This window comes from Patagioenas fasciata, chromosome 2 (assembly GCF_037038585.1).
Source record: "Patagioenas fasciata isolate bPatFas1 chromosome 2, bPatFas1.hap1, whole genome shotgun sequence".
NCBI classification, from domain to species: domain Eukaryota; kingdom Metazoa; phylum Chordata; class Aves; order Columbiformes; family Columbidae; genus Patagioenas; species Patagioenas fasciata.
The window spans coordinates 159,730,107-159,874,285 of NC_092521.1; the positions used below are offsets into that span (position 1 = coordinate 159,730,107).

Here is a 144,179-nt window from a genome sequence, read left to right on the forward strand (position 1 = left end):
GACAACCCTAAGAAAATTTGTGTGCTTTCAGGGAAATACAAGCTTCAAAAGAAATATTGTTCCATGAGGTGTGGTGCTAAATTGCGGTCGTGGAAACAAGTCTTTAAAATCAGATGAAAGAGACACCTAGAACCATTATTAGTTTCTCATCAGGATCAGGAAGTAGCTGTGAAGTCCAAATTGTTGATCCACTTGGAAAAAGGGCAAGAAAAAAGGCTAATGGGTTAGACTGCCTCTTTCTAAAGGGTTTGGTTGCAAAGCTCAGAGGATTCTCAGCCCAGCAAGTGCGAAGGCAAGTGGTGGGTCAGGACCATGTAGTTTGGGAGGAGATCATATACGAATTTGATTTCATGCTTCAAACATTTTGCAATGTGAGGAGTTTTTTCCTCAACCTTTCATAACTGACGACAGGTGAGAACAAAGTATGAGATGTCTTCAGTCTTTTAAAAATCTCCCCTGTAGTAAACATGCTGGAGGTAGCACAAGGCAGTTACTTTGCTTTAATTGCTTACAAAGAATAATTTTTTATTAAGATTAGGGCATGATGGATGCTGACCATAAAATCTTCTAATTATCCACACAAGTGGAACAACAGTGTGTCCTGGTTTTGTTAAAAACGAGTTTCTCTTTTAGGGAATTTGCCTGTCAGCTAAAGCCTTCTTATTAGCTGCATTTTCCTGAAAGCCGGATACGTGTTTTGGTAGACATAGCAATGGTAGGCAAGGTCAGTGATAAGAATGGACGCACATTTCACGAGAGGGGCAACGAGAAACAGGTGACCAAAAACTGACCGAGTATAACATCCCATTCACATGATATTTCATATAAAAGTGGGAGATCACAAGGATCTCGTCCCTTTTCCTTATGGCCGACATTAGGAGAGGACCTTGCGAATCGTCCCTGTGAACCTGAGCCCTACTGACAGACTGAATCCAGTTCCAGTTGGCTGCAGAGTCCAGTCCAGGACTTCAGGTGCTGGCCCTTCATCTGCTGGAGCAGTTGCCGGGACTTTCAAGATTGGTTTTGTACATTTTGTATTATTTTCTCTATTTTTATTGGTAGCATTAGTAAAACATTTTTAATTTTTCCAACTCTCTTCTCTCTGTCCTTCTTTCCCTCCCGATCGCCTGTCCTGAGTGGGAAGAGGGGAGAGGGAGTGGCTGAAGGGACAGGGAGGTAAGGGGGTGTTAACAATACATCTGCCATGGTTTTATTGTCACCCTGCAACCAAACCTCAACGCAGTGGCAAAAAAACATAATTCTGTATGAAATTACAGAGTTCTTTTTGTATCTCAAGGTCCTGAGAGCAGAGAGAAATAACTGCAGAGTCCAGACTGCTCAGCTTCCCCCCAGGAAGATGTCTCTACATCCCACCTGTGATTCAAGCTCCCCATTGCTCAATGACCACGCACCCCATCACAAGTCATCTTGATGAGGTTGAACCCTGCGCAATTTTTCACGCATGGAGGTGGGTTACACAATAACAGTAATTTTGGGAACACGAGATTAACAGGACAATTCTATAAAAACAAGCACAGTGACGACTTCCCATGTCTTTTGCTCAGCTTCTTGTAGAATTTAACAGAGAAATATAAATTCAAGAGTAGTTTTGAAAACATTTACATTCATGGTCTTGTTTTCCTGGCTTCTGTTTGTGTTCAGGCTAACAAGATCTAATATATAAGTGTCCAGACAAAGTTTCTGCTTCTCCCAGATCACCCAAAGCTTAAAATAGCAGTGCCTGTGATTACTTTGCTTTTAAGAGTAGCACTGTCACAAACAATGTTCAAAACTCCAATCACATGCTGCTAAACCACTTTCTTTCCATCCTTTCATTCAAGCTGCACAGTTCAGGTGCCACAGGACAGGACTGATCAGTTCCCCAGTGATTCATTAAAATTCTTTTGACCCATAGTTCGATTTGATCTGTATATCCAGTCATGCTCATGTCAGTTAAGATTTCTTCAGAATTATTTTTAAACTTCAGAGTTAATTATATTTAGATGTCGCACAATAGTTTGAAAGTCCTTAAGTGAGAACTGCCCATGACAGAACTTTCTGTCCAAATAGAAGCAACTTGCAGTCTCTGTGTAAAAAATAAACACAGATAAACAAGAAGGGAAACTGCAGAAGGTGAAGAGCCAAAACTACCCTCCTCCTCATCAGAGATAATGTCATGGGAGAGATTTTAGAGGCAGGACTTGTAGAGAGAGCTAATATGTTTAATTTCATCTCCCTATAGGACTAATAAAACAGAAAAGCCTTTAGATTCAGAAAACTTTCTTCAAAGGTATTTGCAGAAGTATAAAAACATTCTATGTTTTTATGGCTAACTGCTTGCAGCTAAAGCCTAGAATATGGTGTTAAATAGCATTAAATATGATGTCACTGGCAGAGGATCAACATTCCAATAACAAGCTGATGAAGCCCAGTGGGTCTGTCAAAGCTGGTATCAAAGATCCAGACAGACCTGGGCTGGTCTCCAAGAGCTGAGTCATAAATCAGAATAAATTCTGTTATTGAAGGAATTCAACAACTTTCAGCTCTCGCCTGGGAACACGAGGCAAACGCCTGGTTTCAGCTGTCTAAAAGTCGAGCATCTTGTTTAAACTTCTCCTACTAGGAAGATAGAAAGAGGGAGCACCTCATGGTGTGATTGATTCCCCCCGCTTTGGAGACGTATTTCAGCAAAGACAAACCCACCCTCCGGAGCTCGGTCTCCAGGTCACTCCTCTTTCATGGGAAGTGTCTCCACAGCCACTGCGCAGGTGGCTGAAGTTCGGCGAGATGAATCCAGGCCTGACGGGTAGCGATAACCCGAAGATGGAAATAACATGGCAGCATTCCAGGAAGTATTAGCGATTCACACAGTTCCCAGATTCTTTTTTTTTAATCAGTTTTTATGACTTCTGGAGGTCAATTATGAAAAGCCCATCATGACACAAGAAATGCTTGAAAATGCTGCATTAGAGAGATATTAATATTAGTCCCTTTGATGTGGTAATGGCTGTAGCCTTCCCGGCCTGCTGCTCTGGCTTGCTGCTTAATGCATCCAGTTTTTCTATTTACAGATTCTATTTTTGGTATTAGCAAAGAATATGAGCGTATGTATCAAAGACTGTTCTCACATCATTTAATTATAGTACTACTGGCAAAGTAATTCTGGAAAGTGGCACTTAATTAAATATAGGCATTAACTTTTCGCTGATAGCTTATCAGAAACAATTAGACTTGAAATATGGGCAATACACCTAATGTTTAAAACTTTAAGTAGAAACATTAAAAGCACTAAATAACCCATTTTCATTAGCATTCTCCAGAGTTTTTCTGTCGAGCACAATCTCAGTTTTCATCCGTACAGTGTTTCCAAGGTAATCAAGAGGCTGCAAGTTTGTCCGGACTCCTCTTTATAATGAAAAGCTTGAGCAGTTTTTGGTGGTTTTTTTGTTTGTTTGTTTGTTTGGGTTTTTTTAATAGGTGTTTTTGAGAGTGGATAAAACATTTCAGGGTCACTGGGATTTTTGCCAATTGCTCCTGAAGTATCAGACATATCCTACTGATTATTTGGGGCACGCAGTCAACAAGTTAAGAACTGTCGTGGGCAGTCAGACGATCTCACAGCTTATGGCAAGGGCTTGTTTTTCGCAAGAACAGCTTGATCAGCATTTACATTCACTTGATCCGGAATATTCTTTCTTATCCATATGTCAGTATCAAATATTAGTTAATTCTATGTCATTTTTCATCAATAGCTAATAGATAATTAGACCTAAAATATCTCTGCAGTACTTTGAGCTCTGCTGCTGTTTGCCTGAAAGCGCAGAGGGGATAAACAGTAAGCAGAGCTGTAATGAAAAGAATTATTCTTAATTAAAGATACAAATGCTAGAAGGAACTACTTTCTTCAGAAGGTGTGTTTGACAACACACAGCAAAACTACATAGCAAGTGATGAGAGCTGCTTTTCCTAGATCTAACATTGGGGTAAGCAGAAGTAGCAGGATGAATCTGAAACACCACCATCTGGTGAACGCCTGTTTCCTTCTTCAGCAATCAAGAGCTACACGTAACTGTGAACAGAGAATGAAATAGAAACAATGCAAAATTACTTTTCAGTCAAATGTTGCACAGAATGAACTAACAGCTGCTCTGGGAATGGAGAAAAGATTGATCTTAAATATAGTAGGACGTTTGAGCAAGCTGGTCCTATAAACACATTAACAAACACTGCAAACAGCGTGAATGTTTTCAACAAACCTGCGGACAGGTAAACTCAGTCCCAGACTGGAGAGGAACTGTTCTGGCAGTAAAATGCAGCCATGATTTAACAACCACAAAGGAAGATTTTGTCCCCTGACAGCGTGAAACGGAGCCTGCAGGACACCTGTGCCTGATGCCCCATCCGTGCCAGTCAGAATTCCCACCTTTCTCCCATTTGACTGTCCCATAAGCTTTGCTGGATTGCACTGGGCTACCCAGACGCTGCAGGATACAAACAAATTACAGGAGTTTGTCCAACAAATTGCACCTTTGGAAGAAGTGAATACAGAGGGAGGTGATTTAACATTCAGCATCAGTGCTATGGCTTTTGAGTCAATGCTTCACATCGCATCTATAAAAAGCAGAGAAAATAATTGAGAGCTCAGCTTTCTTTCTGAGTCTCATTTTGTAGTTGATAGCAGATCTGCAATCTGCCCAATTTCCCTCTACTCTGCCCTGGTGAGACCGCATCTGGGATATGGTGTCCAGTTCTGGGCCCCTCAGTTCCAGAAGGACAGGGAACTGCTGGAGAGAGTCCAGCGCAGGGCAACAAAGATGATGAAGGGAGTGGAGCATCGCCCGTGTGAGGAAAGGCTGAGGGAGCTGGGGCTCTGGAGCTTGGAGAAGAGGAGACTGAGGGGTGACCTCATTAATGTTTACAGATATATAAAGGGTGAGTGTCACGAGGATGGAGCCAGGCTCTTCTCGGTGACAACCAATGGTAGGACAAGGGGTAATAGGTACAAACTGGAACACAAGAGGTTCCACTTAAATTTGAGAAGAAACTTCTTCTCAGTAAGGGTAACAGACACTGGCCCAGGCTGCCCAGGGAGGTTGTGGAGTCTCCTTCTCTGCAGACATTCAAACCCGCCTGGACACCTTCCTGTGGAACCTCATCTGGGTGTTCCTGCTCCGGCGGGGGGATTGCACTGGATGAGCTTTCGATGTCCCTTCCAATCCCTCACATTCTGTGATTCTGTGCAAGATCCTTGAAAAGACAAAGCAGCACTGGAAGCTGTAAAAGCAAAGACATAGAATCTTCAATCCAACTTTTACCTGATAGGTGCCATTTATTAACAGTTACATAAAAGCATCTACAGGCATCCAGCAAAGAAGAGAAGTTCTGTAGTACACCCAGTCCCCGGTCACAGAAAATTCCACAAAAGGTATTTTGAAGGTGCCGCTGTGTTCACTGAACAAGCAGGTCAGAGATAAATTAACATTGTCGTCTTCATCTGATAGGAGTCACGAGCAGCATGACAGAACAAGGCAATATCCGAGAGAAAAAAGAACTTAAGTTTGAAGTCTGCAAATCCTTAAGTCAACTTGCTTTGTCAGAATAACTTTAAAATGTACTTGTACCAAATTAAAACTAGACACCTTCCGAAGTGCAAGGCGGTTTTGTGCTGTCTAGATTTTTCTCTGCATACCTGTACATCTTATTTCCCATATTTTCCCTACAAGTCACTGACCCAGAGATGGAGTGAAGCTAAGCCAAGAGCTTCATTTTGAGAAAAGTGCTGTCTCAAGATAGCGAGTAAAACACTGCACTGGTACCAGTGGGAGACCAGTCAGTTGAAAGCAGCTGAGCAGAAAATGTCCTGGGGTTTCTGGAAGGTAGGTTGAAGATGAACACAGAAGGTGTCCCGCAGCAAGGGCCACCAGCAGCACCCTGGGCTGTGTTAGGGAGACCGTCACCGGCAGGTTGAGGGAGGGGATCCTGCTTTGCACAGAGGTGAGGCACATCTAGAGCGCTGGGGCTCTCCAGTACAAGAGAGATGGACACGCTGGTGAGTCCAGCACAGGGTGACAAATATGATGGAGGTTTGTGGAGTCTCATAACCTATCTTGCAGGGTTACGCATTGGTAAAGGTTCAGGCTGTCAAAGACAGATCTGGGTTGTAGTAGCACCCAGATTATCTCCTCGGCTGCTTCACTTCTGAAGTGGGTATATGTACAACACCACATTCAACTCCATAGGACAATGTCTGCAAATAGTAAATAAACAAAAAGCACTCCTAGACTTCAGTAAGAAGGGTAACAAACCAATCCAACACTGGAATTACCAATATATGTACGCTTTGTTAAGCATCTACATATTTGCAAAACTTACTGTGTTAGATCTAACAGTGAATCCTAATCAAATATTAATGGATAAAACCAGTTATGAACTCAACAGTAACAAGAACAATAATGATACAGATAACACTCATGATTGCAATTAAGATGATTGGCAGTGTCACACGGTCAAGCGTCTGTGGCCAGGAGGATGTCACCACGCCAAGGAGATCCTCAGCTAGTTCTGTCCCCAAATTACCTTTTATGGAGTTGTTTTACCTACGTACAATCATTTACAACTGTGATCTGAGAGCAAGAGAGCAAAACTGCACACAGGAGATCAAAACCGCAAACCTTCCATCATACAGACAAAAAACCTGGGTTTCGTTTCTTGGAATTAAGCCCTGTGCAAGGTACAAAAGTGGCAGTGGGGAGGTGCTCGGAATTCAAGGTACAAAAGCAGAGAGGAAGGTACAGAAGGAGGGTCAGTGACCACAGTGGAAGAGACTGAGAGACCTGGGGCTATTCAGCCTGGAGAAGGCAGAGATTCCTCCTGGTAGGTGCCCAGTGTCAGGACAACAGGCAACGGGCACAAACTGGAGCAGAAGAAATTGTGTTTAAGCCTGAGCAAGCAGAGGGTTGGATTCAGTGATCTCCAGCCATTCCTGCTGCCCTCAGCCACTCCGCGTTCTCAGAAATGGATTCAACAGGCGCAACTTCATCGTTGCTTTTTGCCTTGTGTTGTCTACGTGTCAGAAACCGTGAACTTTCCAGACATGTACTGATAACCAGGCAAGACATCTGGTCATTTGTGTTCTATTTGTGCTATAAATTATGAAGTATCCTACAAGAGTTTTCTGTAATTTTCTGTTTACCACATTTTAGTGGTATATAACTGAGGAATATGTGGTGCTATTTGTAAGTATTCCAAAATAAACATGCACAATAGTAACTTCATAAACGCTATATGAAAATCGTAGAAAAGCAAAGGGAAGCAGATAATTGTGATTATCAAATGAGATAAAAATTAAATTACACCTTCAGAAGGGCCCACATCTGTGCTAAAATTTCAGAAGAAGCTGAAATAGATGGTTTTGTACATTTGCTGACAGAGCAGCATTCTTCACTATGAATTACAGCTTCTCATATTTTTATCCAAGGAGGGAGACTTGTTCTTCCCAAAGATTCTGAAGAAGTTTCTCGAAGCACATCAGTCACCTCAGCTACATTGTTTGAAAGACACTGAAAACAAGTTAAACCTTAGAGCTGCAGTTTGACTGACAGCAGGAGCTTCAGAGCTTGAAAACTGAAGTTGCAAATCATGCTGAAGCACAGTAACTTCAAGACCAAAGTCAATATTAGCTTCCCTTTTAGAGGCTATTCAGCACTATCAATCTGTAGCAAGACAATATAAATGTACTGAAAACAATGAAAGAAAAGAGTGTTTCTACAACATTTCAAGAAAACTCAAATTATTTTATTCACAAAAGCAGAAGTCAATAAAAATATAGATATCCTGATCAGTTTTACAGACCACGTTCATTTCTTCTCTTCTTCACTGACAGGTAAAAGCATCATGAAAAAAAATAGTAACAAGCATTTACATCACAAACCATTATTAACACAGACTCAGGTGAGCAAATGTTTTAAAGTTTTGCATATAATCAGAAATACAAAAAAAAAAATCACAGCTCCAACAAAACATTCCAAGAAAAACAGGTCTCTTGCTTTTCCCTTTTTGTTTCTGTGCTGTACTATTTTTCAGTGGTAGAAAGAGCATGTGCTGTCTCACTGGCATTGAACAAAGGTTTTGGTTAAACAAATCTAGCACGAGCTCACTGCACACCCTCAAGTGTTTTCTCTGAATTCCAAACCCCTTTACAGATCAAATCAGGATGTTAGTGCCAGACTACTCAAGTGCAAACCTGTCCACGTTGCTACTAATAGCATCAGGAAACTCTTATTTTTAAATTATGGAACACCCACACAAAAATTACTGAAGATATCCTAGTTGCTAAAATCAAATTTGTGTCAGCCCAGGGTTTACACGTGAAACTGGAGCTAAATTTTTCCTCTTTTGTAGACATGAATTCTCCCTAGAAATCACAAGTGAGTTTTGTGAAATGTATACAAGTCCGGCTTTCAGGACCATGATGGAAGACAACTGAGATTAAGGAACAAGGAACAAATAATTTCTGGTGTTTGGTTGTTTGTTTTCTTTTAAATCCAGCTAGTAGGAATAAACCCACATCGGGAAAAATTCTCATTGGAGAAATGAATTTGTGACCTCTTCCATCATAGCGATAAACCTTGACAAAACTGGTTTTGAAACAGTTTACAAAATTACAAAACAAAAAGCAAACAGAAAATGCTGTTGTTTTTCAGACAGCAAGTATTGAACTAGGAGGACAAAACACTGAAGTACAGAAAGTGACTTTAAGGAAGGGTTGTCTTGCACAGAAAATTCCAGACCCTTAATTATTACTGCCACAGTTCTGATGATCAAAATCTACAATACTATTTCAGGTTACTGGCATGCAAAATGCTTCCTGCCTTGCCTACCTAAATTCTGCGAGTATCACAACTGGGAGAGTTTGCTCTTGTTTTAAAAACCAGAAAAATCCATTTTTGTATATAAACTATTCTTGCTACGTAAGAGCTACAAGAGATCATTTAGACCATGTAGCTCCTCAGGACCTGACTAACTATCCCTAGATTATTTCTCATACCTTTATCTCCCGTTCCTTAAAATATCCAGCAACAGGTCAGAGAAAAGCAGGGACTCGCGCTTCATCCTGACGCCACAAAAGCAGCCGACAGGCAGGACTGACAGCGGTGGGTGACACAGGGACGCCCGACCCTCTTCCGACCGCGCTCTGGACGCTGACGGTGGCACAAGCTGTTGCACCAGAGTGAAATCTGGGCTGCAGTCCCACTGCTGGGTGTCAGAACTTCACACTTCATGTACAGAATATACAAAACGAGACCACCGAGTACTACACACAGAAGAAATGAGAAGTATTTTCAGCCAACTCACAATTCTCTACGGAAGTTTTCTGCCACTGTGCGGTTCTTGCAATTGCACGACTACACCTACGTGTAACTCACCCTGCCCTCCCTGTTGAACCTGCATTCATGGTAATTCGCCGGCTCCTCTTCCAAAAGCACAAAGCGAACATCACCAGTCATGATTTCTTGGCATGACTCCCACATAATCTTCAAAATATGCATATTTAATAGAAAATTTAAATTTACTTTTACAAAATACAGATAACAACACTACCCAATGTAGCAAAATAATGTAATTGAAAAATAACCTCAAAATATTTAAAGCGTTAGGTTCTAAAATAAATAATGCTATCTAAATGATGTGTTCGGGTCTTGCAATTACGAGGAGGCAGTTCCACTATTACTGATCTCTTTCAGCTTCTTTACAAGTTCCACAATTTATATAGAAAAATATACAAGAAAAAGATTTGGGGATAAATAATAGGTTGGGTATGTTAACATTTAACATAAATAAAAAGCCTAAAGCAAAACCAAAAGCAAACCAATCATTTTATTTCTGTACATCGAGACTACAAATAGCATTTTAACTCTTCATTTATTACCCAAATTAAGAAATTATACATTTTTATATGGTTACTAGTAAACATCTTAAAATCACTCCGTTTTCCCACATTTAAAAGGATATTGCTGGTTACTGCTTATTAAATATGAAATCCAACAGTTTCCAGTAACAGCAAAGTATTTTTTTTGCATAAGAGATGAATACAAATTTGATTGTAAATTTTGATGTAAAAGAAAACCTTAAAGTTCAGAGGGATGCACTGATGAATCTTACAGTTTGAACTGTAATTCCTTTTTCAAACCAACGGCAGTTTGCATACGAATACCCAACGATGTGCCTACTAACAGAGGATCAGTTCCTTCCATATGAAAGCAATTTTTCCCCAGATGTCAAATTACATTAAGCAGCATATTCCCACCTACTTTTCTTAGCAGAAATATTGCCAGCAGATGGATATAAAATGCTGTTTAATCACAAAAAAATACTGAATTTGACTAGCGTCTACAGCACAGATATGGTATTTAAGGTGGAAAGAACTGACAGGGAAAAGGAATGTGAACACCACAGGCTTCAAATATAAAAGATAAAGCCTGATAACTTTGGTTCAAATAATTTTAATAGTTGTTACATGTATATTTTTCCAAAGTGATGACTTCTGTATGTACTGTTTATGCAATAGGAATCTGATACATTTAAAAAAAGAAATCTGTACAGGCACAAAAGACAGAAACAGAACAGAGAAAACATGGATAGTCACATCCATTTACGACAGTGTTCAAGTGATGACACAGCCAAAGGTTGAACTTAAAATAACGCGAATCCAATTCCTCCAAGGTACTTCAGAAAACACAAATGGAACATTGTAAATGTTTTATCTCAGTGCCTACCATATTGAGGGAAGGTAGTATAAACCAAGATCCGTTCTGCAACAACTATGGTTTGTAAACAATTCTACAACGTACGTAAAGATGTTACGTTATCGGTAATGAGCATTTTCATCCTCTCAGTTCTGGGATATCTGCAAACATCTGCTTCGCTTCCATCTCAAAGATTAATTACAGGATGTTAGCCCCGTCTCATCCCAATGTGCTGCACGAGACACAACTTTATTGCCAGTTTGTGAACTTATTTATGTTTGCACAGCACAAAGCCAAAGCTTCATCTTTGGTTAATCTCACTGAGATGTCACTGCTCTTTAAATGTGCTCTTTCTTCGCATAAAACACAGAAACAGCCACACTGCACACAGCATTCATCGTTTTGATTCATAAAGCAGTGTCAATGTATCATTAACTAATGAAAACTAAATAAGAAACTGTGTTTAAAAATGGAACCTATTTGAGGACATTTGATAAGACACAAGAGCTGCAGAAATCTAGAGAGAATTCCCTTAAAACTGCTCAGGTACGGGTGCTGCTTATAGAGTAGGCACTGGTTAGTTCGTCTGCAGATCATCCAAACAAGCATCGGTTCTACTCAGCTGAGTTCAAATCCAGCAGCACATTCAATGGCATAAAGAAGTTTGCTTCGCATCAGGTTCTCATCATAAAACTCGGGAAGCTTCAGCAAGTTCATGCAGGTACTGGCAGTAGGTAGCCTGTCTAAATCAGATCCTCCATTGTGAATGCAAAATGCAGGATATAACTCCTGAAAGACACAACAGGAAAACAAAACAAATCAAAAAATACATACCAGCTAAAACACACCCTGTAACAGCTGGCATGGAGTTCTAGGAAATGAACCATCAGATTAAAATCTGAAATGGCATTTATTTGTGCTCCTGGTGGCCCCAAAAGCACTCCCGAATTGCGTATCCCCTCCCTCTACCTCATCCCCACCAAGATCCGTTAATTTGCAAAACACAAAGCCATTCACCTGGTTCTAAGGAAAAAAAATAAGAATTTGTTATTGTTCATACACTCTGTCCTGCAAATTGATGATGCAACAAAACCAGCGAAACACAATATGGAAGAAGTAGCACAGCTGTACGTCATAAATGTTTTGTTTTATTTGGGAGAAACAATTGGGATTCACAACTTGGGCCTCTCCTTGCAAAGGCTCCCCAACACCAGTGGCTGCTGCTGGTTCTGTAGGAACAGGAAAACGCCGCGTTCTTGTCACACTGCGGTTTTCTGACGGTGAAGTACATGCCGAACACAGGGAAGAACAGACCACTAGCAAGAGTGGAGGTAAATGGAAAAGGACACTCTGTTCTGTTCGAATGACACGTGATATTTGTCATTGTATAATGAACCAGTTTCTTCTGAGAATTATGCTTTGTTTTTTCCTTTCAGACAGGGAACATGGTTTCTGTATACACAAAAATCATAACAAAAGCAATGTGCTACAGCAGTCACAACATTCTTGTGTTAGAGTTTAAAGGAGTTTGAAAGTATTCCAATTTGATGCACAAATTCTACATGAGCAGTGATGTTCTGAGGAGAAAGGAGATGAATGAGTGACCAGGTGAAAGAATAAATTTAATACATTTTTACTACTAAGTCAATTCCTTTCTGTGACATTAAAAAAAAAATCAAAATAAACAATGACCAAAATTTACATTTTCAGTGATTTTCTTCTAGAGCTTTAGTTTGTCAGCATATCCCAGATACATAAATTCTTCAAGCTGATGAGTATCAAGCCATCGTTTTCCTTCTACTCACCACAATATACTATGATAGTTTTTTTGTTAGAACAAAGTGTCTGATATAACACTGAAGGCATTTCTTGTCCTAAAGGGATTTCTGTCTAAATTAACCTTTCAGCAAGGCTACAACTTATGAATTTCAAGATGAAGGGTACTAACGACTTCAGTGGATCTGTCCATGTGCAAGATTAAGCCCGATTTAGACTACCATGGTCTAGAACTCTGAAGCAAAAGGTACTTTGTATTCTCCAAATAAAAATCTAACTTTAAATAAAGTAATTACACTTGGTTTTTCTTGACAGCATGATTATAAAGTCACTCAACTGTTATTGGGATGATAGTGATGTGCATAGTGAGTCGGTAATGACATAAACTTGTCAAACCCTGATTATTCTGATGTGATAACTACTGATCTCAGGAACAAACTTCTAGGACATTTTGTATGTAATATTTAATTGTTTTAATAACATCTGTTTTTTTTTCCTTCTGAGAAAGAGTACAGTGAAACATGTATTTATTTGTTAGTTCCAAAGCACTGCTTTTGCTGGCAAGAAAGTATTAATTTTATCAAATGTCTGCCTGAGGTAAAACAGTCCTGATTTTAGAAACTGGAAAAAAAATCCCAGCTCCAAAGGCAAAAGGTCAATGAGATTCTAAGCTAAATTATTGTTCAAATGGAGGCCTTAAAAGTATTTCATGGCTAAAATGCTGCATTTTTAGTGTTCCTTTCAAAATGCTAATTGAATTCCCCCACTTTAGCTTTAAAAATAGAAAAATGAAGTTCTAAATTGAAATGTCATGCCAAGGGCACCATTTGTTGCATAATTAAATACTGTACAGCGGGAAACTGCAATAGTTTGGAAGTGAAAAGTATCATCAATTTATTATGTGACCTGATTGGAACTTAACAATTTTCAACCACGCTTTAATGAGTTTTTTTCTGTCCGTAACAATCACATTTATTAAACTTATTAAACTTTAATTAGCTTTAGCAAATGTTATTCTGAGTCTGAATCTGGCAGTGAGAGTTTAAAATTTTTAAATGATGTAAAGCTAGGCTGGGTTATCTATAAGGAGATGTCTTGACATTCATAGTTTCTCTTAAATTAACACACACTAACTTTAAGAAAAGGTGAAGGTTTCACAACTCAGAGTGAGAACCAGAAATCATTTTCCTCTCAGAAAAATACAGTACATGTATTAAAAATAGGAGCAAATTTTGAAGATAGGTTGTGTTAATGTCTTCCATCAACATAAATATATTCAGACAGTTATTTGTCCGGCCACACTCGGCACTCCTGCAGCTTCACGCTCTTCACCTTCACAGCAGCACCAAGTGTCACAGGCTACCAAGACATCACTGCTGATGGCACTACCAGTTACCTACTGTCTTGTCCAGCAAATGTTTCCCAGCAGAGCCCTGGTTTGTCGGTAAATCCGTGTAACAAGACACAACTGCAAGCACCAGGCAAGTCCCGACCTCCCACCCGCTCCGTGCTGCCCGGCACGGTAGCAGTGACGCCTCTTCACTCTGCTGGCTGTTGCCAAGACTGCTGCGTGGGGCTGAGCTCTCAAGTCCGTTGTACAGTGAATTAATCTTTTCACTTATTGCTGTCATGCTGAAAATTTGATGGCTGTTTTACTTCCGTTTTTTCCTAGCCAAGTACAATAACGGCAGGTTGCGGCCCATCTCCCAAGCACGCACACAAACTTCAGCTTCCCACGTTTGGCTTCTTTCTAATGTGCCACTGTCAGCTTTGATATTTTTAGACTTTTGATTCACTTCCTCCATCTCTTCATGTGTCACACTGGCTACCTCAGAGCTGGGTAACTGCATCTGCAACTCCTCCTCTCCCCTTTTAATTAAAAAGGGTGACAACAAATGGAGACTTCTGTTTATCTTGTTTCCACAAAATTGTTTCCCAGTTCTCCTTTGTTACATGACGGATATGGACTGTTCTATCTTGATCTCATCCCACAGTTTTTCCCACTGTCCTATAAAATCCTGTTCATTGGTTGAATACTGTACAGTAATATTCACACAGACTTGGCGAGTTTAAGAGAAATGCCTGCAGGCTTTCAAATAACCAACCACACAAATCAATCAATTAATACGTCAGATAGGATTCATGTGATTAAACAGCCTTCTCTGTTGTCTCCATATCCAAATCTAGTTACCCCGGACACTCTTGACGGTTAAAGGGGATCTAGTTGGTATGTTTTCTGGCATCTAACACATGATTCGTTTCATCTCAAAGCATACATGTGGAACAGTCAGACATAATTACCGACTGAAAGCGCCAATTCCTCTCCTTGGTGCCTATAAAAGGAGCACAGCTGAGGTATAGATTATAAATCCCGAGGTTGGAGGATACATTGCCCATCCACTCGCTAACAGCTCCACACAGCTCTTGCCACTGGTCCACATACTACTGTATGACAGCCCACATATGCCTTTCTATATTTTAAATCATTCAAGTGTCAGAGGTCTGTGTTTCTATTAATTTTACTAAATAGTACAACAGTAAACATGCTGTTGACCACTGTAATTAAGCTGATGGAGTTAGCTGTGAAGTAATCTTTTATTTATTACAGAAAAACATGGTAGCCCATGGCTTGGACAAGTGCACTCTCTGCTGGGTTAAGAACTGGTTGGAGGGCCAGGCCCAGAGAGTGCTGGTGAATGGGGCTGCATCCAGCTGGCGGTCAGTCACTAGTGGTGTCCCCCAGGAGTCAGTGTTGGGTCCAGTTCTGTTTAACATCTTTATTGATGATTTAGATGAATGGATTGAGACCAGCATCAGCAAATATGCTGATGACACCAAGTTGGGAGGGAGTGTCGACCTGCTGGAAGGCAGGAGGGGTCTGCAGAGGGATCTGGATAGACTGGGAAAACGGGCCAATTCCAATGGGATGAAGTGGAACAAGGCCAAGTGCCGGGTCCTGCACTTGGGCCACAACAACCCCCTGCAGCGCTCCAGGCTGGGCACAGAGTGGCTGGAGAGCAGTCAGGCAGAAGGGGACCTGGGGGGACTAACTGACAGGAAGCTCAACATGAGCCAACAGGGTGCCCAGGTGGCCAAGAAGGCCAATGGGATCCCATCCTGTATCAAAAATAGCATGGTCAGCAGGACAAGGGAAGTGATCCTTCCCCTCTACTCTGCATTGGTGAGGCCACACCTGGAGTATTGTGTTCAGTTCTGGGCCCCTCAGTTCAGGAAAGAGATTGAAGTGCTGGAGCGGGTCCAGAGAAGACCAACAAGACTGGTGAAGGGACTTGAACACAAGACGTATGGGTAGAGGCTGAGGGAGCTGGGCTTGTGTAGTCTGGAGAGGAGGAGGCTTAGAGGTGAGCTCATCACTCTCTAGAACTACCTGAAGGGAAGTTCCAGCCAGGTGGGGATTGGTCTCTTCTCCCAGGCAGTCAGCAATAGGACAAGGGGCCATGGGCTTCAACTCTGCCAGGGGAAATTTAGGCTGAATATTAGAAAGAAATTCCTTATAGAGAGAGTGGTCAGGCACTGGAATGGCTGCCCAGGGAGGTGGTGGACTCACTGTCCCTGGAGGTTTTTAAACTGAGATTGGACATGGCACTTAGTGCCATGATCTAGTAAATGGGCTGAAGTTGCACCAAGGGTTGGACTTGATGATCTCTGAGGTCTTTTCCAACCCAGTCAATTCTGTGATTCTGTGAAATGTTCCCACATGTTAGAGGACATGAAGTCCATGGCCAGTTCTTAGTCAGAAGTTTGCAGCCCAGCTGTAACTCAAGGGTAGAACGTGCCCAGAACATAGTTTCAAAATGTCTTCAACTTGCCTCAGCCTCTCTTTAATTTTTTTTAAGCTCTAGACAAAAGTTTTCTTCATACTTAAGCTTTACTGTAAATAGCCATCTAAAGACAGTAGCAAAATATTTAGATACAAAGGGTAATGGGCTGTGACCCTATAAGCAGATAAGTGGTAATTAGAAAGAAACAAAATATATCTCTCACTTCAGATACTTAAATTAAGAGGTTCAAATTTAATAGCTGCTTTTACATCCTAAATCCTCCTTTGCCTGATTTAAATTATTCTTAACTCAACCTGTTCCTTGAAACTGGTAGCAATACCGCTTCTGTACAATAACATGAAATGTCAGCAAGGATCTGCAATGACAAGGCACTCTAATCAACCTGGTTTTAGGCTTATCAAACTTTGCAGTTAAGTAGAAAACAATAGAGCAACATTTCATTAAATATTTTTAAACTACTCATCATACACGAGTGCAAACATTGAAGCTGCTTCCATAGTCACAGAGGAACATTCTTCTCAAATTATAAATTCCTACAGACAACAGAAGTCTGTACCATAATATGTAGTATTTACAGAAGATGCTTAAATACATATATATATATGTATATATATGAGCCTTGTATACATATATATATGTATACACACATACCTTAAACCCCAGAAGAGGCGGTCGAGAGCAGCTTGTTACAAACTTGAGCAGTTTGCGTTTATCTTCATCAGTGAAGCTTTCTACAACTCTCCAGAATATTTTAATTACAGGATGGTCTGCTGTGTAGCCACCTATAATGAGATTTAAATGATTTATAGGTAGAATAGTTTTACATAAGAAATAAATTCTTCAGAAAAGCAAGCATCTGTCTTGAAAGGCTTAGGGAAAATATGGAAACGAGTAGGCATATACTGCTGACTTTCAGTATCTATTGAGCAATTTGATCACCACATTTTGAGTTTCTCACTTGTTCACCTATGGCTACTATCTCCCTCAGCTTAACTGCAGTTTTCTTCACGGAATCCTATTTGTTTATTTTAAATTAATTTTATTTACTTTAGCATTTACTTAGTAACTTTGGATTGCTGCCTTTTATTCTAAGGCTCTGCAAAATCTGCAAGGATGTTATTTAACGGATCATCTTCCTTTGAGGTAAGCACAGATGTGAACTGATGATATAGTAGCTACTTTTTTATTACATTCACGATAAATGCAGGGAAAAATGAAGTAAGATACCTTGCATTTCTCACAAGACAAAAATATGAGCTCTCTCTTCAGGCTGCCTGATAAATGCTGAGTATTTGAAGGCCGTGGTAGAAACAACCATCCCAAAGTCATTTGCAGACTTTCAGGGCAACCAGACACAACATCAAGTCATATCCATTTAGGAAAAGGAATCAAATGTCCTCAAATACAAGTTTATAGCCAGATAATTCAAGTGTATTAATAAAATCAATTACATACCTATATCTCCCAGCATTTATAAAAATAGGTCATAACTTTACCCAATCTTCTGAAATTCAGGCCTGTCTAGAGAATTTGGCCAAAGTTTACAGGTTTGTTTTTTTTTTAAATCTAGGATAAAAAGCAAGTTTATTTATTCCTGAGTCAGTCATAAAACACTTAGGTAAGTAAAACATACTTACCTGAATAGTTTGTGAAAGATTTGAGGTCATCCAAACTAATAGGAACCTGGGCACCAGAAATGAGAACCTAATAGTGAAGGAAACCAGACAGTCAGAAATTAGCATTTGTTTCTCCATAAAGCCATTCTTTTCCCACAGTTTTAAGCAGAAGTACCTGTATCTCCTGTTGATCAAACATTCGAAGCCATTCAAGATTCACAACATTGGCCAGTCCCTGACGAAAAGCGAGGCAATGCTGTCGGATTTGCTTGTTTAACCTGTAGTCAGCCACCAGATGGATGTAAGCGATTCGGTTCGCACTGGTAACAGGAATGTCTTTTCCACCCGGCTTCAGCTCCACCACCTATAGACACAACAATTTCCGTCACCTTGACTAACTTCAATTCTGTGTGCTGTAACTGTAACATTGAACTGCAAGACGTTCTAGTAAGTGATGTATATATTTGAACTTTGCTAAATACACACAAGGATAAGCACCGTTTAATCATAAGAGCACATTCTATGGCATCCAGTTTTTATATCTAGACCTCCAGCTGCTAATGCAGCTGACCACATGGTCCCATGGTTTATTACCAGAAAGCAGATTTGGCAAAGTCAGAGCTCTTTTATAAGAAAAAAAGAGTGAAATATGATATTTACCACTGCAAGTCAGAAACTGGGGTGAAAAGCTTCCCCTTGGCAAGCTCGCTCCTGCCTTCCCTGCTGCTAATAAGTGCCCTGGAAGAGGAAAGCTGGGCTTGACTGGCTACACTCTTCTCTAACGGGTCAGTGATTGTGAATCCTGCAGGATCACGTTGCAGCCATGTCCACCAAGTCAAAATTAAGATTCTGACACAAGTTTAATGTACAGACTGATAAACATTCTCAATTCATACTGTTGAAAATCCAATTTACACATGTTCAGCACCTTAGACAACAACAAAAAAAAGCCTAAACCTTGTTCTTCTGCCAAGAAGCTTTTGTCCTTCCTTCAAGTACAAACAAGATACTCCAACATGGAAGAATTTTTAATAGGAAAAACAACAACGAAAAAGCCCCACAAAGATATTATAAGTGCATTAAAATATAAAGCAGGATCAACAGTAGTTGTTATTAAAACACTACTGACCTTTACATATTCTACTCTTTACTACAAGATGAGTAGTAGCCAAATCTGAAGGGATTATTAGAGTACTACGAGGATAAAAAATATAATGAAAAGCTGAGATACGGTCACCTTCTGAAGCCTTCAGAAAAAGTTTGTTTTTCTATAATCTGGAGTCAGCAATTTATTTATTTTTTAATAACTGTGCATTTCAGTCTGTTGTAAAAAATCACATCTTTAGAGGACAGAGAATTAAACGCATGAATAACTACTTTTGTAACATGCTACTTCATAATGTGAGCTGTTCCAGTACTAAGCAAAATGCAAAGCATTAAGATTAAAAATTCGCAGTGCTTTTGAGCAGATTTTCACTTGATTCATAGATTTTAAAGGCCAAAAGAGAACATTAAGATCTGTGACTCTGACCTCCCAGAAAACACAGGCCAGAGGATTCTGTCTAGAGATTCCTGTATTTAGCTCAATAAATCCATAGATGAGTTAGAGTGCATTTATTTAAAGAGACAGGCAATCCTGGCGTAAAGACTCAATGTGATGGAGTATTTACCACTTTCCTTGATAAGCCAGGACAACCTGACTTACAATAGGTGTTAAAAGTATGTCTTACTTCCCACTTTAATCCTTCAACTGCAAGGTTCTGGCTTTTGTTATGTCTACAGTAAAACAAAACAAAGCAAAACAAAACAAACAGAACCCATCAATACTCCACCATGTCTGTGAGCAGGTAGTTCTGACTATGTTTAAACCCTGGAGAATTAAGTCAGCTGAATTTCACACTCTCCCAAGGGGCTTTCTCTGGGGTACAGCCCTGGGAGACTGGCCAGTCGAGGGGGTACAGACCAGTACCTGGTACCACTCGCTGGCCCAGAGATGAGGATATTTTTACTGATAAAGTCCACAAGGAGTGTTACTCAGAGCATGGGCCGTGTTCCACACCACGGTGGAAACATCTGCTGAGAAGGAGCCCCTGCACTGCTCAGCTTTCTCCTCTGCTACCCCAGGCAACAACGCGGTCCAGAAATGTTTCATCCTGCTATAGTAGCTTTGTTGTTGTCACTGGAAAGTTAGTCAATAACTGGATTTATCTAATGATTAGAAACATTTCCACTTCAATAGTTCAAGTTCATTCATACCCATTGTTCTCATTTCAATATTGTCCTAGAGCTTAACCAGCTCTTTCCTTCCTCCTCACTTACATCCCTGATGTATTACTTATGGGCAGCAACTACATTAATCTTCCCAGTGCCTTTTTCAATGAACTAAGTAAGTCAAGCTCTTTTAATCTCCTCTTATAAAATACCCTTTTACAAGGCCTAACAAGATTGGAAAGTTTTCTCTTACTTACTATTTAATTTCTTGTCCTCCTTAGCTACAGAATCAGTGCTATCAGTGGTATTCCAGATGAAGAGATCATTGTTGAGACCTCCACACTAATACCTGGCTATCTGCCCACTTACCCATCTCTATCTGTTTTTCAGAACTGCATTATTACCTGTTCTTCTGCCACTACTTCACCAAATACAACTGAAGTATGGCTGACACTGAATTTGGCCGTATTAAAGCGTATTTGTATCTCCTAGCTCACCTTCACCTTAAGAATACAGACACAAACACAAAAATAGTTATTATTCCATCTGTGTACAATATTTTCTGTGAGGTCAGTATTTACAAAAAAAGCTTGAACTGAATTCCTTTTAAAATAGCAAAAGGGAATCAATGGCAGGGTGTTTTATTATGGAAAACTGTTGCATTTTAAGATTCATTCCAGCAACAGGTGAAGTAAAATGTCTTCCCTGCAGGTCAGCAAATTGAGATCAGGACACAGATTAATTTATGCTCATGTTTGCATTATAACAGTATTATGTCCACAGTGCTCTAAGGATGTCAGGAGAGCTGTATTTATTGTATAATAAAAGTTATTCTCTGTCTCTATAATGTTGTTCTGGCGAATCAGAGATAAAAAAAGAAGTGGTGTACTCTGACAGCTATTTTTAGAAAAATAAGAAAAAGAAATCTAAATCCTATTTTTCATTTTATTTTTATATTTGCAAGTAGCAAACCTTGGTTTCCGTCCCAGCAACACTTGTGCCGCTCCCCTTCCCCCTTGCAACCCCGCGCTGCCACAGGTGAAACTACAGCAGGTCACCCCATTTCCTGGGGATTCCCACTCATCTAACGCTCCATTCTCAGAGTTTGTCAATGTGAGGTTAATTCTGCCATCATTTTGTCAAAGTATCATCACAATCTGAAACAAAAGGGCTAATGTAGCAGGAAGAATGTATATAAAATAGAAAAGAGAAAATAGTAACACTTATTAGCAGTAAGACTAGAGTAAATGCCAATGCAGTCCACTTTTTATTCATTCAGTGTTTTCATGGCATTTTAAAGAAACTGTGATAGTGCTCCCACTTAATTCTGAATGTCAGGAATCGTTGTTGAAGTGTTCCTTTTCAAAAATGGCACAATACCATTTATTACATCTTCAAAGATTCATCGGCTTGCATGTTTACTTTTATCCATCCAATTTTCGCCACTAGATGGTGCAAGACAACAACACAGGTTACACGGGATGGGTGAGAACAGACAACTACCACCCGTAATGTGCAGACTTGTGTCATCATCTTATTTTCTAGCTTGCTGATCTAAAAAAAATCATTTTAACTTGGTTCGTTATCAAAATCACATATTTTAAAAGCAATCAAATCATACGTATTTAAATATACTTATTTAGCTAAGTATTAAGATCATTCAGACCGTACCACGGACTACTGAATTTGATTCAATATTCACAAATATGTCTTCAAAATGAAGGGCAAATATGAAAATGAGCTAGAAAAGTTCCATATTTGTAAAAATCTGCTAGAAAATGTGCTTTTTACTATTTACTTCTGTCCACAGCACTACTGCATCGGGCCTCTGACTGAAGGTCAGATACACTCAGAACTACAGTTGCATACACTGAGGGTTTTCTTGGCTATAAATTCAACTACATGTTTCTGCAGGAACATACTAAAAAATGTGATTGATTTACATTTATATTCTTATTTAAGAAAACCACCACAGTTTGTAAAAAAGAAAAAGTAAATGTCTTTTAGGTACAGTCGCAGATCAAGTGAATAGTTCAGACTACCATTTGGAATGTTTATGTCTACCATTATGAACGTTATCATAATAAAGAAATACACACACACAAAAAAAATCAGGAAAACAGTGAATAGCATTTGGCAAGCAGAATTCAGGAGGGTTATCTTCTGGCTTACTGATGACAATAATCTGTCACACAAAGTCAATTTGTCATGTGATTAGAGGCAGAAACCGGCAAGTAGCTGTTGGCAGACAATGGTAGTGGCTGCTCACTCAGGTCTGGCTGTGACTACCGCTTCCCAAGCCAGTGGAGAAAAAGGGAATATTTAGAGGGTAAAGTGGGAAAAAAATTAGGAGAGAATAAGGGACTTCTCATCTAGAACTCTTGTTTTGTGTACAAAACCAAGACATGTATCTTCAGTGCAGTTCCAAAAAGAACTCTAACAGGTAATCAAGAACTCTTACAAACTTGTTTTTAGGACAGCTGAAAATATTTTATCTTTTCTCTCAGACTCTAATCACCTTTGTTCACATCACCCCTGAAGATTTTCCCAATTCTGAAAACAGCTCAATAAAGGTTTTCTTTCTTTCCCTGCCATCTGCCTTCCAGATGTTCAGGCCAGAGTTCCAGGTAGGGGATTGCATTTGAATGCCTAAGAAAGCGTTTGCCATAAGTGTTATAAATCTGCCTGAGACGAATCAACCTCAACATACGTATTCTACTTCTGAAAAACCTCCCAAAACACTCATCTGATCCCCAGTATCCTAGAAAAGAAGTTGCCGAGACAGAAAGTTTGAGAATGATTTTTTAAGGCTTCAAAATTTTCTCTCAGGGAAATTTAAAGGCAAAGAACTTTACTTTAGTGAGCCAATATATGTTCAGTAACAGCAAAGGCATTCACATCTGTCTAAAAAGCCAAGGGAAGTGTCATGACACCAAGTTCTATACAATATGGATTCCACAGAAACTGCTGCCATATACGTTATGGTGCTTTTCTGTGGATCTGTGTTTCTTCTGATCATATTCAACTGTTCGGATCCACGTAACCGCAAGAATCAATATCTGAGAAGACTCGCTGGCGTACAGAATCAAACATTTTGGAAGGAAGACAAATAGATTTGGAATCTTCCTTCCTCTCCTCCCTTGGGCTGTCAGAAAACTTGTCTTCCTCATTGCAGGGGAGATGGGGGTCTGAGAAGAGGTGGTATTTTCTTGAATGTGTTAACCTTACACTTACTATAAGCATTTCACAACCATTTTATCACCATCTAATCTACAAGATAAAAGAAAACTAAAATCAATACGCACGGCTACTTGAAGGCACCTGGAACTATAGGCTGACATTCTTTTGAGATTTTTTTTTTTTACTGGCTACCATTTTATGCAGCAGATCCAACAGTTGAAATCTAGGTTGGTACCACTGCATTAGATAGTTCTTTATCAAAAGCTAAAGCTATTTGGGGCTGGAAGATAAGGTTGATGGCATAGCTCCCCTAATTAGCAGGTCTAATGTGCAAATTATTAAGTACCTTTTTCAACTTCTGGTGAATGCACTTTGACAATAGTTTAATGGGATCTAAAAGCACATTACAGGATTGAAATCAATATGCTGATAATAGAATTTCTACCTTCTACTACTGACAGAGGCAATAGAGCCCCTTTTGAATGTGTCTTTCATTGCAGATAATGCTTTTGTGCCACAATTGCTGGATGGACACTGTCACCAGGATAGCTATTTACAATGATAGATTTATGACGCATTTATTGGCCACTAATTTATTAGACACTAAAGTGGTTGTTTAGCTGAAAACTGGAGGTAATGTACATTCCAGATAAAGAGTGCAAATTAAGCTCTTTTCCCAAAGTGAATTAGCCTTACCTTGACACAATTAATTAGTATGCAATGGTTACGCGAGTCACATACCAGACAAAATGTATTTATCCATATAAGGTTTATTAAGGTAATGAAATGAAGTATAAAAAGTAACTTGTTGCATTAAAACCCAGACGACAGCAACAGAACCTATTATTAATAGTTCTGTTGAACCACACTAACATGCAGCCTCATTAAAAGATGGTTAATATTTCACAGCTACAGTGTTCTCTCTCCAAGTATAAACATAGCGATACAGCATCAGAATATTTAATTCAACTTACATTTCCTTTCATTACTCAGAAACTCAGTATTATATTTAATCTTCTTTTAAAGTTATGCTGAACAATTAAAAGTCAAGAGTGTTGATCACACCAGCCACAGCCCAGAGGATTTTAATGAACAAATCAGGCTTCTTGCAAAAATGCACTTTTTACAAGTTTATGTTGCAGTAGGTAGGGTTGGCGATATCTCTACCTTGGATCTCCTCTTATGTTTTTTCTGAGCTATTTCTCTTTTCTATGTCTTTCTACTTTATTGTTGAGGTAGGTTCTAACTTGTGTGGCTAATTTTTGAGGATGTACAGAGTAGACATATAAAGTATGAAAACAAAAACCCCTCAACAAAATATTAGTTACTTCTCATTTTTAATTAGAGACTAAACTGGATTTGTATTCACTGCGGATTCTACAGAAACCCATTCAGTATCAGTCACAGCACACGCTACAACAGAGCAGGCGCCCCACTGTACAGTGCTGTACAATAGAGCGGGTGCCCTAAGAATGTGTTTTCTGATACCCCTGTACCACATGCCTTTAGTTCAAATTTTGGAGTGTGTTTTTAAAGAGCGCAGGTCTGAAGTTTTCATATAAGGAGTGTAATCCAGGGGAAAAAATTATGTATGGTGTATGTTTAATATGAAACATTACTTCTAGCAGGTAATCGTTGACTCTCCCCTTCAGTATTACTCAAGAACTCCAAATCTGAGGATACAACTTTAAAATTATTATGCGATCCAGGTTTTAGGATCTTCCAAAATCACAGAATCACAGAATGTCAGGGATTGGAAGGGACCTCAAAAGCTCATCCAGTCCAATCCCCCCGCCGGAGCAGGAACACCCAGCTGAGGTTCCACAGGAAGGTGCCCAGGGGGGTTTGAATGTCTACAGAGAAGGAGACTCCACAACCTCCCTGGGCAGCCTGGGCCAGGCTCTGGCACCCTCACTGCGAAGAAGCTTCTTCTCAAATTTAAGTGGAACCTCTTGTGTTCCAGTTTGAACCCATTGCCCCTTGTCCTATCATTGGTTGTCACTGAGAAGAGCCTGGCTCCATCCTCATGACACTCACCCTTTATATATTTGTAAACATTCATAAGGTCACCCCTCAGTCTCCTCTTCTCCAAGCTAAAGATGACAGGAAATTGATGACAGAAGAGTAAAAATAAAGTCTGAGCCCGATGCTGTTAAAGCAGAAATCTCCCGCATCAACCTTGCTATGATTCCAGCAGCAGCAGAGAACTCCAGCTTACAATTTCCAGAAGTAGCTGCTGCATCACAGCTTTGCTGCTGCTGCGGTGAGATGCGCTGGGCCCAGGTTCCCCGACCAACAGGCAAACCCAGGAGAATTGCTCACCCCTGGCCAGAGTCTCTGCATCTTCCACAAGAAACAAGGCTGAATTTGGATGCTGCTGTATGTCACTATATGGTCAGGTCTACTTTTTTGATCCAATTATTAAATACCATCATCAAGTGTAAGTAGGCCATAAGTAGTACACAATTTTAAGTCCTCAAAACCAAAAGCAGCAGCACGAGAGGAAACTTTAACTAAGGAGGTTCATTAACTTTTCAAGCTCTAGTGACACCGCTTTTCTATTATGAGCATAAGTGAACTTTAGAACTCACAACAAAGCAAATAAAAGCCATAATCAAATTATACAGTACAGTCGCATTTAAAAACTCATACTTTACGACCTAATTAACTGGCCCTATCTAACTGCTTCTTAGAAGCACTGAACACCCATTTCTCTCCTCTGACTCACCTGGTGTCTCAGCCTCTTAAAAAAAAAAAAAAGAGGAAAAAAATAAAATGGGATTAAAAAAAAATTAAGGTCTAATTTCAGGCCCTCTACTTTGAAAAGTACAGCTAAGGGAGACAACACTTATCTCACAATGAAGCAATAGTGATATTGCTTAAAACCATACTGTTTTCTAACTTTGATTCCAAAACCAGGCAGTACTCTATAGTTTACATATCATCCTTCATAATTATTTGAGGTTGTAATCAAAGAAGCAACATAAAATATTTTGTTCAAGAAATTATCGCAGCCAACAGAATGTTTCATGAATCACTGTTAGGAAATGATCACTAGAGTTTCCTACCTATAAGAGCTGACATCTAAATCAGCATCAAAAGTTTGTTGGGGTTGTTTTTAAGCACAAGACTAGTTATTGTCTGCTCCAAATACTGAGTCCAAATCCTGATGATGCTTCACAACACACGGCATTTGTACAAGTTATTCCTTACAATTTTCAAATTAAAAAAATAATTAGTGGGTGTAGTAATGATTCATCAGTCATTAAAAGGAGAAGAAAAAAAACTAACTAAAGCCATCCTTACCTGTGCTTCCCCAAGGTCATTATTTACCACCGTGAAGTTTAAGCCAAGTTCTTCTACATCTCCTTCATAGCTCTTGAGAAAAAGTAAATTTTTGTACATTTCGGGATCTAATGAAGCTAAATGATGGATGTCAACATCAGCACTTGTCCCCAGTAATTTGGAGAGGAAAAAACTAGCAAATGGCAGCTCCACCAGCATATTTTCATAAAGAGCCTGAAAAACAAAATCATTAAAAGCACATTAGCTTGTCTTGTTCTACATCCAGGAATTCTGAAAGCTATTGTGTGTTTCTCAATTTTTTTGGTAATTCCTTCTTAATTTGGTGCCTAAACAGGATCTTCTGGCATGGCAAGAGCCCAGACATTGCATGAATGTAAAAATATTCAACAGAAGTTTGAAATTTGAATATCCTTGTGAAATCCCAAGCTCCAAAATCTTACAAATTAATTATGTTGCAATTTAAAAGGTAAAGTCATTTGCTTATCCGTCATTAACCTTCTTGTTAATGAGATTAGAGCACACAGGAGGTGTATTGATTGCACAGGTGGGCAAGAAAAGCCAAGTTTGCTAAAGAACAATGCAACTGCATCAAGAATGGCTTCCAAAAAAATGAGCATCTGTACCTCCAGTAGCATCATCACAAACAATATTTTTCCATTTATGTCAATTGCTTGACGTAAAATAGTCTGCCCTTTAAAAATAACTATGTAAGACTAGCACATTTCAAACTAATCCAAATAAACTACTTCTCTTGCATGTCATAGAGACTCATTGCTGCATATTTTTGGTGAATTCTACTGCTTGATAGCATCAAACCATCCTAATTTTCAGGCTGGGAGTTTATCAGTTATGCCTGTATCATATGGCCAATCCTTCCTATGCCTGATACACTTCTCAAAAGATTACTGAACTGAAAATGAGCTTGACCTGAATAAGCAGCACTCATGAAAAGTAGATTTTTACTGTAAACTGAGAGTTTATTTGAAAATTTTTCAAAACGCACAAAACGCCAGCAATACCCCTTTTAGTTGATCTACTGTGTGAGCATATGGCAATGGAACACAACTTTGCATATTTTCCATACAACAAGTAACAGCTTCTTGTTCATGGGAAGAAAAAAAGTACTTCTGGTAGCTCTGAAAAGCAGCAGAGATGGAAACTCCAGAGCTAGAAAGAAAAAGCATGACAACGTTTAGGGAAAGCGCACATGAATAAAGGAAAAATAGAAGATGATTGCCTTTAAAAAGCCATTTCCAAAGCATGCTGCCTGTGCAGAGCCTCTCTCATCATCTGGTTTGTTTGCCACATCAGCACCTCAAACAATGAGAACCAAATCTTTACAGTGTCATTAATATCACTGCCAGGCTGATCAGAAAAAGCATCATCACCGTTACACCATTGTTTGCTCCCTTTTACTCTCCAAGAGCCGTGGTTTGGTGTTACTTAATTCCTCCATAATCTGCTGCAAACTTAGAAAAGGAAGCACAACGAGCGAAAGAGGAAAAAGGAATAAATGAAGCTGTAATCACTCAATGATATTCCAACAAAGGCGTGAAGAAAAACATACACAATTCCTTCAACTTTTGAAAGAACAATTCTATGAGGTGAGTTAGACCTTGCAGAAAGAAGCGAGAATAACGAGTTCAAAGCCAAAGGGTGCATTATATTTAGAGCTATATGATTTATTCAAGGTGTAGAAGTCGAAATCCTCATTTGTATAGTTGACTTTAAAAGCAAACTAGAGGGATAAATCATTAATTTGCAATGTATAAGGTCAGTGTTTGCTGTTCCTGCATTAGTAACAATAAAGCCATTGTAATTCCTTAAATATATCAAAGCTACCCGAATTTAAAATGGAATTCCATCTATGACTCATAAAATGTAAATGCAGAGCTGTAATTTTTTACACAAGGCAGGTTTAAGCCTTTAGAGCATTTAATATACAAGGACTAATAAATGATAGCACTAAAAACTATGATCACATCAGCTAAATGGATTATAAATTAAATTTCCATAATGTATGCAACTGAAATACAAATGTAGACATAAATCAAGGTATTTTCTAAACACAGGTTAATTACACAAATTCAAAACCTGTCTATTTTTTATGCAAAATAATCCACTTAGCATTTTTCAAACTGGTCTTAAGTCTTAGCCACTTGCAACACTTGATCCTAGAAGCCTATCAATAATTCCTTGTCAGGCAAAAACAGCAATAGGTATATTGAAGAAACCTGTACGTTATTTTTCAAGTGTCTGTCTTTTATGAGTGTTTATTGCTAGAAATTGTGCCAAAATGATTTGAAATAAAAAGGATTAATTATAGTAGAAGCTTTTTAATATAAGTGAGTGCAGCTGCAATGCAATTAATGCAAATTGTGACGCTATCAGGAAAATAAATGTGAACAACATCACTGGCTATTTCTGTTTGCTGCCAAATAACTTCAGTAATTTACTACATTAAGAATCAATAAAAAAATAATGCATTTCAAATGCATCACTATTAATCTTCAGGTAGTTCCAAAGCGAACATTTATAACTTCATCTAAAAACTATATAAAGCATTTTTAAAGAAACTAAATCGTGCAACTTGAGAATAACTTTAATTATTCCTTCTATTAGCTAAGTGATTGCAATGTTAAAAACAAAGTATTTTTTGGAAAGAAGACAAAGAGTAGTGTTTTAATTAGTTTGAAAGTCAAGCTGTCCTAATAAAGTTTAATAAAAAATGCACTAATATTCTGGTAAATCATTATAAACTTTTTGTTTCAGAGATAAATTACACCATTCCAGCTTCAGCATTGTGCAGAGATGCTGCAAAATGCTGCGTATATTGAATATGATTACATAAACTGAAACTTTAACTTTCAGTTTCAATGTAACCTCCCTGTTTCTCAGTCAGCAGAAACTGATCAAACCACCACCAAAGATGTGATTCCACCCATTCCCGACAGAGCGACTAATTAAGTTGGCTTGTCGATCCAACTGGGTTTGTTTGAGAGTAATTATATAGTAGAGGTTCCATGAGCCTTACAACACGCTGAATAAGGTTCAAATTTTGCAGATTGCGTTGTGCTTTGTTTGGGGTGTTGGGTTTTGGATTTGGGGGGTGCACAACCTTAGAGTTGGCCGTTGCCCATCAAAGTCCACCCTGATGAGTATGTTTCTTCCTGCAGCTCATCTAATGGCCAAAAGGGGAGATTAACTCCATCTCTTTTTTCCTTAGTGAATTGTCTTGGGGAGCTGTAAGTTACCTGATCTGAAGCTTAGTTTTCTGCCCATTTTGCTCCCTGAACTGGCCTTCTGCAACATCAACACGAAGGAGGCAGGAGCCCAGCATCAGTGACAGGCATGGGACTGGTGAACCACCTCTTACCAAGGTAACCAGCTGTCAGATTCACCAGCTGCAGTATGAAGCTGCCCTGTTACAAGGCACTTATATATGTACTTAAATACACTCTACGGTCATGACCTCTCCACAGAAGGAGTCCTCGTTTTCCCTCCAGCAGCCAATGAGCAACAATGCTGCCAGAAGAAACCAGCTTGCTCCTGGAGGTGACTTCTTCAGTTTGACTGTACGTCAGAAGTTCCTGTTCATACTCTGCTTCAAGAGATTGAAGCCAGCAAGTTTAACCAATATATATTTTAAAACTAAGTCTCTTCTCAGACTTCAAGTACTCTCACCCTTCGGCAAGTTTCTTTTAACTCTCATGGTTGTTACCTATGAGATCGATACCATTCTACAATGAATTCTGAGAGTACACATTCCCAACTTTCCTATCAAACGAGCCCCTTACTCGACTTCATTATCTCTATGCTACAGTCCCATAAACTGCAACTGACTTATATAAAACAATAAAAAGAATCCAGATCAGAAGTCAAGAAAGGAGCAATTGCTGGTCAAATATAACATCAGGGGCGACCACATTAATGTTTATAAATATATAAAGGGTGAGTGTCACGAGGATGGAGCCAGGCTCTTCTCCATGACAACCAATGATAAGACAAGGGGCAATGGGTACAAACTGGAACATAGGAGGTTCCATTTAAATTTGAAAAGAAACTTCTTCACGTTGAGGGTAACAGAGCCTGGACCAGGCTGCCCAGGGAGGTTGTGGAGTTTCCTTCTCTGCAGACATTCAAACCCACCTGGACACCTTCCTGTGGAACCTCATCTGGGTGTTCCTGCTCCGGCGAGAGGATTGGACTGGATGAGCTTGTGAGGTCCCTTCCAATCCCTGACATTCTGTGATTCTGTGGTTAGACTTGTGGTTTCTAACATTTGGGGTGGAGGGAGAAAAAACCAAACACCTTAACAGAGTCTATACACCTCTACCTCCTCAAAAGGCTGGGAGTGTTGGAATTTCACTCTCAGTAAAAGGGTAGTTTGCAGATGCAAGCTTGGGGCAAGAGGTAAGTCCAGCCTAAGCAGAGACAGGGCTGTCCACACCAAAGACAACCACACTGGCGCTGCAACACTCAGAGGGTGATGCATTCCCAGCAGCTAAAAGGTTACATCTGCTGAAAGGGCCAACCTGGATTTCCCAGCGCTATTTCAAACTCACATAGGTGAGGGATGCTCTTTAGGTAAGGTTAGGGCATCTCTAGATAACCATTGAAATTTTAAAAAGCTTCTGAAACAACTAAACACAACAAAAAGCAAACAAACAAATCAGTTTTTCAGTAATAAATTATTTTGGCTAGCCTTCACCCAGTGTTTTCCCAATTATCTGAAGATGCCTTGGTGGCTTTTTTTTCCCCTCCCAAAAAAGGTTAAAAGAAGTTATTTTTCTGGTTAGAAGGCCAAGAGCAGTTATTTCACTATGGAAGAAGCAGGATTCAGTACACAGAACTTGATACACCTCCCCCTCTGTGTGTGAATGCTGCAGAACACACCAGAATGTTAAAAACAAGCAAAATAGCAGAAAGCCTACTGTGCTTAGTAGGTTTTGAGTTCACACACGAAGCACACAGTCCAAAGTCTATTGTTTCTCTTCTAAATAATATTAGCCAGTTGTGATTGCAGTCTAGTTCAATTATAATTGATTGCAACACGGACAAGCCAGCAAAGCCTTTACTCAGTTCAGTGACACCGGTCACAGCTCGGTCATCTAAAGTGAAAATTATTATGTTCAGATACTTCTATAAATACTGAATGCATTCATTAAACACCTGTGATGTGGGGAAACACGGAATGGTTCTTTAAGGCAACTGACTTTCAGAATATAGTGGTTTCAATATATTCAATATATTACAGAAGGAAGATCACAGCTGGAAGGACAGCTGTATATAGTGCCCAGTAATAAAGCAAGAAAAACTACAAAGGATTTTTTCTTCTTGTTTTCAACATAATGAGAATAATATCTGACTGGGACTACACACAGTAACTGTCCCTGGAAGTATTTAAAAGGCATATAGATGAGGTTCTTAGGGACACGGTTTAGTGCCAGAGTTGGGTTATGGTTGGACTCAATGATCCTGAGGGCCTCTTCCAACCAAAATGATTCTCTGATTCTGTTCTATGATTCTATCACAATATTGTTGAAGTACTACATGGTCACACAACTTATTGCTCAGGTATGACCCCAAGGTTTAGTAAACAGCTCTTCAGAAATAAAAGACTTTGCCCCATGTTTTAAAACTGGACAAAATTTAAACAAAGTCATTTCAGACAAACTAGCTATTTATAGCAGAGGTTACATGAGCATTACAACATGCTGAATAAGGTTCAAATTGTGTGAGCAAATTCACAGATAAACCAGCTAAACCTCCCTGACTGTGAGGCAGCTTTAGCGCCTTTACTCGCACTTTCAGATCCACAATTAATTCCCCCATTTATTATTTCAACTAAAATCTTTTTTAAGAAAAATAGTGAATCAGTCATTGCTCCTACTTTCCATTAATGGTTTACAACACAGAACTGTATTTTAAAACCTAAACAATGCCAAAGTCATAGCCCAGAAAAACACACAGCTTAGGGGCTGAGGCACTAAATGACTGGGCTTAAATTCCGTTATTTCCCTAATCAGCCCCCAAGACCATAACCCTTTCTCTTTCAGTCATTTTAAACAATTACTATTAAATAATACTTAGCACTTACAGAGTGCAATAGATCTTCAAAGCTGTACAGAACCATCAATAAAAATGATAGAAAAATAGCAAAACCATTAGAACTTCCTTCTACCTTATTATTTATATCCTAGAAATATCTCATCGCACTCACAAAGCCTTTGGGGCCAGAAAAGCCTTTTCTACCCTAATGAAAAAGATAAAACTAAACATATAAGTTACACTAAAATGAACTCATATTTTTGAAGCGTTTTCAAAGTCAGTATTTAGTAATTTTAAGATCAAATAATTACTTACAGATATACTAATAATGTGCTTTAAAGTGAGAAAAAAAGTTATATTGTTTCTAACATCAATATGACAAAATAAAACTAATTCTCTCAGGTGCGTGTCACAATGCGCTACGTCTGCTACCTGGGAGCTTTAAGCCACTGGTTTGCAGTTCTCTGAGCTCTACGGTAGCAGAGGCCTCTAGATGCATTTGTAGCATGGTAATAATGGAAAATCTGGTGCACTATCTTCCCTGTATGACTGCAAAAATTCACTTTTTGTTCAAATACTGGATGCCTTTTCTGTCTTTTAAAAAAGTAGGAGTCCAAATTTCCACAGCTCGATGCCTGTAATTAGGCTTCTGAGAGAGAGCTTTATTAACAACCCTTGCGGCTCTACCAGTATCCTCAGAATCTTCTTAGGGGGTTTTATTTTCAGAAAATATAAAGCCTTTTGTAAATTGGTTTTACCTCCCACTTGCTGCGAATTTGAAGGTCAGTAAGTACAAGTTCACAGCCGTTTCAGAGACTTGGGGTAGTAAGACTCAGATGCGAAGGGTCTGCAAAATGTCAAATGTGCTGCAGTGTCAATACTTGATCGCAGACACAAAACAAACTCATGAACACATTACCATAAAAATGTAGGCCTCCACTTCTAAAGGTTCCATTGATGAATATCAAGTATAACGACCTTGAGTTCATATTTCATTCATTTTTGTTCTAAGAATTTAGGGCATATTTAATTTTATTACAAGAACTTTTGTTACAAAACAGAGTGTTTCAGAAATGCTGGTACTTGCAGAAAACCATTATTTCATCAGCTTGATACACTGTCAGTTTTCATAGGAACAGTTATCTCTGTAACTTATGCCATGTATATAATATAAATTGCTACCCATGTCATTTAGAGGATTTTGATGGGAGAAGGAAGTACTAAATGTCACCCAGTGCAACCCGTGGATGCACTTGATAACTGACAGTTATCATTCACCACTGAAGTTCTAGTAAAAGCTTAACAGATTTTTCTTGTCTCAAATTTAAACATAATTTAGTAAGAACTGAAGATAAAAGGAAGACATTTCCTCCTTATTTAAGTTCTAATCTTCTGAAAAACTGAAACATTTACTACTAAATAACTAATCTCTGGATATGCTTCTAAGATAAATCTGTATCTTAATAGCAGTGAAACTAGTCATTTCTGAAGACAGCTCAAATGGAATAAAGAATTTCAGTAAATATTCCAAACCTAATTGATTGAAATGGACGTAGGTGTTCCCAACTGTGAAAAAAGATCAGGATACCATTACCACATGCTCTAACTGTTTATTTATTCCCTGTCTAGGAACCTGATTTAGAGGCAATAAAATGCAATCAGTACACAAACCAGAAGTAGGAATCATCTGCTAATGGAACTTTTAATTGAGGAGTGACCACTGACATGAGGTAATTCTTTCCATGCAGAACTCCTTGCAGGGACCTCTATGCACTTTATCACAGTAAACAATCACTAACATATGCATTAAAGAAAATTTAAATACATTATGACTCAATAAATATCACAATCCATCAATACACACTTTTCTTTCTTAAAGATTTAGAGTTAAAATAGCACATTTCAGTAGTCTTTTAGTGCTAGACATATATTTACAAGGTTAGTACTAACGTAGCTATTTGTAATCAAAAGATAATTGGTTATGTTAAATGAACCAGTACACAAAGGAATTGTCAAGTTAAATAACCGTGTCAGAAAATAGATTCAGATTCGTTTACATCTACATTCATAAATCATGAAATAACTTCCATAAGGTATCAATTTCCCTCTCTTATGATTGTGTTTCTGCACTGTAAATGTATAAGTAAAAGCACATGCCACTTTACAAAGTAAATTCCTGTTTTGATTCCACTTCAGGTGATTCAGGATTTTCTGAGACAAATGATGGGCTAACTTGCTTTTAAACAAAATGCTGAGTTTACAAAATCACATGCAGGGTAACTGAAATTAATAAAACAAAATGTTTAGACAAATTACCTCCACTTTCTATCAGTATTACTAATTCCATACCTACCTTTCTAGGTAGTAGCAGTATCAATTGTGGCTTCAGCACAAATCAATTAAGAGTGTACTGATTTAAGCCAAGCCAAAGTGGATCTTAATTAAATGGACAATAAGCAAATAGAAAGGGTCACCTAGCATTCAGAAGAAGGAAAAAAATACCACCACCCTTCAACATTCAGAGAAACAGAGAAAGAGCAACAGCGCAATGCTTGACACACCATCCCATCAAACATGAAACCTGGTACACGAAACCCAGTTGTTCTCATTGTGGAGTTTTCTTGCCTTTGTTTTCTCTCTAAAAGCTTTTGGTGCACAAAGGGCACACAAATATGTTACTAGAAACATCTGCCTGAAGGTTTTAACTCTGTATGTTCAGCTTATTAATGACTGAAGAGTTCAGGATCTGATACAGATCCTGCCATGGAAAGATTCCCACTGACTCCATCCACTTCAGACAAGGCCCCAGAATGATCAAGAATTTAGTTTTCCTGCAATATGGATACTGTGGACTTACAATTGTACCTTCCAATCGGGAATAATATCTCACACAACACATGATCTGTCACAGCTCTATTCAAAGTTACAAAGAGTAACCACAAAGCACATTCTCTAAGATACAGAAAATAATCTAATCAATAATTAGTAATTAATAATGGTCACACATTCATTACTAGGGTAATAAAATTTGTATTTGATCTACTATTACCCCTCTAATGTTTAATTTAAGCAAAAGACATATTTTATAACTTTTTCAATTATATATATTTAGCAACATTCAGATATGCACGCAGAACAGCTCGTTATCTCTTAAATCACTGTAGTAACCTACAAAATGTCATATGAAAATAAACAACTTAAACCTCCACCAATATAATATCCACCAAGCCATGCAAATTACTATATAACATTACATATTAATGATCAAAGTCTAAACATAGATTGTCTCATCTATCCATCATCAAAATTCTGCTAAAATTTAAAAGTTTTGCTCATTCCTTGCTGCTTCGTCTATCAGTGGTGTTTATGTGGATCCACAAAGGAAGGACTCAGTTCCAAACAACAACTCAAAACATCACACTTTATGCTGCCCTCCAAACCATTTAAGAAGTTACAGCTTGGCAAAATCTAAATCTTTTCAGAAAAATCCAGTGTCTTCCATGGACTGCAGATTCTATTGCTTAGAAAAAGAGACTTTATACTGTTTCTCAAAGATAGTGCGTATGCTCTCAACAACATGAAAATGTGTCTCACTAGTGCTGTTCAATATGCTGGAATAAGAAAATAAATGGAAATTGTAGAGTTCAGTATAACCAAAGATGCTGAGTGTATTAGACAAAAATCTCTACTGTCAGAAAGAGTCACTGTTAGAGGTACAAAGACAACCACTGCAAAACATAATATATGCAAGAACTAGCAAGTTTATGTCAAAAAGGAAGAAGAGGAAATAATAAAAATTATCATTCTAATTTTTCTATAGACTTCCTGCCATATCCTTAAGCTAATGCTGATACTTCATGTAGTTTAAGGAAATTATCATAAGAATTAGCCACCTGATGTCAAATCATTCCAAATGCAAAGAACGTCCTTTTACACATCATCTGTCACATTAACATCATTAAAAAACACAAGCTGGAAATGGGAAAGATAATACAGTACACAAGACTGAGTTCAGGTGTGAATAAGGTGAAGTTTAGTTTTTAATTCCGTATCTGTCACTGTTCCACTGACCCCTATTTCTATTGAAACAGTTAACCAGGGTTTCTCTCTTCCCAGGTTTGCAGCAGACCATTCAAGCACAAAGAAAATCCTCATTTAAGATTCTCAGGTGTCACTTCCAAACTCCCCTCTCTGGCTATGTTGCTTGAAGTTTTGGCAGCCTGTCAAAGTAGCAACTTCTGTGTTCTCCTGAGCCAAATCCACTACATTGCCCTAAGATATAGCTGAAAAGTCTGCAGATGGAAAGATTTTTAACTCTGTCAGAACTAATATTGCTTCTTCTAAGGAAGTTGAACCAAATTGGGTGCCTCCCTACAGCCCAATCCTACCGTGAGAGCAAAAGGATTACAGAATCACAGGCTGGTTGGGGTTGGAAGGGACCTCTGGAGATCATCCAGTTCAACCCACCTGCTAAAGCAGGTTCACCAGAGCAGATCACACAGGAAGGTGTCCAGGTGCGTTTGAATGTCTCCAGAGAAGGAGACTCCACAGCCTCTCTGGGCAGCCTGTTCCAGGCTCTGGCACCTCCAAGAAGTTTCTCCTCATATTCAGATGGAACCTCCTGTGCTTCAGTCTGTGCCCATTGCCCATCAGATTACAATGTCCCATCCACACTTTTGGGACACCACATAGGACAAGACAACTTTCCAGAGAGGACAACAAAGAGAATCTGGGGCTAGAACACCTCTGTCTGAACATCCCCCCAGCCCAGGACACCCTCAGCTCTCAAGCACAGCCTGGGACTCACTAAGTCACCACTGAGCCTCCACTGGGGCGACTGCAAGGTTGGAGTTCCAAATCCCCAGTGGTGGGAGACGGCTGCCCAAGGTGGGACACTGAGCCGGGCTTTCACTTTTAAGACAAAGGAAAAGGCTTAAAAGGCAACAATATTAAAACAATATTTACATTACAGAATGAAGTCACTGGAAGCTGAGAAATGCAAACTCTGGAAGTGTTTGAGTAGCTGTTGTTTAAGCAAACTACTGTCTGCCTTTTTTTTTTTTTTAAGAATTATTTCTGAAAACATATGCAATTACATGATCACATGGTATTCTTTGTACAGGACCTTTTGCTCAGTGATCAGTAAAAGGTGCATAGACAGTGATGCAGTTTGTATAGTATATAGAGTTCAATTTCTTCACCAACTACAAAAATACACCCCAAATAGCCAATAATTTATCTAAGCTTAAAGTAATTTAAATTTGTAGACACATCATTTTTAAAGATAAATTTTAAATTTTCAGGTTTTTCTACTTCTGAACTAACAATTAACACAGAAGATATCAAGCTGTTAGAAACTTCCTGATGAGAAGAAAAACTGAATTAGATATAAATCTGTGGTACTGAAAAGTTAAATACATTTGGGTATTAGTATGAAATGGTTACCAAGAGACAGAGAATTTCTATAAATTATTATATTTTAATGTATTTGTTTTCTGATAACACTGAAACAACTTACGTGAGAGATTTTGGTGGCGGTGATCTTTACATACTGGTTTCCACAAATAAGAAATTGCTGTGGATGCCTGATTGCTTCCTTTGCATTCTATCTATTCTGTTTACAAAGGGGCTTTTAATAATCCACTATTGCTCTCAAATAACCTTGTGCAAAGCATCAAATGGACACATTTTTGAAAACAGGTGAGTGAGTATTCAGTAACTTAAGTGAGACCACAACACTGGCAGGTTTTGAATAGCACGGTCGTGCCTTATCTTTCTGTTTAATTCATCAAGTCTCTCAATACAGTACTAAAAAGGTGTCTGTGCACCTGGGTAGGGGTAATTATTAAGTAACACTGTCAGTTCTTACCTTATGTAAACATACTGCAAATACAAAAACAATTTATGCTTTCAAAACGTTAAATAATAGAACCTTTGATTTCAAAAAGTCCAAACCAACACTATACTTGTAGCACTCTATGGGAGATAAAACACACTTTGCAACTTCTGTCTTTATGCTAATATTTGAAAACCAATTACATAAGTCAGTGTGTTGTTTTGACAGAGGAAATTAAAGATTCAATATTGCAATCTTTGTTTGAAACAAATGTTTCAAACTTCCCCTCAATGAATGAGCCCTGCCCCATTCCTAGATAAACATGAAACATTTTTAGAGTGAAGTAACTTCCTCACGATACCACAACAGAATTTGCTCCCCTACTCCAAAAATCAACAGGGGCAGAAAGAAAACGAAGCCTTGGATACGTAACACAGGTCATAGTCACAAACCATTGTATTAGTACTGAACTGAACCCATCTCCCATTAAGAACAGGAACATCCTCCCAAGATTCTTTTGTTTAAATGGTTGATTTTAAATTTTCATTATTTAACAAGTTTTGACATTGCAACAGCTATGATGCATTAGCGGAGAATTTGCTTAAGAAGTGGCAGTTTAAATCAGCTGATTGGCAGCTCTACAGAACCGCACTCTGTTTCAACAACTCAGCTTTGCCAACATTTGTTTATAATCTAAACTTTGTTTCACAATTATAAGCTTTACAGCAATCATTTCAAGAGCTTAGAAGGAAACAGCCTCAGTACAAAACATGACCATTAAAAAAATGAATTTAATGAATGTTTTTAATGGTTTCTCTCTTTTTTTCCTCCTCATCATTTTTCATCTAGCTCAACAGGTGTGTGTTGGTCTTTAAATGTTCACAACACCAAAATACCAAGCACTAAAGCTCAAGAAAGATACAAAATGTATGAAAAAACAAGCAGAATAAATTAAAGTTAATTTGCATCTGTCTCATAAGTATGGTAAATGCTCATGGGAAATGTTAAATGCTAGCAAGAATTGTACCTCATGCGATTAGAAACTGTTTGTTTCTGAAAACATTAATTCCATTCATTCCCAACGGTGAAAATGTAACTGCACTCAAATTCCAGAGTAGTTCTATTGGCTGCAATCACCGGAACCTCGAGGGAGATGATAAACACAGAAGCAGACATGCACACACTGCTCATTTGGCGGTCAGGGTATCTCAAATTCTCTGTATTTCTTAAGTACATAACTTATTGAAATGAACCAGAAATTAAGGTGATCTGTGGAAAAAATGCTCAGATTGAACATCTGAATGTTATTTTTCCTCGACTCTAGAAAATATTTTTTCTCATCTACCCTTATCTAAAAAGAAAAACAAACAAACCCTACTGAATAATTCCAGTACTGGTACAGCTTTATATCACACAACACTGGTTTTACCTTTCCAAGCATTCTTCCAAGAAAGTAGTAATGTCGGGCATAAGAGTCTCCAACGAGCATCTGTGCAGCAGGGTTGGGGTAAAGAAGTCCCTCATTGGTGGTCTTAAAAAATCCCTGGTTAGGGTTAAATCCTGATTTAAGCAGTTCATTCAGAAATTCTCTGAAAATTCCACCACCATCAATACCAGCTTCATCAAGACCGTGTGCATTAAGTAAGTGAACACGAATGCGCTTTTTTAGGTCAGGTTCTGCAGAGAAAGGAGAGAAACAAATTCAAATACAACTGTCTGCTTGAATTTTGTTTGGATAAAACCACATGTAACTACACATCTAGATGTATCCACACTAATTTTATATTTTAAAAAAATGAACTAGTTAAATAGTACTGTAGCAAAAAATTCTATTACAGGCTTGAATTTGGGGATATTTAGTACATGAAACTCACTCTGTACAAAGGGTCTTGCCTTCCCTACACTAGTAGGGGAAGAAAAATACCCTACCAAATATTTTAAGAGGCCTAAGAATAATTTGAAAATTCTATTTATGTAAGACATTGTGAATACAACGTTCAGCTTCCTGCTGTCTGAAGGAACCATCAATAAGCACTGCACTCACTTTGAGGGGTGATTGTTAAGCTACACCATTACCTAATATTCTTTGAAATGGAACTTAATATTGACTCATTGCTATGTCACGTTATTCCAGAGAGCAAGGTGTGATAAAGACGGACACGTTCTGCAGCGTGTTCTGTGTGTTTCATAGAAGGCTGCTACTTGAGAAAGCAAGCAGTCGTTAGCCCTTGAGCCATGTCCACGTAAGAGAGAAGGAATTCCTTTTTATTCTAGTTACTGAAGATCTAACCAAATACACAGCTTTTATTTGAACCCTTGCATTGACTACACTTGCATCCTAGCAAAGCAACCAGTAATAATAACAATAAAACCTTCTACTGCTCCTCTGCACACAGACTATGGATGGGCAGCTGATGTTCAGGAACAAATGTGCAGCAACTTGTAGCAACAGAATTTCTCCTGAACCACCGAGTGTTGCACTTGCACTCTCCCATTTGCAAACGCCTCTACATCTACTGGTAACTTGCCAGTCTCTTCACAAGTTTCACACTTAGATTTTTTAAAAAATTATCCACTAGTTCTTCATTTGTCTGAAATGCTCTCCTGCATAAGAATTCTGCTGGCTGGAAATACAGGATGGCCATTTTTAGCCCCAGGCACTGCAACAGGTCCACTATCTCATCACCACTCGAAACAAGAGAACACGTGTGCACCAGCAGGTAGGAGTCTCAAGCACACAGGGGTGCTTTGCCTGGAGACTCCTGAGACATTGAGCATTAATGTTAAAGCTTTTATATATGGAAAATGTTGGTTTAGTGCTTTTTGGAGCCTTACAAAGAAAATCAGTTATTTGTCTCTTCCTCTGTGCATTGAAAACCAGTTTTATAGCAAGCAGGGGAAAATGGTCCTAAAACAAAGTCACATGTCAAAACAGGTGATCAGGTAGAAGTGGACTCGAAATCAGTGCAACCTCTGAAAAACAGTTCCATTTTATGACTCATACGTCCAGAATGTAACTAAATTGTTACTGGAATCTACTAGAGGCTATTACGGAATGTGCTGAAAACTTCAGCTACAGGGAAGGAAAAAATTAGGAGAAGTTTGCACATTTTAAAGCATACGACAACCAAATAATAATTTAAACCCACAAGAACCAATCCAGTACATTTCTGCTGTTCCAAGGCTGTTTTCTTAGTGATCTCGGGTAATGCACTATGGAAACATCAACTCTGAACAGCTTTCTTGTCAGGGTCAGTGGACAAACTGGATGCCTCTTCCAAATGAACGTTCTTTGCCCTCTCCTGACCAATTCTAGGACCTCACCTGTCATCTGTTCAATCTCCCAGGCTGATTTTAATCAATTCAGTCTGTAATCTTGAAATTGTCTCTCATGATTTTCAGGAATACAACGTCTCAGAATACTGGCATTTTTAAAAAGGTCCAGCCTTCTAAATTAGTCTTCATTGATGCTCAATAACAGTAGTGCTGCAGTGGTACAGTCCCAGATGGCACAGTACTAGATGGCACTGTATGTGTGCGTGTGTGTATGTGCGTATATACATGGTGCATCATACACACATGCAGAAAAAGAGACTTTCTGCCTTCAATGGCCAACTAGCACTGTGGCTTCTCTGTACTTCTAAATGAGACGTAAATCTTCACCAAGAGATCACTCTACTTCCAATCACAGATACATTTTGTAGTGATATAAAAGCTCTTTTTACTGAACAGAAAGCTTGACAGAATCATAGAACAGTTCAACTTGGAAGAGATCTCATATGGTTCAAAAATCCCACACTGGAAAGTGAGGTCAATTTCCAAGTTAGATCAGGATGCTCAGTGCCTCCATCCTTTTAAGTTCTCCAATGATGGACATTTCACCACCTCTCTGGACAGTGCATTTCAGTGCTTAGTAAGTGAAATGCTTTATAAATACATATATATATATATATATACACACATATATAAAAATTTCCAGTCACCACTGCATCTTATCAAACTGGCTTCTGTAGCCCCCCAGTCACAGCAATAACAATTTCCCTTCAGCCTTTTCTGTTTAGCCTGAGCAAACCCAGTTCTCTCAGCTTCTTCTCACATGCCACATGTTTCAGTTCCCTGTATTGCCTGTTCTTTATGTTCATGTCTTCTTTTGTACTGTGATGTCCAAAGCTGGGCACTGTTCACCAGTGCTGAAACTGTGAGCTATGTTCTTGCTAAGAGAGCTCAGCATGCAGCGAGCTTTCATCTCATCAACGGGAACTCTTTATTTGTTGTATTTGTTGTCCATGAAGAACCCTGTGGTCCTTTACTGAAAACGTCTTTCCAGCTGGTCAGTGCTCAGTCTGTGCTGCTACAGGGAGTTATTACACCCCAGGTACAAAATGTTGCTTTAGTCTTGCCTAAACTCCATGAAGCTCTTATAAACTCTTTTCTTCAGTCTGTCAGGGGTTGCCTGAGTGACCATCTGACCTTCCAGTGTATTAGTTATTCCACTCAATTTCATATTGCCCATAACCTCGCTAAAGGTGGAATACATCCCAGTACCCCGGCGGTCAGACTGCAGGTTAAGTTTAGGAAATACACATTGTAAAACTGCTTTTGTAGTTTAATAAAACTAAGTAGAAATACAGTCTTCACAGTAAAAGTGTTTCTCTTTTCAAGCTATCTTCGTATTAAACAAATAGGTTGATTTTCCTGTTACTCAACGTTGCATTATTCAAAAGCTCAGACTGCAGTTTCTGAACTGTATTCTCATACATTGAGGAGGGGAGCAAGAACCACAACAGACTCAACTTTTTCTGTTTTCCAATTCTATTTCATCTTTCTCTTTTTAAGAAGCTAGTAAATGACTCATACTAAACTTAGTACAATGAAGCTATTCACAACTATAAAAGAGCCCAAACAGCCAATCGCACATAGAATTTTCAGATGATCATACAGCAACATCTCCTGATTGGTCTTCAGAACTTCCCCAAAACAGGAGGATTTAATTTGTACTTAATTTAAAATATATTAAAAAAAAAAAAAAAAAAAGATAAATTGATCTAAATGTATCTCTTTCAGGTAGTTACAGTTTCAAACACAAGTACTGAAATGCAAAATCCTATTTATAAATGGAATAGTATCTTCTACTAAAGAAAATTAAGAAAAGGCACAATCTCCAGGAATTTTATAGAAACCAATAATACCAACACCTCTTCTTCCTCTTCTCTAAACTGGGCAGTTCTCCAGGAGGAAACCTACGTGGCACAGCAGGTGAGATTCAGATGGCAAACCTCAAGTATTTGGCAAATAATCTTTTTATATGCAAAAATACCACATAACTATTAAGACTTTATTTTGGCAGGCTTTAGCTACATTGGAATTTTGGCTTCTAGAGAAACTGCTCTCACAGAAATTCACACTACAGTATAACTTAAACCTATGTGGTACAATATATACTAGTACATAGTGTCACTACAAAGCACACTACCATTACCCTTGTCAGCCACACTGTACCTAGCAAATCCTAAACAGTCCAGATATTTTTGTTGACATGGATTACCCAAGCAGACAGTATATAATGAACTACACAAATAAATACACGAAGTACAGTTATTTGGACAAGTAAATGGGAAGAAAAGGTCCCTAAAAGTAGTTTTGAACTAAGGAAGGTGTGTTAAAGAGAATGAGACTGCAACAATCAGAAAGAATGTGATTAGATGAGATTACTTTATGTAAAAAGAGGAAATTTAACTTCCTAAGGACTTTCACCCCTAAAAGCTGATACACATCAAACATGCTACTCAAGTAAGCAAATACGTAACTACATGGTAAGAATGGTTAAATGTTCTAAACAAGCTGATGATAACGTAATTGTAAACCTACCATTTTCAGGAGAAAGTTTATCATAAGCGTCTTCATAAATATAATTTCTTCTGATAGTGACATTAATGCCATCCAAAAATGGCCCTTCTCCTTGAACTTCTTGTTTATCAGCATAGATCAGCCTTTGAAAAATCTGTAAAAATGAGTGAAAAGAGAAACCATGTCACTGTGCAGATATAAATATTCAACAAGAGGTAGTTATTCACTACTATTACTATCCTTTGAGGTGCTTCTGGGCACTCACTTTCAAGTGATTTGTCTTGTCCCTCACTGAGCTGCAGAAACTTAATACAGAGCCACATCCTAGGGGAGGGATAGAGGGGACAGACATGGAACTACAAGAGTTCAGTCTACAGTTTCATCCTTCTCTCCAAGGTCTCATCCAATTGTTATGATAACAGTTTTTGTGACAAAACCAAATAAGGTTTTACAAATTCCAGAAACTTAAAATATGTGAAGCTTAACACAGCTTCAAGAAGTCCAAAGGTTGTAGACAGTGACCATATCATGACACAGAGATCCCTACTTGAAGTCACTCCCGTTTTCCTCTAATTCCAGTGCAACATTGCTATACTGTATTATGATGTTTTGTTGGAACAACTGTTTCATAGAAGCCTGGAAAAAACACCCCTATTCTACCAAAGCTGACACTGTCTTTGACAAATACTGATTTACTTTCCCTATGGAACTATTCTTCAGTCCCTCGTTGGTGTCTTGCAACTTCATGTTTTCATGATATTTAAGAGAGTAGTTTTTAAGTAATTGATATTTCTGACAACAGACGCCGTTCAGAAAAAAATATGGGTAACAGAATAACAGCTTTTAAAAAAACACATATATATGATGCAAACAGAAATAGGTAACAGAACTGACAATTATGTATTTAAAAATCTAGAAAACATTCAGAAGCAAATCAACTAGTACAAGACTCTTGCATGTTTTAAACTACATACTCTATTCAAGTTCAACTACTCAGCTATGAATGCAGAAACTTAATCTCTATGCGGTATTTTCCCCAAATGGACACTTATCATCTCATTTGGAGTAAATCCACCCACTGCACAAAAGCCTCCAGTCTTAACCTTGCAATCTGTTAATTACATACAGAACCAGCCGGTGCTCTGCTCACCACAAGAGGGTGCAACCATGTAGACCAACCATTGAATCAGGACTGCAGTTTATTTTTAACATGCAACTGCTTTCATGTATCTTGGAATATATGTTTTTAATGCCGTTATTACAAAAGATACTATAACTAGTAAAAAAAAGAGAAAAGTAATTAACTTCAAATGTTCATTGACACACACGTACTGAAGAAAAACACTCTGACCTGTCATATGCTTCTGCAGGGAAACAATCCAGTTTCTGTATTAGCTAAGTGATCTTTTTATACTTATTGAAAACAAAAAGCTAAAAAAGCAATTGTATATGAAATTAGAAATTAGGTACCTTTACTCTTTCTTCAAAAGGAACTACAAAAGGTAGCTCTGTCAGAATTGCAAGTTGTCGTTCTTCAGACACAGAAAGAGGTGCTGGTTCCAAACCCACTTAAAATAGAAATAATAATTTTAAAGATCTGGAAATAATATTTTTAACAGTTTATTTTGTATCTAGTGACTCAATTTACTTCGTATAAAAACACATACATTAAAATAGTTTATTTACCAAACAGTCACACTAAGCCTTATGTTTATTTAAACAGCTTCTGCACACAAACTTAAATATAAGTAGTAAAAACACATTGAAAACAAAATGTGTATAAAAGTACTCCCCCTTTTTCTTTTTAGAAGAAAAAAGTTATTTTCTTGTTTTTGACATTTTAATTTTCCAATTAAGAAAAAATACATGGTAGAAGACAAGAAGTTTTCAGTAGTTAGAATTTTCATTGCAGGAATACACAATATTCTCCTCCCAATGTTCAAAATAAAGCTATTGAGCTTTCAACTACAACATCTAACTAAGAATTAAACCAAATCTAATGAAACCAAGAGAAAGATAACATTTATTTCAATGGGTTTTCTCTCCCAACAGTGAGGTCACAGTGATCACATTAAATCTTACTCATTCCTGAAACAGTGAAAAGAACATCAAGAAACTGTATATTGTGCTCAATAAAAAGAAAAACAAAATAGAAAAGGATTCAAGCACCCACAGCAGAGAAACTCAATTGCATGAGGTTCCCAAGCTTTCGTTCAGCTCCTTTGAACCCTCCTATACCCACAGAGGATGTTCTTAGGAAAAAACTACTTTGGGTGATGCACAAGTGGACATGACAATCCTGCTCTAACTCCACAGGAAGAAACTCAGTTTCTGAGCATATATCTGACTGTAAATTAATTAATGGCAGCCAAAAAAAAAAAAAAAGGTATTGCTCACTGACTATAGGTACTGTGGTTTAAGGTCAACCTATCTTCAGTCTGCAGAGGAAACAAACCCCACAACTCCTTAGCTGTTTCATTTTCATGTTTAATAACCACCTTCTCAAAAAGAGAGTCCAGAGTCTAGACTATTTATAGACCATTTTACAAAACGGAACTAAACACTGCACGTTGCTACCCAGTCTGGAATTGTATGATGACAACTTCAAGCTTTTCCTCTGGCTCCTACCTGTGGTGATGAGCATTTTGCTGCCCTTCTGCAACCAGACATCAATTTATTTCCCACACATGCACTCCTCAAAGCACTTTAAGTCCAGATATTTTAAGCACCAATTTGACATGACTGACCCAAAACATCACTCTACTTGATGTGAATAAATCTGGGGCAGGTTTCAACATTGCAAGCTTTTGGAATTTCTGATAAATTGTTTATCTGTTTATCTGTGATTACCCTTTCTTTACTTAGTAAACATTTTTAATTAAAGTCAATGTATGCAGCCTATTAAGCTAAGGGTTAAAAGCACTTTAAATAAAAAGTGCGTGTACAGCAAAGGTAAACTACTACAGAACTTCAACAGTTCAATTATTCCAGTCAATTAGTCAATTTTATCTGCATTTCTCCATCATGGCTTCTTTCTTTAAAGAGAAATATGGGATGGAGTCATCAATATAGAGGGCATTTAGAACTCACAAGCCTGCCATTTAAGTAAATGAAAAAGCACAAATAAACATGACCATATGTGATTCAGCAGTACTTTCATGCTAATTGGCTTTAACCCATATGGAGTCAAGAGGGATTAAACAAGTCATGTGCAGGTTGTTACCTGCTTGTTTTCACACATTCATGTTGACTGCACTTTTTTTAGCCTGATTTCATGGGAAAATGAGGTTTACACAACACACTGTGACATCTTTCCTCCCCGTCTTGCCTCCAACACACTTATTGAGCTAACCAGATGAATTTTAGCTTTGACAGAGAATAGGTGATTCAAAAAATATGAAGTTTTGCTAAAGTTTTCAACTGGATAGAGAAATTCCTTTAGTGATTAGATTAAAGAACAAGGACAGCCCAGTTATCTGCTCTGTTCACCAGCCAGCAAAATGAGGGCATGGAACTGCTCCACACCAGCCACAGTGTGGCTCCTTATCCACCAACTGCCAAGAGCAAGGTAAGTAATGAAACTGAGGAACTGGTGCTATTATAGGAAGACAAGGGAGAGAGCTCAAGATACGGTATGTACGGGGGAAAGGAGACCAGCAGACTAGTAGCATGGGGGAGAATCTGGAATTAATAAATGTGGCACAGGTCTCATGGTGGATAACATGGAGAGGATAGCTGTCAAGAACCATGTAGGGCAATGGAAATAAATGGGGATATTTATTTATACTCCTAAATACAGGAGTAGTTACATTTATACAGCCCTAAAATTACATTGGGCCCTTTGAAAGCAACCAGGAGGCTGATGTGGCTTCCTGGTGAAAATTAGCTTGACATGCCTGGTCCAGATATTTTTGAGTAATTCAAGGGGTTAAATTTCTGCCTTATCTAATGAAAGACAATATTTATAAACAGTATTTAATATTTATCATGGTCCCTAAAGCTTATTTGTTACAGTTTAATATATAATTAAGAAGTTTCTTCATGGCATACAATAAAAGCAAACCCCCAATGCTTTATATCTTCCACAACTTCATTAATTTTGTATCTTATGCAACTGCCTTTTATACATATTAATACGTGTATTTTTAACACATAGCATTTGTCCACCTCATTATTTCCCCTCATCAATGCCAGCAGAAGCTTGAAATACGTGAAATAGTCTGAAGACATACACACACATGTATAAAAATATATATTTTTTAAAACATGTGAAACAAAACTACAAAATATTGACATGATTTCAGTTATCATTAAGAGTTTTATACAAAATACTCCACCAAGCTCTATGAAAGGTAGATTTTCTTTGTATCAGGCCAACTGCTCTTTTGACTTAATAAATAAAAAATTGCATAGACATTATCTTACCATCCAAAGTAGACTGCAATGGTCCTATTCTTCCCATCCTCCTGACTCTCCAGACGTGTCTAGCGGATGGCACATACAGCTGTGTAACCTAATAAATTAACAGTATTTTACAGTTAAATATTATCTAATTACATACTACAATTTACTATTAGATAGCAAATACATAAAACTGTCATATCCAAGAGTGCATCTGAATGCCTAAGTATCTTCATTTCTAATCCCTCCTTATACTCGTGCTTTAAAGCTGAGCTGCAAAATTAATAACACTATAATATAAAGTCCATGTATCACTTAAAAATACCATGCTATGTTACATTAAATTCTGGTATTTAAGACGTCAGAGAAGCTAAGTTTGAATTTTGAGATGTCAAATAAATTCTCTTGACTTTGTATTCCGAATCAGGTTAGCATCACAGTTTAAGACTTCTACTTTCTCTAAGGTGTGTAGGTACTATTTCCTAAGAACTATAAAGAACTGTCACTCAGAAATGGAAACCTTGGACACAAGGCAAGCAACTGTGGAATCATCAACAATAAACAGAAGACTTCTTTGTTAACTATTCCATGCAAAACTTCCCACTGTTAAGACATCTAATAGTACAAGGTAACCTGAGGTGTAACGAGCTGCTTCTGATCCAAGTTTCCAATGATTCAAAGAATGTACTTGCACATCCATATTAGTGTTTTCTTTTGCATGTACCTACACACTTTTGAAGCTCAAACAATGTCATTTTTGAAATGCTTTTAGGGAAAAAGTAATTTCTAGGTGAGGTAAGAACAGAAAACACTCTGGAATTGTCTGTTATTTTGGAAGAGAATGTTGAGGGTTTTTTCCTCACTATCAAGCAATTCTTTTATTTAGCATTTTTATTATAAGAAGCACTTAAAATAACTAGAAAATAAAATGCAACAACATGCTCCAAGATATTCAGGTCTCGGCTGTAAATGCAGATGACTTACACTGTCACACTGTAGAGTGGGTTCTACTTTATGGAGTGGAAATGGGATTTAGCATAAAAGTTTCTTAAGAGATGCAAGACTTTCACATTAGAGAAAAGTAGCATTTCTCCAGGTTTTAAACCACACTAAATCTGTGCAACATCAACATCGATTCTGTCAGGAATCAAACATTCCGCCACTGAAATTTTGGCACCTGTAAGGCTATGTGGAAAAAGGATATTATTCTTACCTTATCTGCTTTAATGTTTTCTTGTTCAGAGAGCCAGTGATTTGGTGGGCAGAAATTTCTCCTTGTATCTCTAGATTTCAACATTTTCACTAAGTTTGTGATGACCTGGGTGTTAGAAACATATACAGTCAATCTACATTTAGCACTGTGAATGAAACTGTATAATTCAGAAGCAAAAACTTAAGAAAATCTTTCAGTAACGTATGAAGTTGTAACTTATTTTTAACTAAGAAAAACTTGCTCTTATACTTAAACACCTTAAAATGTAAGTGTGGCTTACCTGTAAGTCCTGATAAAATGGCTTATTATCCAAAGCTTAAGAACTAGGTCTACCTAGGACTAGGTAATCCTAGAACCCTGCACACCTAAAAAGTTGCATGCCAGTCCAGGGAAGCTTAAACAAGTCATTACTGGCATTAAATTACTTATTTAAAGACTGCTAACAGCTAACCAGGTTTGCTAATATAGGTTTTCATAAATTAAACATGTGTATAGATCTATGCTTCAGAAGAGAGCGCTATACTCTTTGCCACCTCTCATTCCAAACCTGAGATTCTGAATAATTCGGTTGATTTGTATGTTTTCTTTGTCTACAAAAAGGAAGATTCTTCAATTTCTACGCATCATTTTTCAAGGAAAATGCTCCACAGAAGAATGGAACTTTAGCGTGCCATCTCAAGACAAAGGTTCCTGTATCACTCCACACTAGGCAAATCTGAGGGATCAACTAATTAACAGTGGGTATTTCTGCCTATAGTCAATAAATGTAACTAACTAGCCAGCACAAGCTCATGTGATGTGCTTCATAATGGCCAAACTGTACAAAAGCCAACATCGACTTCAGAAAGTAAAGCAGGAGAGGGCAGAAGCATTAAATTTGCACCAAAACAACAGTGAAAGTTATATCTCTAAAGTACTACTACTTGTTTCTGCAGTAATAAACTAAAGCATTTCCAAATAAAGATGCCTCAGAGAAATCATAAGTATCTGCTGATGATATCACCTGACCAAATACGGAGGTGATTATCAATGTGAAAAAATCAATGCTGGTATTTTTACAGGTAAAGATCTACATCTGAAAAGATGCTACAGGCTCCTTTTCTTGTTAATGAGTATCTTGTTAACATTCTCAGAGCTGGCAAGTGATAAAAAAATACCTTCTCATCAAGAAGTAGCTACCGATTTATGAAATTAACTCTACCCCCAAAGTTCTTGTCTCTGTTAAAGCAGATCCAGTGTAATTCGCTCAGTTGTTGATACTGTTCAGTAAACCCTGTTAAAGGATCCGACATAGATGATTCAGAAAGTAAAATCACTCCTGAGAAGGGCCCAGCCCAAACACCCCGAAAGCTGATTACAAGATAATCGTGGTAAGAAGCACAAAAAGCCCCGATGGTCCTAAAAATATATCTGCGGAGTGGTGGGTTGTAATTCTCATTTAATCACAGAATGTCAGGGATTGGAAGGGACCTCGAAAGATCATCCAGTCCAATCCCCCTGCCGGAGCAGGAACACCCAGATGAGGTTACACAGGAAGGTGTCCAGGCGGGTTTGAACGCCTCCAGAGAAGGAGACTCCACAACATCCCTGGGCAGCCTGATCTAGTGTCTGTTACCCTTACTGAGAAGAAGTTTCTTCTCAAATTTAAGTGGAACCTCTTGTGTTCCAGTTTGAACCCAATGCCCCTTGTCCTATCATTGGTTGTCACCGAGAAGAGCCTGGCTCCATCCTCATGACACTCCCCCTTTATATATTTTTAAACATTAATATGCACATGCATACTGTATTATCTTAACGTTCTTTACAAACCAAAACATGTCAGGTAAAAGCCCTTTAGCGTCTTAAGTTACTAAGCTTTTTCCTAACAGAAGGTAAAAGCATTCACTCGAAATCCACCTAGTAACAGTGGTTTAACAAACTTTTGCTCATCAACTGAACCATAGCGGGTGATGATGCGTATGCCTGTACTTCACCCAACAACAAGCACATTAGCTTAAACCACTATGTTTAATTCACTTTTATTTACAAGGAATTCAAATGATGAAAGGTAATTCTGTCACTATTAGAAACACACAGTCAGAAAATGAGAAAACTCTATAGATAACTAGTTTACGCATGTCTTTATAACAAAATTGGGAGGCTAAGAAAACTGGCTATCATGGTCACTAGGGTGTCTTTGTAATTTTAATATTTTTCTTGGCAGTTTCTTCCAATTCAGACAACAAAAGAAGAAAAAGTAGAGATATTAAGCTAACAGCTAGTCCATCTCAGCACTGTTGTCATACTTGGTTGTATGCCTTCTCTCCAAAGCAGAACCAACTTAGTCCAACACTACATAAAACATAATTAAGTGGAATCAATAGAATATTAAATTACTAACCTAAAAGACATTATCATTGCTACAATGAACAGCCATCTGTTTTTCAACTTAGAACCACGGCACTTGAAAAATGAATAGGAAAAAACCATACACAAAGCTTTTCTGAAGTAATCTTGCTAAGAGACAGTCTTAATGGGCAGGTGTCAAGAGTAACAAAGAGTTTAATGGGCCTTCTAAAGGATTCTGTGTCTAGATACTACACAAAAGACCTTTTAAGATCCAGTTTGTAAAGTAACGTCTTGAATAAAGACAGAACAAAGAGGAATGCTATTAAGGGAACTGTCTGATTACGCAGGAATTTTCATCACCTTGCCCCTATAAAATTCAGTGAAGGTTACATGAGTCACTGAAGCTCTGTGGTCCCATTACCACTATACTTAACGAAAAAAAAAGTCCAAAAAAATTATCCAAATGAAGAGCACGCTAATAAAATATTTTACAAGTAGTTAAAGAATCCTTAAAGGAAGGTACCTTATAGGGTACTGAGAATACCAGCAATCTAAACTCAGGACTCCTCTGTGAATTTTTTTATAAGTATATATTTCATTCAAAGGAAAGATCCACTTCAACAAATAATATTAAAATGGAGATTTCTTTCCAACAAAGCGCCAAATGCAAGTAAAATCCAAAGCCAAAATTCAGCAAAATTAGCAACTTCATTTCACAGGATTAACTCAAGATAATGAAATAATTATTTTATTTGACAAAACACATTTTCATGCACTCATAATTTAAGTCCTCCTTTGGAATCTGTAACCATTGACTATTCAATACTATGCCACGCCAAAACAGGGGGATTCTGCTGAGTAAAGATATTTTCATGTGTATATCTTCCATTACAAAGATCTCTATTCTGCTAGCAAATAAGCGCATCACTTTCAGCAGTCTCACTGTTTTCAGATTCACCATTACCTTGCAGAAGTCTGTATTTGCGTGCATATATATGCGGGAATATATTTCATTAGACACCAATGCCACAAAAAATATGCAAAAGAAGTGCCAGAAGTTAAAAGAAAAAATTAAAAAAAAAAACGTAAATTAAAAGCATAGATGATAGGGAAGGAATGTGTCTTTTTCTCTGCATACAGCTTATAAAAGCTTTTGGAAAGATAAACAGCTCATGCATTTGACTTGAACCACCTTAAATTTATGATGAATTACTTTAGCTTTGTTTTAATGACTTGGAGGAAGATATTGCTGCCTGCTCACTGCTCACTATTTTGAAGCTGCCCTCAGGAAAGACTCAGTGCTGCATACAGAAGTCTTGATAAGAATTTTGCTTGTGATTAATTTCTATCTGTAGCAATATGATCCCGAAGGAGTAAACAGCAGCTTTATTCTTAGCTACTCTTTTTGGTAGAAGCAGAGTCTTTGAGATCCCCTCGAGATTTCCATTTGTAATTCAGCTCTTTGGAAGACAACTTTGGCTCCTGAAAACACTGAGAGTACAAAGGGAGACAGGGTAACTTGGGATTTTACAACTTTCTGAATGACAGCAAAATGTGATCAAATTCACCTGAAACATAAAGCACTTCTGAAAACATAGATTAAATATTATAAACTAAAGGGAATAAATAGAAAATGGCATGATAGAAACCGCATACATATAAAATATCCCTAGACATATTGGGGTTTTCACTTGTGACCTTTAAATCCAAAGTTTATTTGGCAATTTAAAGACAAGTAATTAAATTAAATTGTGCAAACATATATTAGATCAATCCGTGCAAATTACAAATTCAGTGCTGCATTAGGACTGTATTCAATGCAATCAAAACATTATCAGTTACTCTCAGTGCTATTACTGCTTATGCTCATAAGTGAAATGTGTTGTAAAATCAGGCAGAATAGGCTGGATAGAGGCTATCTTAGACTTGTAGAATGAATAAGCATTCCTTAATTAGCCCATCAGGTTAAGTGCAAGCCTTAATGGGCCTTTCCTAAAGTCTAGCATGACATCTTTCTCCAAACATGGCCAAGAAGAAAGTTCCATTAGCAATATTAATACAAGCTTAGTTGATCATTTTCATTCAATTAACTTCTTTCAATTAAATAGATAGCTTGACAAAAGCAGTGATAAAAGACCTGAAGGGACAGCTGATGACTCGAACTGAACATTAGTGTGCGAGAGGTCGCCAGTATTAAACAGACTGTAAATCTAGCATTCAATTTGGAAAATGCATTTCTTCTGCTCCCACTTCTTTAATGAGCAATTTTAGCTGACTAGATGTGTTTGCTGCAGAATTTTCATGACAAGTCAAGCACTCCTTTTTTTCGGCAACAGTTCTATTAGGTTTTTCCTGCCAACATTTTCAGCTTCTCTTAACTCATGTCTTACGTAGGATGCCATGGATAAAACTAGCAGAAATACATCGGTAGATATCCAGAAAGAACAGACATTTGTTAGCCAGATTCACCATCCCATTACTATTGCAGAAACCCAAAACAAGCAGTACCAACAAAAACAGTGCATCCTGGTATCAGTTTAGTGAAGCCCCTAATGCAGAAGTACTTGAGTAATCCTATGATTCAGTTAGAATTTCACACCTACATAAAGTTGTAACGGTCTGTTTAAGTACCTTGCTGGATGGGAGTCCAAGTTAAAAACCTATATGCTATACAGTAACTTTTTTATAAGCAGGATAAGCTGGAAAATTAATTAAGCTGGGATATGTGAGTCGCCAAAAGAAAATTTTAATAAATTGCTACTGTTCTCAGAATTTAATTACCCAAAGCTTAACATATATGCCAAAAAGTAACCTTCCAAAATCCATATTCCTTGTAACTGTTAAAAGCAGAATTAGAAGGGAAAAAAATAGCTGATCTCATATCTTCAGCAAAAGCCTGAATATTTAAGTATGTTCTGAAATTTGACACAATTTACCTTGAATAACTGAATCCACCTTTTTTGTTCTGTCTGTATACATTGCTGCATTTCCATATTTTTTGTTACTCCAACACTTCTAAATGCTGCAATATATTCTTCGCGAACCTCTGGTTTTGTTTCTGGATACGCCAGCTTTATGATTCCTAAACATGCATCCCGAAGGCAGCGTGATAATATTACAAGCTCTTCTAGTGTAAAAGGCATCATTGATGATTGTCTTTGACCTACAACTACAGAAAACACATGTTTTGGTTTCTTTAAATGACTTTTTCTTTATCATTTTGTTATTAGAAAAAAACTCTTATTTCATTGCAACTTTAATATTCACACACAAAATCTAAAGGTAGAGAAAAGAAACATCACCCAAAAAGAGAATGGCTAAACATTTATAAAGGCAATCAGGGCTTGTAACTGTTTGCAGTTACCGTGATTTTAATGACAATGTTCTCTTACTCTCTTTTATAAGTGATTCCTGCTATATTCAATTTTTACATTAGGCTACAGATTCAGTCCAGAACTTCACTTGCTTCACTAACTCATTAAAAATTAGCATGATTAAGAACTTCCACATCAGACCCTGTAAAGCTAGGGTCCCCAAGGTGCAATCCATCTCTTTTTTTTCTCCTTTTTCTAAATGCAATAACCACAAAAAGAGCCCGCTGACAGCTGAGTGCTCAAGGGACTATCAGCAGGTCAGCCCAGAAGAGCCTTCCCCACAGATGTCAGCAACCATTGCCTAGGGAACATTTTGCAAAACGCTGCTATTCCGTATGCTTGAAACTCACCTTCTATTGGATCACCAAAGAATTCATTATCATGAATAGAAATAAGTGAATGACTAAACAAAGAACTAAAAAGGTAGAAGAGAGGGATAATTCGACTGGAGTCTTCTAAAGACATCGGAGAGCCTCTTGAAATCACTTGAAGGAGTGGCACCATAGACCTTAAAATATAAAATCCAAAATTCATGACATGGTTAATTAATTAAACACTCTGAAAACAGTATTAGCTTCAGCATTCTCGTAAAAATATTTAGTAGCAGTTCCTACAGCAAAATAAGGAGGGCACTCTCAGTTAAATAACTAGTGTTTCCCATACTTGTAACATAAGGTTAGTTTTTCTAAGTTCTTGTCACAGTAGTATCTCAGTGTCTTGATGATTTCTATAAACATTGGCATTAACTATTACAGACTGCAGATACTTTCTGCTTTAGAACAGAGACACAAAACAAAGAGGGTAACTAATCCGCATGTCAGCACAGAACAGATCTGTAGGTCCAACTCCTCCATTCCTGGGAAGATGCTTCTGCCACCATCGAGTCCTGGATTAGTCAAAATTTAAGAGATAAATGCCACATACTTGAGATGGAATACTTGGAGCTTTAGTGTTTGTTACATTAATACTACTAAACACTCCAAAAACTACAAAACATCCACCTTATTTTAAATAAAGATTTAATTTATTTACCTGTAATTATTGGAACTGTCCAATTCCCAAGACTTTGCTCAGTTTTATGATATCCTAGGAGCTAAGTAACTGTTACAGTTTTGCTTTCAGTCATCTTCCACGAGCACTGTCACACCACCAATTGTCTCATTCTCTTTTCAGTAGATATGCTCTATTTTAACAAAGACTTCATTTCAGAAATGCTGTAATACATACCCTGTAATCATTCGTGTAGTCATTGAAGATATCAAATACCAAAGATGTCTCAGGAATCTCGCATTAAAGGCTAAACTATAAAGAAGCCTGCAAGAAGAAGTTCAAATAAATCGTGTCTTCCAAAATACTGTATTCACAAAACACAATGCTTCTATAAGAACTTTTGTGTTACGCATTTCTCAAACATTAACAATTCAAATTTTTTTTTTCAGGTTCTTATTCTAATAAAATCTAGTGAAAAACAAGATATAAATCCTTTTACCTAAAATACACAGTTTTCATTAACTCAGCAACAAAACACACTACATAGACACAAGTTTCCCATATTCCACAAAATTAAACACACATTAAATAAAAATAACATATGCTCTAAGTTCTTTATCTGGGATTTTTAAAAATTCGAATAAAGAAAACCATCTCAAGTAGTTAATAGGTCTCTTCTATTAAGTGACCTGTTCACTTTTGTGAAAAGCAGATTAAAACACCTTAAAGTCAATTTATTCTGGAAGCAACTATTGATTTAAAATTATGTAGTAATTTTATGGGTCTATTTCTGCATGGCAGAATTAAACAGAACAACATCAACGGAACAATGTCTGTCAGAACAGACACCCATACACATACACTAATCCATCTGTAGACAGAAAATGGTTTATACACCTGTAAAAAGAAATGTGTATCTTCACAAGTCAGTTACATACAGGACCGTAATTATGGTGTGATGAACTTTTCACAGAAATGAGAAACAAAAAGCTTCCTGGAATTAAAAGGTCTCCCCCAGCCTATTTTTTAGCACTGCAGGAAGCAACATAGGTAACAAACATAATTTGAAACAATTTCTGTCTTCTAGCAAATCAAATAGGATTTGACCTGACTAAACTGCCATTTTTTTGATACTGAAGGACTATATTCAGTGACTTATTCTAAATGCTACTTTCCTAGGTATCCTAATTACTATTAGAATATATAAGGTAAAACAGATACTCAAGTCCACATCCCCTCTCAAAGGTCAATAGCCTCATAATATCAAAATTCCCTGTGACCACGCATACAAGAGGCTGGAAGCTGGGAAACAGGAGCAGGGAGGGTAGACCAGAAGTACTGCTACCTGAAAAAACACTATTTATTCCAGATCACAGGGATAAGTTAAAATTCACCACAAGCAAACCTACACACTCACTCACAAACAAACGCTGCCCAGTGCCATGTGCCTCTGGGTGCTCCTGTTCCCAACTCAGGCTCTGGGGTCACCGTGCCCACCAAGCCTGTCGCACCATCCAGGAACCGCGTGAGGACAACGGAGCATTAGGAAGGGCCCAACTCTTCATTGAACAGAAAGGATCGAGTTTCACACGTATGGGGAGTTTTGGAAATAGAATGAGGGATGCAGAAGCGAAAAATGAAATACAGGCAACCTCTGGTTTGTGGTGCATCTTTGTTGAAATATCACCCCTCTTCTTTCAAAAACTTTCAATTTTAAATACATAGATTGTACCTTTAAAAAGAGTTGGGAGCTTTACATATTCCAGAGAAGTTGGATGTTGCTGATCATTACAAAGTTTGAGTCAAATCTGAGGTAAATGCAGCTAATGCTGGTTTAAAACATATTACATTGTAAAATTAAGTTCTACTTTAAATATGTGGAAATTTTGAAAAAAACCACTGAGTTTGATACATGGGAATTTTATTTCCTTCTAAAGTCACATTATTTTGACATTTTGTGAAAATTATGTCTTATCGTGTAAGGAAGGGCTTATTGTATCTAGCTAAGTTAACATAAGGATTTGTATTTGAATGTTTAGATATCTGAATGATAGCTCAGATATCTTGGTTTCTGAAATGAGAAATTTCCTCATTGACCTTCAGTTTTCAGTCTCATATTTGAAATGAAAAGTAATTTGGCACAGTGCCCTTAGGTCTCATAGGGCTTCCAAGTCAAAACTTGTTAATTTTACAATCATCCCTGGAAATTATCTAATAGTTTTAGCAGAAATGAACAAACATTATGGACACTGAACCTATCATAGCGTAATTCATTTTTTCATTCTAGTAATATTCAGCAATAATGAAGGGGAAAAGAGGACAAACTTTAAGAGCTTATAATAATAACCTTTGTCTAAGTTTTAGCCATTTTTATTCCATATCCGCGATTCAGACAGTCAATTGTAGCAACTGCTATATTTCATAGCCCGATTCCAGAAATGCTGAATGTATTCAACTTTCACATTGCCCTTCCCTGAAAATCTGGTTAAATACAAAAACGCAAATTTGGTAGAAGATGTTACCACGCAACCTATTTTATCAATATGAAATACCTATGAAATATGAAGCAGATTAACTCATCAACTCTAAAGTTTCCACACTGTTACCAGAAAATAAACACCCAACTGCAAACTAAACACAGAAGGGTGAATTAGGCCTTGCGTTACAAAAATGTTACATCACTAGATTCACCTGGAATATAATCCATTGCAAAAGGAATCACAGCAGAAACAACCTACTACCTTCCCACTGCAAGTATAGAAATTGTCTTTCAAACTAGAAGGTAACAATTGTAACAGAAAAACCCTACAATGGGATGGTGTTGGAAAGTCACAGCTCTGCAAAAGTTCAAGAAATTGGCTGTACTAAAAAGCTTAAAAATGTTCAGTTTCACACTGAAAAAATAAAACGCCAAACCTAAAAAACCCCTAAAAGGTAAAAAATTATAACTTTGAGAATCAAAATAGGTCAAAATCTGCTTCATTTGGCCTTTTTCTTTGGCAGAGAAAACACGCACATCTGCTAAAAACCAGCATTTCCAGATAGAACTACATTAAAATGACACAGCTCAAGATAATGATTCCTGATAAACTGCAGAACATTTCAGGGATACCTTATATCCCCTGAAGACAAAGCATTATCAGTCCACAAAGTTCAGTGATCAGTTAATGTAAAGCCTGAGTGTCCACACAAGTCTTGATCACTTTTTCCTTTAAAGAAAAAAAGAAAGAAATCGCCACATACAAACACTAGAAATCAAAAATATCATCTATTATTTCTCTTCATGTAGATTTTTATAAACTAACGCAGGGGGTTAATTTTCAGTATTTGTACTATTCTAGAAACAAAGTAGCTAAATTTTATACCTGAGTTTTTACCCTTCCTGTCTGGTGGTTCTGCGTATTCTTGACAATCTCACTGCATTCCGCCAACTACTTAATTATGAGATCATTACACATGGTTTTATATAATGGATTCATTAATAGATTTCCTGTAAAGTTCAGTATTCAGATTTAACACTGTAGTTTGAAAGAAGAACCACTTGTCAACTACCAGAAAGGACAAGCTCCTTTCAAGCGGAAAAATGCACATTGTATCAAGCACAGGCTACGACAGAGTTAAATCCATTCCAGTGATTTGCTAAGTATCTATTTTAATCATACCAAATTAAATTATCTGCTCCCAAAAGTAAGTACATAACGATCATTTATTTAGAACCCTGTTTCTCTCCCTAGGTATCTAATTGTCCACAAAGGCCACATGATTTATGTGTACTTGCCAGAATGGTATTTTGGGCACCTCTGGTTTAAAAAAAAGCGTCAAATTCCTCCTGCGCAATGGGACAGATTAAATGACCCATTAAGCTTAATTTAGCTGAGGCACCACTACAAGTTAATTAGTTAAAGGCAAGATTTTCAGTCTAGGTCATAAATCGGGCCCAGTTTCCCACTGAGACCATTTAAGTTAATGAAGAGAATACACTAGAATGAGAGGAGCTCATACAGTCTGTGAAAGGTCACGGCTGACGGGGCAGCGGATTTTGACACTCGAGAACTGCAAGGTGGCACAGGTACGAGCCAACACGCAAAGCCATCCTTAAATGAACTATACCGCTCTTTCGGCTGCTTTATTCTTCTGCTTCTATTTGTATTGGACCAAGAATGCAAAGCTTAAAAAAAAAAATCATATACAATTTTTCTAGTCTTAAAAAGAGAGCAGTGTAAGAACATTCCCTAAAGTACTACTAAAGTAGCCTCACGTAAAGCCTAAGTCTCTTCAGCACGCGTCTGATGACAGGCTGCTCATATTACACCAGAATGTCAGTTTTCCAAACCATCTTCAGCCACAGGTTAAGATTAGCAATATTATGTTAATTAAATAGCAGCAATGTACAATCACTATGAAACTGCTGAAACAAGATTAGCAATCACACCAGGGCACTGATCACTGGAACAACAGTGACTGAAGTAAGCATGGTTTCCACCACCATTTAATATTAAGTCGTAATGATGACCTGAAGTTATTGGTGCTAAATTACACCCCAAAATATTTTGCAGAAAAAGAATTTACTAGTTACTTAAAGCATAGTTTTGATGCACAAAAGTCTTGCAAGTCTCTTTATAAGGATAACTACACTCCAAGATCCATGTTTTCTCTCTTTTTCTTTTTAATATCTGTATTCAATAATGTCTATCAGCTTTACATTGAAAATACGTAAACCCTGCCCCTCTGAAAACGGTTACAATCCCCAGTAACTTCATTCCAATCAGGATTTTATTCTATACCTCTCATCTGGCTCACTAAACACCAGCTACAACTAGATTTTTCCAGTCTTGTGGCCTGTAACTGGGCTTGATGGTGTCTTTCCAGAACTCATTCTGAACTTAACAAAATTCCTAATGACCACCTCAAAGCAATGTGCTTTTCCAGGGATCCACCTTTGGATCCCACCACTCTCTGCAGATAACCAGAAAGCAACTTGAGAGGCTTGTTCCTTCTGCTCGACACTGCACCTGCCTTTTGGGTGCCTCATTCTGTCCTCTCTTGTCTTTGTTGCAAAACCAAACAAGCTGCTGAGCTAATGCAACAACATGAACCATCCAGAATGATTATCAGTCAAATCAAAGATGTACTGAGAAGCCAGAAGAAGAAAAAGCCTTCAGCTTTAATGGAGTGACAGAAGTCTATACTACGAGTTTCTTCTCTTTTTTCAAGAAGGAAAAAAAGCCTTAGAAACATTAAAACAATACACAGATATTTCTTGCTTCCTCCCTTCCAAAGCCAGTGTTAACTTCGGCCTAATTTTCTTTACAGTTATTGAAAAGTTATTCTCAGTTTTTAATCACTCTATTTAGCAGGCCATTTTGCAGATTTGCAGCCTTTATGGTTTTAATTATCACTACTTTCTATTACATTTTTAAATGCAGCTAAATAAGAATAGTCTTTGTAACAAGCTTTTCTGTCTTTTAAACCATTTGACTCACAATGGTTCCAAACACAAAACGAGCATTTTTGAGCTCTTAGAATATATTAAAAATAATTTTCAATAAAGTATTTCTAACTATTTCTGCTTGGTTTAATTAAATAGATACACTTTAAATACTAAGACATTTAAAAGTTAGTTTCAAACAAGTGAAGCATATTTCAAAAGACTATTGTTAAATTTGACAAAATCATTTGGGCAATAAAAAGATCATCAGGAAATTTTTTTTTAAAAGTGGAAATTAATGACAAAAGATCTTTTATCTTTAGATGCTGCACAATGTTTCCTACCATTAAAACATACAAATGTCCCTTGAAAAACACTCAAAATTAACGTTTAGAATAGCTACTTGGTAACTTGGGCCAGGTCTAAAATGCACCAAGAACACAACCAAAGATCGACACCTCCTGACATGACAATGGCTGGCAAACCTAACACCATTACCTTGGAAGTCTGAACTAATAACTAAAAGTCAACTTTAATTTACTAAATACCTGTAAGAATTAACTTCATTTTGACCATGAAAGTAATTCCAATCGTATTACTGACACAAATCTTAGTATCTCTACTAGTTATTTCTAAAATTGGTATATTCGACTATTTTGGAGCTATCCAAAAGTTACAATTTGTAAGATGCTTTCTGTTACAAGATGTTGAGTAGAGCTTTCATAACTCCTGAATTTATGCAATATGTAACTGGTTTGTTAATCACCAATAACTGTAAAGACCCAATAGGGCTCCTCAGAGGAAACAGATGCCATATTCACACAATTAAAGTTCTGTGTGACTTCTTTATTCATTAAACACCCTTTTCCACACCGTTCACCAGCAAACCTCAAGTGATGCAGTGATGCATTTAAACTCAGTAATTACTATCCAAGGCAATGTACTACTCACAACAATAAAGTGGGCCTACTAATTCAACTGCTGCTATGATCTTCAGCTCTCACATCCTGCTCTAATGCAATTAGTCTACAAAGAACTAATTACCCTAATCGAGCAATCACAGTTTCACTGACATCTTACTTCCTCTAGCAGCTATAAACACCACTGGGCTAAGATAGCACCTAATTAGTTTTCTGTATCACTGTTTACAATGCAGTTTGAATTGATTACGTTTACAACATTCCCTAAATACTTACTTTACTACAGCAACTACATACTTACTCTAAGCTACTTGCACCAGAACAGTGTGAATACTTATGGGTTTTAGCTTGTTAATAAAAAGGTCAAAAATCTTCTTCCATTGTTACTGACATTTGTGGTTTGAAGTCTTCGTAAAAGAATGCTGTGTAAATGAACACGTCTTTTATCTTGATCTCAGGTGCCAAAATGCTTCCCAAATAACAACAACGATTTTCAATAGCTGGGAATTGTTTTAATTTGTAGCAAGAGAGATTTTGGGCATATATTGAAGGGGGTAGAGAACAAGTTAGTTTCAGTGAGCAGCTACCTAGAGAGACTGTGGAATCCATATCACTGGAAGTCTTAAAAATAAGCTAGACAAGCTTCTGCTAGAAGGACAATACTCCCTCTGACCAAGGGGACAGATAACCTCCTTTCAAGAATCTTTACAATCCCTATTTGTGTGATTTTCTGATCACAAACACTACCTGCTCCAGAGTCCGCAATGTGGTGTAGAATACTAACTTCTTTGCAACTTGCTAAACAAACCAAGAGCTTACACTTTTTGGATTTAGTGATTTCTCCACAGAGAACACAATGAACAAGAACAAAAATAACTAACAGAAAGAATGTACTCTTTGGTTTGTCTGGAATTATTATTTACATTCTGAAATTCTTATTTATTTCAGCTGTTCATAAAAGAAAAAACATTAAAAAACCCTGCAGGGTATTTAAAACAAGTCTATCTAATAGAACCAAGTTTAGATGTTGTACAGTTCAACGTCACATTTATTTATACTTGCCTGACTTTTGGCACCATCATTCGGTGTTGTACCATTAGCGTGTGGCAGATGGATGCCATCAGGGTAAAGACCTCTTCACTAGCTGAATCTCTCCAAACCATATTCAGTAGGGTGTTTGTCTGCTGCTTTGTATCCAATTTCTTTAGACATTCCTCAGTTATATACTGAACTGATATTCTCCCATCACCCTACAAACATAAAGAAAAATTTGCATTGTCTTTTTAATGACCAAATACCCTTTTTTAAAAAAAAATAACACTTCAGAGTTTTACTAGAACATAGTTCTATTGTACAATAATTAAAACGCAAGCACATATCCCAGTAGCTCTCTTGAAAGTATCAGACCCAAGAACCAGCTTAAATCCCTAGGTTGGGGATTTAAATGTTGGGTTGTGGTATCAATCTTTTCCCTTAGGCCAGTGGGAAAGACTCCCTTTAATGTGAGCACATTCTCCAACACTTGGATACAATGCGGTAAAATCATTTACTAGCATGATGTGAACAGTCATGTTTTCCCCACTGACACCAGTCAGCATTGAACATGAGATCCAGAAATGGATGACTACTGTAAGTTATTTTATAAACAATATTTTCACATTCATAATCCATGGCTTAACAAACCACAAAAAACTTGAAGGTGGCTACTATACATCTGGGTAGTACCAGCAATGTAGGAAGAGGAATTCTTTCTCCTGGCATAGAACTGAGCGGAGGTCAACCTTTTCATTATTTCCTCTGGCTCACTGAAGGATACAAGTTATCCAACTCTGAATTTTTAACGAAGAGGCATTTTCTCCATCCACCTCCTCCCCCCCGCTTTTTTATTTTTATAAGACAGGCATGAATGAAAATATGGAAGACATAAAAAGCTCACAGGAGAAACACACAAAAACCATATAGCAATAAATACTGTGTATTAAAGCCTCCTCACAGGGGTTTTTCTCTAATTTACAAATTACTATAAGTTACCCATGAACAGAAATGTATGCTTTGTTTTTAACTAATCACCTCTTAAATATTACCAATATCCTTAAGCCGCAAGTAGAACCTGGCAATATTTACATCACATACATTGCACGCATGTCTGGTCAATTAAGTATTTTATTCACACTATCTTGGTAAAGATTTTGGGGTAACAGTAACACATCTACAAATGCACAAGTAAAATGGTGCACGTATTCCACAGCAGTACGGCTCCCTGTAAGAGGTTCCTCTCAATACTGAGGTCTTAAAAATGCTGCACCTTTCAGAAATGTACATCACCTTACACGAAATGTAAGCAGGCATTATAGAAGAGTATCCCTTAGAAGAGCTTATATGCCTTTCCTTTCAGAACTTAAGCAAGAGAATGCCAGGAAGCCTCAGAAATCCAGAATTCCCAGCTCAGTGTGAAGAAGCAAAATAATCTATGAGACTTTCTTTTTTTTTAAAAAAAAAAAAATGAACTCTAAATATGTTGAAATTTCACAGAATCCACAGGGAAAGACTGCACAAGTCCTTTGAATTGTGGTGTCCTTTGATAGATTATATAAAGGCCAGTAATAAACTTCTGAATTTACAGCTCTCCAACTTTGGTCGTTCAAAGCCTTGATCTGAGGATTAGGAAGTTAAAGTTGGCACAGGTTCATTTTACTGGTGGAAGTTAAAACCGCAGTGAAAACTTCTATTTATAATGCAGCCCCTATACTTCATTACGGAAAGCAGATGTTCCTCCTTTGAGGGCTTTGAAGATACTGGATATATTTAAATACCGAGCTAATTCTACAGGGTAAAGACTTTAAATATTTCCATGACCAAAAAAACCAAAAACCACTGTGCTGAAGATCAGATTGGCATGTCTCATGGCATCTGAGAGTAACAGACTCTCTGTAAAATATATATTTAGAGAAGTTCAATTTTTTTGTTAAATAAAAGTTCGTTCTTTCAGCAGACACACTACCTATATTTTAAGATTTCTTATTATAGTAAGGGGTTTGGTTTTAACACAAGTAACCAGTTCCATTTGCTTTCAGTGAGCAGCCATCTATTTTTGAGTAGTAAACACGCTCCTTTCCACAGGAAGCTAGAAAAACACTGGACTTAGAGCGGTCACGGTTTTTCCTATATTTGCTGCTGCTGTAACACAAATTCAAAGTAATTCTGTACTGCTTACTGGTGTAGTTGTCATTTTACTGATCTCCTCATCCTCGTCTTCAGAATCACTGTTTGCATCTTGACAGTCTGTACCAGCAGCAGATACAGGCAGCTGAGAGAGAAAAGTCTGGAGTACCCTCAAATACACAAGCAGTCCTTCCTCTGAAAGGGACCCTATAGCATATACATTGAAATAAAAGATCATTAGTCAGATCACACTTTACCATAAAACATATTTTACCAGAAATACCTGACCAAAACACATTATGCCAAATCTTCCCAAATGAAGCATATTTCTCACTGAAAAGGGTAAGAATAGCTAATGAAACAGATGTCTCCAATACTTTTATTCACAAACTGTCCTTGTTGTTTGGCAATGAACTGTACTGTGGAATTATACAACATATTAACTCAAACATGAAAAGATGAATCAGCCACCCAGCTTTCTCACCCAAGTATGTTTCTCCAACTGTTAACACAAAGTAGAAAAGCCATGGGGCTCGATCACTTTTTCTTGAACATCCACTTTCTGCTAATAATAGTGCATTCAGAAAGAGTTCATAAGGGAAAACGGTCTGCACATCAGCAAGCGCCGGAATGATGAAATGGAATATCTGATCTGTAAAAGGTGCTGCCAGAAACTCCTCTGTGAAGGCTGCAAAAATCCGCTGCCTGAAATGAAAAACAATTGTCTTTATAGAAGATATAAGCAAAATTTCCTACAGTTACATCCATGAAATAACAGATCAATTTGCAAGTTTGAACATGTCCACCAAGAAGACTGTACGGATGCACTCCATTAATCCTGTCCTAACAAACCAAATTTCTCAGATTTCTCAAAAATGAAGTTCTTATACCACATCCTTTTGCTGATGATCTTACATGTAACTTTATCCTTTAAAATTTTCATGACCTCACAGAAAAATATTCTGAAGTTAAATTCGTAAGTTAGAATCTTGAAATAAGTTTTTAAAAGCACAACTAGTCTTTTTCCCCCCTAAATACTACTTTACCACAATCATAAATGATACAGTTTCATTTTTGCCCTTTCTACACATCTAATTCTTTCTTCTTATAAGCTTAGTTATTTCTCCTGTTAAACCTCAGCTCCTCTGCCACAAAGTTCTTAACTCTAAAATTATTTTCACCTGCCCTCACTGCATCTCTGGTTTCATCCAAGTTTTTCCATACCTATGTTCCCTCTTATTGTGATGCCTGCTATTCTCTGTGCTGTTTACTGTGGTCTTCAGTATTTTATTGCCTTTTTCTTAAACACACCTGAAACTACATTGTTTCATTGATGTACAGCATTACCAAAAAAAAACCATTACTACTACAAATAAACTGCACTTGAAGAATAGTGAGACACTCAACAACAACAAACTACACACCTCTGACAATAACAAATGAATATACAAATATCAAACATAACGTTTATTTACCTTGCACCTTCTGGACAGGAGCTATATGTAAAGTGCAATGGCTTCAGAACATTCTCCAGAAGTATTTTTGCAATAGGGACTCGAGAAACATCAGAATACTCAATACTCGAGGGAAGCTTATTGTTAATTAACAAATAAAGCGACTTGTAGTAGCCTGCAAATAAGAAACATCACTTTTTAAATACAGCATTATTCTTCTTTTCCTCATAAAACTTGTTCACTTAAAGCTTTTTTCAAATTAAAAATGTTACAATTCACCGTATGAAGCTTTACTTAGGATGACATTTTACAATAGTCCCAGTCTCATTCACATAACTAACATGATATACCAGCAACCTCTTGGAAACATCACTTTATAAAATCACAGATAGATAATTACATTCAGAGTCAGTCTGATTTTCGAAGACCAACCACTCCTGCTGATGAACTGAATAATTTGATTTTTTGGAAACAATCGCCTATGAAAAAGATACTCTTCTCTCCTCTGAGTGACTCTAATTGTGCTTTTGACAGTCGTCCTTTTAACCTCAATGATGAATTTTTCCCACCTACTCCAAAACATGACTGCATCATATAAGGAAGAGTCCCACTGGCAGAATGTTTCCATTCTATAAACACCTTGCCGTAACAGCCTGAACACTACAACTACTGTTTCCAAAACAGGGATCTCTCAGAGACCAATAAAAAGCATTACCACCCAAGCCATAAAGACGTGTGGAGGGCAACAGATTTTTTGTCTCACTAAAGTACAAACGGAATCATGATTTCATTCTTCTTAAACCAACTTCCTCTTGCTCAATGAATACCTACATTTAAGACACAAGTTCCCCTACTACAGGAACCACTGTAAATGTGTCGTACCACTGAGAGGTCCAGTCTAAGACCCTTTGCCGGAGGCTACGTAACTCAACATACAATGCAACAAGTAGAAGCCACCACAGAGTAATAACTGAGCAATGCTGACAAGATGGACATGGAAACAAATTACATACAAAAACATACATTAATAACAGCTGATTACAGTATTTATAACTTAACCATGTATTAAAGTATTTTGGAAGATACACTTGTTACATAGTAAGCAATGAGACAAAAACCAAATACTTCTGTATGTTTAGTTCTGCCTGGCAAGTAAAATAAATGTGCTACAATAACAGGGTTGTTGTTTTTTTTCCCCACGCAGTGACTTGAACATGTAGCAGCTGAAAATAAATCCTTAGTAACAGGATAAGATAACCTAGTCCACTGAACGTACATTAGAACTTAGAAACACAGAATTATTCCAACAATTAACTAACAAACTTGAAGGTTCTCTTCTTACATTTTATTCCCATGAAACCAGATCAGAGATATTTATTTCATAATGTTTTTGTCTTTTCTTCCCATAAGTCTTGCAAAACCAAGCTATGGTATCAGAAGACCAAATTAATTTTTTCACACATTCCCAGAGTAATAAAGTTTATTTGCGACAAAACATAATTTTGGTGATAACTACGCAATTCATTAACTTTCAGTATGTTTGCACAGGTGTAACTGATTGCAGTTTAGCAAACAGTTTTGCTGATGATGGTACAAGGGAAATAAAAGCTAGGTCACCATCTCTTTGCTAAGGTGTCTCTAGTGTTCGCGGGATGAAAAGGTAATGTCAATTTACGATAATAATGGCTGTCAGCAGTTACAGCGAACAGTACTGCAAAACAAAGCCCAACTTTTACACAACTAAAAATCCGACTTGGCATCTTGAGTGTGTGTGTGTAAACAGCTACTGAAATAAACCTTCTCTCCAAATTTGTGGTGAAAATCTGGATAAGTAACTTGGTAGAATATTCAATTTGTAAACAGAATTTCCAAAGAAATCAAATAGCCTCAAGCAGTGATCTCATTACAAGCAAAATAACCACCTAATGTACAAATTAGTGTACGCAGCACCTAATTTATCATGTCAGTGGTAAAGACAAAACATGATTAAACAACATGGTTTCAGCTATTATACATTCTGTTTAACGTTTAAGTATTTCCCAGAACTCCTAGTTCCTAGCTACTCACCTTTTTGAACCATGTAGTGCAAAATTTGTTCAATTAATGATGTCACATAGCTGACATCTTGTAAAACAGGCAAATATATATTCTCAGATGAAAATACCTCAAGCATTCTCATAGGAAGTGCAACATTCAGACTGTCATCATTGCAATTTTGCAATAGCCTGTAAATGAAACGAAATCAAAATTATTTAACAAGATATTTCTTTTACTTCACCACAGCCACATGCACACTGATTTAAAAATAAAACTACAAAAAACCTTTTCCCATTCATCTTAAAATAACTTATTTATAATTGGTTTCAAGTGTTTCCAGTCGTTTAGCTACATCTCTTTGTTGGCACCTTTATAATAAGAATTCTTGATTTTAGGATGTCTATGAATATGGCACTTGCTCTTTAAGTCCTACTAAATTCTTGCGTTCAACAAATTGACAGTTTGGAGATCTATTGCATGAACTGGAAGAGATTAAAAAAGGAATACTACATGTTTTTCCAACATCTATTACTGCCCATATTAAAAATGAAGTATTGAATGCCCCAGAGCAATACTGCCTGGGAAAAAATGCTGGGGAGCATCATATGTGTAACCAAAACAGTATGTCCTTGATTACTGACTGAAATATCAAAGCACAAACATCCCCATCCTTTTAGCAATTTGCTTGTGAAACAACCATCAGTAATCACAGAAATGGTGAAGATTAAGAGACTGTTTAGAATTAAAAGGGTTTGTTAGTATGCAATGTATATAAGCATAGTTGCCCTAACATTGTGTTCTCTTTCCCAGCCATTCAGAAAGACGAGATCTATCAGCAGAAATTATTTTGACACCATATCTAAGACATTTCACTAAACAGAAAAAAGATACTCAAGACCTTTTTTGCCAACGTAGCTGGAACCAAACTACCATGTTTTGCTATGATTTTACACAGTCACCTGTTTTTCCATAGCATCAAAAGTTATAGCTTTTCATTAATCTGAACTCATCTCAGGGAAACACTTTCAGCTCCCACTGCTTGCTTTCTGGGCTTTTGCAGAAAATTAAAGCAGCTCAGACAGCAAATATAGACACCCATCATCATGCTGGCTTCTCCCTATACGCACAGGCACGGACAGCTCTTCCACTCCTGTTTTCCCACATCGCCCCACCAGGAAGGGAGAGTGGGAATACGAGCAGAGCTACATTTACAAAACCACAATTTCAACTGGAGTGAAAGTGTACAATTCAATTCGGTGACACCACAGCTGTGTTTCACTGGATGTGGACTTCGAAGCCCACCACCCAGGTCTTTTTTAGTATCTGGTGTCATTGTTTGTTATACACACAGTACACATAATTATAAGAACACAAGGTTCAGTGCCTTGAATGAAACAATTTTCTAAAAAAGCCTCAATATTAAAAGAGAAAAGTATTTTAAAGCTCTGGAGAGTACAAATAGTTCTTCTTATTGATAAGAGCAAATATAGTGCTTTCTAAAAGTAGGCTTTAGCTGCCAGCTATTCAAGTTGCCTTGTTAGATTTACCTTCCTGTGATCCTCCCAGAATCCTCCCACTACAAGTAACAAATGTCCTGCGGATCTAGTATCGTAACATGCTTTAAATTCAAAACAAAGTGTGCGGAAAGGCATCTTAAACATCTGTCTTAAAACAAAATGTAGCCAAAGCATATCCTTAGCCTAACTGAGACAATACTATCTAATCACTATCAGTTCCAAAAAAAAAATGGTTTCCACAAATATCATTAATGATATCGCTACATGCACACAGTTAAGAACATACTCAAGTTTATCACTAGGCAGGGCATTCCTTAAGCATGTGCTGAACTTGAAAGTCAATTCCATTGTTCTCACATAGGAACAAGTAACCCATACCTCAGCCTACAGATATATTTACCAAAAACATTCCTAATTTACACTTAATATTTCACCTGCTGCAACAAAAAGAAACAAAAAAGGGCCCAACATAATTTCTGAATGCTTTTTAGACAGTAGCATATAGAAAAAAGAATTTACCTGCAACACAGCCCCAACAGTCTTTTTATTTGGAATAAGCAAGTAAGTCTGTCTGGACCATCCAATTGCTTAACAAACTGAGAACTCTGTTTAATTAAATTCTGACACATCCATACCTGGGAAAACATATGCACAAGTTTGCTGTTTATAACAAGTCAAAATACTTAATGCAACACGGACAGTAATACTTCAATCCTGGTTTGGATACCTTTGGAGAACTTAGAAAACACTAACTAGGACAATCATATTGTTACCCAACATAAACTACACAACTGCTAGTATTTAGCTTTAAAAGTTAAGAATGAATTACACTTACAAATAACTTTACTCTTTTAACAAATTTATCTATTATTTTTTTGTTTTTAAATAGCCACAATTCTTTAACATCCATTATTAATACCTGCTATGAATCATACTTACTCATACATTTGGGAAGGTTGAAGTGACTTTGCAATTGATATGCCAGTATTATTGATCAGTGGGAAAAACAAAAACAACACACACAACAAACTAAACACCCTAGGAATGACCAGAAGGCTAAATGGAAAATAGTTTAAAAAAAAAAATTCTAATCAAGTATATTTTAAAAATGAAATTACTGTGAATAATACACAGAGGATTTTTCAAGGCTTCATTTCACAGATTTTGTGTGTGCACGCACATACAAAATCTAATTTTGTTATTCTGTCTGAACAAAAAAAAAAAATGTGAGTGCAGGCCAGCAAAAGTCAGAATTCTTAAACGAATTTACTGAACTGGTCAAAGACTTTTTTTTCATCTCTTTAAAATATTTTAAGTGAAAGAATACTGCAAAAGCACTTTAATATAAAGGGTGAGTGTCAGGAGGATGGAGCCAGGCTCTTCTCAGTGACAACCAATGGTAGGACAAGGGGCAATGGATACAAACAGGAACACAGGAGGTTCCACTTAAATATGAGAAGAAACTTCTTCTCAGTGAGGGTGCCAGAGCCTGGCCCAGGCTGCCCAGGGAGGTTGTGGAGTCTCCTTCTCTGCAGACATTCAAACCAGCCTGGACACCTTCCTGTGGAACCTCAGCTGGGTGTTCCTGCTCCGGTGGGGGGATTGGACTGGATGATCTTTCGAGGTCCCTTCCAATCCCTGACATTCTGTGATGAAATAAAAGTACTATGGATCAAAGTACGTAACAGTACTCACCAAACGCTTAGAATCCTCACTCTGTCTATAGAAAAAGAGCAACTGACGAACTAGAAGAGTCAAATTAGCTCCATTAGCGGTGGAAAAGCTTCCTCCAGATTGGGCCAAATTAGCACAGCGATCAAATTCACTTCTTTGGATAGAGTACTTAAAAATACAACATGCATCAATATATCAGTAACAATTATGATTTAAAATAGAAACACAAACTTTTAAAAACCTCATTTCAGTTTCCCATCCAAACTGGCAGCAAAGTAGTGGATACAACACATATTTGTTTAAAACATACATACAGTACCACAGTTAGGGCTATAACTGCTTTCTGTGATTCATAAAGTACACACTGCAACAAAGGTGTTGCTTTTCAAGTAAAAAATACCACATCAAACATTTACAACCAGTTTATGCAATAAATATTACTGAATTTAAACAGATACAACTCTCAGAATGATCTAGCTAACAATAGGCTTGAAACAACACCTTTTGACTCAAACTACCACCTTAGTCATATTGGGAAAAAAAAGCCAATAACACTCCACTGCTGTGTAAAGCTGTTAATGCCCAACTGTTCTCATATGCTTAGTCAGCTCAGAAAAACATTGTGTAATCCCACTCAAATACACTGTCACACACACACTTTGCAGAATAAGCATCCGTCTACTAAAACAGAGGTTCGAATGCAAATGTCAAGATGGAAAAAGAACTTGCACTTTGTGGGCACACACAGTACTCAAAAAGCTGAGGATTTTTCAATGGAATTACTACCAGAAAGTCTCATGTTCAAAAAAACCTGTTTTACATCTTTCTAAACACATAAATAAGTACCTACTTGATGCTTTCTGTCTCTGTACCCTCTGACAAAAGACTGGATTATTATTGCATTTTTCAGCCTCCGCCTTTCTTCCTGTAAAAAACACAAATAAGAAAATAAAAATCAGTATTGTGGAAGTGACTCTAATTTCTGTATTCAGAAGGATTTTTAATGCAAATTAAGCACTAATTATCAGTAAAATAAAATGTTTGAAGGTTTGCATCCAATATAAATAAATCAAGAAGAAAGCTTTTTTTATAAGTGTGAATTTACTATTAAGATATTGTAAAAAAAAATTAATACTCAGTAACGACGTAAGATTACAGAAATCAAAATAAACACATTTGTATTTTATATAAGAAAGTCTTAACACTAAAATGTTGAAGAAATCTTTAAATTCAAGGATACCATATCTCTTTCTACATCGATTTAAAAGAAGCACTTATTTGTTTCCATTCAAATAATATATTAGTATCATGAGGCTGGTGCAGTATAATATGGAGGGGGAAAAAAACCACACCCCAAAAAAGGCAGTTATTTGGAGACAATACTGCTGTCAAAATGAAAATGAGGTTTAATGCTTTAAGCCCAGGGGCATAATATGGAAATTAATAAAAATTCTTGCTCTCTCCTTCAAACCAAAGTGAGTCATTTTATGGTCTTCCTCAGTAGCTAGAAAGAGTGGTTAAAATCATCCATTTAAAATGGCTCAATTTCTGAGGAAGTAAAAGCCAGCATGCTCCAGGTCCTATTGAGAGAGAACTCAGTGAGTCCCCTGACAACACCCCCAGCACATCCCATTGCAATGAACATCTAAGGGAAGTGGCTAATGTAATTAGCTTTCTGATAATGTCTGTCTAGTTTCTTAGGGGATGAAAGAAGGAAGTAAATGAAATAGTTGCTCATGAACCTAGAGCTACAAAGTGGTGTTTGAGGAAGGGAAAGTCGGAAGACTGCTTTGAGAAGAGAAATTTTAACCTCATCCATTGTTGAACTATAATGATGCCATAATTCTGAGAGTCACCAAGTAAAACAAAACACCAAAGTGTTCTTAAAAATTTCATTAAAATACATTTGGGAAAGTTCATATAAACTTTTAACTTGCAAAAAATTGATTTCTAATTTGTTGTGCCAAAATGACACATCCAACTTAGGAATTTAACCTCAACTTACCAGAGAAATTTGCTATTCAAGGCCTATTTTATTGTTCCTGGAAACCCCAGTTCCTAAAGCCATTTCTCAGAATAGGCATATACTTGAAAGACACTGATTACCTCTAGAGCGTGAACTAAAATCAAAATTTTGATAGGCCAAAGGGTATTTTTCTCTCCATAGTATCTAACAGTAAAAGTGCAAAGTATGCAGACAAGCAGGATTTTCAATTACAGGGAGGCAATGTCTCTTCATAATCATAATGTAATGCTCAACTAAAGAGTAGATAAGTTCTCCTTTTCTCCAGATACAGGTTTTATCCTAGAATACATAACTGTCAATTAGTGACCTGTAATTGCAAAGGTTTTAAGTCTGAGGTCACTGCTTTCCTCCAGGCATTTTTTTAAAAGCCATAACTGATTTTATTCTCAGAGGAGTCGTTCATTTTGCAAGAATCTGATACATGCCACAGAAAATCGCTGTGTCTATGTGTGGATGTATGTATACAGATATGCAAATTTCTGACTGCATCAGCTTTGCAGCAGACAGAACTAAGCAACTGAATGGGTTATTTCAATATATGGCAAAAAGTTCACGAAGCACAAAAAAAGTATTTTTGCATATGTTGATAAAGACTCACTGATCATAAACTTTATTCATAACATAGTATTTTGAACTAACTGGGGAAATCCTAGGAACTTCATACCTAAACTTGGTCCATAATTATACAACCAGGTTGGGAAATATAAAAATATTAACTGTCCTCAGAAAGAGAGGAGCCACCACAGAACCTGTATTTAATCAAGAAACGGTCACACATCTTGAAGGGGCAAACATCTTTGTTGTCTTGATTAGCATGCAAACTACTTAGTTACACTTTTAAAATAGTTTTCCAAACAAAATTGTTTCTACTCGTATCAGAGGGGGAAAAAAAGACAAAATTAATACACTCACTCTAGTCCCATATGACCAAATTTTGTTTTGATATTGCCACATACATTAATGTTTTAAAACTGCTATTTTTGCTTTCAATGCCTATTCCTCCTTTGCACTATTCCAGCCTGAATTATCTATGGCAATAAGCTTCAATGTTAAAGGTGTCCTAAAGCCTCACATATAAGCCTCACAACTGCTTCTCACTGCTCCTCAATTATCAGGTGATTCCAAAGCCCTTCAGGATGCATTCAAGTATCACTGTTTTGGTTCTACCTCCACAGAACCGGAGAAACGAATTGCGTAAGGTCATCCAAGAAATCATAGCAGAACCAGAAGCACAAGACAGTTCGCAAAGATAAACCCATAGCAACAGTTGAGGGATAAGGCAAAAAACGCATTTTACTATCTAAATAACTGTCTTTTCTCAACCAAGACTAGATCAAATGAGCACCAAAATAAAAGGAAAAATTCCTTTTGCATGCTTAAGTACCTTCTTTGGAGGTTAAAATCACTTCCAGGAAGCACCTTAAAAGTAGTGAAACAGCTTGTCAATTCTAGTATAGTGGAAGACTATGTAGGACTTGAGAACTGAAACAAAACATTCCTGAACTAAGGACAAACAACTGCAGCAGAATAAAGTACTCCGGACTGTAAATGTTACTACATCAAAGAAAAATCCAGTGTGTATGCAAATGCTTACAGTCTACTTTACCTCTCGTTTTCTCCTTTCTTCCTGAGTACGATGCAGGAGAGAAGCCTTTTCTTCCTATAAAGCACAAATAAAGATATGATTGCATTTTCATTCAAACACATGATCCAAATGTCTTCATGATATTTTATCTAGCTTCACTTTGAGCATTGTTCATAATATGTAACATGTAAAATACTGGAGAAAAGTGTTAATCATCTTCTGCTCTTACAAATTACATGTAAGGCAGCCCTCTCAAAAGCAAAGTGATGGAAGCTATGTCAAAAGAAAAGTGACAGGCAAACAGCAGCAAACTGTACCGATATCTGTCTAGATTTGTGTTCTCAACACCCCAATAATCCAGGCAAACATCATCCATTTACAAATGGGGGAGCTGAAACACTAAATAAAGTCCCAATCCCACCAGGTAGTATCAAATGTTTATCGAGTGTTTTTCTTGCTCAGAGCATATGTAAGTCACCGGCCCAGGTGCGTACAGCAAGTTACGGCACGTCTAAAGTACTCACATACTCCTCCAAAGCCCCAGGCTTTTGTCTAGCTTGCAAGAAAGCATTCAGCTCTTATATTTACTTATCCTTTCCCTCAAAACTTGTCCGGAAAAGATGTCAAAACAGACTTATACAACGTAAATGGTAGGAATTTTTTCTTTTAAAATTTTGAACTCTTCACCCAAATTAAGGCCACAAACTGAAACTTTCAGGAGAGTGATCTCTCCAACAGAGAAAAAGTAAAGAATACTAAAATATTCATGAGGCCTCTAAAGAACAATACCATTATAACAGAAAGCCTGTGCATTAGCTTTTACACCAGTGCACATAGATTACAAAATATAAACAAAGCTTTATTTGGAAGAATGTCTTACTGGGTGGTTCTGTGTCATTTCCAAGGAAATATACAAAATAATTAATTTTTGATGCAGAGTATTCAGCTCCCCCTGTAGACAACAAGAGTTGAAAATACCCTAACACTTTCCCAAATCCAGTCTAAAACAGACAAAAGCTTTAAGGAAACTCTCTTTTTGCTTCTACTACACATAGAACTACTTCATTTTTTCTCCCTATGCCCTTATTAGTTTAGAGAAAGTTAAGAAATACAACACACTCAAGCTGAAAATGCATTATATCTGAATATATAAGAATAAATCTGAAGTTGGTAAACAAAAGTTCATAAAATATTTAACCACATCTAAAACTACGGTGCTGCAACATTTTCCATGTCTATAGGCAGATACAAAAACTGAGGGCAAAACTCTTGTGCATTTCTTTTTGGTAACACAGAGGAAGCAAGGTCACAATTCTTCCAGTTTCCTACAGATAGAAAATACTTCCAATGCAGACCACCAAGGGAGAATGAAAAAAAAAAAACACACAGATGCAAAAAAAGGAATTTAAAATTGGGTTTGTATTTCAAATCAGCTACTGGAACAAGCATAAAGAAAAAGAATCCCACAGAAGGTTAACCATCTTTTCCTCTAAACCATCTTTTCCTTGACCTCTAAAGACAGTATTTATGGCCAAAGACACCACTAACTATAGCTATTTCCTCTAAAGATGGGGTTTTTTCCATGTGTTAAACATCGCATAAACAAATCATAAAAAAATTCATACATAAGCAATAGGAAAGGCTCCAGATCAGCTTGGTAACACAAAGCAAAAGATTCTGACCTCATGCACACAAAAGACAAAATAATGTACTAAATTAAGAAATAGTCAGCAGATGGCTTAAAGTTTCAGGACTTTTTTTTAACAGATTGCTTCTTTTTCAACAGCTGATACCTAATGCATTAAATAAATTAGTAAAAGGTTCCTATTTAGAAGTGATGAGAGCGACCTCTCTTCAATACGCTTGGAGAGACACATTCTGCAAGCAGCACCATGTAAAGACCATTTCCGCTTAGAAGCAATGTGGCTGAATTTGTCCTTAAACTTCAGAGCAGATGGAAAGAAAAGGCAAAAGAACATACAGAAAAGAGTGAACAAACTGTTACATGTGAGTGGAGAAGGGAATGGCACAAAAGACAAAGAAACCACCACTAAACTAAAAAGAAACCGCAAATGCAAGGGAGTAATAGATAAAGGAAAATAAGTAGCCAGAGGGGTCATCAGAAACAAATAACTTTAAGTATTCGGAAAGGGGATAAAATATAAGGGGGCAGCGTATCCTCACTTCTTGTATCACCAGCTTTGCATCAACCAGGTATCTTTGAAGCAAGCACTTATTAAACCAACCCACTTTAAAAAAAAATCACAAAACTTTAAGTGTTTAGTCAATGTCACATACTTGCTCTGAGTATTTGTAAAGAAAACCACCAACTTGTTAAAGTATAAATTATATTCAGGTAAGTACATTCTACCTTCAAAAAATGATTAGGGGTCAAATAATACTCTTGTTCACAAGACACATATACATCAGAAATATAAAAGAATGGAATCATACCTTTGCCTAATATTTTTAAATTAAATGCAAGAAAAATGTATCCCCTTCAGAGCTATTCAACGCAACTGGAATACACTGTCTCTTCAGAAATTAAAAAGCAACAGCAAATATACAACAGAAAATAAAGCTGCTGTGCGAAAGAGATGGAAAAAAAAAATACACTTGGAAATAATGTTATTTCCTTATAAAGAGCATTCTAACAAAATTATTTCTTAAAGACAACTAACTGCACAGTCACCTCTGAAATCCTCCCTGCCTTGCCTCTTAATAAATAGCACAGTGATAAAGAACTAAACTCAGTAGCTGTTGCTGTGAATGACAGCAGCGTTGCAAGTGATGCACAGTTGACAGCTCCCATGTATACAGTCACGCGACTGCTGACAGCAACCGCTGCTGCTCCCTCTCTTCCTGCCCACCTACAGCCGGAGCTCCTCACAACACGAGATCCTCTGACAGTAATGTCCACGGATCACACCTAGCTCAGTCCTATTCCCCATCTTCCTTGCCTCACTTCTGTGACAGTAATGCTGTCTTTTTATTTCATCTGCCAGACAGACACCAGGTATCAAGTCTACCTATCAAGGTAGGCAGTCAAGATATTTCAAGGGGAATGAAGTATCATCATCTTGATTCCTTCAACCCTAACTCAAAAGGAGCAAGAAGCTTTTTACTGAATCAAATTCCTGACACCTTCTGTGATGCAGTCTTCTTTCTTCAGGAGCTTGACCTCCAAATTGCAGAACAGGGAACACGCTATGCATTTCATGCAACATTTAGCAGTCTTCTGTCTGCTCCTTCCTCCAACAGAAGATATTGGTAAAGACAACCAACCTCATGCTCTAGCATGCAAGCTGCAGGATCACGAGAAGCCAAATTTGAGAAGTTTTCTTCATCAAATATGTGCAGCACGACACAAAGATACAAGAAAGCAAAGAAAGTACGTGACAGTAAAACACAACGTGACATTATGGATGATGACTCAAGGAGTAAGACAGAAAGGAGAAAAGTGAAAACATGAAGCAGACGGAGGACAGTATACAGAAAGCAAAGCTTGTGACTACCATCAAAGAAATGTTAATATTTGAAATGTTAATTTATATATCAGGATAAAATTACTATGTACTCTATTACTCATCACAGCAAAGTTCAAGGTCACATCACTGGTGTAACAGACCAGCTGATGAGAACAGCCACATCTGACAGTGTAACAGTGTCAATGTCAATACTTCAAAAACTCCAGTTAACTAACATAACGGAAAAAAAAAGGAGTTAAAACTGCTGCTTTCTTGTCATCATTTTGCTGAAACACACTGTTGTGCTGAAAAAGTATGTTTACACAACTCCTAGCCTTTACATATCCTAGAAAAAGACTGAATAACATAAACAAATATATGAATTATGATTGGTTTTGTCTTGTATTTTGATACCTTGCATTGAGAGTATTAATAAACTTTCAGCCCTCTCGACTCAAAATTTGGTTTCAGAAAAAAAGTGTATACATAATTCATTTGTTTCAAATACTCCTACTATTTGTCGACTCTTAAAAATCTGAAATTAAACACTCCCGGACAGTCACGTTAATCAAGCCATCAAGTAAATTTAAAACCTAAATATGCTATATGTAAAGGTGAAACTGAGTAATTATTTTCAGGTACTGTCTAAACAGTAAGCACACTTTTTAAAAAAATAACAAAAATGATGCAAATATTTATATATTATTAATAAATGTTTGAGATTTATTTGTAAACCACAGGGGTTTATTTTCTTTCTTTACTTGAGAATGCTACTACATTTAACATTACAATAGATCATGTAAAATATAAGGCATGGAGAAACAAATAAGCATTTGATCTTTTATCTTTTGAGGACAATTATAAAATCTTTTATGGTTTTCATCTACAAAACCCAGGAACTTGCATCTTTTTTCTTTCCCTAAAATGAGGAACCTGACTTTTCAGCTGAATTTAGTTTGAACCACATAAACATCACTAACAACTCCCAAAGCAAATGAAGTGACCTAAGCAGTTTATAGCATAAAATTCCTTTGAACACAAGTATTAAATAAGTCCAAGAAATAAAAGGAAGATTTTGTAGCATCTATTTGTTGAGAACAAATGTGGACAATGAGAGAGGTCCCTCCCCAGAGTGGTTCTCAACAATGTTTCTAGCTCCCAACATTACTTTAGACAAAATAAACTCCACTTCGATTACCTTTTACAGTTAGTGACTCTTCACATCTCTGATTATTTACATCATGATTAAGTTTATGTGTAGAGAAAACCACCTTCCAGAAGAAGGTATTTTAAAGTACTTAAAATATGTGCAGGAAGAGGCATTTGGCCAGGGAAAGCCTGGCCTCACTAACATCAATGTCACAGTGCTTGCTAAAAAATATCATTTTAGCTCTGACTTTGCTGTAGGATGCAGTGAGTATCTGGAACTACTTCAAAGAGTATTTCAAGACTTAGGCTTTGACATTTCAACGTTCTGGACAAAACACAGTTCTGACTCAGAATGAGGTATGTACTTGCATAAGAATCTACCCCATGTACATTATGGGACAAAGGTCTTATAGAGCAAAGCAGTGCAATTCTTTACCACATTCAAAAATAAGTTGTAAATTTGTAACCGTAATCTAGAAATCCCATACTCTAAATCCCTAGCATAATTTATTTTCTATTGTGACCAGGGGTAGGTTCAAAGAGGATAACAGTAATTCTCCCTTCCAGAAACTAACAACTTTCCTCAATCAGTAAGAGAGAAACAAAGCTATTTTCTACATCTGCCCCATCGTTGCTAAATCCTACAGAAACCTATCACCATAAACAATCCCAGCTGTGCAGATCCCTCCATGCACTGGCAATCTTAAAGCCTACAGTTTTTAAATAATTGATTTTTATTCCATGAGAAGTTACTTCATGTGCAGAATACAAACAGCAAACAAGGTGCTTTTGGAGTTCGACCTCTGCACTTCAGCTGAGAGCAGGGGGAAAAATATACAGGAATCTAATGCTTAGTGTTGTGCTATCAATTAAAAATTATTAGTAACTACTAAAAAAACACCCCACACTTTGTAAATTGAAGGTTTTTGATTATTAAAACTGTCCACATCAAAATAAAGAGACTTTTAAAAATACAGATGGAGTCATCACTATTTGTTCATTAGTAATTTTCCACGTCTTCCACAAAAGCAAAACCAAAAAGAAACTCAGTGAAGTTGGTTCTACTTTCACAAGTGCTAACTCATCCGTATTACAAATTCCTGAAAAGGAAGATTTTTTTAAAACCATCTCATACTGTATTATCATTTTTAAATACACTATTTTAAACAGTCTCGCGATTTATAAAAGTATGTTTTAGGTATCTCAAGTGATACTGTAAATTTAACTAAATAATATTCTTTAAACCATCTTTCCTGTTAAAAGCTTACAATATGTTATTAATACATTTCATTACCTAAATGAATAATGTGGATCTACAGAGCCCCTTGCACATTTCAGCAAAGGCATGGGAATCCCCCTGCATGGATGTACTAAAGGACTGGTACTTCATAATTTTCTTAACGCTGATAAAATTAGTAAAGGAACACTAGGCCTGACTGTACCAAATCAAGGCGACGTGGTTAAACAGATTCTGCACTATACCAGCTGCCACCAAAAGGCATGGTGACACTCCACCTTGAAGAAATATGTTCGCTATATTGGACACAAAGGATGGGGTGGGAACCACCTGGGGGGCAGGACCATCTGTTTCAGTGCACTGCACTGTTAGGGTGGGTTCGTTCCATTTGAACTGCACCTCAGACCAACTCCGCAGATGCATGTCTTTTTTCCTACCTGACATGCCACAGAAATTCTGCAGCCACAGCTTTTTAGGTAACAATTACTGCCCTGTACAAAAAGTCCATCAGTAATTCAAGACATTCCCATATTGAACTCAAATAACAGTATTTGTTTTGGAGGTTATTCTACATCAGAAGTAAAAAAACATTTAACAGTTACAATTAAAACTAAATCTGAAAATACCTTTTGAAGAGCCTCATATAGCAGGGAATTATGTTTTAAAGGCAAAAATAAACAAGCCCAAAAATTAAAAAAAAAAAAAAAATTAACTTCTCACATAGTAAATAAAACACAGTATCTATACTCTCAAACATATGTACAATTAATGCAAATAGTCCAAATGAATCAGCAGATTTTTGAAAGCAGATGTAAAGGGAAAAGTCCAAACATTGACAGTACCACCTGTCTTTTTTACATTTATGTACAATGCAATATTAAAATGTTACAATAATATTCTGAAAGGATCAGTCACAGGGATAGTCATTTCGGGAACATCAATTTTGCAACCCAGGATTTTAACAAAAATAAGTGACACTTAAAAACTACTTATTTGGCAAAAAGTTTGGCTGAAGTCCCTCTCTACAGCATCTCAATTCAGACCATCATAACACACACAAATGCAAGATGCAAACACTGTAACATCAAACCTGAAGCACTCTGCTTTTATAATTCAAAAATGCTATAAAAGTTAGTAGCGAGAAAGCACAATGGATTCAGTACCTTTCTGACTGTCATAATGCCACAAGCCCCCAGCTATATTTCTCATTGTGCCTACATCAGCAAGACCACTCGTGAGGCCTAACAAGACATTAGGGATGTACACAGCAATGTCAGACAGGGTATCAACACATGACCAACACAGTTACCATTTGCAGCTGCAGTTATATTAGTAAAACAACTTTTTAAATAGTCAGGTTTGCTGACAGTTCATTTTGGTGTAGTTTTATCCATGCCAGGAAGACCCTGATAGTATCTTCAGCACTATCTCCTCAAACTGGAGTCTCTGCTTTCATACTGGGAGGGTTTTGCTAATGTACTTATACTACATTACATGCAACAACATTTAGGAAACTTCCACAAATTGGACAGAGAGCTATTCTTAGCATTAAGCAGCCTGCATACAGATACTACCAGTATTTCTGAGTTGTACTTTATTCCACAACAGGAATCCCAGTAGGCAGTACTGAGAATCCAGCCAACAGAGCATGGCAGAGGTGCAGGGTTGGAACTATACACTGTATCTTTCTAAAACTATACATATTTGGGAGTGGAAGGGGATTTGTCAAAGGAGATTTTTTTTCCATGTGCACAAAAAGGTGAAAGGAAACATTTTACAATTCAGCCTTCTTTAAAACTGAAGCCAATAGGCATGAGAAACGTGATCACGAGGAGACTGTGACGTGAGATAACGAGAAGCACGTGGAACTCATGTAAACACTTCCCACGTCAATCTCTGCTGTAGTATGTTTACACAAAAGTTCAGGTAAACTGCATTTTAAAAGTAATTCTTAGTACTGTTTACATGTATTCTTTCATTAGTCCTGTACATAGCCTCTGAAAATCAGCAGCTAGTTCAAGGCAATTCTCCAATGTCCATATAATCACAATGTTCAAAGCTGCCACTAACTGATTTACAATGATGCAGCACAAGCACTTCAGTGCACCAATGTACAATCATGAAATCTGTGGACCAGTCAGTATCAATCTGATCACGAAATACAATCTTTGTGTTGACCAAGAACAGGCTAGGCATCAATTTCACTTTCCACTTCCTTTACTTTTGAATATTGCTCTTGGAAATTTATACCTGTATAACATCAAATTTGTCCGTATACTCAGACAGAATTCTGCTACATTTTCACACATAAATCAGTAAATGTAAAAAGAGATATTACGACAGTTGTTTACTTCTGTAGAAGGAAACATGCTCTGCAAGTAATGACATTAGGAAGTCAGTGCCAAAAGTTGCCAAGCACCTGAAGTACCCTAAAGCTTAGGGCTAGGGCATATTCTGTCAATTCCTACTTCAGCTGGGGAATATTTGTTGTATTTTTGACTCCTGTAATGCCCTTGTATGTAGTCTACTGAACAGAAAGATCTTAAGATAAAGAAAATATGATTCAAATTAAAATCTACACAATTTAAATGCAGCTGTTACATAGCCTCTTCAGTAAATTATGTAAAGGAATACGCCAAAATGCAGACTTCACTGTGATTTTAATACCACATAGCATAGTATTGTAGCTCAGTTTCCTCACCATACTGCCAAGTCTTAAAAGTTTCAGAGAACCAAAGTTGCTTACAGTGCACTATAACAAAATCCAAGACTTATTTTTGCCCCCATTAAGATTCAAAAATACTGATGGAAACATTCAACAGCTTCCCACACAATCATGTCCAGTGATAACATGAGACAGCAGTACTTTAGCAGTGAATTAAAGTGACCCTTACAAATTAGGTCACTTGTAAAAACACTTTGTCCTTTCTCTTACTCTTCGGTAGTTCCATGCCCTTCAGTGCTTGACTAAACATTTGACTACCCTGCCCAATGAGCAAGGTCTAAATAAACCACTTCACTTCCTTTCCATCAATAAACACAAGTAGATCCAATAGTATGGCAGAGCAGACGATTAACCACTGCTCACCCCGCACACGACAAATTGACTGAACGTCAACTTGACGGAGAAAAGCTAAACCTGTGACCCGGCAACCCTCACTCACGTGGAGGAAGAAGCCTCCCCCAACGATTTGCATTAATCCGGCTGTGTAAGGTTGTTCCCCACGCCCCCCCCTCTCTCCGGCTTCCCCTGCGGAGGGACCCGACCAGAAGTGTCCGAGCCCTTCGCTCCTTCACCCCGGGAGCCCCAGAGACGAGCGGCCCGGGAGGTGCCGCCCTTCGGGGGGGCTGGGGAGACATTTCCTCGCTTCCCACAATTCTTACTACACAACAAGCCTGAGAGGGTGTGTGTGGCCTGATTAAAAAAAAAAAAAAAAAAAAAAAAAGCAACACAACACAGAGCCAGGGAGATCAGAGATAAACACCTCATCAGGAGGGGAGGGGTTTTCCCCCCTCTATTAAGCCTTAGTCATAGCTGCTCCCATTTCTGAAGGCCCAACGGTAAAAATAACGATAATATGATCAGACAAGGCAGGCGGGGGGCGAAGGAAACCGACACAGACACAAACGCGCAGACGGACAAGGGCCGTTTCTTACCTTCCTACTCGCTCCTCCGAGAGACACCTTGGGCCTTGTTTTGAAATCCCCTTCAAAGCTAAACATGTTTACAGCTTTATCCCATCTAGAGCGGGGTCCGGCCCCCCTCGCTCACCCCGCCGAGGGGGCGCCGGCCGGCAGCGGCGAGCGGGGAAGCCGCTGCCGGCCCCGCGGACGTACGAGCCCCCCCGGGCTGCCACCCCTCAGCCCGCCCGCCGCCGGCGAGCCCCGCGTCGCCCCCGCGGGGCTGCTCGCCGCCCGGCTGCCTCCCCCGCCCCGCGGCCCTCGCTTCCCCCGGTCGCCCCCTTTCTGACCGGCGGCGACAGCTGAGTGTAGTGGGAGGGAAGAGGAGGAGGGAGGGAGCGGAGGAGGGGGGCTGGCGGGGCTGCTTCACTTGCACTGGGGGAGCAGCCGGCTGTGCAGAGAAGATGGCCGCCGCCCGCAGCCTCCCCGGCGCGCTCCCGACGGGCGCGCGCCGCCCGCAGCCGCCGGGGCCGCGCCTCCCGCGCGCGCGCCGCCCCTCGGTGCTGACGAGAGCGCGCATCGCGGCCGCCGCAGCGCACGAACCCCGGGTCCGGCCGCCTCTCCCGGTCGCAGCTGCCTCGGCGCCTTCCCCGCGGCCGTCCAGCCCCGCCGAGCCCTCACCCCGGCCCGGGCCTGCCTCTGTGCTTCCCGGGCCTAACCACGGGGTGGTCTCTCCGCCCGTTGGAGCCGAGTGTCTCACAGCCCTGCACGGTGTCCGGCTTGTCCAATCTGCAGTTGTTTCAAACAAAATTTCGTTCCTGTTTTAAATATGAGTTTCGCGCGGGTGTACACAGAATCGCAGAATGTTAGGGATTCGAAGGGACTCCGAAAGCTCATCCAGTCCAATCCCCCCGCCGGAGCAGGCACACCCAGATGAGGTTACACAGGAAGGTGTTCAGGCGGGTTTGAATGTCTGCAGAGAAGGAGACTCCACAACCCCCCTGGGCAGCCTGGGCCAGGCTCTGGCACCCTCACTAAGAAGTTTCTTCTCATGTTTAAGTGGAACCTCCTGTGTTCCAATTTGTGTCCATTGCCCCTTGTCCTACCATTGGTTGTCACTGAGAAGAGCCTGGCTCCATCCTTGTGACACTCACCCTTTATATATTTGTAAACATTAATGAGGTCACCCCTTAGTCTCCTGAGGCTAAAGAGCCCCAGCTCCCTCAGCCTTTCCTCACACAGGAGATGCTCCACTCCCTTCATCATCTTTGTTGCCCTGTGCTGGACTCTCTCCAGCAGTTCCCTGTCCTTTTGGAACTGAGGGGCCCAGAACTGGATACAATATTCCAGATGTGGTCTCACCAGGGCAGAGTAGAAGGGGAGGAGAACCTCTCTCAACCTGCTAACCACATCCCTCCATTTGAAGCGTAGATGAGGGTTCCTCTTGGCCTCAGCACCGGGCTGCCTTCCTCAGCATGGGATGCAGCAACATGCATATTATATATATGTACATATAATTTGGCCCTTTTGTAGGACAAGCATATGCCAGACATCACCCCATTGCAAAGACTCCCTGACCAGTCTGGAGACCAGCCACCAAACACCCAAGTGAAGGCCCTTGAGCTGACGCATGTGAAAATCCACTTGAGAAGGTTCCTGGTGCGAGTCAGGTCTGCATGGGATCAGCACCTTGATGAAGAATGGAAAGAGAAAAGGGCTGTAAAACAAAAGCAACTGACCTGAATGGTGAAACTATACCTGAGGCTCATTTATTTTCTATTTCTTGCCCTGTTCTCTATTTTTTAGTGCTGTGGCTGTATCCTTCCAGATACAGAGGTGATGTGGACAACAGCAATAACAAAAAGCAGTTACTCAGTCTGCAGCTACAAGGTGATAAATAAATATACTTGGCCAAATCCAGCTTTCGTTTCCTTCAGTGCGAATTTGATTGAGCCCTAACTCGTGAATTCCCACGTCGGCGTATCAGAACAAACAAATGGAGGTGATCCGTGTCAGGAGACAATGCATGCACTCCGCAGCTGTTCATACCGAGACCACAAAGCCATTTAATTACCACCAAGCTGACTGACAAATGAAGTATTTGTTGAGATTTCTTTGGACTTAGATGATCTAGAAGAGCCTAAATTTTAAAATTTCAGACTTTTCATAAGGGAACAAGTGCTTGGCAAGAATGAATGTTAGCCCCGCATTTCCTGAGATAACATAGTTTCAGTATGAGCAAGCCTGGCTTCCTTTAAGTACTGTTTATGAGTGGAGTTGAGGTTTAGGGCATTGTGAAATACCATGTCAAATGTTCGTTCATAGTTTCAACATGGTGCATTGCTGATGTAATATCACAATGCTCTATGTGGGAGTGGTAGCAAGTTGTTGGGTTTTTTTTCAAGCGTGTCAGCATTCTTTTCAAGTGGAGTTAAGCCTTGGTAAACTTCGTAAGTCTTATACAGAAAAGAACTAGGCTAGATGTCCCTTGCAGTTAATTCATTGATTTTCATTGGCACCAAAGCAACCTGTTAGATCATGAGTTAGTGCTGTATTTTTATCAGTAGTAAAGCCAATTTGGGGATTCAATCCCTCATCATGTAAGACGCCAAAGAAACATGAAACTGCAGATAACAGAGTTTCTATGAAGTAGGTTTTGAACCAATACATGTTTAACAGGTTCCAGCTTCAATGTCAGGACACAAGACCCTCTACTGACCCTGCCTGTTACCTTCTGAAGAAGTATTTGGTAAATGACATGAGCTTAACTGATGAACGCTTGTCTGAGAAGTCTTAGTGATTTGCATGTGCCCCTAGAGGCCACTCTAGGTGTAATTTTACTAGATGAAAACTTATATGACAGGATAAACCAAGTCCTTGTATCTTGGAGACAGGGAATTTGTGGAAGCATAGAAGAAACTGTAAATGTGTTTTATTTTTATATTTATTTTTTTAGGACAAAATATACATTTCTGCCACAGTGGAGGAAATATACAAAAGCCAAAAGTCTCAGTGTCACTTATTTAAAATTCAGAGCAGGGGCTGGTTTAATATTCTCACAGAGAGCAGCAAGAGCAGAGCTGCTCCATGAAGGAAGATGAGTGAGCATTGAGCTTGACCCCAGCACAGGCCATGGCCTCCCCACTCAGGATGTAATCCCACAGGATTCAAAGACGGTGGGTGGGCAGAGCCCAGCAATGGTCACAGGGTCCACTGACAGCCCACGCGGTGTGAGGGTCCAGCCATGAGCAGCAGACAGTGCTATGACATCAGTTCAAGGTCCATCCAGCAGTCAGGGCTGCAGACAGGTTTGTGTGCCTAGATGATGGATGGCAGTAGGGTGAGTGACAGCGGTCCCGGCTGAAGCTGTTCAGGGCAATTAAGCCCTGTCAGTGCGTTCAGAGCCCTGACAAACACATACTCAAAGATCTAGGAATATTGCTCTTGCATGTGTGCTGTGTTAGCACCTAACTGGCCCACCTGCTGCAGTGAGGTTACAATAGCTCCATCCGCAGTTTCCCATCTTTCTCATTTCCTTATTGCACATTCCGTGAGACTTTTTGCTTTCTCCTAATCAAGGTTCTCTGCCTTTTGATTGTTCCTTTTCCCCTCTGCAGGCATAGGTACATGTTGCTTCTAGATACAGCTGGACTGCAGAAGTCCAATTGTTCATCAGACTGTAGTCTGTTAAAAAGACATCATTACTCAACATTTTTTTCACTTCCCACAGTCAGTATTAATATTTTCTTCTTTTTATTTGAAATCAGGTATGTAGGCCATTTTACCTGTATGTGTGAGAATCACCAATGACAAGTATTCCATTTCCAAGAAAATTAATTTCTTTTTACTTTCAGGTGTATTTGTTGTTGTTGTTAATAAACAAAGAAAGAAGACTGTGAATATAGAATCATAGAATCATTTCAGCTGGAAGAGACCCTCAGGATCATCAAGTCCAACCATAACGTAACTCTAGCACTAAACCGTGTCCCTAAGAAATTAATGACATATGAAAGTCCTGGGGAATTAAAAACAAAGAACCCCAGAAATACAGGTGTAGGTCTGACCTCTAGTCCATCCCTGTGCTCTAAAAATCTATATGTCCATGAAAATTGTCTCTAAATACATATGTCTCTAAGTATATGTTGCTCTTAAGCAACTTTCACACATCAGTACTGAGTACAGTTTTGGCAAACCACTGCAAACCGGGAAGTTCAACAATGTGCATAGCTGCTCACAACAGAAAGTTGTAGATTTTCTCCTAGCATTCAATTTATATTTCCATCCTTCTGCTGTGCCAACAAATTCTGAATCATAACAGATATGTATAGTGACCAAGTCTCAACATGTTTTACATTTCCTTCGAGATGTCCTGTAGGTTTGATGGTCTATATTGCTTTTTGTCTGCAAGTGTGGGGCAAAGAGGGAAACATCAGAGGAGATTCTGCCCGAGCAGAAGATTATGTTCTGGGATTGGTGTGGAGTGGGGTAAGTTTTCAGAGGCTGTGCAGATACCACCTTGTAAATGCATGCCATTGAAATAAAAGAACATCACAAGTGAGTGAGTCACATTTGTTGAAAATATGGGCAAAGTGTGATTCAATCCACATTAGAGAGGAACTTATCTATACACTCTTTCCTGGGCCTGCCTCTTGGTACTGAAGGACGGGAAAAATTTCGTGGTTCATATCTGAGAATTGTAAGATGATGCTCCCTGGTTTTCTTTTTCCTTTTCCACTGTGAGTGACTTGGAGCAAAGCTGTCTTCTAAATGTAGCTTCCTGACACCTTGATACTGGGCAGAAGAAAAGCAGGAATAAAGATTTTTTTGGGGAGTAATAATGAAATAATTCCTTCCCAACAGATCTTGACTTCATGTTGTGCTGGCTGCTAAAGACAGCAGTACTGTGCTGAATTATGAGCTTTCAAAATTATTGAACTACTCGTACCTTATTGTAAGGAGACTAAGACACTCTGCCTCTGTCAAAGGCTGATTGTATAGTCTGCATAACCACTCTACATATCGAAAGAATCGACGGCATTTAAAAATAAAATAAATACTATATACACTGTTTTTACACATTGAGTGAGCACTGTTTTACACCTACAATCTTTTTTATTGTCAAACTAATCCCCAAACAATTTAACATCTGATGCATTGTCCTTTTGGCCCAGTTCTGGGAGTATATTCCATTTTTAGACAGGGTAAGCAATCAAGAGTATATTTGGCAGTTGCTCAGTGCTGTAGGGTATGATGGCCAAATCGTCACCATCTTACCATTACTTTCCATTCCCTGTGCAATTATAATAAAGTGTCCTAAACTTTTATGCTGACTTGCTGAACTCAGATGAAAATCTAAGATGCACCAACAGTGTCTCATTATGTGCTACATTACTTCCCAAGATGCGGAAACATTTTTTTACAAGAGTGCAGAGTAAATGAACAGCAAATAAGTTAGAAATTCTCTAATTTACAGGAGGTGAGGCCTGAGATTAGTCCAAATGCTGTGATAGGCCAATATCCGATTTTTAGTAATGCTTTAGCAAGGTTTGCTACCATATGGACTTATGGTGGGAGGTAATTTATTTTTAAAAATTTATTTACTCTGGGTAAAACATTGAAAATTAAATCTATTCTATCAGAGAAGATACTGGCAAGACTGTAATGTAGAAGCACTTCACTTAAGCACTTCCTTTAGTTAAATCTGAGTGCCAAAAGACACTGCCAAGGAATGAAGACATTTTATTTAAAATTACACTGGCAAGAGACCATCAAATTATCCTTAACATTTTCATTAAATTGAGATACAGATATAGTTACGGTAGTAAATCTTTTCAATACAAGGAGTTTATTCCCGAGCCAAGGCCAGATTCAGCAGTAATTGTAGGAACTATTAAGACCTAAAGCCTCATCTACAATACCAAAACAACTGTTCAGGGCTTTAGCCCAGTTTTGAAAAATGGATGGGATCCATCCTGTGCTACACAGCTAATCAGATCAGCGAACTATAGTGAAGCAATGGGATTCCCTTCTGGGGTGATCATTCCACATTTTGTTGGTTTGATTTGATGAGATATTGGGGGTTTCGATTAGAAAACTGGATATCTATAAGTTGTCTGCAGTCAATGCTCTCAAGCCCGTAAAATAGGCAAACAAGTGCTATATTTCTTAATATTGACACCTTATTCCTCTATAGAAACATTGAGCTGAAGAGAGTAAAGAACCCTATATCCATAGTTCCTAAGATGAAAAAGTTATTGCCCTATGGTCTCAGCTCCATTGTAAGATCTTCACGGCAAAATTTTCTCCCAGAGGTTCCTACATTTCATTCACCACTTCTAATTGAACAAGATCATTTATTTTAGGCATTCAGTCTTCTGAGGAGTGTGGGAGTAAAGGCTTATTATAGTTCTATAGCTATAATTGAGAGACAACATCATGTTACTTGGCAAGTGTTAGTTAACCATAAATCCTAGCTTGTTTTCTGGGGTTAAACATTATAAACATACGTGATTCCAACAGTAGTGCTGCAAAGATGTTCAGCTAAGTAATAGAGATTAGGATGCTCTTTTTCTGCCTAAAGGCTTAAGTATCAATTTATTTTCATAGGAATGAAGTGTTCAGGATCCTTAGATGTCTTTGAAAGCCCAATTGCAAAGAATAATTGCCCTCAAGTGAGCACAAATACAACTTCGTCTTCAACTTTGTTATCTTTGGCTCACCTTTGATATACCTGGAATCTTTCCCTATGTATAAGCATTAGAAAAATTGCCATTCCAAGCAAATTCAAACATGCTGGTTTTATGCTGACAGAAACATATGTGCTATGGGCCAGTACACATCTAGCTGTTGTTAAAACGTGTTTCACTTCATTGCGTATTTAAATTGGTTGGAGTATTTTCACATTCCCTTGGTGCCCATGTAAACAAGAGCCTTATCGAAGTCAAATCTTTCATGTGATTTGAGGAAAACCAGACAAAATTAGTTCTTTGGTTTAGGTGACCTGAACTTTCTTGTGATCCAGAAAACCATACTCACACTTATGTGTATGTATAGATATATGGATACATGGAAGTGTTTTCTTGCAGAAGTTCTTAGAAGAATTTTAAAAGGTCCTTCACAACAAATTACTCATGATTAAAAAGGTTAAAGGTCTGGAATGTCTGAAGAAGATCCCTGTACATCCCAACCTGTGTTCATTAAGTATGAACACTCAGATGGGTTGTTTGGTGTACAGGGCTTTGGCTTTTGCAACAGTGAAAAATATTAATGAAAACACAAGCCAATGTCATGCCCACTCAGAAGACAAGTTTTCACAAAACAGCTCTTAAGAGACAGAAGTGACCTTCAAATTTTACTGGAAATAGTGGAAATTAAAGACAGCCGATAAGCTCATTTTGTGAAGACTCATCTAAAAATTAAGGAACATGAATTATAATATTGTGGAACATAAATAAGAGAAAGCAAGGGGAAAAAAAAAAAAAAAAAGGAAAAACCAATTCAGATAACCAAGAGGAAACAATAGTATTCTGATATCTTAAATTATTCTGAAAGAATTACTGCAGCTACACCCTGGAATCCTGGTTCTGACTTCACTCTGTGCATCATTCAAGTTACTCAGATTAATTTACTGCATAGGTTTATTAGCTTAGTCCCAAATGAACTGTATATGTTCTTCTATAAACTGAGATTTTGCACAGCTCAGACCCATTAATTGAGCTTTGCAGTTGATAAAATTCAGTGTGATTACTCAGAATTCAGTAGGGGTGAGGACAGTTTATATTACTTTATAATAAAGTTGCTGAATTTTACTCCTACCTACTCTTACATTTCTTTATGAGTGATATCAATGTAATCTGATTTAGGCTGTCTAAATATTAGGCATCTAGTCTAACCTCTTCATCTAGATGTCGCACCATAGAAAGACACTTCTCTTCTAAACTCCTCTCTTACGATGGGTTCAGCTCACTGGATGTGTTTATTGACTGAAAATCCCTGGTGAGATTAGGCACTTGCCATGTGCATGGCTGAAGTTAGCTCGGGTGAGTTCACCCTCCATGTGACTGGAGACAAGCCACACAATGAAGAAATTAATCCTTCATCCATAAAGAAGGAGCAATGATGCTTAGACACTTGTAAACAGACTTTAAGACCTAAACGACAAATGAGGAATTAAGTTGTTCAGGATTATTATCAGTGTCACAGAAGGATGTTGAGGGAAGTGCCGGAGACAGTTGAATAATTCTTATTTTACTTTGGTACTGATTTTAAAGGCTTAAGTTAACATTTACTGTGGGAAAAAAAATACATTTGTCTTTTGATCTCTGACAGTAAATCTGGATTTTCAAAGGACCTTTGGGAAGAGATGAAGATGCCCCAGACAGGATTCAGGAGATGTAGTTTGAATGCTCAGCATTTCCACTAACTTTTTGTGTGGTCATGATCACATAAGCTAGCTGGAAAGCATCTTTGCAGAGAAGTACCTGGGGTGCTCCTGGGCAAGAAGTTGGCATGAGTCAGCGGTATCAAAGAAAGCCAACCGTGTAGCAGACTATTTTAACTAGATATAGCCAGCAGGTTGATGGAAGTGACTCTTGCCTTTGTTTGGCACATACAAGACTGCATCTGGAGAGCTACATGCAATTTTGGGATCCTCAGGGCAAGAAAGACACTGAAATACTGGAGCAAATCCATCAGAGGACCAACAAGATGATGAGGGGCTGGACTGTATGATATAAAGAAAGGCTGAAAGAGTTAGGTTTGTTCAGCCTTGAGACAAGAAGGTGAAGGCAAGACCTTACTGCAGTTTATAACTATCTAATGGGAGAGCATATAAAAGGTGGAACCCGACTCCTCTTAAGGCAATGCACACAAGTTGCAACCAAGAGGCCATGGACACAAGTTTCAAAGAAGGAAATTAGGGTATTTTGAACTAGATATAAGAAATAAAATTTTCTTGGTAGAGGTAGTCAACCACAGGAACAGGAGCCAGATGATACAGCCTGTGAAACCTCCATCCTTGGGGATATTCAAACCTGCACTGCACAGGGTGCTGAGCAATCTGTTGCCCTGCTTTGCACAGAGATCATGGACAAAGTCCACAGATGCCTTCCAACCTCAACTGTTCTCTGATTCTGTGATTCAATTCACCTAGCTAATAGCTATGGAACGGCCGTTTACATCTGGGCCGGTTGCTCTGGGTTCACTTTGACATCAGTGCTGTGACTCATCCAACATTGACTTTGAGACACCAGCCCATGCTCACTGTTGTTGCTCAGTTGCAGAGATAGGGGGGAGTCACAAACTCTTGTCATATCAGTTCCACACTCTTTACCTCTCTTTCACATTTGTAAAGCAGAGATATTCCTACCTCAGTATTTTTTTTGAGGAACACATTTGTTAATATATGAGTCTCACTCAGAGACTGTGACGTTGGCTGCTATGTATGGAAAGGGAAAAAAGAAATGAAGTCTTCCAGATGATGATAGCGCTGTAGCTCCCTCCTCTCCTAAGCAATGCCATAAATAATTTTTAAAAAGCCTTTTATCTTCAAATGTATTTCAGAGCCACTTCGGAGTGAGAAGAGCTTCTTAACATATGAACTTTCAGCTGGCTTGGTTGAAGAAAATATGGAGCTTTCCTTTAAACAGTTAGAGCCCATTTTACTAATCAATTTTTGTCAAGCGCCTAGAAACATTTTTCATTATCAGATTCCAAATTGTCTTGAACAGTATGAACTAATGACCTTTTATCAGTCCAGTTTGGGGCACTCTGATACATTCCTGATCAAATTAAATAAATCACAAACCTTCATTAACAAAGACTGGCATGACTGCAAAAGCAATGAATTAGTTTGTACGCTGAGAGATCACAAACGTACAGTAGTTACAATTAATGGATTTAATTTTAAATGCTAGGACTCCCACATGAAAGTGCCTGAGAAGTCCATCCTGGCATTCTTATTACTCTTTAATTATAATTGATGTACCTGGGAAAGATGTCAGCAGTGAACATTTTAATACAGGTGCAAGTCTCCCTTAAGAGCTCACAGTCCTTTCTTGAAACAGTCAATGATACGCAACAAGGTTTTGATGACATCCAAATTTATTAGGGTTATTAAAAGTCATTAATTATTTGGCACTGTAGAGATGTAATCTGGTACTATTTTTTAATAGACAGCCTTATATATTTAAATTTGAGAACTGAGGTTTATTTTTAGCTTAAAACACTTCTGTCCCTCTTGGCCCTCTCCTACCATCCCTGTTTCTTGCAGATTTCTCTCTTTTTTCCCCTTCTTAGGCTGTGCTTTTATCTTCCAAGCAGATATTTCCACTATTTCCCATGCTTTTTTCCAAACTCAAGAGAGTTCTTCACTGCTCCACTATCACTGTTCTTGTGTGAGGCTGCTCCCAGGAGGTTCAACCAGCAATGAACAGTTAGTCAAGCCTAAAAGATAAAGTCACCTAACATCAGCAGAAGACAAATTCATCTTCTGTAAAATTACATAAAGTTCACTGGCATCGTTCGAGGTGTCAAGCTTGATCTGAATGTAAGTGGCCTGATAATTTAGTATTTTCCAAGAGTAGTCCTCTGTTCTGCTTCGTCTGTGTTCAGTTTTGGGCCACTCACAACAGGAAAGACCTTGAGGTACTGGAGAGAGTTCAGAGAAGGGAATAGAGCTGGTGAGGGGTCTGGAGCACAAGTGTGACGGGAGTGACTGAGACACCTGGGGCTGTTCTGCCTGGAGAACAGGAGCTGAGGGGAGACCTTATTGCTCTCTACAAACTACCTGAAAGGAGGCTGTAGCATGGAGGGTGTTGGTCTCTTCTCCCAAGTAGCAAGTGATAGGACAAGATGAAACAGACTCAAGTTGTTCCAGAGAAGGTTCAGATTGGATATTGGGAAAAATTTCTTCATGGAAAGGGCTGTCAGGCATTGGAACAGGCTGCCCAGGGAAGTGTTTGGATCACCATCCCTGGAGGTGTTTAAAAGACATGTAGATGAAATTCTTAGGGACATAGTTTAGTGCTATATTTAGGTTATGGTTGGACTCAATGATCCTGAGGGTCTCTTCCAACCAAAATTATTCCACGATCCCACACGCAGCCCAGCAAGCAGGGTTGGCACCAGGCACAGATAAAGTCACCAGGTGGCTGGTGCAGCTGCCCTGCCCTCCCTGAGTGTTTGCTTTGGCCATCTGGAGAACAAGACCAGCTGCTCCTGCCTCTGCAGGAGGATACAGGGCATATAAAGTGTCAGCAACAAGGGAGGAGGTGGAAAGTCCCAGAAACAGACAGTGTTGTCCCAACCCATTTGTATTCTGAGTAGCAGTGACAAGGTCAGCTTGGTGGGATCTGCATCTCACTCTCCCTCCCAGCCTGGTCCTTTCTTGGAGCTGTCTGGACCACACTCCCAGCCCTTCATCCCGAGGGCACTCCTGCCCAATTCATCAGATGTCCCTGGGCGACACTCTGCCCTCTTCCCGCAGGACGAGTTTAAAAGAAATATTTGTTCTCCAGCTGACTCTCATAATAACAGCACAAACCTTATGATAACTTGTCCTTCTCTTATTGCCTCAATTTCTGGAGTTATTAGACTACAGGAAAATTCCAGCAGTCAGTTAAAAAGGAAAATTAATTTTCTAGTTATAGAAATTGGAAATTGCAAGTAGGTGAGTCCTGAAGGCTCATAAAAAACAAAAGGCAATTAAAATAAAATCCCATATGGATTTCATCATTGATGTTACAAAAGCTTTGTCTTTGCCTTTAATGCATTCAGAATTTTATTGATTCCTTTAAAAAATGTATTTTTTTAAGGATGTAGCATGATTATTGGGGTCTGATGCATCATTTTGTAATATTTAGGGTTGGCATAAAATATTCTATGGAACTCTGCAACACAGGTATGGGCATTTGCTAAATTTTGTGTATTATGCATCAAACCTATAATTTAAAAATTTCGTTATGTGAATCGAGTACTGGAAATAAGAGCTAAACTTTGTTTTGTATTAATGATATACTAACTTGCATCAGTTCCATTTTCTATTCTTTCCAATTAGTCCTTACAGCAATTGAAGTCAGTAACAGTGATTGGTGGTGGAAAATCAAAACAAAATACTTTTAACTGAGAAATAGAAACTTGCCTACATGTTTGCTTGCTTTGCACTATCTGGTAGCCTAGTCTTAAGCAAATAAATATTTTGGCCAGATAAGAACACTGGTTTGGTGTCTTGTGGAATACAGGACATGGAATTTGAACCATTTGAACCATCCGTACACTTTGGATGTAGGTCTTGAAAAAGCATCCTGCATCATGCACTCTGATCCCCTGCTACCACAGGCTCCATACCTGTAATCCTTTGCACACACATGTGGAGCTCCAGCCTAGGAACATTTTGGCTGTTTGAAGTAGAAACTGATGTGTTTCCCCTTCAGGAATTTGGCCAATCCCTGTTTGAGTCCATTTACCTTTGTGGCCTCTGTAACATCCTCCAACAGCAGAATCCTGTTGCTGCATGCCTCTAAGGGCTCTGTGGATGAAAAAGTAATTCCTTCTGTTTAAACATGACTGTTTATTGGTTGTACCTCAGTGTTTATGTCTGTCCTGTTTTCCTGACTAATTCTATTAGAAGCTGTTGCAGAATCTGGCTAACATGGATCCTAAAACTCTTCTAATTTGCAGTCCAACTCTGTTTGTGGCCAGTTTTTATCCATTCGTTCTTGCATCATTGGCCTCTGGTCTTATCTCAGTGAGTGCTGATAGATAAAATCTTCTTTCTGCCCTGTCGAGTTTTGCCAGACTAAGCAAGCCTTGCTCTGCTGAGTTAGGCAAGGTTGCCAGAAACAGACTGAGCTGATCTATCAGCCTCTCGCTGTTGAAAGCCATGATGTCTGATATTCTTCTCCTCCTCCTCTGCTCTCTCCTGGCCATGCTTATGTCGCCTGTGCAAGTGGTTCTGACTGCTGTCTGACCTTTCAATTCAGATGATTAGACCAGCAGAGAAATAACTCTTCAAGTTCTCTGCTGAGCTTTTGGGCAGTATCAGTTCAGTGGATGGTCAGCCAAAGCTGGGCTGGCTCAGGCCACCTCCAGGAACCACGACAGCTGTGTCTTCTTGTAAGATCAGGTTCCCGCTTCCTTCATTATCCTGGTAGCCCTTCTTCACACTGTTGGTCAACATAGCAAACCAGAGTCAGGTACTGTGTTGCAGAGCAGGTCTCCCCTGCCATACTGAAACAATTTTTTCACTCTTTGAAGTACTTGTGTAAATGCATTTCCATTTACTTTTCTCATCTCTGCACAATGCTGTTGTCTCCTAAGAGTCCTGGTATTCAATGGTTGTCCTGGTTTTGTTAAAAACCAAGTTTCTCTTTTAGTGAATTTTTGCCTGTCAGCTAAAGCCTTCATATTAGCTGCATTTTCCTGGAGAACCCAACACATGTTTCGGTAAACCTAGCAATGGAATGCAAACTTATTGATAAGCACGGATGGACATCTCGCGAGAGGGGCAACGAGAAACTGATGATCGAGAGACTGACCAACGGTGTATAACATTCCATTCACATGAATACTTCATATAAAAGTGGGAGATCACGAGGATCTCGGCCCTTTTTCCCTTTTTTCCTCATGGCTGACATTAGGAGAGAACCTTGCTGGTCGTCCCTGCGAACTGAGGCCCAGTGAGAGACTGAATCCAGCTCCGGTTGGCTACAGAGTCTAATCCAGGACTTTGGGTGCTGGCTCTGCAGTTGCTGAGACTTTCAAGATTGGTTTTGTATATTTTGTATTATTTTCTCTATTCTTATTAGTAGCATTAGTAAAACATCTTTAACTTTTCCAACTCTCTTCTCTCTGTCCTTCTTTCCCTCCCGATCGCCTGTCCTGAGTGGGAAGGGGGGAGAGGGAGGGGCAAAAGGGGGAAGTGGGGGGGAGAGGAGGTTAACAATACATCTGCCAGGGTTTGATTGTCACCCCGCAATCCTAACCCTCGACAATGGTACATCCTGATCTTCCTTTTCCTCAGACATTTTTGGTTTATAAGTTCAATTCAAGGCAGAAGTTCCTCTGATGGTTCCCCTAAGGCAGGACACTTTTGAACGACGAAATTTGGTCTCAGTTTTGGATTCCAGTACTTTCGGTTATTCAGTACTTTCCGATGAACATTTGGCTTCACTTCAGTTTTGACAGTGCCTCTCAGCTTTTTACTGTTGGCAAATTCCTTATGTGTGTGTGTCACAGTCACCAATAGGAATATTGTACAAGACAAGCCCGAGGTTGGACAGTCACTAGTGAACATCTCTGATGACCCTTCAGCTTACACAATTTCTGCTTGACCGATGTTGGTCTTCACTAAACTGGGATTACAGCCATTGTAAGGTAAATGTAATGTTGCAAAGCAGCCAGATTATGCCAGACAACTTGCTATTGATTTTTCCCTCACCATCCAAAGTGCTGTAAAGCCTAAACAAAAGGAAAAATAAAAACCATAAAAGAGTAAAAGATACACAGGTTAAATAAAATCAATTACTGTAGTTCTCTTGTTATTTTCATTTGTTCATATGCAGCTTTTTTCAATAGATTTTTTTTCTAGTGTAGCCTATCTTTGGAAAGCTTCCTGGAATTAGTATGTTTTAAAGTTAAGTGGATACAAGGTAATGAATTTGTTTCAGAAGACTGACTCATGCATCTGATCTTCTTTTTGCTTACAACTGGTGTTAATAACTCTCAGGTGACTATGCTAAAGGGAACCTAATGGTTATATATTTTGCAGCTGACTAAATCTCCTGCCTCCACTTTAATTATTTTTAAATTACAACAATGTGGCATCTTTAACATGGTTGGGAGTCACCAGGTTGGGTACCACATATAATCTTCAGGTATTTATTTACCTGACTATAGAGATAGAATGACAAGATCCTGAATATTCTCTGGTTGTTAGTTGTAATGAAGTTATATTTAGAAACTGTCATGATAAAGTTCAATCTTTATTCCTGACTCTGGACCACACTGACATATTTCCTAGTTAAATCTCCTGTCCCAAAGACCTACACAAGCAAGCAAACCACCCTGTGATGCAAAACAATACACGGCCTGTGAAATGTATTTGTTGGCCTCATATTGTCCACTATCAAGTTCACGAGACTGAAAAGGGAACCAAATTTTACAGATATGTTTAACTTTTGAACTCAAGTAAAACTGTTTACTTAGTTTCGGATTGTTGCTGCCAGAATGACAGTTTTGCAGAGCAGTCTCACGCTGTACTTAATATGTTAACAATATGTCACTGCTGATCATTAATTTACTAAATAAAGCATCTCTGGTAACAGTTTCCCAAGACATGACATCTTTTCTAGATTGTGTTTTTGTTCAAAGAACGTTAACCTCAAGAAGTCCAATAACAAGGCCTGATGGAAAGTAACATTTTCCACAGCATAACCCTGGCATCTAGGAAAAAAATATAGCTGAGTGAATCCAGAGAAAGTATAATTATATTCAAAGAGCAGTTATTGCTGTACTTGCATTAACCTTGGAAGTCTCATGCCTAAAATGTCTATATAATGTATTTAACCTTGCATTTGATAATGAAATACGATGAGCAGATCACTGTAGCAATGTGTGGAAGATGATCAGGAAGCGCTCACCAACCAGCACTGCGAGAGCACGTGTGATCAGGTGCTGAAATACGAAAACAAGAAAGATGGCTGTAAAAACATACAATGCGACAGACAAGGGAAAACAAAGCAAGGGAGAGAAATGTCAAGAATTCAGGTTATTTCAATCATGGTAGATCATCAAGAGCAGAGGTGTCAAACCCATTTTCACCCGGGGTCACATCAGCCTCGTGGATGCCTTCAAAGGACAGAATATGATCGCAGGACTGTGTGAATGTAGGAGTAGTTACATTTGTTACATTTATTCAGTCCTAAAATCACATTTGGCACTTTGAAGGCAGCCACAAGGCTGCTGTGGCCCCCAGTGAAAATGAGTTAGACACCCCTGATCTAGAGACTTCCCAAAATCAGTTACATTGTTTTTGAAAAACCAGTAAAAAGTAGCCGTTACTTTTGAGAGTTTGGGTCTAATAGACATTAAATTGATGGAAGGATGAAAGTATTTATTACCCTGAAGAGATGAGGCAACAATGTATCGGTTGCCCAAGATCAGGTAAGAAAGCACTAGCAGACATCAGCAGAATTCGGTGTGGGTCTCTTGTCCTCTTTCCTGTACACGGGCTGGGCTGCAAAGGTTTACTTAAGCAAGGAAGTTTAACCTGTGAAGCTGAAAATGCTATCAGTAGTTTTACACTGAGGTTATCTATTGTACACGTTCAAACATGCCAAAGTTATTGAATCCCACATTGATCCTGTATGTCAACATTTTCCTTTTTTTTGTTAATCCACGTTCCTTCAAAAACTCTCGCATTATTAGTTTTCAGGCAACCAAGTGACAAATACTTTTGGAACTAAAAGAAAATAGACAGATGGCTGGTATTTACAACAAAGTTAGCTCATCTCATCGTTGAAATGTAGTTTCTAGTTATAGTCCAGTCCACACACAGAAGCTTTTAACGTGATTGAGTTAATGCCTTGAACTCTATTTGATTCGGCCATCAGCGGTGGAGATGCTGAAGTATCCTGATCCATGCTCAGTACTTACTCAGCCATTCAGTAGTGTGAACCCAGACCAGCTCTTTCCACCCAGGGACTTCTCACAATTACTCTGTGAGCCCCAAAAGAAACGGTTTTGAATGTTCACTGGGAATGAAGTTGCTGAGCAGGTCGGTTGTTACCAGTACCATGAATTACAAAACTTGGCTTTGCCAGGCAAATTAATGCAGAATCATACGGGTGCAAATTGAAAGTTAATTTGCAGTGTAATTCAATTTGAGTGAAGCTAGCTCAGAAAAAGAAACCTAAGGGAAAATAAATTGTCTTACCTCTGTAGCGATAACACTACTAAGGCTCAAATAATTCATAACAATTATGGACATTGATCCCTCCTAGTAAAAGACCATAGTTGGCAAAGGATGCGGTTTTCTGTTATCCAAAAAACTAAAATGTTTGTGCTTATATATTTGAGCATTAAAACTGCATGAGGTCATGTTAGCTGTGTAGGGGACTACAGTGGATCCATGGATTCCCTGACGGAGGGCATGGGAACAGAAATTAGCCATGAAAATGTTGGGGCCTACCCATGAGAAAGATGGGAGTAACAGAGTATCTGGAGATGTTAAGGATGTACTCATGAGAGAGAAGGGAGTAAAAGAGTAACATTGATGATAGCAAAAATAGCCAATGAGATGTTGCTGCTGTAACTTGTAACCGAATAGTGAAGAGATACATGAATTGGTAAAACTGTATAAAAATGCCCTTGTGGCAATAAATGGCATCTACTACTTCCATCCTGGAAGAACTTGGTCTGTGTCATTTGTCTGTCTCAACTGCAGCAAGCTATACAACTTTTGCATCATTACTTTACAGTTGGTAACCATCTTGCACAGAAAAAAAAACCACCAAGACTTGTCATGTTAATTTAGAGCATTTAATTTCTATGACAAGATGACAGATACAGTTTTGGAGGCACCATTTAATATGAAACCACCAAAATGTTTCTCCATCGAAGGTTTCATGTGGTCACGCACTTAAAGCAGGAATTTAGATATTTTTGTACTACAAAAAGCTGTAGTTGCCTACAGTACATTTTCTGAAAATTTACAAATGCATTTGTTGAACAGCTTAGGCAATATAAGAAAATCAACGTAATTCTTTGGAGGATTTAATTGGTTTTTTTACTTTTCAGTAGTAGTAACATGAGGTTTTGGTCCTGTTTACCCTGTACTGATGTGAAGTCTGACTACTAGTCTGTAGCAAAACAATGACAGAAGGTACATTCCAGTTGTATGGATCTGCTGATGTAGCATCTCTTATTCCTTGGATTTACTGTTCTTTTTTCTTTTAAATTATGTTCATGGCAATAGCCGTGTACTATTTTTAAATTTTGGCAGTTTAAAAATCTGATCAATTTGGGGAAAGATTGAAAGCTGGTTCAGTAATATATTTTTGTGCCTTGCTTCTGCAATTTGCAGATCATCATGAGAGTGTTGTCTCTTAATATTCTTCTGATTATTATTTTGGAAGAAATATTGTCTAATGTAACGAATGGATCCAATCACAAATGGACTTTGGACAACTAATGGATTCATGGATTTGATGACAAATACTTAAATGCAGCCCAGCACTTAGAGTTGCACAGACATTTGCATTTAAAATAGGAATTAGATTATTTTCTAATATATGAATAATAAGATGTCCCTGTCCCAAACTCTTACTCATAAGAAACCCATCCCATTAGCTGAAAATGTTAGATAAAACCATTACATTATGTTCTAACCATTTTTAAAACAGTTCCTTTGGAAAATTTTATTGGCAAACAAAATTCTTCTTTGGATCTGTCTCACAATAGAGTTTCTGAAGTCTGTAGGTTGAAAAATGACCCATTTGTAGATTATTCTAAAATCTAGGACATGGCTATTTTAAGGTTTACTAATGTGTAAATGTTGGCTTTAATAGAGTCACCACAGTTTTACATTCCAGATCTTGCCATATAACACTCTTCCCAAAATGTTTATGTTGTAAAATACTTTCCAAATTAGTTTGTCATAAAGTTTTTTCTCATGGTAAACGTTGCTTCATACAATTGATTTTGTATTAATTACTTCTGATGAAGAATAAGCTATGCACTGTATTTCTCCCAGACAAGTCACACAGAGAACAGCAGAGGTAAGATATTTTATCTGACAAGTAACTTCAGCTTTGCCTGTTGAGTGATTCAGCATTTCACTGAGTTATGAACTCATCTCCTGCAGGGTGAGAACCTCTCGGTTGAAGCCCCTCGCTAAGGCCCCATCACCACAGTCTGAGCCCCAAACTTGTCCTTTTTCTGTCTCCCCGCCGTTCTCCCGGCTCCCAGAGCAAGCAACTCTGCAGGACTCCCAGTTTTCACAGCTCTAGAGAAAAGCGTGAGATGCACACCAACCAAAGCTGTTCATAAGCTAGCAATCAGAAGCATTCAACTATTTATGGATTTTGTTGTCATTTTTAAGCCAGGCATGGTCTTCCAAGAGATCACAGAGTCACAGAATGGTTGAGGTTGGAAGGGACCTCTGGAGATCATCTAGTCCAAGCCACCTGCCTAGGTAGGTTCACCTAGAGTAGATCAACCCAGTTCGATGTCTTCCTCCATTCCTGTGGGGGAGGGATTCTCCCAGAGTGATTCGACCCCATCCTTACGGCTTCAATGCACCAACCTGACAGCAGCTCCGAGGTCATGGTGAAAACGTTCAGCCAAGGATCTGAAGCCCAGAGCACCAGGAGAAATGGATCTGCCCCCATGTAACTAAAACCAAGGAAATCCACTGGCAATCTCACACCTTCCCATGAAAGATCATTTACTCCTCGGTACTGTGAGGCTGGTGCCAAAAGTTCACCCAGTCACACAGCAGCTTCTTCCAGTTAAGCCATTTCAGAACTATATGATCTACAACTATTGTGCAAATCATTCCGTGGATGCAAGCATTACAGTAACGTGTATTGCCATGCACACATAGACAGGAAAAGAGGAAACTGGATGAAACAGCCTGAATATCAGTCAGGAATTATCCCTTTACAGGACAAAGATGACCTGAACATTTTTCTTTTAAACCAGGCTTCTATCCTTTTTTACTTCTTCATGGCATTCATAGGAGGCCTAAAATCTGTTCACAGAATCACGGAATGGTTGGGGTTGGAAGGCACCTCTGGAGATCATCCAGTCCAACCCACCTGCTGAAGCAGGTTCACCAGAGCAGATCACGCAGGGCTGTGTCCAGGCGGGTTTGAATGTCTCTAGAGAAGGGGACTCCACAGCCTCTCTGGGCAGCCTGGTCCAGTGCATTTATACAGTTTGGGCTTCACAATACATTTTTTTTAAGTACACTTTGATTTATTATTTTAGACTCCTTCAGCCAGCTCCTGGCTGGACCAGAAATCCATCGCGCCTTGCATCTGGTTAGTCAGGATATCACAAGAGACTGACAGGTGTGGAGATGATCAGTCAGGTGGCTTCCACAGGACTCCTGGGTGGTTTTGGTTTTAACGGTTGTTTCATTTCAGTTGTTGACATTTGGGATATAAGACATCAGCTCTGTCGTTTGGAGACAGAATACTCCTACCCTCATGCCCACAGCCAGAGAAATCACAACTTGCACCTTCCAAGCTACCCAGCCCCACCTAGGAAAACCAGAAACTACAAAGATGCAAAATCTCTGCCAATTTTAAATCAATAATGAAGTAAAAGAAACCTTTTATTTAAGAAATAAGACAAACTCTTCAGGTGCTCTTTATAAAGGCCTACAGTGAAAGACACAGCCTGTTCTTAAGAGACATTTCCATGTTGCTTTTAAAGACAGAGTAACTGGGTGTTCTGAAAGCAAAGAAAACTCTAAAGAAATTTTAGAGTTCAATTTAACAAGCAAATCAATTATGATTAATACTCCATACTTTCATATTCTCTAATCCTCGTAGAGGAAACTTCAAATGACACAATTGTCTGATGAAAAATGGCCATCAGCTGGAGTTTCCTCCTCCTTACTACAAGATTTTACATGGAGAAGATTAAATTGGCTGGCTTCACAGCCCTGTTTCCTCTTAAGCTCATTGCTCCATTCACTTGGTCACTGCCCACCATTTGCGGACATTATAGGTAGGAAATTCTCTGCAAAAGCAAACAACAATGACGTGAGAAATCTCACAAAAGCCCTTCCTAAAAAAAAAATAAATAAATAAAAATTAAAATAATTTTTAAAACCCAGTATGATGCCAATATTCATCCATAACCCTCTGCTACCCTAGTACTGACCCACAGGAGTAAATTTCTGCTGCACCGATGCAATACTCACACCCACAATATGTAACCATGAAGCAGTAAAATGTTGGGTTTTTCACAGCATGGGGAGGCGTTCTGTCCTTCTAGCCCCTCAGAAGTCCATGAGATGAGAAATCCTGTGTCCTTCAAGGAAGACGTCTGTCCCTGTCACTGATACTCTCACTCTGTGAGGTGACAACACATATTTTAAAATACATGCATAATCTGCAGCCACAGGACTTTGCCCTGTATTTACTGAGAGAAACCTGTACTAAGAGCTGCGGCCTTGCACTCCTTATTTCCTTCTGCCTTGCCAGTCCCTCTCTCCAAAACCCCACAGAATTCCACTGCTCCCAGTGTTATCCTTGGGATCATGGGAAGATGCAGGGAAGCAAAAGAAATGGTGTTGCTTATGGTGGTTTGCAATCCTTCTGATGCGTCTCTATATGCTTTGGAACCTTTAACCAATTTTGTGTTAAAACACAGGTTTTCAGCTTTGCAGGCTATTAATTTAAGGCAATCCAGCCACTTACAATGTAATTCTGTCAAATGCAATAATGCCGAATAAAATTTAAATCATGGTTACAGCATCATGGTGGTCTGGATTTATTTTTTTCTCAGTTTCTTTCAGATCACATCTGGTACAGTTTCAGCATTTTTCATCTGCAAGCTACATGTGGAATGAGAACGATAATAAAGCTGCAGCTACAGAATTTGGGTTGATAATGAATAAACCAGAACAGAATCCAAGGATCTGGGATGGAAAGCATTGTGACTTTCTTAGCTGAGTTTTTATACTGACTTAGTTCCCAAAAGTTTAGAAGTTGGCCCCCAGCATAATCCAGCAGGATTTGGGTCTTTTATTATTTTTACTTCTTTTTTTTAGGCTTTACAACATGAAGCTGCCACTCAAGTTTCTCAGCAGTTTTGGATAACTCACACAGGAAGAGTGAGTTGTATTTTGTCTGCCAGAAAACATCCCCAATTCCCCTGACTTCAAAGAAGGCAAAGCTGGATCCTGATGGTCTGCTCTGCTTCTCCATTAGAAAATTTTATTTTTCATGAGGTTAAAGTACAACTTCACAAATCTTGTTTGTACATAATTATAGTACAATAAGGTTGGGTTCTCCAGCGAGGCTGAGCTGTGTCCAGCCCTGAGAAGACATGAGGACAAAGGAAACCTGGACATGGTCGTCCTAATCCTGGGACAACTAGGCTGTTCTTCATTAATCCCTGCTGCCCGTGGCCCCCAGGATTTATGGCTTACCATAATGGTGGGATTTTGGCTATATCCCTTTTCCTAGGAATGCATACAGGTGTCAGAGTAAAGCTGACTTCCAAGGTCTTTGTAATGTTGAGTTGCAAGAAAATAATTACAGAAAGTATAAAATAAAATTGTATGTGTCCCCTCCTTACAATGCTCATTTGCTTTGATGTCTGAGGAAAACTTGTCAGTAGTTCCGATACTCCGGAACTGGTGTCTACTGTGGTGTTCCATCATTTTTTATGTTTTCCTATGTATCCTTATTCTTCCTCATCTCTCAGGCTTAGAACTGCTTTGTCTTGGGTTTGTATAACATGGAGCACATTGGGACTCAACACAGACAACAGATAGCATTGCAACAATGATTGAATTAGAGGTCAGTGTCCAGTACTGCCAAGGAAAAACATCAGGTTTTCCCATTCAAGGCATTCCAGAGAGAAAGCAAAAGCAAGATCTCTTTCCTTTCTTGGCAATGAGTCACTGGTGTGGCTATCAATTAGGCATTTTAGGAGCAACAAAGATTATGATATGAATGCAGTTTAATCAGTCATTTTACAGCAGCAACAGTGGCAATTAGAACTGTTATAGCACTTTTAGGTCAAGATTAAAAATGGTATAATTTATTGCTGCTGATTTAGAGATTAACATTGTGCCAATTAATCAATTACTTGGTATAAAGAATTGACAATTCAATGACATTCTTCTTCCAGGCTGGCAAACTACTATTTAATAGTTGAGGATTTAAAAATAGGTATATATGGAGCCAGAACAACAGCTATTTCAGAAGAAAGGCAGCTGGGAAAGTATAGGCAAAATAAAGATAACATTGAGAGCCTTGGCAGTTTCCATCAACCTCTGTAGCCACAGGGTTACTTCAGAATGAAAAATCAGATGCAGCATTCGATTTTTGTGCAATACGTTAAAATGCTCTGAAGCAAGCGTCCTGGGCTGCGGTGCACAGGCAGCCTAAGAATCGCCTCCTCTCAGACCTAGTTCCGCTGCTGCATTTCTTAATGACTTGTCTGAAGGCATTTGGGGAAAGTGGAATGAATGAATAACATAACAGGCAATTCCCCTTTAGCTTTCTCATTGGGCTTGACCATACCTACATTTCTTGTCACAGCATAATCCAAACTGCATGTTAAATTGAGGCTCTAAAAATAGCTATTACCACCTGATGACCTTTTTGATGCCAGAAGTCAAAATCACCTAGAAAGCTATTTCTGATTTGGGCAAAAGCAGAGTCAAGCTTTGAATGGTGCTTCCAGACTAGTGTTTGTGCTGGTGCTAGAGGAATTATCACTGAAGGAGTTACATGTCCACGGAATTTGTGTACAAGCAGAATCTGTCCTGAACTTCCAGTGTGATTCCCACCTAGCCCAGGAGTGATAGAGGTTATTGTTTCCAAGGTGGTGAGAAGTCATGGTGCTGTGGGCTGATGGACTCACACTGGTTTCTCTACTCAGAAGATGCTGTCTCAGTAGATAAATCATCTAGATCAAAACGATGTGGCTACTATGTCTACATACTCCTGTGCTACTCAACCAGAAGCGTATACACCAGTGTCCGTCCATATGGTATATTTGCATCTGTGCATGTTTGCAGGAAGGAGAAAGAAAAAGAAGAAAGTAAAAGATCCAAAGTCAATCCAATATGAGTATTTGTGCAGAGAGAAAAAATGTATAAATGCAACATACTGGGTTTTTTTGTTCTTTACATGAAATCCACCAGTAGAAAATGGAAGAGCAAACGAGGACTTTTGCATTTAAATAACTTGTTAGTGTCTGGAAACCAGAACAGTCACAGAACAGCAATAAAGAAGCTCTTCAAAAGTTGCTGGAGGATGTCCATAAAGAGGATATAATGAAAAGGACTGTCCAAATGTGCAAGGATAATATAGTTAATGTATTACTTCTTTTATTATTTTATCATCTTTCATTAATTGCTGGCATCTTTCCTGCAGGAGCTGGTTCCATGAAAAGGGCTTTTAGTCAAATGTCCTAAATGAAACGACCACTTAGAACCCAAGAACAAGGTTGAAAGAAGGTTGACCTGACTTCTCTAAATCTCACTGGAAGGGTGAGGGCAAAATACCACATTGGTTTCATTTTGTGGCATCCCAATGTCAGGATTGAACCAGACTCCCCAGAACAATGTCCTCGGGAGTACAGCTCCATCTGTATTCTGGACTAAAGACCAGGCCTGAGAGCATTGAAAGGTATTTCTGTCCACCTCGTTGGCTGTCAGTTCACCTGGGCTTGGATTGTAACCATCTTTACTGAATTCAGAAATAATCAAGCCTGGGACATCCACTGGCCATGTAGGCTGGAATATTCTTTACTCCTCTCAGAAAAAAGCCAGCCTAATACTCAAGCACTGAGCAAACTTGGACTCTCCTCTCCAGGGAGTCCTGGGCTTGATTTTGAACAAAGAAGAATGAGGCTTGTCCAGTGCGAATATATCCCCTTGGTATTGAATATTGAGGGTCAAACAGTTTTTCCAGAGACCCTGTGAGCACTTTACCAGGACAGGAAAAGCAGCACAGAGGCAATGTCCTTGCGTACAGACAGCTGTAACAACAGGTCAGTGGATCTCTAGGGGAAACAACGGCAGCAGGGGCTGGCACCCACAATAGGGTATGTTCATCAAGGTCACTCTTCTACACCTCCCACTCTCTCTCCTAAGCCTGCAGAAGTCTACTGTGTAGGAATGGCCATAATGAGCATGGGGCCTGGCTGCAGGGAGTAAGCGAGAGGGCCAGGTAACATTTGGAAAGGCTTATTTCAGTTCTGTGCCATGAAGTTCCCATGTATGGCACTTTGGAAATGGAGTCCAAGGAAGGGGACATACTGCCTGCTCTGAGCTTTAGGACAAGTCCAATGAAGAAACATTCCTTCTCCTTCTCAGTGGGCTTTAGGACAAGTCCTTCATGCAGGAGAGCTTGGACAAGTTCTCTTCAGAAGCAACAGTGATCACAATTACACCCCATCCTACTTGACAATATCCCTGGCTCTTCTCCTGTAACTTTTAGGATCCACAAATACACTCCCAAGTCCAACGGTTGCCTCCATCTCCCTTACTAGAGAAAGGTAATGAACTCAACTGCATCAGGGATATGGAAGTCACCAATCACATGCAGATGTCACCACTTTTGACTGACAGATTTTTATTAAAACTCAATGAGAGTCAGATATGATGTTTCCCAGCACTCAACACAGGTACTTCCTTCATCACAACGTATCGTTTTAATGTTCCCATTGCAACCATTTGCCATTCTTCTGTAGTGGAGACTTGCACTTGTTCCATTTCCAGCTCCCAAACATTCAGCTCACATTAAAAATATAAAAAAGCAAGGATATTCTGAAATTTATGGAGAAAATGTCTAGAGAGAAACCCATTCGCTGATACTGGAGTAGACACCACAGAGACAACTCAGCAAATCAGAAGCAGCCAGAAACTAAAGCAGATTTTCTTTGTCAGAACAGATTTTACAAAAATCCTGTGCTTTTGACCTTTAGATCGTAACAACTGATTTCAGTGAAATTGCTCCCAGGTTGCTTGACAATAGTTGGGAGGAGAATGAATCCATGTGTCTTCACCTTATATTAATTTCTAGCACTCTAAGTAAACCTAAAGGGCTGCTTCACTCCACGCAGTGTGTGCAGAACAAAAGAACAACCCCTGCTTCTTGCTCGGGGTGTGTTGCTGCTTTCACTTAATAACTCTGATTAAGCTATACCTAGTTAACTGGATTCAACTATAACTAGTTAAACTGATGTAACATACAAGGTAAACATACAACAGTCTTGATTATATTGGTTAGGACTGCACCAGTTTGTAACCTTCTGGTTTGAGTCTGTTTGCATCTCACTGTGCTTGCTGAGAGTTTGGTGTCAGGATGCACCAGAACTGAGCAGAAACTTTTCAACAAAATCTTTTCCGTTTAATAAAACATTTGGCAGAAACATGTTGGCTTAGAAAAAAATGTTTCTTCACTCCTAGCTGGAATTTCTGCTCTCTCTGGCGTGTGCCACATGGTGATCTTCCTGTCGTTTGATTGGCGGGGTGAAAACCTGAAGCATGAGAAATGTGGTGATTCACAGTAAAAGCCATTCTTGGTAAAGAAAATGAGGTTTCCCAGTGGCAAAGATTGACCATCATGCGGTGACTCAGAACAAGAATGGAAAATACACTTGCTCCACAGACACAAACCATACACTGTCCTGGTCCTGAAGAGCAAATTAGAAGAGATAAGGACACACCTAAGTCAAACAGTTTCTGGAAATCTGCGTGGTGGTTCCCATAGATTGGTGTGTCCAAGCAGCTTCAGGGCTTCTCTGATGTATTTTATCTTTGCTTTTTAACTGGGGACAGTTGAGAAAGAAGTCTCTATTTCACATAAGACTCAGAAGTCTGAGTGAGCTCCTGTGAGATGACCTGTACAGACCCAAAGACCAGGCATATCTGCATCATCCTTTGAAGACCACTCAAAGGCAACCATCCTGGCCACGTTCTCTTGATATAAAGATAAGATCTTCAAACACTGGATGCATTGGGACTTACTGGGAGCATGAGGAATCCTTCATATCCAAAACTTGATCATTTAGCATCTCACAACAGGAGCTCTCAACCATGTCCAGGTAAGTTGTCTACAGGCATCTTGCAGGCAAGCGGTCTGTGTGGGAGCCACATGGGTGGAAGATGCAAAGAAAGACAGAGTGGGAGATTCTGACTGAATGTGCAAGCCACGGTGTGCTGGTTTAATCCATCTATGAGATGAAAACTCACCCTAAACCCCTAAATAGTTAGTCTGCGGACAAATCAACAACATGGATTTCAATCAGGTGATTGCTAGAGCTGACACAGGGCAGGAACTCCTAGATAAGGATGAGGATGAGAGTGCCCTTCAGCAGCAGCATAACCTAATATTGCCTGAAGACCACCAAAAAATGACAACTTCTTTTCACTGAGCAGATTCAAAGTGGATTTGTAACTGTGGTTCCATTATGGCCAGGCATAAGGTTAAGAGGCTCTGATCTGGGCCTGGGACAGGATTGATCAAACCTAAGCTATCCCTGGATGCTGTTTCTACCCTTGACCATTACTCAGACTTCCATAGCATTGGGTTAACCTATATCCATGCTCCAAAACTAATTTCCATTGAGAACACCAGCAGATTTTTGTTTGTTTGCGCACCATTTGATAGTTGGGGGGAGAGGTGGGATGAGTTAGTGAGACGGCTAAGGAAAATTCTTTATTTGGGAAATATTTTCTAAACATGTAAAGAATAAAAATCATCCTCCTACTAATAATGAAATAAATAAGTAAATAAATAAGTAAATATGTATATATATTTTGTTGTTGTTGTTCTTGTTGTTGTTGAGGTCATTGATCAAGAGAGATGGACTCTGGTTCCCCTTCTACAGCAGCAGCTTCCACTGTTAATCAGACTGAACTGCAGCTTTTCCAATTCACCCTTGGTAAGTAGAGCTGTGCAAACATCCTTCTCCAGGGATTTGATTTCAAAGCTCTTGCAAATTTTTCTTTCATGCACACTTTCAGTCATTGCCAACTATTTCCTTCTTCTTTCAGCCCGTACTATTTGAAGGTCTGGTGGGCAGACAGTCACCAGCTTGATCCCTGAGGACCCAAAGTTCAGTGATCCACCTTCTGCCACAGCTTCTCCTCATCAGGAGAGGCTCCTTTTCACTGCAACTCATTGCTGACTGTGTTGCTTTCTTTCTCAAGAGTTTAATGGTTGTAGGGTTTGATGATTTTTTTGCCCTGCTTGCCAAAACCCAAAACATTTAAATGCTTGCCTTACCTCTCACAGTGGAAAGAACCTAGCATGCTAAAACATGGGTTTGAGAGCTCAAAACCCAGGCAAAAGGAGATTGCCAATGCTTTAAAGTCATTCATTTACAAAACAGAGTGGAAAGCAATTTTGTCGTGATCTATATTCTATTCTCCATCTAATGATTCATAAGCCAGGAGGACAGAAGAGACTTTTTCTCTCTCTTGGATTGATCAGAATAACTCACAATGCTTTTATAAATTGATTATATTACACAGCTGTTTTTCAGCAGTTCAACCTAGAATTGCTGTCAGATCTTAGAAAATAGAGTTGTCAGAGACCTTGAGAAGCCCTTGTTCCAGCTCCAGAGTGCGATCTAATATATCTACGTAATCTCTGATTGATATCTCACTAGCCTAATCTACTAAAAGTTATTTTATTGCATTAGACTTCAAACCCCTCCTGCTTCTGTATGCCCTGTTTCCCCCAAAATAAGACCTATCCCTGCAGCATGATTTTTCAGGATGCTCAAAATATAAGCTCTACTCCAAAAATAAGCCCTAGTTACAGTTCATTTAAAACGTCAATTTAAATAGTGTCCAGGCAGCTATACATGTAAAAAAGTAAGCAACTTTTGGAGCAAAAATTGTATAAGAAAGGTCCTGTCTTATTCTGGGGGAAACAGGGTGTATCCCCTCGTGCTTTACAGGCTGCTCATGCAGGAGAACTGACATCCCCGATATAAACAAATCCATGATCAAATTTTTATTCCGTCCTCTACCTTCTTAAATTCCAATTTTACTGCACATCTGGAGTAGAAGGTTTATTCTTAAGACTTTGCTTTCATTTATTGAAAATGAAATATCCAGAAATGTGTATATTTGATGCTACATGTTCACCTTATGCTTCTGTTTCGCTGCTGGAAGGTTCTGAAAGTATAAAGACTAGAGCTACTCTTAAACTTTGTTAACCTTTTTTCTTTTTTTTTTTATCAGAACAGATTGTTTTGCAGAACCTGAAAATCTGCACAAGCAACAGATTAAGAAGGCTTTCAACTATGTGATTTCTGAACTCCTGGGTAAGCCTCCAGGTCACTGCAAAACTGCAGATGGAGACTGGGGCTCGCTTTGCTCGTGTTCTGAATGCCTGCGAGCAGATCCACTTCCTAGGGGCCAGCTACAAAAGCTCTGAACTATGTGTGTAAGAAAAGGACTGGTCTGAGCAATTCCTACTTTCATTGACCTCTATTTTCTTATGGGTGGAATAGAAAGAGATAACATACCAGAGACTGGCGATGCATTGAGCAGAAGGGCTGTCAGCCCCAGCTGAGTGAGGAAATTTGTTCAGAGTGAACAATGTAGCCCTAGAAAGTGAGCCCAAAAGCACCTGTTTACAGAATCACAGAATGTTAGGGATTGAAAGGGACCTCAAAAGCTCATCCAGTACAGTCCCCCCACCGAAGCAGGAACACCCAGATGAGGTTACACAGGAAGGTGTCCAGATGGGTTTGAATGTCTGCAGAGGAGACTCCACAACCCCCCTGGGCAGCCTGGGCCAGGCTCTGGCACCCTCACTGAGAAGTTTCTTCTCATATTTAAATGGAACCTCCTGTGTTCCAGTTCGTACCCATTGCTCCTTGTCCTATCATTGGTTGTCACCGAGAAGAGCCTGGCTCCATCCTCATTTACAAACGAGGTGGCATTTCTATAGGTGTGGGACAGGTGATCTATAACATCTACTAACACCTCCCTTAAATAAAACTTCATCAGAAGTTTAGGTGGCCACTCTTTTGTTCTGCTCCTTGTTCAAGGTTTCAAAGTCCTGTGTTTAGGTAAATAGATTGATTTCATTCTAGTGGTGAATGGCAGCAAAGATGAAAATCTCAGCGGTGCCACTAAGTGAAACTGTCCTGCTCTAGCAAAGTTGGTCCCTTCAGTGACCCCATCTGTCACTACAGAGGTGGTTGCTGACAACATGATGGGGAATTTTGCAGTAGGGTGCTCTTGAGCCTTATCCACCTGCACAAGAGAGAATTTGCTCAAGAGTAGACTTGGTTGGCAAGCCCAGAATACCTCCAGATAATCACTAGCATCTATTTGTGTATGAAATTGTCATTGCAATACAGCCAGCACTTCTGATAAAGGTTAATTACTTAGATAAATTGAAAAATCTATGTTCATTTACAAATGGACGTAAAATGAAGTCTCAATTATTATAATTTATTTACACTGTCAACTTAGATGAAAGTATATTCAAAAATATTGCTGAAAGTTGGGGCCTTGGGTCCTGATTCTTCTAAGCCTTGACAGCACTAGTGGTTCTTACGCTCTGAGTGGCAGCAGTTGAGTCAAGTGGGTAAAGAGAGAACAAGGCTTTTGTCCTGCAGAGAAATAAAATTCAGCTTATTTAAGAATAAAGTGCTTAAGAATTCCTTCCTTGCCCAAAAGTCATGCATATTTTATTTGGATAGTCTAGAGCATTTTTGTGCTACAGTAAATTCATAGCAAATACAAATAGACATTTCCATATATTTATTACTCCAGAGAGACTCGTAGATGGATTTCACCTCACTTACCATACCACAAACAAATTATGTTGAAATCCTTCCAAGATCTGAAATGATATGTTTATAAATTCTCCTTATTGAACTCTTGGCCTCAAGTAACTTTATTATAATAAAACATTTAGGTGCTTATTTTATTTGTTTATTTTTGAAATGCATTCTGTTTACTGTGAGAGAAGTGGCAGACGTTTGAAATTTCACATCCATCAGCTGAATTTTGTGCTGCAAAACAATCATAAAGCATAAATGCACCAAATAATAAAATAACACCCCAGCGTATCAGATATGTAATTAATTCCTGCATGTGCTGTTGTTTTCATTATGCTGATTTACAGCCACTTTAATGTACACAGTCTTCTTAAACAACTTAGTGTTGATTGTTCTGGAATGAAACTGTGGCTCCAGATCACATATTGGCTCTTTGCCGTGTTTTAGGAAAGTTGCCTAAATCCCTCTGAGGGCAAACACTCTTGGATTAAAGAGTTTAGATTATTCAAAATATGAATGATGCTCTAGCCACTAAAACCAACTGCTCAAATGTAGTGGGAGCAAAATCAACACCCCTGGATCTGTAGACAAGCAAGTGGTGAGGGACTACGATGTCCGTAGGCATATTGGTATCTTGCAAATCACAAATCAGCCTTGAAATCTTAAGAATTCTGGGTGTGCTCAAGGTGACTTTGCTTGAGGATTTGCCTTTAATGACATGATACCATTCTAGAAATACTGTGTGCTGTTTGTATTCACATACAAAAGCCTGGCAGACTCCTTTTGACAGTGGCACTCTGGTTGGTATGTGCAGGCAGAAAAGGATGATGTAGCACGAAAGCCTTGCAACAGGAGGACAGAGCTTTCCAACAAGGTTAGGGTTTCAACCCATGCACCAGATCTCCAGAGGCCAGAGGAAGGAGACCCTCTTTGGAACAAAGCCAGAATCAGTGTACCTGCTCTGCTTCCAGGAGATATTTGTGTCCCTTGAATAGCAGGGGAAAAAAAGGCAAATTCATATGTCCCAGAGAGAAGTCAATGTCACTAGAAACACCTGAGTCCTGTTAAAGAAAAGTGTTACCCCAAACTTTCACTTTCTGTTCACCGCCAGAGATTTATCCCAAGCATGGGGTTTAATATTGGTTTTCCAGAGTTTCCAGTTCACCACATCACAACGCTCTGTGACACTGATACATCCCCAGCATCACTGCTGGGGATGGAGTGTGCACAGCCCTGGCTTCACCCGCAGACCTGCTGCTGCTCAGCACCTAGGGGTGGCAGGAGAAAGACCAGTTCTTGAGTTATACGGATCCTTCTTAAATTGTTGTTCGGGGATTCCATGATTCCTCACCCTGATCAGCACAAGGCTAAGCCAGTAACTATTTGTTGTAACTGTGATTAAAGCAAATTTGCTGGTTTAGTGTCGAGGCCTGGGAAGCCAGGTATGAAACATAACAAGAAAACATCCCACAAAAGCTTGTGAACCTCAGAATGGCCACAGACCATGCCAAGAAGGAGCTTTGCCCTTTCCCCCCAAGCATCTCCCTGTGTCACTGCCACAGGGTCACATTCATTGCATTCCTCTCCGTCTTCCCCCGTTTCATCTGAGTAGCAGTCACTGATGTGTTGTGCAAAACAGGGCGACAAAATCTCTCAGATTCATTCCCAAATCTGCCTTTCCCTGCTCAACACCCTCTGCTCCTCTTTACCGCCCAGTGCTCAGCATCCTCGCAGGAGCAACCTCTGAAGCCACAAAGCAATAAATACCTGCAGTGACTATTAAAGCAAGTGCTGCGCTGGAGTTTGCTGCCAGAAATTTGGCTGGAATTACTACAACTATTATCTCATTTAATCTTATCTCTTTTACAGGGTCTGTTACCAGCTTCCCAGTGAGCTGTAGGCATTGTAATAACATCAATTAAGTGTCCATTAGTATTGCAGATATCACTTTTCATGCATTATGGAGATACGGATGTATAAAATGTCAATATTTTTTTTCCCTGCATTATGTTAATCATGCTGTAAGTTGCCACACTAACAGTCGTCATGGAGGCTGTGATATTTATGCTGATTCAACATTTACAAGCCGCCAGCCTGCCTGGGCGCTGCGCTCCACACAAACACATGTGAAAGGCTAATGGGCTGAACTGAAAAATGTGTCTGACTTAAGTAATTTTATAAACACTTTAAACACATTAGGACACTTACACTGCTCTGCAGACGCAAGGCTTGGTCCTATTCACCGTCAAACTGGTGGCAAAATTCCCACCGACTTCCCTGAGATTGCAGCTCACTGCGCCTTAACTAAATGAGTGCACAATAAATGTGCAATAAAGGTAGAAAATGCAGAACCATTTCCCACCCACAGCAGAGAGCTCCCTGAGTACAAGATACACAGGCTATGTACTGGAAGCCAGGACTATGCCCAGGCTGGGTTGAGAGCCTGCGATGTTTAGGAGGTTTTTGCCAGAACAGCAGCTTTTGAAGCAGGATTTGTTCCTCCCTTCTTCTCAGGGTAGGTGCCGTGGTACCTGTGCCATGTGTGAGCTGCCTCATAGATACTTAAAGTTATATGAGGTGGGTCCTGCTGTCCAGTTACATATATTGTGATGCCCTTTGAGGCTTAAGTCTGGAGTAAATGGACATCTGACAGTGCAGCTCAGCTGGGCTGTGTGTGCAGGGTTGGATGGACAGGTGGATCAGGGCCCAGGTAAGAACATTTCATGAACTTCAGACTGCAAGGATGTAAGGGGGTGGGACTTATCAACTCAGACCCCTTAAATGTATGTCATCTTCTTAAAGAAGGGGTTAATTAAAAAAGGTATTGAGTGACTTCGCCATCAGCTTTTCTTTCCCATCAGCATCATCTTGCCAGCTCCCGCCTCAGTTCTCCAACAACCCTCCCCTTCTGCTCCGTGTCCACATACAGCCCCAGTGCATCACTCTCCTCATTCTTCACCACTCACTGTTGTCTATGGAAAATGCAGCAAAGCAGAGGTGGCTGCCCTCATGCTGACCATGTTGTCCTTTTTTCTCTCCATCTGCTGCTGTGTCCCCTTTGCAGACACCTGCTGTTCCCCATCTGCAGCAGCTTTCTGGGCCAGGAGAGGTTGTGCAGGTGTGTGTTTGCTCAGCACCAAACCCTGCAGGACTTTCTCCACCACCATGGGAGCTGCCAGACCCGATGAAGTGCAGCAACAGAGAAACCGGTTGGTTTCTTTTAATGAGAGAGTAATTTCTGTTGACATTGGTTGGTCTAAATGTCAGTATCACAGTATCATCCTCATTTTGTAGCACTTATTTCACGTAACCCTGACATGATAACAATGTCCACTTAATCTTGCATGGAAATTTCCTTTCAGTGTCCATTGGTCTCCACTGATTTATGCGGATGCTGCTTTCTTGTGTCACTGTGAACTGCTCTCCATAGATTTTCTGTGTCATTGATTTGCCATCATCTCCACAGTCTAATACAATTTTCCTCCACTTGCATTTGATATTCTCATGTTGACACCAAAGACCCACATCACTAATATTGTATTAACATCATTCTGACATGGGAACAAATCCTCACACTAATAACATTTACTGAAGATAACTCACTATAATGTAGTTACCAGTAATTTGCTTCCAGAGGATTCACTCTTTGGACCTGACATCCAGACATCCTCTCCAGAGCATTTCTGTTGATCATACCCTGCAATGTGATGTTCTGTCTAATTGAGTAACAGTAACTGCAATACTGTTAATTTGATAGATTAGATCTTCGAAGACCTTTACCAGCAAATATATTATTCTCACAACCTGGGCAAGAAATAAACTTCCCATTCCATATAAGAACAAACTGGAGAGTTGGGGTTTTTTTAACAGATTTGCTGTATGAAAAACCATTAGACAATCTTTGGAGTAAGCAATAGCCCAAGGGCTATGTCAGTTATGTGGGGGACCCACAGTCCATCCGCTCCTCTACCTGACCCAGACAGGCTCCAGATGGCTGCCCTGACCTGTTGGCCATTCCCTGTTCAAGGATCTCATTCTTTGTTACAGACAGAAATTCTGGCTCAGACCCTAGCAATCTCTCTCAACAAAATTTAATCAGTACTGATATGTTCCCATGAAAAGTTTCAGTTTCAATAAATCAGCGTTTTCCAAGAAAAAAACATCTGGTTGGAAAACTCCCAGCCCACTCACATCTCTGCTATCAGCTACAGAAAGTCAATATTATTCTCCATCATCAGGACTGCCTCTACGCTCCAATTTTTTAAGAAAAAGAAGCTGAGGTCCCAATAAAGGATATGATCTTTTTCAAAAGTGCCCGAATGATCGAAGACCCCGGCAATTTCATAGGACGCCTGTTCCAAAGTCACTCATGAGCTTTTGAAAATCTCACCCCAAATCTATCATTTTGATGTCTGTTTGGTTTTCAAAGTCTGGGATTAAAAAACACAGCAAAAGCTGAACAGAAGCTTATTCAAGACCACACTGCAAGATCATACTGTGATGAGAAGAGAAAGTTTTGAACACTTTTCCAACCGAGGTGTGGGTAGGGCAGTAAATCCAGGCTCTCTGCGAGCCATGCTGGTAGAGGCAGCTCTTTTTTCCCCTTAACAAACACGTGTCAGCTGGCTACAGTTTCACTCATTTACCAAAATAATCTGAACCACCCAAAGCCACATCAGGGTCCTTGCCAAAAAGAGATGTCGGGGCTGTGACCCACAGGTGGATTTAAACAAACTTCATTGAGAAGGTTCCTCCAAGCTCAGGTAGCAATGAGGAATGAAACCATTCCTCTGCATATTTTCCATTAGCAGAAGACCCAAAGTAGGCCAATACTAAATTCCAGTAGCAAACCTGATGTACTCGTAGCCAACTGAGACATTTTGGGGAAAATAAAAGGATTTCCTGAGTTGCCTACACCCCCCTGTTCTACTTGCTGAACCAGCCTATTCAGCAGAGAGCTTTAGGAAAGCTCAGTATTAAATTGTCATTTTGTCAATAAAATGTCATTTCATCAATAGTACGTCCAGGTGGCCGAATGTTTCTGCGTAATTAATTCAACTGATGCATTAAGGAATGTTATACACAACATTAATCAAAAAGTACTGTCAATATAAGGACCATATATAAATCCAGATAAGAAAACTACAAACCTGTTTGAAAGCCAAGCTCTTTTTTTCCAAGATGATCCTTCAACCTAGGGAGTTGTGTATTCTGCTATCAAAAACGCAATTAAGAAAATAGCATTATGGTTTATGGAAATATATTATTTGATTCCCTAAACCATTTCCAGGGCTTTACTGGGACCTGAACTTGAATTGTGCCATTTGATACACAGGGATCACTGAGGTCGGAACCTTAAAGGAAGCAGGATTTATTGGCCTTGGGAAATTCTACAATTCTGATGGTTGGGTTTGTTCTGAATAAAAATAAATAGCAAAATGTTGCAAAACTTTCTGAGAAACTATGGTTTTGAAAATATGCTGTCAAGTCAAGTAAAAGCATTTCCTTGCAGGTTGGTTTCAAATGCATTGCCATTTAAAATTTTTATAAAGTCAATTCTGCCATCAAAATGAGAGTATTGAATCCCAGGACTGTCAGAAATTCCTCTCTGAGCAATTGCGGAGCGCGGCACAGCCGGCCGTGCAGGGTGTTGAGCACCGCTGACCTCTCTGTCTCACACCCACGACCTCTTTGCGTGTCTCCCTCCAGACGCTGCCTCTCACCTCCCCGCTACCCCTCCCCATCCCCACGTCGCAGACCCGGACCCCTCATCCCTCCTCATCCTCCCCATCCCTCCTCACCTCCCACCATCCTCTCTCTCCTCCCAGCTTAGCATCTCTGGCTCTGGGGTCCCCCCACTTCCCTCCATCACGTCCAGCTCTTAATTTCCCTGCAAACCCTGGTTGCAGGTGTGGTACTCAGGATGCTCGGTGAGCATCACTCACCCGACTCTGTGCTGCCATCGGCTTTTTCTCGACCTGCTTCCCTCACTGCGGTTGGGTCTGACACCGCTTCTCCGGGAGCAGCTGCTGCAGCCCATGGGAGGCAGAAATAGCAACAACAGGGAGAGAAATGCTGCTCGGATCCTGACCAGGGTTAATTCCGGAGCAAAGGCAGATCCTGGGAAATGCAGCCCAAGAGGCTGCGTAGCTCACGGAGGAGCCGCTTTCGAAAGTTTTACGATTTGGCCAAAGGCTGGGTTGGTGGGATCGATGACAGGAGGTGTGCCCTGTGCCAGGGGGACCTGATCCGCACCAGCTGCGGCCGTAAATCACGGCTCAATGGGTGTGCAAACACCCGCGCTGGGAAGACTCTAAGCCAGGCGAAACAATGACATTATTTCTTAACCTCAATCTTGCAAATGGCTGGGCCATTTTCACTGATTTAAAGAAAAAATCAGGCAGATATTTTAGCCGAGAAATTTCAGCCCACATTGATGAAATTTGGTGAAAGTAGAAGCAAGTGAAAACAGGTCTTAGAAAGGGTATTTTAGACATATTTATTTTCAGATAAAATCAGCAGCTCCGCCAGGAGTAGCAATAATTCAGGCAGGGTGAATACGGTATCGCTCTCACTCCTTAGAGAGATACCATAGCACAAGGCTCAAGGGAACAACGCAGCAGCATCTACAGGAACTGTGTTGAATTTTATATTGACGATATATCTGAATATTTTCAAGCATTTTATTTGCATGAATCATTCTACCGCATAAATATCTCCACTGTAATTAGTGGAGCTGCATGACCGAAGCAAATTAGTTCTGCTCTTAAAATTAAGCATTTTATTCTGAAGTTAATAATATGAACTTAAAATTATTTCCTAGCCTTCTATAAACAAGATCACGATGTAGAAATTTTAATCAGAGGTGTTATTCATTCCATTACCTTCTTGTAATTATTTCCTATCCTTAACATGGGAAAATTGATGCTACAAAGTGTTATCTGTCCCCAGAAAATTATAGGTACCACAACAAGTTGCCACATTCTGCACAAATAAGCCAGTTAAGCAAATAAACCACTTAGATTTATCGATTTTATTTGTGTTTGATATTTTCAGTGTGTCTGCATTTTAAATGTATTTTAATGTAAAGGTTAATGGAGTTTTAATAAAGGGCAGATGGCTACTCTAATTGCAGAACACCCGGCATACTCTTTTAAAAACCTCTTTAGCTGGCTAGACATATATTAATAATTCTGAACGCCATTAGAAAAAGCAGAGGTTTGAATCAAGTGATTCTTCAGAGTTAAATTTATTATTAAACCAAAACTGCAATCATTGCATACATTTTGCAAAGAAAAATTGTATTATCAATATATTTCCCATCAAGTGATCCTGTGAACCCTTTATTATCTATTATCTATAGCTAAATTATATATCTAAAGCACCAAATGCTGAGCTTCCTGTTATATATTGGGTTTTTATCCATATGTCAGCTTTCAGCCTCTTTTTTTTTTAATTCTCTAAACATTGCGCTAGTCACAGTCTCCTCCTCGCTTCACTAATTTGATCTTTTTTTGCAAGAGCGTGGTTCCTGGGTCATATAACATTATGCATGCACGTCGCAATCTCTGGTATGTGTCTTTAAAAAAGAAGGAAAAAAGGAAATAAAAAGCATGAGCTATTTTGTACCAGGCCCTGTGCCAAGCAGAGCCTCCTGCCTCCAGAAAATACAGTGCAAGCGAATGGTATCTATGAATATCTTCAGAGCAGCCAGTTCACTGGGAGTGGAAGGTGGCCAAATGCTCTGTGGGAATGAAGAAGCCACAGGTACAAATCCTGGGGGGTTTATCACCAAAATAATTTGATTCTTTGAGTCAGGCGCTTCAAAGACCCAATTAAATCCTCAGGAGTTTTGTTGTGAATCTGAAGTCACAGCAGAATAACCATGTCACACTTGAAATAATTTAAACCGGAGAGCAATTTTCTGCTTTGGAAATAATTTCTCTAACCTCTTCCTGCCCCCACTGCAGACCCCTCTGCACAAGCCCGTGTACACCATAACCATCATCATCACCCTCTGAAATTAGCAGTTACATTAACAAGGTTTTGAAATATTGGCTGGAATGTGGTTTGGGGCTCTACAATGGAAGAGAAGTAAGTTTTATATCATTTTATGAATGGACATTAATCAATGCTAAATCACAATGAGAGTCTTATGGAATCACATATTACAATCTCCTAAATCGCAGGAGGAACTTGCCGTGATTAATGTTCCTACAACGACATTCGATACAATTAATAGTGGGAGCGGTTCACATTTAGATTTTACCACATTAGGTGTTTTTTCTGAGCTCACCATGGGTGGGAGAGACCTTTGGAGCTCAGGCCAGGAAACAATAGTAGTTGTCACATTATTAATCTGCCCTTATGATTCATCTTTTATCCTTCCTGACATTTATGTTGTTCCTCTGACATGCACATTGGAGGCCCAAACAGTCCCAGAGCTGAACCATATGAAGGTGAAGAGAATCTTCACAGTCTCCTGGAGAGATCCATCCACATGGATCTATTATTTCTCCAGATAATTCCCCTAAAATCGATTGCAAGAAGCTTTGCCTGGTTGGAGAATGGGTCCCATGGAGGCAGGGCTGGAGACTGAGGCTGGCACCACCTGAATCTTGAAAGTTAAAGGCACATGAAGTGAATTTGGGACAGCAAAGAGCAACTCCATCTGCTACAGGAGTGACTGTGTGCCCAGCTTATCTCTGTCCAAGCCCACAACTATCAGGGTGGGGTTTAGCATCACCCCAGATGTGAGTGGGAGGCAACTCTTCGGTCCTAGGTGTTTAAGCACAAGTCAGTGAAGGGCCAGCCAGAGAGCCCATCGGGATGAAGGATGTCCCAGGTACCTGTGGACAGACACAGTATCTGAGGTACGCAGCTCCAGCAGTGGCCCCCAAGCCACTGGAGGGTAGGGTGGGGCAGGCTGAACCAGAGAGGTCGCACCAGCTGAGGGATAAAGAACCAGGAGATGTGAGGTGTTTGTGTTCATGCACATCAAAGGGATCTCCAAAGGGAAAGGGGAGCAGGGAGTAGAGCATGTCACCCACACCCCCACACTGTCACAGCCCAGCCGTGCTTGTCTGTCCCCCTCGGTGCTTCTGTCATCCTCTCATTGGAGACAGCCTGCTCCTGGGTGGCTGCTCCCTCAGCCTTGTGCATGTTCAGGTGTTCTCCCATGGGCTTTGTGCGTCTCCCCGACCCCCGCCTCCCCGCTTCACAGCATGGCGACAGAGCCAGCCCAGCTCACAGAGAAGGGGAACTGCATGGAGTCTGTGCCTGCTCTGGGAGAGGGGGCAAAATTATCCTGGAGAGGAGTTAAGGGAGGTGCCCACCCTCTTTTAGGGCAGCTCTTGGGAGTCTTTCCCACAGGGGAGGGAGGACTAGGGAAGGTAAAAGAGCACCAGGCCACCCCATCTGCTCCTGATATAGGAGGGACACGCATGTCCCCCTCCAACCTTCAAATCCCTGGAACAGTGCTCATGGCGGGGCCGGGAGGGAGCTGGTTATTTAATACCCCGTTATATGTGTTTAATATATATTTCACACCCCGTTATTCCTCTCTAGTCCCCAGCACAGGCTCCTGCCCAGGACAGACAGCGGAAGGGGGTCCATGCGCCACCCCTCGCCGCTTCACCTGCGATGCCGCCCGCCTGTCGCGCCTGCACTGGGGGTGCTGCGGGAGGGAGATTTGCGGGGGAAGCCCCAAAGGCGTTTCGCAGCCCCCGAGCACCCCGGGGCTATGCTGGGGAAACAATAAAAAAGAACTAACAAAACAAATAATAATTTTAAAAAATAACCCCCCCAAATCACTCAGCTTTTCCCTCAGCCGCACGTTTTGTCCTTAACCGTCCGTTTTTTCTCAGTGCCAGTGGGAGAAGCGGCGCAACCGATTTTCAGAAATCTGCGCTGCGCGCAACCACCTCCGCCGTGTTTCCGCGGGGCGCGGAAGGGCAGCGGCGCGGCCGGTCCCAAGCGCGTAAAATACCCGCGGTGTTTCCAAATGATGCATTTAGCCAGATGTTTAAGACGTATGAGAGAAGAGTAGTTAAAACCCGCATTATATAGTTCTGCCTAGTCTAAAATTGCACGCGCTGACCCATATATTTTAAACTGTAAACGGACTCCAGTCATTTAAAATATTGTAACGTCGATAGGACTAATTAATTGGAAATAAGAAACGAAAGAATACAATTAAACGAGGAGAGAATCATTTTCTAATTTAATAGCGGGACATTTATAAAGATCACAAGCTAAAAGGCATCGAATGATCTTATCGATGGAGTGTTAAATCAGCGCAGTGGGGGGCAAGGGGGGGCAACCTTCTTCTCCTCCTCCTCCTCCTCCTGCTGATCGCCATTTCCCCCTCGGCCCCGCGGAGACCCGCGCTCCGGCCCGCGGAAGATCCGCGCAGGGCAGCGCTGGGAGCGGAGCGGCAATTCCCCGTCTGCGTGGTGCCCTCAAATATTGTGATCTTTTATTAGCCCCCATTTCCTAACAATAATTTATTGCGATAAAACAGACACCCGAGGTCCTCTTAAATTGTCTTTTCATAATGAATAAATTTAAACTGGCTAATTAATATATAAACTAACCCAATTTGTCAGGTTGATTTGTATTTTAGTTAATTGTGAAAGTAATTACCACATGGGCAAATTAACAGCTTTCTGGAAATGACCAAGGCAGGGTTTTTATTTCCTTCCTGGGTGAAGAAAATTCATTTTTCCCAGCTCTTGATGTGATGAATAAAAGTCATAAATCTGGGTGATTGGTGCAGGCAGAGTCTAAATGGCTTCATATTTCATTTTAGGTTTAATAGAAATATTCATGCTCTGTTTTAATGAAATTAAATTGAAGGGGGGTGGACTGAGAGGCTGTCGGTCGGGACTTAAAGGGGCAGCGCACATTTGGTGGGTTTTGTTGTTTTCTTGTGGATGAGCAAAAACTGTCAAGCTTTTGATATTGCAGACAAAGCGCGCCAGACGCCGCGATCGCAGCAGTTGTAGAAATAAATTTAGGGTTTTTACTTGACATCATCTGGAAAGCAAGTCCAACGAGAGCCAGGTAAAACTTTAGGGGCGGGGGGAAGTATCCCGTCCTCCTAATGCAGGGACAGCTTTTTCCCCTATTGCGGGACTTTGGGACGAATAAAAGTTCTTGGCGGTCCATTTGCAGACTGTCCCTTTTCTCCAGGGCTGACATCTCGGAGGGTATCAAAGCCCTTTTCCTGACAGAGGACGTGTAGAGGCTGTCGCACCCAGCAAGGACAAGGTGCTGGTGAGGACCTATCCGCCTTTGTGAGCTGTCCAGGGCCCTCCCGGGATTCCTTTCCCTGGCGAAAGGAAAAAGTTTGACACCGCATAAGCACTTTCCAAGTCCCTGAGGCTGGTGATGCCAGCCCGAGTACCCGCAGGGACTCGTTTTCCCCCAGAGGACAGACAAACCCCCTATGTCGGGGACCAACCCGGCTCGGGACCCGCCTGCAGCCGGAGCCGCTCCGTAATGGATCTGATCTGTGACTTGTTGATTTCCCCTGAGCAAATAAGGCTTTGATGCAGTCCCGGCGAGAGTGGTTAGCTGATGAATTGACAAAAACTAATCAGCTTTATTGGGAAACAGGTTAAGGGCAGCAGAGTGTCAATAATTCTCCGCCTGACCCCCTCATCCATTAAGAGAGGCAGGCTGATTAGACCGAGAAGACCCTGTGCTTTTTGCACTGAAATTGCTTTCATAAACTCACCATTATTAGCAGTCAATGCAAGCGGCTAATTTAGAGGAGACATCCCGAGGATGTCACATTTATCAGGGAGGTTTATGTATCATTATCTCATTTACAGAATGTCGCAGTGTAATATGTGTTTTTGGCAATAACGCTGGCCCCGCGCCTGAGGTTTGTAACGGCTTTGGAGAGACCGGCCGGCGTGGAGAGACCGGGCTGGAGGGGTTTAATTCAGAGGCCTGAGACACCCCCTCCCTCATCGCGGGGCTCCGGGCGCTCCACCTCTCCCACCGGGCAGCCCGCGACGTGGGGCGGCCCAGGGTTTACCCCACGGCCCCACGCAGCCCCTGCATGCACCACCCCCGTTTTTCAAAAGGCGAGATAGGCATCTGTTTGCCCATGGCCGGGGGAACGAGGGCTTTGCTGAAAGGGGACCACCCGGAGGTGTCGGGGGAGCGCGCTCCTTGCGCTATCTCCGCCGAGATAACCGCGCATTGTTGGCTCCCGGGCAATATACTGGATCAACACAGGTGCGGGAGCCTTGGGGAGTTCAGCCGGCCCGGATGCCCTGCGGCATCTGGGGCGGGGTAAACACATGAACCGGAGTGAGGGGAGGAAATAAACAAAAATTTAAAAAACTAAATCAGAACCAAACCACAATTAAAACAATAAAAGGAAAGGGGAAAAGAAAAAGAAAAGGGTATAAAAGAAAAAAATTGCCCTCGATTAAAAAAATATATCTGAAAATCGAAATTCTTGTCTTGGTACTACGTATTCCTCACCGGGAGGAAGGGCAGTCAGGGGAGCGATCGGGAGGGTAGAGGCGAGCGGCCCCGCTGGGGGCTGGCTCACTGCTCAGCTCAAACTTGCGGGTCGCGAGGGAGGCTTCTCCACACGTCCATCAGCCAAACGATGCCCGCGTGTGACACCGGACCGGGAGGTGCGGGGTGCCCGGACATGGCGACCCGCCTGAGCCCTCACGGGGATGCGGTGATGGCCGGGGCGGGACGATGCGGCGCCGACCCTCGACCCCCAACCAGGCGGCCGGATCTTCCGCCCCAGCACAGCCTGGAAAAACGTCCACGGCACCGGACACCCTCGCCCGCCGGCCGCTGCGAGCCGCGCATCCCTCCCGGCCACGGTCACACATCCCCACCCGTGTCCTGGACGCAGCCGTGCGCTCACGGCTCTGCGCGTACCCTGAGTGAAAAACCCTGCAGCTCCGTTCCCTCCTCCCTCAAACTGCACAGAGAAGGGACCCAAAGATGTACCATGCGGTGCTGTCTGCATATGCGGAACAACCCGCGCCCGGGGATGCCTGGCCGGTGACAGCCGCGTTCCCGTTGCCAGCGGGCTGGATGTCCCCCTTGCCCAAGATACATTGAAGGGAGATGACCCTCGGCTCTCCAGGGGGTCGGGATGCAAGGATGGAGGAGGCGGGTGCAGGTCCGAAGTCGGTCAAAGAGGAAAAGCGGAGTGTCCAGGACACTCGCTGTCGTGGGACTGACCCGCGCGTGGGGCTCAAGCTGCCGTTCAAGGGGAAACGTGGTCCCATTCAGTGGGAGGCATCGACCCCGGGGCGGTTCCCGCTCTCCCGGGGCCTTTCCCTGCCCCCCTCGCCCGTGCCTCGAAGCCCACCGATGGCCCCGCAAAATGATTCATAAAATGGTTCATAAAAGCGATCCTGCGACTCGGCTTCCCTCTCTGTTCCCTACGGAGCCCTGGGCAGCGGGGTGTGCGGGGTGCGGGTGCCGTAGGCGTCTGCGGGGCGCATCCCCGGGAGCCCCGTGGCCTGTGCGGGCTGCGCTGGCAGCGTGCGGGGGCTCCCGGTGCAGAGCGGCTGTTTGCGTCTGGATGCATCTGCTTTGCCTGTAATCGTGTGTCTGTGTGGGGCACACCTGTGCGTGGGTGTTGTCGTGTGGCTCCACTGTGCCACGCGTGGGCATTTGCCGTGTGTGGTCGTGCCTGGCCTGTACAGGTGCGTAGGTGCGTCTGCCCTGTCTGTGTGTCTGCGGTGCTCTGTCTGTGTGTCTGCCTGATTGTGTCTGCGCGTTCGCGGTGCTGTGTCTGTGCGTCTGCACGGTTTGTATGTGTGTGTCTGTCCTGCTTGTGCCTGCCGTGATTATGTGTGTGTGTCTGCTTGTGTCTGTCTCTGCTTATGTCTGTCTGCTGTGTGTGACCGTGTGTCCGGGGGCTCCAATCAGGGATGCCAAGGAAAAATAAGTCAGTGCAGAAGAGAAGTGGAGAATTAGAGTATGGAGCAAAGGGTGCGTGTTTGTGCGTGTGTGCACACAGCCCCCGCAGCGGTGTTCTGGGCCTTCTGCCCACGGAGCAATGGCGAGAAGGGGACCAGGAGCACAGTTGTCAGATGTTTTCTTTGCTCTGTTGGACTCCGGTTTTATATTTTTTCCCCTCTCTCTCCGTTTTCCCCTCTTTATATTGCTTTTATTATTCCCACCCCAGGGGCTGGGGGTGTGAGGCAGCGCACCCTTGTCGCGGTGGCACCGGCAGCCCCGGGTGCACAGTCCCATCGCCCCCCGGGTGCCAAGCAGCCCCTCCCGGAAGGGACTCACGGCGGCGGATCCACGACACGGGCATTTCCCGCGGCCGAGCGCCTTCTCCCGGGGGCTGGCAAAGGCTTTTTGAAGGGAGAGCGTGTTTACCTTGGCAGCGCTTCGTGTCGGCCTGACCTTCCGCTCACACCGGCTTTGCGGTGTCCCCACCGCCCCCTCCCCGGGGAAATGGGACCTTGGCGAAGGAGCGACCCCTCGCCCTGCTCTTTCCCTTTTCTGTTCGAGCGTGTTTGCGTTAGATAAGCAGGACTAATAACACTATTGACAAACCCGGGGGTTGGTGGCAGGCTTGACTCCCTGACCCACAGGTGTTTATTCTTTCCGACTCGTTAAAAAGCGGTCGGCGGCGCGTTTATGGCAAATATTTGCCGTGTGCGGGAATGGTAGAAAACTGTCATTGAATACGCGACGGGAGCCACCGCGGCCGGCAAAGCCAGGCAAGCCCCGCAGCTGGGAGGGCTCTCCTCGCCGACAGGAGCTGGTTCTCAGTCCGTACACCGGACTTTCCCCTCCCGTTAACCCCAACCCACTGCCCCCGCCTCTCCGGGAGTTCCCGGGGGTGGGCAGGCTGGAAGGGGGCGGGCCGCCCCCGCTCCGTCGTGACAGGTGGGCGAAGGGGCCAATGGCGGGCGAGGCCGCAGTGGCGCCGGCCCAATGGGAGCCGCCTGCGGCCCTTGAAGGGGCGCGCCGCGGAGCGTGGCCGCACTGCCGCCCGCCGCTGCCGGGAGACGCGGCCGGCCCGGGGCCGCCCGACGCACCGCGGTCCTCCCGCCTCAGCCCCATGGAAAAGTCCAAAAATTTCCGCATCGACGCGCTGCTGGCTGTCGACCCTCCCAAGGCGGCTGCGGCGGGGCAGAGCGCGCCGCTCGCCCTGGTCACCTCGCTGGGCGGCAGCGGCAGTAGCAGCAGCGGGAGCGGCAGCCCCCCGTCCTCCTCGTCCTCTTCCTCATCCTCTTCATCCTCCTCCGAGCATCCCTCCGGCGGCCCCGCCGACTGCCTGCGCACCGACAGCCCTTCTCCGCCGCGCCTCCTGGCCACCCATTGCGCCCTGGTCCCTAAGCCCGGCTTCCTGCCCGGTACCGGCGCCGGCGCCCACCCGCATCATCACGCCTCGGCGGCCGGCATGGCCCTGGGACTGCACCCCGCGGCGCCCGGCGGGCCGGGCATGCCGGCGCAGGCGGCCCTCTACGGGCATCCCGTGTACGGCTACTCGGCTCTGGGCGGGCAGCACCCGGCCCTCTCCTATTCCTATTCGCAAGTGCAGGGAGCGCACCCATCCCACCCCGCCGCCGACCCCATCAAGCTCAGCGCCGGCACCTTCCAGCTGGACCAGTGGCTGCGGGCCTCCACCGCCGGCATGATCCTACCCAAAATGCCCGACTTCAACTGTGAGTATTTGCCTCCTTCTGACCCTCCGCCGCATCCCCGCCGTTCCCCATCCCACTGCAGGGGCCTACCGGGAGCTGTCTCATTCCTAGAGAGAAGAAACCCCCTCCCTACCCACGCGTAAATGAACTGCAGATTTAAACAGGTGGTGATTTTTTTTTTTTTTAAATTTAATTTTTATTAGAAGGAGGAAAGAGCGATCCGCAATGGGAAGGGGGGGATTGTGTGGGTCGTCTCACTGTTCCCGACCCCTAAGGAGCCCCTAACAGTTCGGTTGCTTATGGTAGGTTGAATAGGAGGGTGGCAAATCGCTTCCTGCCGTTGCAAACGCCCTTTCCCGCCGTTCCCGGGAAGCAAAGGCCCCTGGAGACTGGGGAAATGGGGACGGGACAGGGGCAGGAGCCATCGGGGTCTCTCTCGAAGTATCCCCACCAAAAGCTGGGCAGCATGTCCCATCACTCAGCCACCGTTTCTAATTTTATTTCTCTTTTATGGGAAATGGGATTATAATAATTATGGATGGCTACTCTGGGCAAACGGGCATGGGGAGGATCTGGAGTCAGCCAAAAATTTGGAATTCTGCGTTCCCTGGGGATATGAATAGTCACGAAATAAATATAGTCAGAACAGTTTAGGTTCTGGCCCAGGGAAAGCCGAAAATGCTGCATTAAACCAGACAGTCCTGAAGTCCCAGTAAAGGCAGGTTGCTGAGCACTAGGCCTCATGGCGATGGGGACCTCGTGTGCATCTGGTTTAGGCACAGATCATTTTCGGAGGTGTGAGCTCTCTGTGGGAATGGCCGATTTAACAATACCGGAGGTGTAGTTTTACAAAAATCATGCCAGGAAAAGAATTGCGATTTCTTTTTTTTCCTTTTTTTTTTTTTTTTTTTCCCCTCCCCTTCTCATACATTGCACACACATTTGCAGACAAAAAAGTCCATTGTTTTCTCTCGAATTGGGGTTGTTTAGACTGGAACATTCAGGAAGAAAAAAAATAATTAAGAGAGCTGTCAAAGCCCTGCTACTCAAACAAGGTACAGGGGGGAATAAATAGCTGCAGAGAAACGAGAATGGAGCCTCGGAAAATCGCACCGCAGTGAGAAAATCTCCTCGGCGCTGCTGTCCGGCAGCGGACAGTGTCCTCTTCTCTTTCTGCCCGCTTTAGCGAGCGGGCTCCAGCCGCGCCCGGGGAGCGAGAGCTGCACCTTCGGTGTTTGGTTTTGGGTTTTTGTTTTGTTTTGTGGTGTTTTTTTTTTTTTTTTTTTTTTTCCTAAACCAAATAAACCAAAGTGCTAAAATGCTCCGAGAAATGAGCGGTAGCGCAGCCGCGTCGCATCTCCAGGCTGTCCGGGCCAAGCAAAGGGGCTCAGACCCCTCCGCTGCCCATTATTTATCACCGGGCTTTTTTTTTTTAAGGCAATCCCCAATTTTAATTATTCTTTCTGAACACTGAAAACATACCGATACAGATTTTTCTTTTTTTCCCCTCTTCGTTCAAATACAATTTTCCAGCCCTCGCTGCTCATTTACGCTCCGGTGCCCGGCGCTCGCAGCCGGCGGAGCGATGCGGACCGATGCGCAGCGGCTCGTAGGGGTCCTGGTCTCGGCCTGCAGAGCGGGGGGGGCGGCCTGCAATCCCGTTAATTAAAGCCGGCGGGTATGGGCAGTCTGGGAGCGCGGCAGGTTTAACCAAAGCGTTAAATGGAACAAATTACTGCTCCCCGGAGAGCCCGGTACCGCTTCGCCGCGATTCCTGGCTCGGCTTTATTGTCTAGCACTTGTTAGGCTCTTGGGAAATCAAGAGACATTTTTCTTTACTTAAAATATTTAATTTTTTTTTGTCCCTATGGGGAATCCCCTGACACTGTGTAAGCTGTGAAACGCCGGAGCTAGAGGGGATCCGTCCCTCGGTCCGGTGGATAACTCTCCACCCTACCTCAACCTCTTCCCACTGTCGCTCCTGCCTGCCCTGCTTCCAGCTCCGTCTCGGGGGATGCCCGGTCGCGGGGGGGGCGGCTCCGCGCTCACCTCCGCGCTCCCCCTCTTCTCCTCTCCCAGCCCAGGCGCAATCCAACCTGCTGGGGAAGTGTCGCCGGCCCCGCACGGCCTTCACCAGCCAGCAGCTGCTGGAACTGGAGCACCAGTTCAAGCTCAACAAGTACCTCTCCCGGCCCAAGCGCTTCGAGGTGGCCACGTCGCTGATGCTCACCGAGACGCAGGTGAGTCCCCGGCCCCGCGGCGAGGGACAGATGGGGGATGCTGCCCTGAGGGAGGGGCGGTGGATGAAGCATTGTCTGTGTTCCCCCGCGACGTCTCTCCCAGGTGAAGATCTGGTTCCAGAACCGACGCATGAAGTGGAAGCGCAGCAAGAAGGCGAAGGAGCAGGCGGCGCAGGAGGCCGAGAAGCAGAAGGGGGGTGGCGGAGAAGACAAGGGGGATGAGGACGTGATGCTGCCCGCCCCAGATAAGAGCGGCGGTAGGAGGATGCGGGAGCTGCCCGACAGTGAGCCTGAGGACGACGAGGAGGAGGAGGATGAGGAAGAGGAGGGGGCAGCGGCAGGGCGATGCTGCCCTTACCACTCCTCTGACTGCTCTGAGGCAGAGGAGGACACGCAGCCCCGGGGTCGGCACGGAGCCCCAGCCCAGTCCCAGTGATTCCCCCCGACAGGCCCGTCTCCCTCCAGGAGTGGGCTCTGCCCGTCCCTCCGGGAGGCAGCCCCACCGCTCTGGGTCGCCACCAGCCCCGCTCCCCTCCTTGTTCCGATTTCTCCCTGCTTGGAGGGCGATGGAGAAGAGGATTTCCCCGCATGTCGGGTGGGGAAGAGGATTCACGGTGACTACAGTGTTATTATTGACTGAAAACCAGATAAAACTTGAGCCCCCCCCTCCCATACTGGCCCCCTGGACGTGCGCTCCTTTTGCTGCATATTGGAAATGTTTTGTTCTTACTATATATCGGGAAAACCGTTTATGTCATGAACGTTAAAACTGCTGGAAATCTCAATACTTTCTTTATTTTTGTATATTGTATTTATAAAAAAAAAAAGCCTCTACTTATGCATGCTAAATTATTCCCCATGCCTTCTCACCTGCGTGATGGGGTGGAAAATAAACGGTGTTTTGTACTTAAAGATTCATGAGCGCTCTACGTAGGGGGGGAAATGCTTGGCTCTCCCGGGCCGGGGTCGCAGGGGTCTCCTGGTTCTCTGGGCGGTGCCAAAGCACCGGGGAAGGAGCGGTGACCACATTTCCAAACCGAATTTAATTCGGTGCTGCAGCCGTAGTGCAATATCTGATATCGGTGTGAGTTTTTCGGGAGAAGCGCCTCGGAACAGGAGAGGAATCAAGACGGCTTCACCACCTCTCCGAGTTTTGTTTCGTTGCTTTTCCAGCCTCCCCCCCCCCCCCGCAGACACCAGAGATGCGTGTCCCACCCGGGTATCGGTGTCCTCTGCCCTGCGACGTCCCCGCGAACCCGGGGCTGGGAAGGGAGCAGCAACGGAGCTCCTGTTCCCTTGCGGGGCTGCAAACCCGGAGCCGGGGTGTAGGAAATGAGGAAGCAGCGCTGCTTTCCAGGGCTCGGTTCACAAACGAGTGAGGAGCTCCGAGGGGAGAAGGGGGCGAGAGGCCCTTATGCCCTCCCCGGTACCGAGGACGGGACCCCCCGCCGACCGCCCCGGCAGAGAAGTGCGGGCTTTTCGATAACTGCGGGATTTATCTCGCCAATAAATTTGCAGATCAATTCATCCTTGTCACCGCAGCTCTTCTCCAAATCAATTATAGCGAATTTAAATATAATCACTGGCTCATCCTCACGAGTTCGGGGCCACGTCTGGTAATTCATTCCCGCTAATGAATGACGGCGCGGCGAGGCTCCCGCGCAGGGCCGCGCAAGGGGGCGGAGGGACCCCGTGGGTCCTGCGGTCCCCGGCCCCCCGCACCCTGGGTGCATTCGCTTCCCCGTAGAGCCCCGGAGGATGAAGAGCTTCCAAATAAGGAGTGTTCCCACTCCTGTACGCCTTTTTTAAAAAAAATATTCACTTTTTTATTTATTACAAACCGCGTTAACCTTTCACATGAGAGTAGCACGGCCCTCTGAATGGCTTCTACAACAATCCCTCCCGTTCAACTCAGTCCGGCGGATACATGAGTTTATGGTATGAGACGACACGAAGAAGAGTTGTCCGCCACCGAGAGCTTCAGGCGATGCCGGCCGGGGGTGGCATTTAGGGACAACGCGGTTAGTTATTAGTTTACCAGCCCAGCACACCCAGCGCGCCGAGGGGTTACGCCATAAATCACACACGTTCACTGGATAAATCATAAATCTGGATGGATCCCATAGGTCAGAAAACTTGATCAGGACAAAATTGATTTGGGCTTGATCGATACTTCCCTCCTTGCACGGAAAAAAAATTCCGTTGGAGGCTCTGATTCAAATTTGTAAACGATTTGCTCTCGGCCACAGGTTGTAGAGGGTTTAAGGCGATATTAAAATAAAGGCATTAGTTGCTCCGCGATTTTCCACGCCGCTGGCTGCGGCTGCAACTTCGTGCGTGAACGCCCGCACAGGGCCGCGCAACATCCACGCAACACCCGCGCAGGGCCGCGGCGGCTCCTCCGCCCTAAACCCGGCGACGCCTCCGCGTTACTCACTTCCAGCAGGGTTTATCTCTCTGCTGACACCCTAAAATATCCAAAACACATCAGCGTGGAGGACACATCATTATCTTTAAAAAAATACCACAATAAATGAGAACAATAGAAAAATCTCAAGGTACTTGAGATCACTCCCCCAGAAAAGATCCTCCCTCAGCCTTTAATTTTCAATTAAATACCCGCTAATTAAACTGGTAAACGTGCGCCACCGGGCCAGAATTTTTTTGTGTGCCCAAGAGGTGTGTGTCCAAACGTGTTTCAGCCCTATGAAAAACAGCCTTGCGGGGCACAGGCAGCTATTCACGGCCTCTGTATCAAAGTCCTACCGGTGTATTGTGTCTGTCTCAATAAAATTAATCTCTTTAAAGCCCAGCGTCTCACAAGAATGCCTTCAGTGTTCCAGACTACAAGGGCAAATATGTTTTTCAGATTCTGTTTTTATGGGCGGATTAAAGTTTATTTTCCATAATAGGGCACCTAATAAAACCCATAAAGCTCTGTCACTCTTACAGCTGGTGGCCTCATTTAACACTTTCACTTCGTAAATCATTTTACAACTTACCAGGTGTTTCCAAAACTGAAAGGAGAGGAGGGGGAAAAAGAGCAGGAGAGGGGGGAAAGAGAAATTAAAGTCACTTAAAATATAGACACGGTCCTTTGGCGGTGGGTGCGTTTGCGTTGTCGCTTGGAAGGGCTTCAAAGAAGGTGTCGATCCCGACGGGGGAGAAAACCCTTTTAATCAGGATTTCCCACGCTCTTTTGAAGTGAGGAGGCTCGTCCCCACGTGCAGCGTAATCAAAGGATCGGGATGATTAGCGGAGTCCGGTAACGGGAGCGACACGCTCCATGTTCCGCTCCGTTCCCCTCCCCGCCCGATCCGAGGCGGTGGGTGCCCCGGGGTTTGCCCAGCGGAGCGGCATCAAGGGGGTTCATTTTTCTTCCACAGCCCCAGGTCAGCCAAAGGCCAGGCTGGGGATGGAGGGGACACACTCTCCGGCTGAGCATCTCCCTGGGGTCCGCCCTACAGCCATGCCCAGGGTGCTCCATTGCTGTTGGTGTGGTCACTTTGCCTTAAGACCCGGCACAGGCATGTCTAGCAAGGCTTTAATCTAACCCCCTGTTTGTGATTTCATTATTCGATTGGTTCTCTTCCCCCAGACGCAGTAGATTACAAGCCTCTTAAAATTTTCATTGCTGTACTTGAGAAGTGGTAAGTATGAACACGGACCTTTGGTGGACATTTTGCTTTAAAACGCAACATGGTTTAGGCATGGATGTCATTAACTGGCAATTTCATAAGCATTAAGTGCTAAAACAAAAGAACCACAATAGGATCCATATGTTCGAGGTAAACCTGCTAAAAGTCTTTCAAATGGGAAACCATAAATATATAATCCCTCTCAAACTCTCCATGAAACTGCTGGGAACGAAATACTTCACCAGCAGACAGACTATTGATTATTTCTGAAGTCCAAACTGTTACGCTCATCCAAAACTAAGGGATTAATGTCAGCTTTTTCTCTAGTTCTCAATAAGACCCAGCTCCACACTCACACCTCCTCCTCCTCCTCTTACTCCCCTTCCCTTTACTCCTGCAGGCCCAAGGGTGGGAGGGTTCTATGCCCGCTGGTCCCCGGGTGATTGTCTTGGCCCCACAAATCCATCCAGCTCTGATTTCTGTTCCCAGCTCTGATTTCCCTGCTGGGGCCTGAACTAAGGGTTGGTTCCCCAGGTGCCACCTCGGGCAGCAGAGATCCCTCAGGGTGGTGAATCTCAGCGTAGACCCACTTCTTTCTTTCCCAGCTTTCCTCCATGTGCTGTGGCTGTCAGGATAACTGCACAGTGTTTCAGCTGCGAAAGCAGAAACATTATTATTAAATTCTTGAGCCCTATATCATCCTGGTGATGTGCAGGATTCTTCTTGGTCATTTGTTCAAATGCCATGAATAGCAGCTCAGGACAAATAGTGGCAGGGATGAAGCTCCCAGGGTGTTGTGATCAAATTACAGTCCTTCCACCCCCCAAAATGCTGCTTCAGGCCTGGCCAGAGTTAAATACCAACTACACATCCCCTGGGAATTACTCAGTGACTGTGATAACAGATTTTTTATTTTTTCACTAATACTCATGCAATCAGGACCACATCTATGGTGGGCTGCGGTTGTCCTGGATTAGATTAAGTGATTTTGTCTTTTCTGGGACTTTTTTTGTTTATTTTTCTTGCCCTGAGGAGTGAGTGGTTGTGAAATGTCCCCTCCAAGGAGTCATCTGCAAGGGCAGTGGCCCTGGGCAGTATTTATCATCTTGTTGTCCATACTTGGAGGGCTGAAGTTCTTTAGGTTAACCGAAGTCCTGAGGCTCTCCCTGTGTGGAAATGGAAGCGCCTGCATGGAAATGGGATCACCCATAATGTGTAGGAGGTCAGAGTGGTCATCTAGTGGTCTTTCTCTGATCACAAGCTGCTATCAAAATTGGGCATTCAGTTTCCTTTTGGAAAATAAACATGTTTTGCTGGGTTAAATCTGAGACTTGTTTCTAAAATCAGTAGATGAGAAGAAGGACATCCTTTTTTTTTTGTAAAACCTAGAAGAGCCAGTGGCTTGCAATGAATTGTGTAGCTGGGAGGCTTAGCTCTATTTTACTGCCTGCAGGACATTTGCAAGCTGATCACAATTTCCTCTAATTAATCCATTATTTGAAATTATTATTCACAGGACTTCTGTTAATGTTCTTGGCTGGCGGTAGCTTTTGGCAGGTGGGACTTGTGTCTGAAGAGGGAGCGTGGATGGACAATGCAGGAGCCTCTAATTCAGCTGCCTCCTGTCTTCCTGCACAGAGGAGACGGGGACAGAGAATTCCTGTCTCCATCCAGCACTGCAGGGCTGTGGGTACCATTTCCATAAATACAAACGAAAGGCAGCCAGCATGGATTCTAACCTGGGGATGGGACAGGGGAGCGATCCCAATTTAGAACAACATCTCTTGTCCATCGCTTGCTATCCCTGGATGCCCTTTCTGGAAAGTACGTGAAAGCCAAGCCCAAGCTAATTTCTGCAGTGTAATAGCAGCTGGCGATGCGCAGAGGTCTGCATAGACAATGTAATGATTCTTTCTGGACTTCAACTTGATGAATCTATAAAGCATGTATTGCTGTAGCAGCTAGGTGCAATTTTAGAAATGTTAATGAGTAATTACATAAAGGTTGTTCACAGTCATTGATGTTAATCACTGTTCTTTTGCCAGGGATAATTAAGATGACACTTCAGCAGCGTCAGCCAGTGGTTCCTGCTGTCTCTGCTGTCTCCTTCTCCCCTCCCAGCTCCTGCTGTGGCTCTTACCCTCCTTCAGGGATCTTCTCGATCTGCCTTCATTCCTCCCATGCTCTTAGCCCCCCAGCTTTTCTGAAGGGCCTGATTGGCTGTGGCCTGAAGATTTTTAAGCTCTAGATGAACATTTCACATGGTCTTATGAGGGTGAGCTGAGGGTGCTGGGAGAAGCAGATTCAGATCTGCTGCCTCCACGCTCCTGCTCAGAGCATCAGGACACTCAGCTCCATTCTGCAGGTAATTCGTTTAGGCAATGTGTGCAAATTACTTCACCTTTCTGTGGCTTCCATCTCATCAAACAGCTGGTTTCCCAACTTTTTTTTTTTGCCTTTTTGTGCATCTTAGAAGCCTCTAATGAAAGGATTATGGCCAGTATTAATGACTATGGAGGAGCTGGAACAACAGCTATGCAAGTATATGGTTTGTTGTACTAAAACTTAAATTTTATCCACATTTTCACTCTTCAGCCCATGATCAGACACTGTTCAGTGTAATGCAGGATTCAGGGGATGGAAAGCCCGTGATGGAGGTTTCAGCAGAGGAGCGAGATCCTGGCTGTGCCACAGAAACGCATGGATGGGCGGGCTGGGGTGTGAGTTCATCTCATGCCTCTCCTGCTGTATGACATCGAGGAGACAAGTGCCATGACCTCTCCAACTGCAAGGACCATGGAGTCTCAATGAGATTGGAAGGCCAACCAAGGCATCTAAAGTTGGATCACCCCGGGGAGCAGGAGCTCCCAGCAGCTTGCGTCAAGCACCATGAAAAACATCTGTTCTGTTGGCTCTAAAGCTGCCCAGCGGTCGCCTCTGTCATTACTACAGCTCATGGGTGCTCTTTGCTTTGGGGATGGGAAAAAGAAACCATTCATCAGCTAAGGACAGCAAGATCCCTGAAACTCCCAGTCCTTTTTTCTTCCAGATCTTCATCTTTAGGACTGATGAATGCATCTAGAGGTTAGATTTGAGGGTTGATTTTAGCAGCAGAGGAATAGGGGATAGTGTTGAAAAAGCTTCTGCAAAACTTGTTAATCCTGTGTCTCCGACAGCTCCATGTCAGCCTTGGGCAGCCCTGGCTCCAACCGGGGGAGGCCATTCCAGGGAAAGTGTTACTCAGCATCCATGAGGGTGTCAAAAACCTTCAAACTCACAAACCCAGTAATAAGTTCTACAAGAACAGAGCAGCCCAAGAAACCTTGATGGGTCTAGTGTCCCTCTGGATCTGACTCACAGTGCTTTCGGATCACAAATTAGAAAAACAAACCAATTCAAAATCCACAGCAGCTTTTGAGCCCATCTATTGCCTGTTGCTCAAGCCACAAAGTGCTGGTGAAGAGCTCTCTAGAGCCTCCCTTGACAGCTTTTATCGTTGTAGGAAACACTTATGATCTGGAATTCCTGTCCCTGCCTTTCTGTGCTGCTTCCTAATCTCTGCGGCACTGTACCCACATAGCCCTTGGCGTAATAAAAACCTTCAAGAGACCAACAGGCTCAGTTTCATCTTCATACGAACCAATTAGTTAAGGAATTTGGAAAGCAAACACCATCTAGTTAATGTTTTAAGCGTGAGTTGGACTGCAGAGTAAGGAACAAAAAAAATCCATCAGGAATCTACAGCTTTGGCTGAGGAGGAGAGATTTTGTGAATAAGATGCAAGCCTAGAAAATGCAATCAAGATGACTTCTTTTTCCCCAAGATGACACTAAGCATACCTTGACTTATTGTCTCTACACCAGAAAAATGTGTTGCTCCATCCCCTGACTGTTCCTGCACTGGGCTCCACCGCCTCCAAACAGTATTCCCTGTTATTTCACGCCAGGGCCACGTGTGCCGGCACACCCAAGAGGGATCTGAAGGTACTCTCACCATCTGAATGGCAGAAGGTCCATAACGGAGTTTTTAATGAAAAATGTGTCATGCTTGGAAATCTTTCACATCTGAAAATGAAACAAGCATTTCACTGTTCCTGACAAAAGACTTTAAAGGAACTATTCAAAAAATGGTCTCTATTTATAATCTTAGACTGTACCTCTCATTCTAGTTACATGAGTTAATAATGTTTTAATATATTCACTGTTAAGTCCTCCATTCACGCCATGTGAGTTGGTTTTGGTGCGTGAACTGTTTTGTCTTAGGAGATGAGTTTTAAGGAATATTCGGTGCCAGCTGGCTCTTCCTAAACTTATCCTTGATGGATTCTCATTTCATTTCCTTAAAGCATTATTAGTGACACCTAATAATAACTGATTCTGAATTGTGCATGCATCTAAATGAGCGGGAGGCTACTGTAATTAGTTTTAAAGCAAGGCTGCAGGTCACACCAGTTTGCCGATAGCACAGCTGTTTTATACGGGCAGCTGTGACAGCCATGCCTGTGGGCCTCATGGTAAACTAAGCTTTCCTGGAGGGCATATGGTAAAAAAGTCACATCTCTGTCTACAATTCCTGAAATCAGTCCAGCCCAAACAGTCTTGGGCAGAACTTACACCCCGCCTTTGGAAAAGTGACCCTACAGATCACATTATCTCCTGAAAACAAAATTGTTTCATCTACTGCAGGAAAAAAAATCACGTATTGATTCTCGCACACACGGGACGTAGCCGGGCACTAAGCCCCTATTACACTCAAAGCAATAAAAATCCGAGTATTAGAGTTGCCACTTGCGCATTTATTAATCTTTGGCACCGCGCTGCTCCCGGGCTGTAACTTTTCACGTGCAAAGTTCACCCGCAGAACAATGCGAACCAAACGATCCCAGATGTGTTTTAAGCGCGGTATTGGGTTGCACCCCTTTGCTGGCGCGAGGCAGGGCAGACCCGCTCGCGTCTGCGCTTTTGGAGCACGACTGATACGGACCCGTCATCCCCGGCGGGCAGGACAATGGAAAAACGTCAAGTTACAGAAATAAAAAAAGGCCCTGCAGATACTTGGCCCATTCAGGTGTGGTGTTAAAACCCTGCCAGAAGGACTCACGTATGATTTATCAGCGTAACACTCCGGCCAAAGCTAAAAACCAGACTTGACTACCCTGGTTCATTTTGATACAGAAAACAGAGAAAGTTTAAAACATCGCTGTCCGGCTTAAAAGAAAACAAAAATTGAAACCGTGATAATAGCTGTGAGGGGATAGTGCTGTTTAAAGGGGGAATTGAAATCTTCTGCTGTATAGCTAAAAAACGAAACATCCGCCTTTTAGTTAAATGCATCTAAACCAGATCACGCCGTATTTTCCACTGGCTTGTCAGGCGTAAGGATTAACGTTGCAGCCATAGCTGCTTGGTTTTCCAGCAGAGTGTATTTTTACCAATTCAAAGCTATTTTCTGCTCATGAGGTAGTAGCTCCCCCAAACCTCCTTTATGGAAGAAATTTGGACATTAGAAGCAGCGTCTTTTTTTTTTTTTTTTTGGAACAATCAGGGAATGTTTCTCACAGAGGTTTGATGTTGGTTAACAGTCTAATCCTCAATAGGAAGAAATCTCAACATGCTGTATTTTGTGTTATCGTACATTTATTCACAGAATCACAGAATGTCAGGGGTTGGAAGGGACCTCAAAAGCTCATCCAGTCCAATCCCCCTGCTGGAGCAGGAACACCCAGCTGAGGTTACACAGGAAGGTGTCCAGGCGGGTTTGAATGTCTCCAGAAAAGGAGACCCCACAACCTCCCTGGGCAGCCTGGTCCAGGTTCTGTAACCCTCACTGAGAAGTTTCTTCTTATATGTAAGTGGAACCTCCTGTGTTCCAGTTTGTACCCGCTGCCCCATGTCTTATCACTTCTTGTCACCGAGAAGAGCCTGGCTCCATCCTCCTGACACTCATCCTTTACATATTTGTAAACATTAATGAGGTGACCCCTCGGTCTCCTCTTCTCCAAGCTAAAGAGCCCCAGCTCCCTCAGCCTTTCCTCACACGGGAGATGCTCCACTCCATCATCTTCATGGCTATGCGCTGGACTCTCTCCAGCAGTTCCCTGTCCTTCTGAAACTGAGGGGCCCAGAACTGGACACAATATTCCAGGTGTGGTCTCACCAGGGCAGAGTAGAGGGCCAGAAGA

The 144,179-nt window shown here is 40.6% G+C and overlaps 2 protein-coding genes across 2 annotated transcripts; one reads left to right on the top strand and one right to left on the bottom strand.

Annotated features, from left to right (window-relative positions):
* Positions 1 to 9,857: 9,857 nt before the first annotated feature.
* Positions 9,858 to 86,198, bottom strand: UBE3C (ubiquitin protein ligase E3C). Its single transcript, XM_065830992.2, has 23 exons — positions 85,991 to 86,198; positions 76,502 to 76,555; positions 73,720 to 73,794; positions 72,891 to 73,037; positions 71,715 to 71,830; positions 69,709 to 69,866; positions 67,663 to 67,816; positions 66,672 to 66,892; positions 66,240 to 66,394; positions 64,088 to 64,275; positions 56,915 to 57,001; positions 56,038 to 56,195; positions 55,250 to 55,482; positions 49,986 to 50,090; positions 48,797 to 48,884; positions 45,842 to 45,939; positions 44,393 to 44,525; positions 39,954 to 40,201; positions 26,638 to 26,850; positions 18,116 to 18,304; positions 17,962 to 18,028; positions 16,976 to 17,106; positions 9,858 to 11,534 (listed from the first exon to the last, which is right to left on the bottom strand). The coding sequence occupies exons 1-23, from the start codon at positions 86,054 to 86,056 to the stop codon at positions 11,364 to 11,366; spliced, it is 3,255 nt and encodes a 1,084-aa protein (XP_065687064.1). The 5' UTR covers positions 86,057 to 86,198; the 3' UTR covers positions 9,858 to 11,363.
* A 45,270-nt stretch (positions 86,199 to 131,468) lies between these two features.
* On the top strand, positions 131,469 to 135,272 carry MNX1 (motor neuron and pancreas homeobox 1). Its single transcript, XM_065832747.2, has 3 exons — positions 131,469 to 132,141; positions 134,200 to 134,360; positions 134,464 to 135,272. Exons 1-3 carry the CDS (start codon positions 131,535 to 131,537, stop codon positions 134,794 to 134,796), a joined length of 1,101 nt encoding a protein of 366 aa, XP_065688819.2. The 5' UTR covers positions 131,469 to 131,534; the 3' UTR covers positions 134,797 to 135,272.
* Positions 135,273 to 144,179: the final 8,907 nt, after the last annotated feature.

Coding starts and splice junctions, on each gene's coding strand:
- UBE3C (XM_065830992.2), bottom strand. CDS start 86,056: ATGTTTAGCTTTGAAGGGGATTTCAAAACAAGGCCCAAGGTGTCTCTC. Junction 73,795..76,501: donor AAGAAAGGAGAAAACGAGAG/GTAAAGTAGACT, acceptor TGTTTTTTACAG/GAAGAAAGGCGGAGGCTGAA. Junction 17,107..17,961: donor ATCTTTCACAAACTATTCAG/GTAAGTATGTTT, acceptor ATCTCATTATAG/GTGGCTACACAGCAGACCAT.
- MNX1 (XM_065832747.2), top strand. CDS start 131,535: ATGGAAAAGTCCAAAAATTTCCGCATCGACGCGCTGCTGGCTGTCGAC. Junction 132,142..134,199: donor CAAAATGCCCGACTTCAACT/GTGAGTATTTGC, acceptor CTCCTCTCCCAG/CCCAGGCGCAATCCAACCTG. Junction 134,361..134,463: donor TGATGCTCACCGAGACGCAG/GTGAGTCCCCGG, acceptor CGTCTCTCCCAG/GTGAAGATCTGGTTCCAGAA.